The 144,179-nt window shown below is 37.8% G+C and overlaps 1 long non-coding RNA gene across 1 annotated transcript; it reads left to right on the top strand.

Moving 5' to 3' along the window:
• The first annotated feature begins 30,030 nt into the window (after positions 1-30,030).
• LOC109455350 (uncharacterized) lies at positions 30,031-138,472 on the top strand. Its single transcript, XR_012494376.1, has 4 exons — positions 30,031-30,228; positions 66,625-66,770; positions 134,977-135,068; positions 138,269-138,472. It is a non-coding gene; the product is annotated as an uncharacterized LOC109455350 (long non-coding RNA).
• The last annotated feature ends 5,707 nt before the right edge of the window (positions 138,473-144,179 follow it).

The raw sequence follows: 144,179 nt of genomic DNA, 5'->3' as shown, positions 1-144,179 counted from the left end.
AGAGGAAATGACTGTCATTCATCCTGAAATATGAAGAGAAGGAGAGTGGTCAGGGTCACATATCATTTGGAAATGAAGATGTGCCCTGGGATCTATGCAGCACCTTTGCCTGTTCTGTCCTTCTCTGAAGGTGGAAAGCATGCCTTCCTCTTTGTTCCTATCCATCTGCAATATAGACTGAGCTCCTGATCTCGCTCTCAATCCTCCTCTTCCTTATAATTGGGGTGCTAAGCTACAATTTTGTATTAGTGACATTTTAAAGCTTAAAACTCTGGACAATGTGCCAAATCCCACTCATCACGACAGCCTCAGAAGCAGTGCATTGGGGTAGGGGAGCAGAAAAGGGCAGAGGGAGTTTCTGCCCATGGATGTGACTTTCTAAGGATAAATGAGCATGGCAAAGGAGAAAGGTCTTTTCAAATAAAGTTGAAATATTGCCATGAAACAAGCACACTTAAGTGCATACTACATAACATCTGTGGTTGACCCACTATCTAACTGCTTGCAAACAGTTTCTCTTCCAAGCAGAAGTAGGTAATGAGAATTTTATTCTAGCAATTCTCTATTTCAAACAGAATTCTGTAGGAGGTGCCAGTCTCTTTATACATTATTAAATCTCTCACTGAGCATATTTTTTCCCCCTGAAATTTGACCTCAGGTTTTCTTTGGAAACTATTCAGTTCTGAGCTGATTTAGAATCCGTAGCAACTTCGATGAGCTGCATCACTTTGAAGTAGATGTCATGTTTCAAAGTGTGTTTCCGACATGTGCAAAAGAATCTGGAACCTTCTGTCCTCTGCCAGCCCCACCTCATTGTGCCAAGGCCAAGCTTCATTCAGCAACATGTAACGGGTTCCCGTGTTTCCAGCAGAAATGAGTATTAAATTGGAAGCCCTTTTCTTCATACTTCATGATTCCAGCCAGAATACTCATGGAACCTAAAGAAGCGTGTGGATTGTTCTTACCCCGTCATGTCCTTCACTGTCCCAGCTTATACCTGCTCAACAAGGAATGTGCTGCCAGTTGCTTAAATGCAGTAGGGCAACTAAATAGGGATTTTAATAAATAGGGGGAACAGATGGAGGCTAGGAGCTCTTGCGAACTTAAAAGAATTGTGTGCTTAATAGACTCAATGCTTAATAGCAGTAATAGCTGCCAAGTCACCACATAACTCACTAATATGCATGAACTATAGCAGCAAGAAAGTGACTGCTTTCAGTCTCAAGGACTTTCCTAAAAATTCAAGGTTGTAAGAACCTAACCTAGAGAATAATTACTTGTCCAGACGTGATAACAGACTCTGGCAGAACAAAAATGACAGCTTGATTCACAGACAAATATAAGTCGGTCTTGGATGTCTGGCTCCCATTTTTCTGTGGAGAGATAGATGTCTTTAAAAAGCCTCAGCACTGAAAATCCTGTCAGTTTAAAAGGTCAGACACTGAAGTGTATCAGAAGAGATGATGCTGCACAGACCATTGAGAGAAAAGAAAATGATTTCATTATCCTTGTTCATCTGCTATAGATTAATTCAATTCCCATCATCGTGGCAATTAAGGCACTTTTGTAGTGCTGTCCTGACCTAGTTGAGGTGGAACCAGGTAATATAAAGCAGCACCAGGGAAGGTGATAGCCATGACTGAATTAATATTCCTTAGGAACAAATGCTGTATGGAACGGAGTTTCTTGTTGATACATTCAGCTGCAATTGATTAAGAAAAAAAGTGCATAAACACAAAAACAACCCCTAGGAACATTTCCCTATATGTCGAAAAGTGAAAATTGCATATTGGATAGCCAGTGAGTCACATCAGGGCTTGAAAATAGCCACGTAGAAGATGTTTGGCTATTCACAAGGGATGCTGGGGAAGTAGATGGGGGATAAAAGAATGCTGGGGGGACTGCTACCCTCTGATGTAAAACAGAGGGCTGATTTTCTGCCAACCTGAGCTTCTTGGTAGTGTAAATGCAGCATCTAGAAGGGAACACAATGGAGCCTCCTGAACTAGCTCCTTCTGATTTTCTGGTTTTCTGGGGTTTTTTTAAATGTTTTCTGCTCAATCACTCCAGCTGAAAACTTCTGTCACCATGTTCAACTACTCATGTAGTACCCTTATACTACTTGCCAATTTATATTCATTCCACTTCCACAGGCTTCTTTATCTCTTCCCTTCTTTCCACCCCCACTTGCATGATCCGCACAGAAGCCCTCATTACTCCTCACTTGGACAACCATAATAGCTTTCTAACGGCCTCCTCACCTACCCTTTCCAAACCCTAATGCAGTCTACTCACAACTGACATATTCATCTTCCGAAAGTCCATCCTTAATCATGTCACCCTCCTCGCTCCAAAATGTCAAATGGTCTCCCAGTGACTACTAAATTAATACTAAGTTTTCACCTTAGCATTCAAGGTTCCCCAGAGTAAGCCTGGCCTGATCATTTGTGCTTCATTTCCCATTAGTCTTCCAAGTCCCTGATGCTCTGGTCAATCCAGACTGTGAGCCAGTCCTCAGCCATGTCTCCTGAGCAGTTCCATTTACGTTTATGTTTCTGCTTTTTTTTTCTTTCTTTTTTTTCCCTTCTTCTTGGAATGCCCTTTTCCCCTGCTTTAGCTCAGAATCCAACCTGTTCTGCAAGGTTGATCATGAAATGCTTCAGGGAGCATTTCTTGACTTTCCCTTATGGAACATAATTCCTCTCCATTATTTGTACCTTTCTTAAGGCACTAATCATAACTCCATGCAATAGTTAAAAGATTGCAGGGATGTAGAGTAAGAAGATCTGTCCAACGTTGTCTCTTGTGAATTAGGGAAAGATGCGTAATGTTTTAGAAGATCTCAGCTTACATAATAAAATTCAACCAATATTTATCAAGTGCCAACTCTATACTTGGAATGTATCAGGGAACAAAACAAATTGTAAAGCATGTTATAGTAAGTTGGTAAGTGTGATTTTAAAGAGCAGAACAGCACAAAGGAGATAAGGGAGGCAGGGGCATGTCGAAATTATAACTTGGGTTATTAGGGTAGGCCTCGTTACAAAGACAGTACTTTTTTTTTCTGGGTGTTGAACACACAATGTGACATACAGATGATATATTACAGAATTGCACACCTGAAACCTATGTAACTTGACTAACAACCATGGTCAGCATAATAAATCTTAATTAAAAAAATACTTAAAGTCTTGAGGAGGTAAAGGAGTTCACCATATGTCTGACTGGGAAAATGCAATCCCAGAAAAGGAAACAGCCAGTGTAAAGGCCCTGAGGCCTGTGGCATTTAATAAAGAACAAAGAGTCAGGTGTAGTTGATGTGGAATGAGCAAGGAAGAGAGTGAGAGGAAATAAAGTCAGGGAAATAATGAGGGCAGAGAGCAGAATTTGGATGGCCACATAGTTCATTGTAGGACTTTTGTTTTCTCTTCTGAGTGAAATGGGAGTCACTGCAGGTTTTTGGTTCATCTAAGTAAAGGAGTGAGATGATCTGACTTGCATTTTAAAAGGATCACTGACTTCTCTGCTGAGACTACACTGTGGCAGGCAAAAATGGAAGCCGGAAGACCTGGCAGGAGTATATTAAATGAAACTGGCAAGAGATGATAATGCCGTCGGTGAAAAGTGATAGTGATGAAAGTAATGAGAAATGGTCAAAATCTGGGTATATTTTTAAGGAAGAACCAATGAGATTTGCTTGTGAATTGAATGTGATATGTAAAAAAAGAGAAGTTGAGGATGACTCCAAGATTTTTGGCGAAATGGCACAATACAGTCACCATCAATTAGGATAGGAAAGACTGGGTAAAATAGTTTGGGAAGGAAAACAAATATCAGGGGTTTTGTTTTAAACATACTTGGAGTCTGAGGTTTCTACTAGGCATCCAAGCTGAAAAGTTGAGTAGGCAGTTAGATGCATCCAACTCTAAAATGGGAATAATAAGTCTTACAATACCCAACAGAGTTGATTAAAAGATAAAATAATGATAAGATTATAAGTGAAAATTTCATATATTTATGTTATTATTTATATTACATGTTTTCCTGTGTTTCCTGTTTATTATTTTGTCTGTGTATGTGTTTATGTCCATTATGTATTCTGAATCTTCAAAACCAAAGCTATGATGATTTTGTTTACTTTTCATTCATTGTGAAAATATGTTTGTTGTTTATCTCTTATTATAAATTAATGTGTCTTCATTATAGAAAATAGCAATAGTCTTAAAAAAGAAAGTTGAAGACAACCACCTCTCATCACATCACTTAGAGATAAAAATTGTTATCATTTTGGAGTATATCCTTCTAGAACTTGTCTGTACTTGATTGATTCCCTGGGGGCTTCTTTCTTTCAGTGCATCCCTCATCTTCCTCATAGTAGTTATTATAATCCTTTGCATTAACCTGTTTAAAAATATTTACTCAATTGAATTAAAATATGTATGCATCCCAGGTTTTCAAAGAATTAGACTCTTTAAAATAGAGATAGAGAACTCTGTGCTGTCCTGATTTCTTTAAAGCTTTCTCTATTTCCTTGGGTAGTTAAACTGAAACTTGAATCCGAGATTTTCAAGTCACAAACAAATACCCTTTTTTGACAACATGCTTTCGACATTGAAAAAGAACAAATTTATTCTTCCAGAACCCCTGCCAAGGGTCCTCAGAAACTGCCAAATACCTACTGATGTCAACAGTGTGGTTGATTTTACCATGAATTTTTAACCTCACACCTGATTCTATTTTATGTTTCATTTTTTTCGTTGTTCTTTTGTTCCTAATTTATGCTAATTGCATCTTTTGTGCCTTTTAAACTTTTCTTAAATCCTTTCTGGAAAAAGGCTTCAATAGCAAATCAATAAACAAATAAACATATTTATACCACATGAGTATGTGCTAGATATGAATTACTACTAATGGTCTCTGGCTCCCCGATGAGATGGTGAAAAGAACGGTACACAGTATGACAACAATTTAAATATTCTTTTACTTCCAAGTTGCATAGATTTCTGAAATCATATAATTTTGTTTTCTTAGATTAGTGTTTCTTAGGTTGGCTCATTATGGAAAAAAATATGTATCCCACATTTTCCCTATTCCTCTCTTTTCCAGTAGAAAGAGAAAAAAAAATGATTAATCAAATGTTGCTATAAAAGCCAGCACCTGTATTGCCCAAGCAGCAATTTATTTATTGCTGTTATTAATATCATTACATTTATGTTTTCTGTAGTCATTTTGCTCAGTATTTATTTTTTAAGATAAAAGCATCTCCAACAGAATTCTGGCAGATATTCTATTTATAGTTCTAAAATTAAGGTATACAGGGATTTTAGTTTGACTAATAGTTTGGTTATCCAAATATTTTACAGCAATAAAATCAGGCAATCCATTAGTAAAAAAATAATTATCTCCAATTCCTAAGGGTTCTTTACGTACAGATACAAAGAATTAATATTTATGGGGAAAATAATGAGTAGGTATGAGCATATGAACAAAACAGCATATAGGCTTAGGTAAAATAAAATGTAATTCTATGCCTAGGGTAGCAATAGGTAAGAATGGGCAAAGGAAATATGCATACAGAACACCAACATCATCATACAGTATTAAGGAAGCTTCAATCTAAATGTGGGTCTGTATTATAAAAATTAACTCTATCCATAGACTCTTAAATTACCCATCTTTTTTCTGCAGAGAAAACGCCTCACCCTCAGTCTGACAAAAGGAGCTAAAGAAATGGTTTTGACAAGGCAGCAAAATATAATAATAATAAAAAAACACCCTGTGATAAAAGATTGCCATGTTGGGTATTATATTATTATAACATGAGAAATAAAAAAAGATTAAAGAGTGACATTTGGGGAAATGAAGCCATAAGAAGTTCATATTTTAAAGAGCAATGCAAACAGATGAAGTATAAAGTGACAGTGTTATTATTTTTTGTTATTAAGATTATTGCAGCAGTTGCTTTATGTTTTGACTCACTGTTTTGTTTATACTGAAGCCTCTTTTGAGCACTAGAAATGGCAAGATCAGAGAACAAAGGAGACAACTATGCCTGAACTTAAATGGCATTGGCCCTGAACTAATGGAGATCACTAATGGAGCAGACAATTCATTCTCATTCTAGTTGGCTGAATTACCTGTGGTCCACACACAGGAACAAATAAAAAAGATATAACAAATGGAATCACTTACAATTTGGGATGTGGCAAACAAAGAGTGCTGAGTGTCAAAGCAGCTGCATTCTGGCAACAGGCGGCAACAGTAATGTGATCCCAGTGTAAGAAATTCCAGTTATTAATTCAGGTGACAGCTCCCTTTGGCCACTATGTAAAGTCACCATTGAGTAGCACTGCTCGTAAAAAATTTCCTCAGCATCCTGAAGACAGGCAAAAAAGAATCTCCCTGACCTGCTACCATCCCCACCTATCATCCCAAATCTTCCTCCATCAAGTTTTATCATAATTCCCAACATAACTTTTAGGAACATTTCAAATGAAGGGGTCTAAATATGCTTAACTATATCTTTCATTTGGATTCAAAAGGAAAGTCACTTAAAGGATCATGTCTGTGGCTTCAGGGGAATACATAGGAATAGAAATAAATGGCTTTTCCAGTAGATTAAATGCCAAGACTAAATTGAAGTATTTGACATGCTGGGGAAAATGTAATTTATTACAAGTGTGCCACAGATTGTGGTGAAAGTTCCAGTAATCATAAGTCAAAGCTGGTGTTGATTTTAATGACATATATTGTTTCTTTTTTGTTGTTGATAGTTGAGAATTTTTATTTACTGAATGTGATCTTTCCCTCCCTATATAAAGAACAGATGACTCATAGTTGTACATGTGCTGCCTGAACTAACAAAGACTCCTAATGCCATTTGTAAAAGGACCAAATTTTAAAAAATGATTTTCAACTAGATGTCTGCTGCAAATGCAATCATGTTTTAAACCAAGCACTAGGTATCCCTTCTCTTCACTCAGAAGTAGAATGATAAAATTTCTGTATTCCAAAGGGCACTCTGAAAACTGGACGGTATGTTCAGTAGAGGTGGATATACTCAACTGGAGTATTCATGCCAGTACCTTATGCACTGGTTTTGTGCGGGGTTTGTAAATTTGCCAACTTGTCTCCCAGAAATAATATCAGAAGTGAGCTTCCTGGAAAGACTTTTCTTATTCCAAATGTCTTTTGGAGAGAATGGATGAGTTTTTGGATGAGTATTTCAGAACTGAAGGAATTCAGACTGCCAGGCATTTGATTGGAAATGAGTGACTGAGCTCATCCATATCTCTACCCTCCACCACTACCACTAAAATGACAATGCAATTATACAAAGAATTAATGAATCTATAACAGCTCTGCCTGAAATGTCCAGGACAGTTTAGAGAATGCCTGGAAGCTAGAAAGCACATGGATTGTTATTGGCTGCGACCCACAGGGATTGGGTTGCATATAGGAAAAAGCTATCACAGAGAACAGGGCTGCTTCCTAGAAAGTCTTAGTTAGGGGGGGGAAAAAAAGAAAAGGAAGAAAGAGGTAAAGTAAACTTGTGGTCAGTAATGTCCTAACCTGGTAATAGTAAGAAAAAGAACTTAGAAGAATGCAACAGGGATACAACAACATGTTTCAAGTATGTTTGTAGAGAAAGTTTTGAGTTCTGTGATGGGTCCTTCCTCAGCCTACTAGCGTAAAAGGCAGAAGCTCAATTCTAGACTTGTCTCTAACCTGGCAGTCTTGTTCTGTATGAGCTGCATTGACCACTGAACTTCAGGCCAGCCACCATGAGGAAGTGGTGAAAAAATCGGGAGCTGTGTCCATTCACTTATGTTCTTCATCACTTGAACAATGATCTCTACATCACATGTATAACCTCTTTCTAGCAAATTGTGAACCAGGATAGAATAATTGCTGAAAGTACAAAGTTTGGAGTGACAATCTCTGGATTTGATCCAGGTTTTGCAAGCTGTGCAACATTGCATAATTACTTACACTCTTTCTTCCTCACTTTCCTTATCTGTAAAGTGGGGTTATATTAGTATCTACCACTTGCAGTTGTGAGTATTCTACAAGCTAATATATGTACCCAGCACATAGGTAAGCACTGTATGTGTTTTTTTATTATTATAAAATTATGATTGTTAATTTGAAAGAAAAAGTTGAAGAACTTACTGTAAGAAAATATGAACATAAAAGAGAAAATGAGAATGTTAAAAGATGTGAAAAATAGTTTCATCTATCTAATAAAACTTCCAGAAGTATCAAATAGAAGTAAAAAGATATTCAAAGCAATAGTAGAAAATTTCTCTGAGCTGAATATCTTGACTTTTAGATTAAAAGAGATCGCTTGGTACAAAGGAACAAAATAAAAGAGAACACTAGAAATGTCTTGTGAAATTTCCTAACTGTAAGATTCAAAAGGGAAAAAAAAAATCTAAAATTTTCCATAGAAAAACACAGATTACCTGCACATTAATGAAAACCAAACTTGCATGAAGCTTCTTATCAACGACATTAGAAGCTAGAGGTCATTGATGCATTGCCTTCAAAGTTTGGCAGGAAAATGGCTTTGAAACAAAATACTGTGTCTAGGTAAAATATCAATTAAGCATGGAGGCAAACACACACACACACACACACACCACATATATGCATATATATGTATGTGTATTTATATATATATATATATATATATATATATATATATATATATATACACACACACACACATATATATTTTCAAGCATACAATGACTCAGAAGTATAGGTCACATACACTCTTTCAGACAAAATACTTACTTGAAATTAAACTTAAGCAAAACAGAAAAGGAAATTTTTCAAAAGTAAGGCATGTGAGGTAAAGAATTGGGGAACAAATCTAGGATTCTGATGGAAAAAAATTCTGAACTGTCAGCTTATTCGTTAGGATGCCTTCAGCTATAACTAGCAGAAAGCCCTAACTCAACTGGTTTAAACAATAAAGAAAATTTATTATTTCAAGAATCAGAACGTTCTGAGTTAGCAATGCTCCAGGGTTGATTAATTCATTGGTTCAATTTTGTCACCAAAAATCCAATTTATTTTCAATTTTCTACTCTGCCACTTTCTGAAAAATCTGCCCCCAGGATTGCAAGATGGCCAAAGCGGTTCAGATATCACGTTTAGACATGAGCAAGTCCAGCAGGAAAAAAAAAAAAAAAAAAAAAGAGAGAGAATCTCTTCCTCTCTGCTAGCCCCTTCTCTCTACTTTTAATCAGTAAATGAAACTATCCCAGAAGTCTTTGGCATATTTACTCTATTTCTCATTGGCCAGAGTTGTGTTCATGTATATCCCCAAATCAATTACTGGCAAGGAGAGTAAGTGTCACGATTGCTTAAGACAAAACAGAAAGTTTCATGAGTGCATGCATATTCCAAATTCATCAAATTGGATACACTAAATATGTGCAATTTTTTGTACATCAATTATACCTCAAAATTTTTTTAGAAAGACAAAACAGAATATGACCCTTTTCTTTGAGTAACATGGGAAATATATATATATTTGGAAATCATTAAGATTCATGATTTACAAATGAAATTGGTACAGATGTAAATTTACAAGTTAAATTGGTACAGATTAGAACCAAGTCAGTAAGCTCTATGAAGAATATTCTCAAGAATAAAATTGATACCATTACACAAATTTTATGATTAAGAAGATCATGATTAATGAGGGAGAGAGGGAGGCATATGCCTTTCTGTCAATAAGAAAAGAAGTAGGGATTTAAGAACTCTAAGAAGAAGGGGGGGTGGGCGGCGGGAAACAACCTGTGTAAGGTCATGGTACAGATACAAACCAAGGAAAATGTTACCTGAACCTGAGCATTTGATGGAAGTATGCAACTAAGGGTGTGCTGAACAAGAAAGCCAAACCCTCTGGTCAGGTAATTTAGAAAAGACTGACAGATACTTGAATTAATGTGTAGTCATTTTGGATTTATAATAGATACAATCTCTAATCAGTTCTCCATGATATATTTTTTACTCTGAACATCATTTATCTCTTTTACAGGATATTTTATTTACATACCAACCTTTCTCAATTTCTTTTAGAAAACCATCCTGAAAGTAAATGTAAGTTTATTTAAAAGTTGTTCTTTAAATATTTAAAAAAAAAAAGGTTTCAAATAGTTTGATCTTTACATAGGCATAAGCACTCTCTTCTGATTCCTGAGACATCTATCTCAGTTTTACACCATGGGAACTAAAGTTATTTAAGAAATATGTAGTTTAAACAAAAATTGAGCTCAAACTATGAATGATAACTTCAGAAAAAACTTGTAGGAACTAATGTCTATTGTTTCGACACATTCAAATTCATGCATCTTTTTCAGATTTACTACAGATTATATACTATAATTAAATTTAAGTAAAATTGAATGTACTATATTTTTGTGAAACATTAAAAAAAATTGTAAGTTCATTGGCCATTACATGTCGGCATAGCAATGGTGCCATTTATCAAAATTGAGGCTCTCACCTAAACTGAGTACCACAATAAAAGCTGCTCTTCTTTTTCAGCTGTGATTTTTCTACCCGTGAATGTGAGTTTGGCCCATTAAGGGACTTTAGATATTGCACTCCATAAGTCATAGAAGCCAAAGCCTACTAGTTGACCTTATGGAACCAAGGAAAGGTAACATTGCCAGTTTCTGCCCTCTTGATGACTTCTACCTACCCCCACAAACATACACATTGGGCAGATGAAGGCCAGGCCTTGCAGTTCCCAGGATTTAAAGGATGAATTAGAAATCCTCCAGATGGATAAGTTAGCAACTAAAGTGTAAGCAGCATGGTGTGGCCTGAAAAGTACAAGTTCAAAGGTTTTGTTAGTGAACGAATAGAATGAGTTAAAAAGAACCGTATGGTAGGACTGAGAGTATCACATAAGATAATTTAAGTGCTACACACACTAAAAGAATTTCTCTGTTTCCTATGTTATACAAACCTTATAAAACAATCTATGTGAAATTGCTCTGGAAATTCAAAAAGAATCCTGTTTAATGTTAATAACAAAATAAGATATTTCAAATATAGCTAGAGTGACAGATTGTTTACTGTATGAGAAAGCAAAACTACTTCTTAATTTATCCTGAAACCACATACTTAGAACTGCACACAATGAAGTCTAATTAATGTCCTTTTTTTTCTCACCTCTGTTTAGATGAATGGATTATAATCAATTTTAGCCCCTATCACACGTAGTAACAAATAGACCTTCTTGCTGCAAGAAAGGCTTGAAGTGTTTTTTTCTCTTTTCATCTCAATTCATTGCAGAGAAGTGTGTAAAATATCTCTGTCATGTCCCTTCCTACCTATTTCCTTAATCTTCCTTCTGGAGTTCCTCAGCACAGCACCCCTGAACTAACAGGATCTCAGTGTTCCTTGGCCTCCCATCTCTCAGCTCTCTGATTCATCTGGAACAATGCTACTTTCATCGTTACAACCATCTTATGAGTATTTATAACAGAACCAATGTGGTAAGAGGAAAATTGTGAACGGAGGTACTAGAACTGGAAAGAGGGCAGCAAAAAACTATTATTCATGGATGAATTGGAAAATGTCCATGGAGCTATGGCCAGACAGTGCTTAAAATAGGAAGGGAGGCTATATTCTATTTCTTATTTCTGTGTCTGAAAGGATCCTGATGAGTTATGGGGTGATCCCCTTTCACCTTCCTTTTTCTTCCGGAGATATTCCTGACCTTCTTACTTTCCACAAAGGGGGAGTAAAGAGATAACTGTAACAAAAATTATTAAGTTTTAAAAAGTTAGTTGTATGTAGAATTCAGAAAAGCAAGTCAAAGTAGAGGTATTATAAGCTGTTAAAAAAGAGAGACAGAGCACCATTTGTCCTTGGGTTTTCTTTTTATTTATTTTTTTCTGTATAGTTGGTATATATCTTTTAATTAGCATTGCTCATACAGCAAATGACCTGCTTTCTTTTAAATTTATAAGCATGGTATTGCTTCATGGGAATCACACAGCCTTCCACTGGTATTTTTAATTGTTTGTTCCTAGGCCTAATTTATTCTCCAATACTATATACTGAAATGGCTAGCTATCTTTTCAAATAGCCACAACTACACCATAATTGGAAATAAAACAGCAAGTACTCCTTAGGGAGAGGGCTGAACAGAACCTGTAGACAATCACGGATAATGGTCATGACTGAAGTTTATATATATCAGTTTGAGTATAACTTATTTTGTCTTCCCAACTTTATGACAACATAATATCAATAAATAGTCTTCATTATAGTCAATCCAGAAGAACCTTGGTAAGTTTAGAGCAAATCTTCCTGGGAGTTATCATAGCTGCAAAGGAGGCTGGGAAAGAAAGCTCAAGGCATTTTTATTTAGTGTACTAGTAGTGTATTAGTCAGGGTTCTCCAGAGAAACAGAACCAACGAGATGGAAATGTGTGTGTGTGTGTGTGTGTGTGTGTGTGTGCGTGCATGCACGTGTGTTACTAGAGTAGACAGCTTTAGGTAAAAACTCAGTGATGTATATTCAATCCTGCAAAAATGAAAATAAAGAGTCATTGACAAAGAGAAGATATGTTTGTTCCAGAGTCACATAATCCCTGACTATTATCCTCTACTAGGCAAAAAAAATTTTATTCCTCGTTGTTTATTTAATAGAGGATATATAAGGTTATTTAGAGTAGCTGTGTTCATGCTGGGCTCAATTTAACTACAGTCCGTAAAAAAAATAAAATAAATAAATATGCACATTATGCAGAAAGAGATCACCTGAAGTAATGATATTGTTCCCTTGCCCCAGCATAAAAATGGATAGCTCCAACTTACTGGACAGGAGGTTTTGTCATCTGACATAGCATCAGTGCTTTCCTCAAATGAGAGCCTAATGTACCATCCGAATCATTGCTTTGCTGCAAATAGAAAGTTAAAATTGTGCTGATATTTTACTCCCTCTGTACTTTCCATTTTGGCAGCTTGGCTTTCTGGCTGGTTACTTTAATCATTTTAAGTGCTTGAACTAAGAACCCATTTAACACTTTCCATTAATAAAGAAAAATGTGGTCCAGGAATACCCAACTTAGAATCGTGGAGGTCATATAGTTTAACCTCCATTCAATTCAGGGAACTCTGCATCACTTGTCTGACAGAGGTTATACAGGATTTGCTTAAAACCTTCCAGTCATGGAGAGTTCTGTAACTTCACAAGGCAAGAAAAACTCCAAATGTGGTTAAACTAGCAGAATCAGTTCTAACACCTCAGCGTTATACATCTGTATCTGTTAGGATAGGTTCATAGGCAGGTGACAGAACATCCAAATGAACAGTGGCCTAAACACACCAATACCTTTTTTATTTTATGCAAAAGAAAAGACAAAAATGTCTGGCAGTTGGAAGTGAAGGGCCATTATGGAAATTCCAGAAAGTCATCAGGGACTCAGGGACTTAGGCTCTTTCAAATCCAGGCTGCCAAACCTAGGCCTTTATTTGGCATGGATCCAGATGGTTTGAACTTCAGCTATCAGGTTTAATTTCCAAGGAGCATGAAGAGTGGAGGGGCTATTTTTTAAAGAAGATTTCAGAAAGCTGAAAAATCATACTTCTACAAATCTCACCAACCAGAATGTAGTCACATGAAATGCCTGATGCAAAGAACACCAAGAAACAGTCTTTAGTCTAGGCCCATATGCCCAGATAACAGTTGTAGGTCCTATTACTAAGGAAGATGGAGAGAATGTGAATTGAGTAGAATAGGGGTTGACAAAGTTTATCTGCAAAGGGCCAGAGTGTAAATCTTTTCATCTTTGTAGACTCTATGATCTCGAATGCAAATACTCAACTCTGCTGTTGTAGTGCAAAGCAGCCCTAACCAAAATGTAAGCAAATGAATGTAGCTGTGTTCCAATAAAACTTTATTTGCAAAAACAAGGAGTATACCAGATTTAGCCCAGTTGCTTACTTAGCTCTGGGATAAACAAATAGGAAGCTGATTAATGTAGCTGAAGACATTTATTTTGTTGATAACCGTTGTCTTCTTGTTTGGTCACATTCATATGTAGGCAACTAGATCCTTGCTTCCATTTTACATGAAATGCTGATTAAGCAGTGGTTTTATTTTATTTTTTTTTAACTTTACATTTGGCTTTGATATCCTCCATCTTTTCTGCCATTGGTAAATTTGTTAAGGAGGTCTTCAACATCTTTCAAACTGCTAAGGAAAATGTTGAACAGGATGATAGCAATATGCATGTTCCAGAGATTTCTTTCACAGTTCAACAAATAACTATTTATTGAACCTCTATTATATGCCAGACACGAAATCATTATTAAAGCTATCAAAGCACCGAGGATGGAGCACGCGCCCAGCATTATGCAGTACAATTCAGGGGTTAAAACTTGCCAGCAAATCAGATTCATACAGGGAGCTTGATCAAAGTGTAGATTCCCAGAGAAAACCTGGGGTAACTTTAATTCATTTGACTAATGGTGGGTGAAGGGTCAAGACATCTTTATTTTTAGTAGAACACCCTGGTGATTCTGAAACAATCCATGATTTGGAACCTAATAGCTACAAAGTTTTGAGAAAGACTGTCATTAAGACCAATTCCTGTATCTCACCTACAATGATATCATGAGAAGCTTTATCAAACGCCTGGCTAGCCAAGATACACTCTATGTCTAGCCTCTGATTTTCAAGATTAGTATCCTATTTGTTACTGCTGTTGTTGTTGTTGTTTTACTATGAGATTAATGAGATTAATTGGTCTTCGCTTAATCTTAGTAAATATTGATTACCTTGTTTCCTTCTAAGTAATAACAAATAATAGTGTTACTAGTTACTAATGCTTACTCTGTATCTTGGCATGGTGCTAAACACTTTATACATATTGCCTTATATAAATCCCACAATAATGTTATGATATAGTATTATTATTAACCACATTTTACAAGTGAATAAACTGAAGCATAGAGAGATAAATAATTACCCAGGGTCAAAACTCTTACAAGTAGCAGAACAAACATATAAACCCAAGTTCATCCACTTTCAGACACATGTTTTAAACCATTCTTCCCTACCACGTCTCCAAATCAACTTTTCAACATTTCTTTCTGGATTTCACTAGATTTATATAAGATTTATTAATCCATGTGATCTGGACTCTACCCTTTCCTCCTTAAAAAGGCATCTCAAGCCAAACACAAGAATACATACTGAATGATTTCATTTAATATAAAGTAATAAACAAGTAAAACAAATCCATGCCAATTAATGTCCCAATAGCAGTTACTCTTGGAAGAAGGCAGGAGGGGTTTTCTAAGATGCTGGTGATGTGTTTCTGATCTGGCTGCTGTTATATGAGTGTGTTACATAAAAATGAACTCACAGTGGAACATGAATGCTAACTGCTAAATAAGAAGATCAGGTAATGAAGAGCATAAAATGTCAGAGGAAGGAGCAGTCTGTTCTTGTAGCACAATGCGATCTTTCTTAAATGCAAATTTCATAACGACCCTTATATGTTTAAAGTCCTTTACCTGCGTTCAGTCAGTTCTAGAGCGGTACACACACTCCTTGGTGAAGAACATGAGGCCCTTCTTTATCTCAAAGGTCTTTACTGCTCCAAGCCCACACCCGCCAGCCCCATCCAGTCCATCTGTTTCTTTTTCCAGGAAGCCATCTCTGATGGCATAACCCCCAATATACCTAGTTGGGGGCACTCATAAAATCTTGGGTATATTCCTCTCATGGCTCTTATAACACTGAATTAAGTTTTCCTTATTACTTATGCACTTCCCTTTCTGTCCAATTTTGTAAACTAAAATTCCTTCCAAAAGACACTTTTAGTAGACACGGTAGGCTGCCCACTCAATACCCATTAACCCAGTCTACCTTGTCAACACAAACTAGCTTTATCTAAGTATCCAGCTTCCAGGGAAAGTGACTGTCTTCTCAATCCAGAGTCAATCCTAGATTAGTATATTGATTTAATGCCAGTAATTGGTTTAGGGATGGAAAAGTGACATAATTCTGGCCAGCAAGACATGAAAGGATGTCAACTGGATGGTGAGAAACTCCTGGTAAGATTTCTTCACATTTAAAAAGTGACAGAGAAGAGCAGAATTCTTTCTTGGGACATTGTTATGTCTGGAAATTCCGTAGGAAAATGTGGCAGCAGAAATATATAAAGAAGCTGAGTTTTCTGGGTCTTCATTAAGTGAATAAATTAAAATCTAGAGCCACCCTGCCTTGGGGCTTTTTTTCATGTTATCTATTGCTAAAAATACCCTAAATGATACAAAATTGACTTTTTTATTTTTTGTATGCTCTTCTGTATAAACAAACTGAGAGCTCAAAATGGTTGATTCTCCACCTATTCACCAGGTCTGTGTTTTTCAAACAATGGTTTGTGAACATTCAGAGATCTAACATTATTCAGGGAGATATTAAAGTCAGCAATGCCATATGTTCTAATTTGTACATTTTTAAATCAAACAATGGAAAATATATATTTTTTATTTAAAATGGAATAGTTGGAGAACCTCTGAACACGTATGAGATGAAAATTCACAGCAGTTAGGAAAGCCTAAATGAAATGAAGTTTCTGATGACTTAGTTATTTAGTCGGTCTCTTACCCAATTAATGTTGATGCCATCATGATCCTTTTCACAGTAATATGTTGGTTTTGTTTTTAATAATATTATTTAATTAATACCTATGATGAACAATTGTATAGATCAAAGAGAAATAAGGAATTCCAGTGCTGAAGTACAAGTTGATGAGAGGTATAAAAATTATAACTGCAAATTTGTCTCAAAGTGATCCACACAAGATCCAGCTCCATAAGTTACATTTATCAGTTCAAAATTCTGCTCAGCATCAAAAGATGCCTCTAGTACTTTGAAAATTAAAGTTAAACAGATAGAATCTGTGATGATTATATCTAATTTGGCTTTTCATTTATGGGGAATAAAAACTCTCCACACCCACAATCTGTTACTTGAAAAGAAGAGCTTATAAACTGCAGCTTAAAGCCTTCTCTTTTATCTCACCATTAAAAAAGAGGGGGAAATTATAGAAATAAGCCCGTTGATTTTTGAAGTGTAAAACAAAGAATTCGAAACAAGGTCACGAAAAGTTCTGTATGCTTTTATGTCATTGTATATTTTTAATGGAATATTTAGAATTGAAGTACTGCTTTTGTCATTTAAAAAATGTATAGAGATATCATTTTAGACTTACAGAAAATTTAAAAAGTAGCACGGAGAGTACCCAGTATGCCCTCTACCCATCTTACTCTTATCTAACCACAGAACAATTATCAAAGATAAAAAATTAACATTGGCACAATACGACAAATTAAACTAGAGACTTTAGTCAGTTTTCACCAATTTTCCACAAAAGCCCTTTTACTGCTCCAGGATTCAATCGAGGATCTCATATTGAATTTAGTTGTCAAGTCTCCTTGGTCTCCTCTAATCTGTGACAACTCACCAGTCTTTCCTTGTCTTTCATGACCTTTAATTTGGGTTTGCCTGATGTTTTCTAATTATTAGATTGAAGTTACACAGTACTGGGAAAGATAACACAGAGGTGCTGTCCACCTGTCTGGGGGTAGATGATATCAATATAATACCCGGTAATATTATCTTTGATCACTTAGATTAGGTAGTGTCTGTGAGATTTCTTCACTGTAAAATTACTATTTTTTCATTTGCAATTAATAAGTATTTGGGGCAATATGCTTTATAATTAAAAAATATTTGGGGGAAATAGTATTATCCTGTTTCTGCTTTCACTCACTAATTTTAGCAGCCATTTGGTAGAACTTGCTTGCAGCAATTATTACTGTGTTAGGGTCCCTTCTCCCCACTGGTTTATTTATTCGGTTTTCTGTTTATGTCAGTATGGACTCATGGGTACTTATTTTATTCCTTGGGTTATAATCCAATACTGTTATTATTTATTTTATTATTCAAGTTGTACCAATTTAGGCTATCTTGAGCTCATGCTGATACCTCCAACTCTAATCAAGAATCACCCAGTACATTCTGACCTTCCCTCCTTGCTTATTTGAAACTTCTTTCTCCAAGAACTTCACGATGCTCATTATCACAGCATATTTACTCATTTGTTCAAGTCTAGTATATGTATAGTTTCAGACCTGATAAACAACACTTCTGTGAGAAACACATTTACCAACTAGAATACAATGGTAATGAAAATTATATCTGTCTTTAACCTTACAGAATCTAGTCAAATCACTTTTTATCAAACTTACTTACCTGAACTCTCTTTATTCATTTGTAGTGTAGTTACTTTTATTTGTCACAATCTGTATTTCATCTTTACTCTCCCATCCTGGCTGTTGTTTTAAAGATACTATAATAAAATATACTCATTGCGGAGTATACTTTTATGGGTTTTAACAAACGCATGGAGTCATGGATGCACTACTATAGTTCCATATATAATATTTCCATCCCCTTAAAAATTCCCAGGTGTTACTCTTTGTTTGTCAGCTCCTTCCTCCATCTTCTAATTCCTGGAATCCATAATTCTGTCCTTGGTTCCTAAAGATATGTCTTTCCCAAAGTACCATATAAATAGATTCATACAATATGTGACCTTTGAGGTCTGCCTTCTTTCACTTAATAAGTTCATTTAAAATTTATCTATTTATCTGAACAAACATTTCTCCAAAAAGGACATATGGAGTCTGACAATTAAGTTAGCAAACTTATTGCAACAATGTTGCTAACCATTTTTGATATCAGAGGGATTATTCATTATGAATTTGTAACAACTTGACAAAGAGTTAACCAAATTTACTATTTGGAAGTGCTGAAAAGGCTGTGTGCAAAAGTTATACGACCTGAACTTTTTGCTAACAATTCATAGCTCTTCCATCAGGACAATGCACCCATTCACACAGCACTGTTTATGACAGAGTTTTTAGCCAGTAAACAAATAACTGTATTGGAACACTCTCCCTACTCACCTGATCTGGCCCCCAGTGACTTCTTTCTTTACCCGAAGATAAAGGAAATCTTGAAAGGAAGACATTTTGATGACATTCAGGACATCATGGGTAATACAACAACAGCTCCAATGGCCATTCCAGAAAGAGTTCCAAAATTGCTTTGAAGGGTGGACTAGGTACTGGCATTGGTGCATAGCTTCCCAAAGGGAGTACTTTGAAGGTGACTGTAGTGATATTCAGCAATGGGGTGTGTAGCACCTTTTCTAGGATGAGTTCGTGAACTTAATTGTCTCACCTTAATTGTACAGATGGCCAACAAACATATGAAAAGATGCTCCATATCACTAATCATCAGGGAAATGCAAATTAATACCACTATGAGATATCAATTCAAACCTGTCAGAATAGCTATCATCAGTAAATCAACAAACAACATGTGTTGGAGAGGATGTGGAGAAAAGCGAACACTTGTGCACTGTTGGTGGGAGTGTAAATTGGTACAGTCACTATGGAAAACAGTATTGAGGTTCCTCAAAAAATTAAAAATAGAACTATGTTGTGACCCAGCAATTCTACTTCAGGGTACTCATCTGAAGAAATCGAAAACACTGATTCAAAAAGATATATGTATCGCGATATTCACTGCAGCATTGTTTACAATAGCCAAGATATGGAAGCAACCTAAGTGTCCATTGATAGACGAATGGATAAGGAAGATATGGGACATATATACAACGGAATATTACTCAACCATAAAAGCAAATGAAATCTTGCCATTTGGGACAACATGGATGGACCTAGAGAGTATTATGTTAAGTGAAATAAGTCAGAAAAAGAAAGGCAAATACCATATGATCTCACAATGTGGAATTTAAAGAACAAAATAAATGAACAAACAAAGCAGAAACAAAATTACCGACATGAAGTGAAAATTGATGATAGTCTGATTGGGAGTGGGGGATGTGTGAAAAAGGTAGAAGGGATTAAGAAGTACAAATTGCCAGTTATAAAAATAGTCATAGGGAATATAGTCAATAACATTGTAATAACTATGTATGTTGTCAGATGAGTACTAGACTTACCAAGGTGACCACTTTGTAAGGTATATAAATGTCTAATCACTATGTTGTACACCTGAAACTAATATAATATTGTATGTCAACTGTAATTGAAAAATGCATTAATTAAAAAAAGATTAATCTATATTGTTACGTAAAAAATATTTCATTCTTTTTGATTGCTGATCAATATACAATTTTATGGGTATAGCACAGCTTGTTTATATAGTCACCAGTTGAATGAAGGATATCTGAGTTGTTTCTATTTATTGGTGATTTTTAGTAAAATGACATTAAATGTTCACATAAATATTTTCATGTGAAAATAAGTTTTCATTGTGTTTGCTTTTAATGTTTAGGAGTAAGATTGCTGGGTCATATGGAAAGTGTATTTTTAAGTTTATAGAACACTGCCAAACTATTTTCTAAAATGGCAAAAACATCTTGCATTTCCACCTGCAGTGTATTAGAGTACCAGTTGCTCTGCATCCTCACCAACACTTGTTATTTCCTCCTAAAAATCATTTTAGCCATTTTAATAGGTGTGTAGTTGTATCCCTTTGCAGTTTTCATTTGCATTTAATTTGAGTTTCCCTAATGACACATATTTTCATGTCCTTATTTGCTATCTGTATATCTTCTTGGGTAAAGTGTTTGTTCAGATCTTTTGGCCATTTTTCAAATGGATTTTTGTTTGTTTGTTTGTTTTCTTATTCTTGAATTTTGACAATTCTTATATATTCTGGAAATAAGGACTTTGTCAGATATATAACTTATAAATATTATTTCCCAGTTGTGCTTTTGGTTTTTATTCTTTTAACTGTGTTTTTCATAGAGAAATAGCTTTTCATTTTGATAAATGAAAAGCTATTATCATAAAGGAGAGAATTCATCATCTTTTTCTTTTGAGGTCAGTCCTTTAGTGTTACATCTAAAAACTCTCTCTAACCCAAGATTTTCTTCTATATTTTCTTCTTAGAGTTGATAATTTTACATGTTAAATTTAACTATGTAATTTATTTTAAGTTAATTTTCTTATAGTTAATGTTCATATTTTTGCATATGGATGTCCAATTTTTCCAACCATAATTTTTTGAAGAGACTATCCTGTCTGTATTTAATTACATTTGCACTTTTGACAAAAATCAGCTGACTATATTTGTGTACATCTATTTTTGTTTCTTTGATCTATGGGCCTTTAAAAAAATCCTTTAATCAATGTATTTTATTTTTAATATATTTTGTTAGATTTATAGCTAATACTTTGGAAGGTGTAATTTATATGATTTAAAGCATTTTTTGAATTTGATTTATTGCTAGTATATAGAAATAAAATTGATATTTGTATGTTGATCTTGTATGCTACAATCTTGTTAACTCATTTTACGTAAGGACATTTTTATAAATTCTGTGGTATTTTCTATATATTATTGTTATTTGTGAATAAAGACAGTTTATTTCATTTTTTTCAATCTGTTTTTTTTTTTAATTCACATAGGACAAAACAGCAATATGAATGTCACACAACTTGTTAAGGCTGAAGCAACCCTCCGGAAAACAGACAGAAGGACCACATCAGAAGGGTTCGAGATGCACTTACACTCTGACCGCACTGCCCCTCACCCAGGAGAGCATACTACTGCACCAGGAGGGCTCCCCACCAACCCCTGACAGGCCTACAATTTCTCCAATGGGAAAAGAGAACCCAAAGTAGACAACCAGCTTTCCTAGTGTTACAGGATGCTTCTCAGGAGGTTCACTTGGGTCTAACCTCACAGGGATTACTGGGGAAACCTACTGAGTTTGACCACTGGGGATCAGATACTGACAGAGAAGGGAGGTGGGGCTTATAGCAAGCAGTGTTGGACCTGGGCTGACCACATTCCTGCTTGCAGTTGTGCCAAGCAGAAGTCCCAGCCAGAGAGCTACAGACCAAGTCAGTGGTCCCATCTGACTAAGGAGCTTGGTTGTCAGTTCTGCCTGAGTTAAATCCCTACCCAATGGGCCATATGAGCAATGGAGCCCATTCTAGGGCCTCATCGGAAGGTCCGGGGAGCCCTTCCAATGCTGAGCATAGCCTCTAGTCCTGCCCCACCAGGAAGCGTAGACATAAATGCCTGGAAGCATAGCCAGGAAGCATATCAGACAGCCTGCCTGAACAGGGAGCTAAGCCAGAAGCCCTGGCAACTGTTGAACATAACTATTGGCCCCGCATAAGCAAAGAGTCTGAACAGTGAACTTTAGCAGCACTGAAGCCCAGCCTACGGCATTGCCCAGCTGCAGAGCCTAGCCTACAACCGCACCCTGTGTCAGAGCACTTAGGGCCCTGCCTGAGAGCTGAACACAGCCTAAGCCTCACCCAGGCAGGAATCCAGCCAGTGACCCCACCCAACTACAGATCATAGCTTCTGGCCCCACCAGACCAAAGAGCCTGGACAGCAATCCAGCCCACTGTGAAGCAACGTCTCCAGTCCCACCAAACTATGGGGTACAACTAGAGGCCCTACATAACTAGGGAGCCTGGCCAGTGACTTGACCCAACAGTGAAACATAGCCAACAGCCAACAGCCGACCTGATCACACATTCCAGCCAGTGAACCCACTCAATGTTGAGTCACAGCCCACAGTCCTGCCTGATCACAGAGCACCCCCGGAAGTCTGGTCTGACCACAAAGCCTGGTCTACGGCCATATCTCAACACAGAATCCAGCCAGCAGCACCACCCCATTGGAAAGCCCATCCTGAGGCCTCACCCAACCAGGAGCAATCGTGGAGCATGACCTGGAGCCCTGCCCAATCACAGAATCCAAGCAGCGGCCCCACCTTGCCAGGGAACACAGCCTGCAATTAGTGGACCCACATGACCACAGAGCATAACCAGCGGCCCCCCTACTTAACTGCAGAGCCGAGCCCGTGGCAAATTCCCCTACCCTCTTCTGCCCAACTTCAGAGCAGGGGTGGTGGCCTTGCCCAACCAAAGACACCAATAACAAACCTGGCTCACCTGTGGATGCTACCAGCTGACCCATCTAGTAAATAAATAACACATACATATATTAAGAAATTAGGAAGATCTTAAATAAACAATCTAACTTTACATGTCAATGAATGAGTAAAAAGAAGCACAAATTAAGCTCAAAGTTAGCAAAAGGCAGGAAATAATAAAAGCTAGAACACAAATAAATAAAACAGAAAAACAATGACAAGAATTAAAACTTAAGAGTTGTTCCTTTAAAAAGATAAACAAAATAGGCAAACCTTTAGGTAGAGTAACCAAAAAAAGAGAGGGGACTCAAATAAGTAAAATTGTAACTGAAATAAGAGACATTATAACTGATACCACATAAATACTAAGAATCATAAGAGACTATTATGATTAATTATATGCCAACAAATTGGACAACCTAGAAGAAATCGACGAATTCCTAGAACATACAACCAACCAGGACTGAATCCTGGAAGTATAAAATATCTGAACAGACCAATAACAAGTAAGGAGATTGAATTAGTAATCAAAAACCTCCCAATAAAGAAAAGCTAAGAATCATATGATTTCACTGGCAAAGTCTACTAAACATTTAGAGAAGAATTAACAACAATCCATCTCAAATTCTTCCAAAAAATTGAAGAAGAAATGCTCCGAAGCTCATTTTACAAGGCCAGCATTACCCTGACACCAAAGTCAGATAAGGATACTACAAAAAAAGAAAACTACAGGCCAATATCCTTAATTAATAAACTTGTAACGATACTCAGCAAAACACTAATAAACCAAATTCAACAGCTCATTAACAGGATCAGACACCATGATCAAGTGGGATTCATCCCTGGGATGCAGGACGGTTTAACTTTTTGCGTATCAATAAATGTGATACACCACACTAATAGAATGAAAGATAAAAATTATATGGTCATCTCAGTAGATGCGGAAAAAAGCACCTGATAAATTCAACATCTTTTATGATAAATAGTCTCAACAAATTCAGTATAGAAGAAACATACCTCAATATAATAAAGACTGTATATGATAAACCCACAGCTAACATCATGTTTAATGGTGAAAAGTTGAAAGCTTTTCCTCTAAGATCAGGAACAAGACAAGGGTGCCCACTCTCAAGGGTACCACTAATTGTGGTAATTATTTCACAATATATACAAATATCAAATCACCACATTGTGCACTTTAAACCTACACAACATTGTATGTCAATTATATCTCAATAAAGATTGGAGGAAAAAGAATTTAATGTCATCAGTGTCCCTCTACTCACTGCTTCAGTTGCATCCCTCAAATTTAGAAATGTGGTATTTTAATTTTGTCAGTTCAGATATCTTAACATTTTCACTGATACTTCCTCGTTGACTCATGGTGCATTAGAAGTATGTGGTCTTCCAAACATTTAGGGGTTTTCCAGATATTTTTCTGTTATTTATATTTCTAGTTTAATTCTGTTATTATCCAAGAATATACTTCACATTTTTCTATTATTTTAAATTTGTTGACGTTTTATGGCCCAGAATGTGGTCTATCTTGGAGAACGCTCCAAATGCCCTCCTAGTAAAGAAAATTTATTTTACTGCTATTCAATGGATTGTTCTATAAGTGCTGATTAGGTCTAATTGTTAGATAATGTTCTTCAGATCTTCTGTATCTTTACTGATATTTTTTTCTATCATATTTTGTTGAAAGCCAAACATCGTATATAAACACTGGAGACTGAGATAAATCATTTTTAGGCCTGGAAATAAGCACACCTTTCTTTCTGATAGCACTTCAGTGTGGGGATTTGAATGTAGTATTATACTTAGGAGTTGGTCTGGGTTTAGGTCTCTTATTGTTATGGTTTCCCTCAGAGCACCACAGACATCAAATACCTGTAGTGATTTTGTTTGAGAGCCAGGGAGCTGGTTTGACAAAGCAGTATCTGCTTCACCCTTTAGGTCTTCCCTTTGAACTGTTCCTCAGAGAGGGTCTCTTGTAGGTCTCTCAGCAGTATTTGGCTGTTACTTGTCAGTGAAAGGGAAGCCACAGCATGAAGGGGAGAGCATGGGGAGTATTCTCTGTTATTCTGATTAATCCTGATGCTTAGGCAGACACCTGTCCCTGGGTCTTAAGGGAGTGCCATTTCAGTTCTCCCCCACCTGCCACTTGGCCCTGGGCCAGACCTGTATTCCTGCCCCTTCCCAGGGGGTAGACATTTTTTCTCCGTTGCTTTTCCCAGAGTCAATGAATTTTCACCTGGGCCGTATGGGTGAAAATGTTGACCTTCATTCCACAAATTAATGCTTTTGTTCATAGGGAAATTAAGGGGGAAAAAATGGTCTAGGTGGAGTCTTGTATCCCTCCTGTGTAAGCTGCTGCTCTCCCCAGGTCTTCACCATAACTAAGGATTTCTTAGGGCTTATTATTATTATTATTATTATTATTATTATTACTACTATTATTATTATTGTTTTCTGTGAAAGCATGATAGGTTCCAGGAGAAAGAACATGGAAGAGGGTGATGAAGGAATCTCAATAACTGTCGCTCCCAGATCTTCACATTCTCCTGCCAGCCCACATTTGCCCTTCATTAAATGTTGATCAATTTTAACTAAACTCTTCTTATTGGTCTCAGTGGCATCTACTCCAGGTAAGTGAATATTCACATCTCATTGATCTCTAAGGTACATGTGTCTCCTTGCATTTGGGGCCAGCTGATTGCCCTGTGTCCCCTGGTCCCAGTGGTTTTGAAAAAAGTCATGTATTTGCAGTTTATCCAGATTTGTAATTATTTTTTTATATTTATTATTTATTTATTTAAATTATGAGGGTGAGAGAGATGCTCTTTCCAGCTTTCTACATCCTTCAGTAAAAACCAGAAGCCACTTCGGAAGGGTTTAAGGGGCAACACGGTTGAAAGCAGGGGGCATGGATCTATATAGCATTTTATTTAAGATTAAGAAATCCTTTTTTCCAAATCAGAGAATAGGGGAGAAGGGGAAGCAGCTAATGGAAACTGAAAAGACAGCTAATCACCTATTCCCATCCTATACCACCACTTGGTCACTGTGACCAAAAGTCAAAGCTACCTAACTATCTCTCTGTCTCTCTGTCTCTCATCCCCCCTTCTGCAGTTTCTGTCTCAGTATCTTTTTCTCTGTCTTCCCCCACCCCACCCCTTAATAAAACGGCTAAAGCAGAGCCTCTTCTTTCAAATTTTATAGTAAACTTGCTAAACAATGGGAGCGAAAAGGGAATTCTATCCCTTTCGTGAGGGTATGGTTGATAGTCTTTTATCTGCAGCCTTTAGACTCCTTGTCTCCGTTTAGTAATCCACACAAGGGTGATAGCCCAGTTCCCCTTTTAGCCCTTCTCCATTGGAATCCTGCTGGATGGCACTGTACAACATTGATGGAATCACTTCAAAACTTTTCAGGAGGTTCACGACTATGTGTGTGTGTGTGTGTGTGTGTGTGTGTGTGTGTGTGTGTGTGTGTGTGTGTGTGTATGTGTGTAAAACTTTGGAAAGATTTGTGAGTTACATAATAGTAGGCTTGCATAGGCTGTAGGCAGATGTGCATTGATTCTCTCCTAGTTTTGGCTCCTATTGGCTTATTCTGAACCTTTCTGCAGTAGTCTGACAACCCTACACCTGAACTTTAGCTGCACCACAAGCACTTCCCCACTGGTGTCTTTCATGTCTGTGTGCATGGTGTACTATTTTTCTTTTGCTCCATAATGATTTCTTATTTCCATGTCGTAGATTCATAGGTCACTCCTGCCCCTCTCCATAATTGCACAGGCCTCCAGGAACCTAGATCAAGTTCAGAGGTGTGGTTTCTTGTAGTCTGGGAAAAGAGTTTGGATATCACAGCCTGCCCCATAATACACACTCCGTAAGAGAATGGATGGATGAGTGAACAAAAGAACAAACTAACAAACTAGCTGGAGTCCTAGCCATAAAAGATTTTCAGAGAGAAGTAACTTCAACTAAGTTTTGAAAGATAGTTATATCTGAGATTGGTAGAGAGGTGAAGTAAATGCACTAAAAATGTATCTAAATTATCCCTGTTTGTCAACACTTGTTTTCTACTGGCCTTTCTAAAGTGCAGCAGAGGATGGTGATTATTGCACCCAAGTCATACACTGCTAGCGGCAATGTCACTGTCATTTTTCCTCATCTGATCTGTTCCTTAATTCTCAAGATATTTTAGTATTGTCTGTGTTGGTTCTTCAATACTGCAACTTCCTCTGTGTTTCCACTTGGCAACGTCACAATGCTCAGTTCTGATCCCACATCAGCAGCCCATCCACTGATGTATGCCTCAGACCTTTCATATCATTTTCATCTGTTATGATTCATTCTATCACATGCATGGTACTTGCTCTTGAATGCTGTGGAAACTTTATTTTTTTCAACCTTTCTCACTTCAGCCAAACCATCTGTTTCTCCCATGATTCCAGTTTGGGGTGCTTCAATGCTGAGTAACTGGCACCGTAGAATCATGAACTCCTCAGTAAACTGGCTACAGCAGGTTATCTCAGGAATACCCCATTCCTAAATCATTTCTGCCATCTTCTTTGCATCAGCACCCTGGCCAAGGAGGTGTAGCTAGAACACAAAGTGGTACGCAGCTCTGTTGACATAGTTCACCAAAGTAACAGTATATGTTTCTTACTCATCTACTTTACAGGAGACATTCTACCAATGAATTCATCTTCTTATAATTGGCTTTCTTGATGCCCCAGTATCCTTTTATTTATCTTTTATGTGTAGCAGTGGTTCCAATTTGGGAAATTAAACTGCATTGACCATAGATTCAAACATGTAACAGTGAATCCAGGGACTGAGGGCTGGGTCAGCCAAGAATCTACATGTATAAACCACGGAGGCGACTCCTGGGGGTAAAAAAAATCAAAATAGTCCGCGGCAGTCAGGCACACTGGCTTATTCTAAGGTCAAAGCTCTGGAGGCTGAGGAGGGGTGATTCTAATCATAACAGTACATCTGTCATTCAGATTATCTTCTCTCTTAGCCCCAGGGGCATAAGCCTAAATCAAGGAGGGAGAAATCTACAATAAGAGAGCCAGTAAATGCTCTAAATCACGAGGACACTACAGTCACGCAAGGCTTAGTGATGTGGATATATTCTGAGGAATGCTCTGGGTGAGTCAGTGAGTGAGCAGTGAGTGAATGTGAAGGCCGAGGACGTTCCTGCACACTGTAGACTTTCTAAACACTGTACACTTAGGCGCCACTAAATGTGTAAACCAACACAAGATCAAATCAAGCACAAGAGAAAATCATGCAATCAAGAGACAGTAAACAAGAGATATATGAGGCTGCTGCTGGTGTAACACAGCACACTGTTTTACAGAAAACAATATTTTTTATAAGTAGAAAGAGTACACTCTAATATAACAATAAAAGCATACGAGGTAAATACATAAACCAGTAACATACTCGTTTGTTATCAAGTAGTATGTGCTGCACATAATGGCATGTGCTGTACTTTTAGTTAACTGGCAGCACAGGAGGTGTGCTTACACCAGCGTCACCACAAACACATGAGTAATGTGTTGCGCTATGACAATATGATGGCTAAAATGTCACGAGGCAACAGGAAGTTTTCAGCTCCATTATAATCTTATGGGACCACTGTCATCTATGCATGTGGTCCATCGTTGACTGACTTGTCATTATGCAGCACATGACTAACTGCGAAGTGGCAGCAGGTCTGCCTACACAGAAGCTTCATAGACTACTTAGGGCATCACCATCAAGGCCTGTGACTTCATTTTATACATACAAGTGTAAGCCCCCTGCAGCACGGAGGAAACCTTCATAGAATTCTTTCACACTGTATATGTATATCAAAACACCACCTTGTATGCTTTAAATATATTACAATGATATTTGTCAATTATACCTCAATAAAGCTGAACGAAATTATATCTGATTTACATTTTCTGAAAAGCTTCCAAATATCTCTAGCAAGGCAAAAAGGTAGAATCTCCATGTTCAAATTTGTTGCAAATGTTTACAAAGACATTCATTTTTAACTTGAAGGATATACTTTAAAAAACTGAATTTGTAGTTCATAGTAACAAGCAATAATGATGCTTTGCCCACCACTCTTTGTTTGTTTGTATTTTGTTTTGATTGATTAATTATAGAAATGTAGGTCATTTGTTCTTTATTGATTACTCAAATGTATTTTTTAATTTGCATTATCAAGTAAAATTTATACACAGTGAAATGCACAGATCTTTTGAATACTGATATACATGTACACACACACACACACACACACACACACACACACACACCTGTGTAATCACTTCAACCAAAATATAAAATATTTTCATCACCTATCTCAGAAATTTAACTTCTGTCCTTTTCCAGTCAATCTTATAAAGACTGAAGTGTTCTTATTTCTATCACCACCGGTTGATTTTAATGATCCTGAGTGCCATACAAATAAAATCCTATAGTGTTTACATTTTTATGTCTTGCTTCTTTTGCTCAATGTAATGTTTCAGGGGTTGTCTAATGTATCAATTAAATCATCCTTTTTAACATTTTTGAGTTTTCCATTGTAATAATTTACTGGAATTTGTTTACCGGGTTCCTTAATGAAAAATGTCAAGAGTTGTTTCTAGTTACGTGCTATTCTGAAAAAAGATGTTCTAAACAATTTGCACAAGTGTACCATAACCATGTTTCCATTTCTTTTAGATAAATACCCATAGTAGGCAGAATAACGGCTTTTCAAAGATGTCCACATCTAATCCCCAGAACCAGTGAATAAGTTAGTTCCATCACAGCGGGCAATTCAAGTAGCAGCAGGAATTCATGCTGCTAAGGTTGACCTTAAAATAGGGAGAATGTTCTGGATAGCTAAGAGTGCCCAATGTAATCACATGTCCTTAAATGTGGAAGAGGGAGGCAGGAGAGTCAATGTCACAGTGATGAAATGAGAGAAGGACTCGCCTGGCCATTGCTGGCTTTGAAGATAGAACAGGGCTACAAGCCAAGAAATGTGGATGACCTCTAAAAGCTGGAAAAGGCAGAAACAAAACGCTGAATTTTCTCCTCAAGCCTCCAGAAAAGAATGGTGTCCTGCCATCACCTTGATTTTAGCCCAGTGAGACCCGTTTTGATTTCTGAATTCCAGAAAGGTAAGATAATAACTTTGTTTTAATGTAAGCTACTAAGTTTGTGATAATGTAGAGCAATAGTATCTGTATTGTTATTTATATGTGATACAACATCAATAAGTGGAAATGCTAAGTCATATGGTACACGTATAATTAACTTTATGAGGAGCTAGCAGATTTTTCTGAAGCACACCATTTTACATTCTCACCCATCAGCAATACACAAGAATGTAGTTGCTCCACAACCTTGTCAGTATTTAGCGTTGTTCATCTTTTTTATTTTGAACCATTTTTTTGGGGAGGGATAAAATATTATCACACTATAGTTTTAATTTGTCTGATGATTAATGAATTGAACACATTTTCATGTATTTACTGTCCATTTGTGTATCTCTGGGAAATATCTGCTCAAGATCTTTGCCTGTTTTTTAATTGTGTTGTTTCTCTTTTATTGTTTACTGTTAAGAGTATTTAGTATAGGCTGGATATATCTTTTGTCAAATATATGTATTATGAATACATTTCTCCCATTTGTGTCCTATCTTTCATTTTCTTTACAACATCTATTGTTGAGAAGACTTTTAAAAAATTTAATTGAGACAAACTTATTTTTTTAGTTTAATATTTAGAGCTCTTTGTGTTCTGGCTAAAATATCTTTGCCTAACCCTAGGTCATAATGTTCTATCTCTTATCCTAGAAGTTCTATAGTTTTAGCTTTTAATTTTTTTATGTAATGTAAGGTGGGGATCAAGATTTATTGTTTTCCTTACTTTATTTAGTTTTTGCAACACTATTTGTTGAAAAGACTTTCTTTTCCCCCATGAGTTACATTGGCATCATTGTACCACATACATAGGTATTTATTTCTGCATGTCCTATTGGTTTCCGTTGATCTATTTGTCTATTCTTATTCCAATGCTACACAGTATCTCAATTATTGTCACTTAATAGTAATTCTTAAAAATTAGTGTAATAACTCCAAAAATCTTCCCTTTGTTAAGGACTGCTTTGTCTATTATAGATCTTTCACCTTGTATATGTTTTAGAATCAGAGTGCCAATGTCTATGCTATGATTTTTTTTTTTTTAATAGCAATTGCCTTGAACCTATTGATTTGGAGAAAATGAGAATCTTAAAAACATTGAATTTGCAATTTATGAATATGATAGTCCTCTCTTTTATTTAGGTTGTATTTAAATTTTCTCTTAACAAAAGTTTGTCATTTTTAGTATGCAGGACTTAAAGTCCTAATTATTTTGTTTTGTAGTGTGATTAAATAGTATGGCTTACTAATGTTTTTCAATTATTTGCTAAGATATTAAAATCAATTGATTTTTCCTATATTGACCTAGTATCCTAGGATCTTTCTCATTCATTACCCATAATATCTTTTTTAGGTTTCATAGAATTTTCTATATACATGAACACGCAATCATGTCATCTATGAATAAAAACAAATTTATTTTTTTTGTTCAATCTTTACACCATTTATTTCTCTTTCCTTGCTTTAGTGCACTGAGTGGGAGCTTTGGTACGATGTTGAACAGAAGTGATAAGAGTTTGTACCCTCACCTTGTTCTGATATTAGAGGGAAAAAGTGTTGTATATAACAATATTAACTGGAGGCTTTTCTACAGCTGCCATTTATAATTGAAATATTATTCTATGCTTAGTCTGAGAATTTGTCATGAATGAGTGCAAATGTCATTAAATGTTTTTTTGGGTTTTTTTTTTGCTTCAATTAAGATAATTATATGATTTTTACTCTTTATTTGTTAATGGGACTTAAAATTCTTGTCACAAGTTTAAAATCCTAGGATAAACTGCATTTGAGTATTATGTTATTCTTTTAATATAACATTAGATTCCATTTGACAATATTTGGTTAAGGATTTTTATAAGTATGTTCATAAGAAATATTGGTCTGTAACTTTATTTTTACTTTAATGTCCTCATTTATGCTGTTTTATGGTTATGCAGGCCACTTGAAAAGACATAGAAAATGTTGCCATATCTTATATTTTTTCTAAAATAGTTCATATAACATTGATATTAATCATCATTAAATATCTGATAAAATTCACTAGTGAAGTTATCTGAATCTGATGTTTTCTTTGTGGGAAAGTATTTACTCAGGAATTAGATGTCTTTAATAAGCAGAGAACTGTTCAGATTTTCTTTTTATTCCTATGTCAGTTTTAGAGAGTGTGTTTTTTCTAGGATTTTTATCCATTTCATCTAATTTGTCAGATTTATTGGTATAAAGTTGTACATAATATTTCTTTTTAACTGAGTGTGATATGCTTACAATGTTGTTTCTAGACTTCTCTTATTTGGGATTTATTGAACTTCTTGGATCTTTGTGGTATTGCTTTTTTAGCAAATGTGGGAATTTTCAGTTTCTGTTTACTCAATATTTTTTCTGATTCTTTCTTGATATCTTTCCACCCCCCACCCCCAACCCCATCCCCGTACTCTCTATGTTTTATCTTTGCTCAGTACTGCCTACAGGTCATTGAGATTTCGTTGATATTGTAAATATTTTTCTCCCCCTTCTTTAATTTGGATAATGTTATTAACCTTTTTTTCTTGCTCTTGTTTAAACCATCCAGAGTAATTTTGTTTTTTATTTCAGAAATTTTGTTTTTCAGTTCTATAATTTCAATTTGTTTCTTTTTATTGTTTCTATTTCTTTGCCAAAATTTGTCCATTTTTTCCTTTAAATTCTTGAATACATTTCTAATAGCTGTTTTAAAATCTCTGCTAAACTTTATATCTGTATTTTTGTTTGTTTGTTTTTGTCATCTGTTTGCATTGGATATTTTTTCCATGGTAATGGCCAACATTTTCCTGCTTCTCCTAATAACTTTTTATTGTATATGTTCCTTTGTAGAGAGTCTCATGTATGTTGTCCTCATTTTAGTCCTGTTAAGTTTTGTTTTATCAGACAATTAATTGGTATAGATTATCTTGATCCTTTTAGGCTGAGTTTTGTGCTTTGTAGGGTGGGTTGATTTCAGGGTTGGTGTTTTTTGTTGTTGTTGTTTGTTTGTCTGTCTGTTTTTAATTAGGACTAGGGTATTTTTTTTTTTTTTTCCTTTAAGACATGGGATCTTAACTGGATGCCAAAATTGCTCTATGAGATCTCTCGACTGAGCTGGCCCAGATTCTGACTTCTTTTAGCTGTGTGCAACCTCTAGCACTCAGGCACTGCTCTTAGCCTCCTAGGAGCCACTCTCTGTCGGCTCTGTGGACTCAGTGACCTATGCATGAGCACCTTAGCCATCAGCCAAGGACACAAGGTGAACACTCATGCAAACTTCTGGGGTGCCTTCCCTAGACAGCTACCTCATTTTCTGTACCCTACCACTCCAGGTCCAGCTGCCACAGCAGCTTCAAATTCTAATCTGTACCTCCTCAGCTCAGTAAGATTTCTGCTCTCTACTGGATCCAACTTCTTTCTGCAAAGTTACGGAAAGTCTCCCAGTCAGAAACCTGGGGATAATAAGAAGCTTACCTCATGGGTTTTCCTTTTCTCAAGGATGATAGGACTGTTCTCTTTGCTTCCAACGTGCCTGAAAGTCATTGTCTCATATATTTTGTCCAACTTTTGCAATTCTTTCCATAGGAACGTAAATTCAAAATAAGTTACTTATAGTTACAAGCAGCCAAAATCCTCCAGCACATTTTTGAGTATTACTATGTATAATCAGTATGGAGCACAAATAAATAAGAAAACACATTCTCATCCATCGGAGAGAGATAAGAAAGGTGTATATATGACTAAAATATAACACACGTTGGCTCTTTTCGGTTCCTGGAATGCATCAAGGCCTTTCCCACCTCAGACTTTGCAAATGCAATTCCCTCTGTCTTGAAAATTCTTCTGTCTATTCCTGGCCTGAATAAGTCTTATTCATCCATCAGTTCACAGGTAAGATGTTACTTCTTCAAGAAAGGCTTCTCTTACCTTCCTCTCCAAATTATTTTTGTTAACGTCATTTTTTCTCATGGCACCCTGTAGTTTTCCAACATAACTCTTACCAGAATTTCTCTTTATACATATCTGTGATGATTTAACTATATATTTCATAAGTGCAAGATTAAGTACATTTTGTTTACTCCCATGTCGCTAGAACTCTCACAATATTTAAACAGTGGCATAAAAACTAAATATTTCTTGAATAAATAGTGTCACAATCAGCATAGAAAATATTCATGTTTTTTCTATATGATACTTTGTACTGGGTTGATTAGAGAAGCTCTTAAGAGATGGAATTTTAAGGGACAGAGATGGGACAAGGGGCTTTCTAGGCAAGGAAATGGCATGAGTTTAGAAGGTACAAGTTATATTTCAGGAGGCAGTGACTGGGCCTGTTTTGCAGGAGGATTCATTATGAAAGCAAAAATAAATAAGGCTTAGAAGGCAAATTAAGTTTAGATTCCTCATCTTACCAGCCTAATAATAACAACCAATTTGTAAAACGTAAGTCCCTAAATAATATTACAAATTAGTGCATATAATTCTTTTAAAGATGTCATTTATTTTTAAAAAGCTAGGTATCACATAAGAGTTTCCACCAATACCTTCATAAGAAGACACTTGGCTGAAAAAAACTGATACCCAAGATTTTCAGTCCCTACTATTTGAAGTTCAGCTTTGTTCAGAAGGCTGCCCGAAAACATATTTTATCAACTTCCCTGTGTGACCTGTGTGAGGCACAATAAAGAGTAAACTTTTCTTCCGATGTTTCATAGCCAAATTTGTATTAAATAAATCATATGACATTTGAAGCAACATGGAGATGGCATATTTATGAGTGTGGGCTAGAATAGAGTTCTTGAAAACCCACTGTGGCTCACTTCTTATTCCTGTAGGAGAATGTTTAGAACCATAAGTGAATGCTTACGAGGGTTCCATGAAAATAGGGAGAAGTGTAAGTCGGGTGGGTACTGGGAAAGGGAAGCTATGTGCCAGACCCATCTGAGACTCTTGGTATGTGCACGCTCCAGTTATTTTCTCCATTTGCAGTTAAGCGCAGAAATATAAATGTGTGGTCTACCCACTGCCTCATGCTGTTAATTCTCAGAATAGTTGCAGTTGAGGCTTTCTCCGAGGCAGTCAAAGCCACCTCCAGGAACCAATTAGTTTCTTCCTATTGCCCTAGTCCTGCTAGTGAAACCCACTTAGTCACAAGAGATCATAGTCAACTCCATTAACAGCACCCTCCCCAGTTCACTTAACAGACTATATACGATTTCCCTCAAGTCTGCTTTCTCAAAGTGGTGTCCTACCATTTGAAAAGCTGAGCGACATGATACTTGATTCATGCAGTGCGTGTGAGGAGTTCTCCACATATGCCTGTCAGTAACTAACCACACTACAAGACGATTTCATCTCTTCTGACACCACTACAGTGTGGAGAGGAGGAGGTGTTACCAATAAGAAGCTCACTGACCTGGTGGCATTAGGTGAATTTGCTGCAAACTTACCCTTAACTTAAAAAGTTACCATCATCTCAGTTCTCAAAAGCTGAGCTGACTTAGAAAGATTGGCTCTTCTTTCCAAGCAGCTAAGTGCTACTTGTCTTATCAAAGAGCCATTTCACTGGAAAGCCTCCCCTGTGTCCTCAACCCAGATCCAGTTTGCCTTCTTGCTGCTAGCCTAGCATCATCACAACAAAGGGTGGTAGTGTATCACAGTTAAGAGTGTGGCCTCCTTGGGAACCCAGCTGTGTGACTTTGGACCCCAGCTCTTCAAGTTATTAGCGTATGACTAGGCCAAGACGCTTTGTCTCAGTTGCTTGGTATTTAAAATAGAGACAGTAATGGAATCTATATCACATGGTTGTTTTAGGATAAGGTAGTGTTATTAAGTTTATATGTGAAGCCCTTAAAACAATGCCAGCAAATAGTGATTGATATTTATGTCAGCTATTATCACAATTCTTATACATTTATTTTTACTTGGCTCATTCATTATACAAGGTTGCATAATTAAGTTTGCAAACTCATCCTAGAAAAAGTGTTACATACCTCATTGCTGAATATCACTAAGGTCACCTTCAAAGTACTCTCCTTGGGAAGCTATGCACCAACACCAGCACCTAGTCCACCCTTCAAAGCAATTTTGGAACTCTTTTTCTGGAATGCCCATCAGAGCTATCATCAAATTACCCTTGATGTCCTGAATGTCATCAAAATGTCTTCCTTTCAATATTTTCTTTATCTTTGGGTAAAGAAAGAAGTAATTGGGGGCCAGATCAGGTGAGTAAGGAGGGTGTTCCAATACAGTTATTTGTTTACTGGCTAAAAACTCCCTCACAGACAGTGCTGTGTGAGCTGGTGCATTGTCGTGATGCAAGAGCCATGAATTGTTGGTGAAAAGTTCAGGTTGTCTAACTTTTCATGCAGCTTTTTCAGCACTTCCAAATAGTAAACTTGGTTAACTGTCCAGTTGGTACAAATGCACAACAAATAATCTCTCTGATAGCAAGAAAGTTTAGCAACATTGTTGAAACAAGTTCGCGAACTTAATTGTCAGACCACATACACTCAAACTATTTATTGAATGCCTGCTATGTGCCAAGCTTGCTACAGGATATAACAGTGAACAAAATCTCTACCTTTAAAGGGATTACATTCTAGTGAGAAAGAAAGAAAATAAATAATACAAATAATAAGAAAATTACATAGTATCTTAGAAAGTGATTTAAAATATAGAAAAAAAATAGAGCAGAGTAAGGAGAATTGGGAGTATTCATAGATTGGATCATAATTGTAAATTATTATGATGGTCGCCAAAGGCATGACTGAGAAAATGATCTTTGAGCAAAACCTTGGAGCAGATTCCTGATGAAGATCATTCTTACCACAGAGGACTGTTGCAAAGGTCCTGAGGCATGAGTGTGTGTGGTCTGTGGAAGAGCAGACAAGCCAATGTAGCTGGAGTAGAGAGAGCAAGAGAATTTGCAGAGATGAGGGCCAGGACCCTTTGGGCTATTGCAAGGATTCAAGCTTTTGTTCTCAGCGAAATGGGAACCATTGCAGGATTTTTAGCAGAAAGATAACATGGCCTGATTTGCATTCTGAAAACATCCCTCTTGCTGCTCTGTTGAGAACGAATCTTGTGTGAAGGCAACAAGACTGAAAACAGGGAGATCTGTTATGAAATTGTTGCCCAAACCCACATGTGAGAGGAGAGTGTCTCAGACCAGGGTGGTAGCATGGGAGAGGTTAAGATGTAATCAGATTCTGGACACATCTTGAAAAAAGAGATAATGGATTTGCCTGATGGGATGTTGGCAGGGGCCATAAAGAGAGGATGATAACTATCTTCTTCACCCACTAGAAAGTCATGCATTAGAACATGACTATGGCTGTTGCTGCTTATTGTTCTATCTTTGACAAGCAGTAAAATACCTGACGCATAGTTGTCATTATTGTTCGATAAAAGAAGGAAAACAATATTCTAAGACATTGAAGTTTATACTAAAATATCAATTTATTTTTAATCAGAAATCTCTCTGTCTCTGTCTCTGTCTCTCTGTCTCTCTGTCTCTCTCTGTCTCTCTGTCTCTCTCTCATTCTTAAGCAGAGAACTTCTATCTCAACACTTTAAAACCTAGAAAGCCTGTTAGTAATCAGTAGGTTGAATGGTAGAGATGAAATTGGAATATAGGGAGGTAGAGTATTTTAATAGATAAAAAGACAAGTAACTCACCCTGCACAGTACACCTCCCTGGTGGCCTGAGTCACTGATGTTGTTTCCTGTGTCTTGTTTTATACACATGGATACTTACAGCAGTTCACATTCTGCACGAACCAACCTGCTTGTGCATTTATTGCACATACTCAAACTCTTCAGATGTGCAATACCATCAGCTTGGCTATCAGCAAGTTGAGCTCTTGAAGCCACTCCATTTAAAATGGCCTTTGCATGTACCTAATGTCACTAATTTTATATTGGTTTTCATTAGTAAGTCATTGGAATGGACGAGGAATTTACATCTAAGAAGGGATATTTGTTTAATTGTTTTGCCCCCTTTTAATCCTTGTACCCTGCAAATGTATCAGCAAGGTTCGGGAAGGTTCTTTCTACCAGCTAGAAATGCTCTCCTGCTTTTCCCATACTTTATACCTACTTAAAATGTATCATTTGAAAGTGCAAAATGTTGTCAGTTTTCAAATTTTATTTGTAAGGTGGTATGATGCCTGTTTGACAATAAGTAGAATATGTGCCTTTATGATTTTTCCAACAATAGAACGGACTTTCCTTCCCTTAGTCACACTGAGATATGGTTCTCCTGGTGACTCCAGCACACAGTTACGCAATTTGAAGCTTGGAGTGGAAGAAGGGAACCCAGGTTTAAGCAATAAATTTGGTCTCATTAGCTCAGTACTTCCTCACAGCTGATCAGAATATTTTTTAGTTAGCTAACACATGCCATAAATTTCACATATGCTACTATTTAATGAAAATCTTTATGTCCCATAGAATATTTTTTGAATGATTCATTATAAAAATAACTTTGAGGATTTCAAAATTCCAAACAAGTTGAAAATGTTGCTTGTGTGACTAAGCTAGCCAACTGATCACAGATTGTCATTAATGGTAACTGGTAAATAAGACCGATTTAAAACCTATTTGATTAATTTGAAACTAAATTGTAGCTATCTCACATAGGGGAATCTGGCATCTTGTAAGTGAGTAGCTCTTGGGAAAAAAATAAATATGTTTAATAAATTCACAAAACTGTTACAGCTCCAAGGAACACTGGATAGCCTGTGTCTGAAGTGACTTGCCTCCTACACGCATGCACGCACACACACATGCAATCCTAGACTGAAACAGAGGGACATAAAATAGCTGTATGCAGAACTACCCAAAGCCTTTTCAAGAAAGAAGGGTCATCCATGAAATTATATCAACTAGAAGCAAACACATCGATTAGGTAGAGTGTCATTTGGGGGGCTATGTATTTCCAACTTCTTAAATAACAAGAGAAAATGCAATGGCAAAACGCAAAACTTATCATTGATGGGGTAAGAGGGATATTGTGCCATAATGAAAGAAATTCTTGATTAAAGACAGCACTGCCATGCATCAATAGCATCATTAGCTGTTAGGCTTCAGGATTTTTAATAAGGAATCAAAGACCAAAATGAGAATGATTTAGAATCTATTATTCAGGAGGCAAGAAATTGGAATCATAATCATATCAAATGAGCCAAAAATAAAGGATTAAGAAAAGGTATTTAGAAGTGAGTAAGAATAAAATATACAAATTTAAGCCAAAGCAAGCTAATATTTCATTACAATGACTTGACATTTAAGGTAGGCACACAACAATTTCAAATCCAACCCTATAAAAAAATCATACTTTGATTATTAATGAAATCTACTAAATACTTTTTCTGGTTGTATATGAGTACATTAGAAATGACTGATTAACTATTTTGAGATCTAAATTTAAGCAACTTTCCCATAAACAGTTACTTTGCAAAGCAGCACAGTACAGACAGGTGAAAACATGATGACATTTTTCTACTAAAAGTCGTAAGGGATGACACATACCTACATATGTACCAATCTGTCTATTTTTCCACCTACCTAGTTATCTAGCCATTCAAATAACTTACATCTCTGTACAGTGATATATACCCACGCACCAAAAGAAATGCTCCCAAACTCTAAAAATCTCCTAACATTTTTGAGCATAGATGCATTGGCAGAAACCCTCTGTGGATCTGTGATGTGTGGGGCTTTTAATGCTTTGTTCCCATGCAGTACACAGGGAGTAAATCTAATATTTCCAGTACTGGACATTAATAATACCCCCCATTCTCAAAGGAGGACCCTCTCCTAATGGAAAGATTACTCTCCAAACCTCATCAGCAGTGCCAGCCTCAAGGTGACTCACTCTCCCACCTGAACCTGCAGCAATTTCTTCCTCCACTGCTCTTGCCAGACATTAGCTGTTGCCATCCTCCACAAAGGGACATTAATAGTCTTGAAGGCAATATGCTGTTTTTGTGCTTGCTTCCTTATCCCCTCCCTTGTTGCTCATTAACTTATATCTGCCCTCTAGGAATATAACTAATAATCATCTAACGTGAGGGAGAAAGCTCTTGCAACTTCACAGATAAAGAATAGAGGGAAAAGATTTTTTTTTTTTTAAGTAAATTATTTAAACCAAGATAAGTCATTATTCATGAACCCGAGATCCGCTACTTCAAATGTCCTTAGTGTTGGTGATCGTCCAAGTCATGTATTAATACATTTTAATTCATTCTGGATTCAAAGTGCAATTTACAAACACCACTTCCTCACCTCTGAAAATGTATATTCTATTGACTGAAAACACACACAAGGTTAGCAGAGATGACAAGACATTTTGAGATAACACAGAAACAGCTTGTCCTCTGGAGAGTTCAACACGATGCCCTATAGAGCATAAAGGGGAGAAAACCTCTCTGCTTCGTGAAGGAGATACTGGCTAAATTCAAGCGTATAATAAATTCAGGCAAATAAATACTTGTCTGGAATTGGAGATACTAGTCTTCAAGAAAACTAGCTTAAGCGCCTTTCAGGGTTACTTAAGGAGTTAAGACTAAGTTCTCAGAATCACAAAACAGGGAAAACGGTCTTGGGAGGGCATACTGGGGTATACAAGCCAGAGGCATTCCTTTGCAGTAAATTTCCTATGCCTTGAGGCGATATGTATGGTTCATGCTTGCAAAATACCATGTAGGACTTTTCATTTCCTCTGTCAACAAGTAAAGAATATTTGGACAAGTTAAGTAGAAAACTACTTTTCTAATTCCTGTGTTAGATACTGGGGTCAGTGTTCCCTTTTGAAAAACCCGCCTTTGACTGCCCCAGCCATGACACAATAGGTCGCAATTGAAACTCCACTTCACACACAGAAAAGAAGATAACCTGAGATGCTCCAATGTGTGTTGCCTGGGCTATAACAATGATGGTGATTCAGCTAAGGTTTGCAAGGGATATGGACATTCTTGGAAGAAGACCTTTGAAGTGCGCTGCACAGGTCTCCTCAGAAATTCAGATCCTTTCCTTGTGCAAAGTGACTCTCGGGTACTTCAGAGCTGTGGTCAAGTTATGCTTTGGAAGGCAAGGAAAGCGTTTTCTCTCACGCTCCGGGTGGCACAAGGAGCACGATTTCTTGATGACTCTGACAGGTTTTTCAGAGTTTCTAAATAGCGGGTCCACAGGAATTCTATCTGAAATTTTCCTGTTGGGAAAAATTAATAATGCCACCCCACCTCTTACACAGGCAACTACACCTAGTTTCAGGTTTCCCCCACAGTCCCATTTCTCTAATGAGCACAGAATTCCTTTCAAACTCAACAAAAATTAGGTGCAGACCAGAGTAATGATTGGGCAGGAGGGCTGATATTAATTTTGGGGTTAATTATATTGTGGAATATGCCTTTTATATAATTTATATAACGAAACCTTGCTACTCAAAGTTTGGTCTTCAGATCAACATCAGTAGCATGACCTTGGCCCCTCCCCACACCTACTGAATCAGACCTGCATTTTAACAAGCCCTCCAGGCAATGTGTGTGCCAGGTGACTGCTGGAAGCATCGGTAGTTCTCCAGGTCAGCAGGGTTTGGAGGATCTGGGCCAGAGGTTGCCTTTCAAAACTAGAGCAAATGGCTAGATCATAAAAGATTCAAACTACATTCAAAAAATTTAAAGTTTTGGTGGCGATGACATTGACAAGTAGTACATTGCCACCCAGAAATTATATTCCCAAGGATTTATTTTTTTTTAATTTCAGTTCTCTTCATCAATGCTACTCTAGTACTGTCAGGACGGAAAACATATACACTTTCGAAATACTTTTAAACATTACACTGCATGCCCCCTAGATAGTCTCCGTGCCACTAAAAGTATTTCTCTTTTGAGTATGTTCTAAGGGTATGTTTTTCCTCAGTTTGAGAAATTTAAGAAAAAGAAAATCTAACATCATTTTTAGTCATTCTTTAACCTTAAAAACTACAGCATTGTCACCTAGAACTAAGCTGCCACTGTGTGCTTTCTCCTTTAAGTCATGTGTCTTATCTCTGCACTGTAGCAACTTCTTCCTACTTTAGGACAAGTCCACAAGCACCTATACCACTTAGCATCTTATAACAAACAGCACCTGGAAGACCTCTCTCTCTCTCTCTCTCTCTTTCCCCCCCTCCTCTCTCATTCCCTCCCCTTACCCTCCCCTTGCCCTCCCTAAATCAGAGGTTTAGTGTGGGGACAGAGCCAGGAGTGCAGTTTCCAGGCCCTCGGCCTCACGTGGAAAGGTGCTGGCTCAGGTAGTAAATGGCCATCAGCTGTGGCTAGTTGGCCGTCAGCTGTAACCAGTGAGCCATTGGCCACTAATATAACTGCTGTGGCTATGCCAGCAGCAAAATGGGGGGGGCTAGCAAGAAGATGGTGGCTGGCAAGAGCGGATTGCAGTTAGCACGGTGGCTTGCAGTTAGTAACTGAGGTTGCTTGGCAGAGAAGCGGACGGCGGGTTGCTTATCATACGGCTCCTGCTTCCTGTGTCTCCAACCCAGCCACCAGCAAGACTATAGTGGGATGACTCCCCTACCTATGGCCCCTTGGGTGTTCCTTTTTGGCCTCACCATATATTATGTGGGGAGCGGGAGCAGAGACCCCACAGGCCACCCCGCACGACATTTAGTTTACATTGTCTTGGTCCTGAGATGTCTTTTGCTCTCAGATACTATTTTCCATTCTCTGGTTCCCTGTTTATCTCCACATCCCACACCTGCAAACAAACAAACAAACAAACAAAAAAACAGTTCTCCTCAAGCCTTGAGCCTAGCCCCGGCTCAGAAACCCATTCTCTTTGTTGGCTCCCACCTCAGATTCCTCACTTGCACAGTTTAGACCCTTATTCCAGCAGTTCTTCCTTACCCAGTCCCTGTGTCCATGCCCCAAAGGCCTGGCCTAACATACTCAAGGGTTTAGAGCCTCTTAGACTGCCAGCTGTAGTAGATTCATGCACAGCTAACTACAGTTTGTCCTCGGTTCCCCACACCACCCTCCTCAGCTTCCGGCAGCCCCCTTTGTCCGCAAACTACTGGTATTCTAGTAGACACCAATCCAAACGAGTACCTGGAACTGTCCTCAGTGCTTTCTGATACATGGAGCCTTACAGTTACTGTTTCCAATTCTGCTTCTAAAAATCATGTCTAAGAGTCGGGGAGTTTACCTCTTTCTTCCCTTTCAAATATGGATGTTCTAGGTTCCTAAGCTAATCAAGGGAAAAGCAGGAGATAGAAAGCATTTGGTATTCTGCCTTCAGAGTGTTATTCCAAGATCAATGGCTCTTTAATGCAGATCAACAAGATTCCATTTATCAAAAGCGAGGTTATAACCAAAACTTTCTTCCAAGAGGCACATGACAAAAATGTGTACTCATTTTGACCAAGGCTTATCTAAATAGCAGTTTTCATTTCCTCATTACCTTTCTAGGATAAAATTAGGTTGTGGGCTTGGCAGATGTTTGATTTCTTAGAACAAAGATCAGTGGGAAAATGTATGTGTCCATAATGAAGCTATTTCACAGTGGTTTCTTCTTATGGGAAATAGAGCTTTCTCTTTTTGTTTGTTCACTGAGCTGCTCATGGAGAGGTAAATGACCTGATAAAGGGCTTTGACATTAGCAAAAAAAAAGTATACCTATTTGGGATTATAGATTTCAGTGAGATGTGGGAAAAAGAAGATGATGGGAACTCTTTGCCACCATGATTAAGAATAAATGTCTTCCTACAATTAAAACATTGATATCACCACAAAGTTGGCAAATAAGGATTCTACTCCAGGTTAGGAACTGTGGTGCAAGGGACCCTGCTCACAGCGCCATTTGTCATGCAAGGCATCCGGCGGGTTTTCTGCTCCCGCTCCCCACATAAGAACACAGGATGTGGTGAGGCCAAAAAGGAACACCCACGGAGCCATAGGTAGGGGAGCCCTACCGCTATTCTCTCACTGGCAGCTGGGTTGGAGACACAGGAGGCAGGAGCCACACTATCCACAACCACTTCTCTCTGCCAACCAACCTCACTTGCTAGCTGCAATCCACCTTGCTAACTGCAGTCCGCGCTTGCCAGCATATCACTATCTTCTTGCTAGCTCCCATTTTTCTGCTACCATAGCCAAAGCAGTTATATTAGTGGCCAATGGCTCACTGATTACAGCCGACGGCCAACTAGCCACAGCTGATGGCCATTTACTACCTGAGCCAGCACCTTTCAATGTGAGATCGAGAGCCAGGAAACTGCTTTCTGGGGCTCTGTCCCCACACTCCACACCTACAGGGTCTCGCCTCACAATCTACATGACAAGAGTCTTCCCACAAGGGGCCCTGTGTGAGGAGCCTGGAGGTGAATGCAATATCCTGGACACAGCCAGGCTCTCTGGGCACAGCAGGTCACCACCAGTCCTTCCTGGGCTTCGTAGGGTACCACCAGTCTCCCCGGGCACAGCCAGAGCCTCTCAGGGCACTGCCACTCTCTCTAGGCACAGCCAGACTTCCTGGACACAGCCAGGGCCTCTCAGGTTACCGCCAGTCTTCCTGGGCACAGCCAGGATTTCTCACATATTCTCAACGGCGGCCGGTCGAGACACAAAAGCAAACATCCACCAGTTCCACTACATGGTGGTACGTTCCCAGGCAAAGAGTCAAGCAGTCCATCAAATCAGGGATGGAAGGCAATTCCCCATAGTCCACAGTCATTTGCTAGGGCTGCGTGCTGGCTTCACAACATGTGCATTCTCCACAGGGTGAGGGCTCCAAGTCCTCCCCAACCTGGGGGTGAAGGACGGCCTTGACCTCACCCGCATCTTCCAGGGAGGACTCAGCAAGGGTTTCCTCCTGGGACTACAAGTCGGGCATCAGGGCTGCCTCAGCAAGCACTCCCCAGCCCACATGGCCACAATGATCTTTGGTCTTCCTGAGGTTAAGTGTTCATTTCCACAAACTGCTCCACCACCCTTCAGAAAGCTTTCACCAGCACTGTACCCTGCACGCTGTGCTATGTGTCATGCAGGGTCTCTGCTCCCGCTCCCCGCACAAGAACGCAGGATATGGCAAGGCCAAAAAGGAACACACACAGAACCACAGATAGGGGAGTCATAGCACTATATTCTCACTGGCAGCTGGGTTGGAGACACAGGAAGCAGAAGCCACATGATCTGCAGCCTGCCGTCCACTTCTCTGCAATCTGCAACCCGCCGTGCTAACTGCAATCCGCGCTTGCCAGCATATCACTATCTTCTTGCTAGCTCCCATTTGCTGCTAGCGTAGCCACGGCAGTTATATTAGTGGCCAATGGCTCACTGGTAACAGCTGATGGCCAAGTAGCCACAGCTGATGACCATCCAATCACAGTTGATGGCCATTTACTTCCTGAGCCAGCACCTTTCCATGGGAGGCCGAGAGCCTGGAAACTGCACTCCTGGCTCTGTCCCCACAGGGACCTAAGCAATACTAGTGACATAGAGGGCCTCGTCTTCTAGGAAATGTCTGGACTGTGGGTCTCCAACCAGAAGAAGTTGAGGATCACAGGCTAGCTAGGAGAGCAGTGACAAACAACATCCAGCTCTTCTAAACAATTTCCTTTGGAACAGTTCAGGTAGGTTGGTCTTTCAGACCACAGTCTTAGTGTCAGATAAGAAACTAACCTGCCACATTATATCTAGAAGAGGTCTTTCCAGGTCCAAGGACATGTGTATTTTTAAGGCTATTGATAAATATAGCCAAATTGCCCTTCAAAGATTTTATGCCAAATCTTTATGCCAAAGATTCTATGCTAAATATGAGAATGTCTGCTCCCCCATAACCTGGTCAAAGACCTTGGAGATTAACCTTTAGGAGACACTCAGAAAGGCCAAGGACTAGTCAGAGAAATAGCATAAAAAAAGAGATGCCATATGGAATTGGTTTCAATCTCATGAAGTCCCCCTGCCCATACTAGAAACTCAAAAGAATAAATGCTATCTGGAGCCTAGCAAAATGAGGCAAGTCTTGATTCCAAAGGTTTTTCCAAGAGTAGTTTTCTCTTTCCACGTGAGCCCTAGCTTTGGCATCTCTTGCCCCACCTAATCCAAAGAACATTCACCTTCTGTTCTACTTAGTGGCAGACTCCCAGGTATGCTGTATCCAGGTTCAGAATCGAGCCCTCATGGGAGACTTCAGGTTAGAAGACAAATTGTGAGAACTGCTGTCTGACTTGGACTGTGCCTGTTGTGGGGGCAGAGCCCCAGAAAGTAGTTTACAGGCTCTCGGCCTCACGTGGAAGGGTGCTGGCTCAGGTAGTAGATGGCCATCAGCTGGGGCTGGTTGGCCGTCAGCTGTAGCCATTGAGCCATTAGCCACTAATATAACTGCTGCGGCTACGAAGGAGAGCCGAGGAGAGGGGAGGAGAATGAAGGAGAGTCGTCGGTGGGTTGCAGACAAAAGGGACAGCAGGTCACACGTCCAGTGAACCCAGCCTCCAGTGAGACCGTAGTGGTATGACTCCCCTACCTATGGCTCCGTGGGTGTTCCTTTTTGGCCTCACCATATCCTGCGTTCTTGTATGGGGAGCGGGAGCAGAGACCCCGTAGGACGCCCTGCACGACAAATGGCGCAGCGAGCAGGGTCTCCCCCATGATACCTGTGCACATTCGGACCATCTTTGCAGCAAACCTGAGGATGCTGGTTTGAAACATCAGCCAGGGCTGAGAGGCAGTGGGATGTGTGTGTTTACGGGTGTTTCTAAGCTTATAGGTGGGAGGGGTGTCTCTGAGTCTTGTTAATTCTACCCTTAAACTAGGCCTTGTATCTGTCTTCTGTTCTTCTTCTCCATTATCACAGCTTAAATCCAGATCCTCATCCATCAACTGGGGCCTGAAATGTTTCAACAGTGTCCTTAGAAGTTCATTTCCAATTCTATTCTACAATCTACCTTTCTGAGCTGATTATGTCCTACAGGGGATTAACAGTGTTTCACCTAACTGGCTCAAGTATAAACTATATTTCATTGTATTTTTATTCATTTGCAGTCTGGCTAGTTTAAAATAGAGGAAAAAATTTTAATGGCAAAACTCTGTACTCTTATTTTTTTCTAATATAGTCAAATGTAATGCCACAAAAGCTTACTGAATTACCATCCACATTGCTTTCTTCCCTAGAAGAAAGATTCAGAAGCTATAAAGCAAGGCAATTACAGCTCTTGTAATTCACTATCACTTTCTAATACATATACAACATCGGTAATACATAATTATTAACCTCATGTCACATTAAAACCAAGAAGAGCTGAAATGGCCCAGATGTGGGGGATAACCAGCTTCTATGTACTTTTTGTTAGTCTCTGATGCTCCTCTCCTGGTCCCTCCATGCCTACACAGAAGTTTTTCTTTATAATTTAGGTAAAAACATTTGTGAAATAAGGGGCATAGCTTCAAATGTTCTATATGAAGAGATGAGCAGTGTCAATATATGATTCCTTCATACTCAAACTGATACCCCTCTGGGACAGAGAGGTGTGCTGGCATCTGAGATGTTCTGGGTTGAAATCCTTATGCAGGAGACCACTTGAGGTGATATTCAACCTCACTCCATCTATTTTCTTTCCATTGCTATCTCACCCACATGACTATTCCATTTTTCTCTATTCTTCATCTTAGCTCAGGTATCACCTTGCATATTCAATCCATTCTCTTTGCTTTTGATGGTTCCTCTGCTTTGTTTAATATATTGTACCCAAATCACAAAAATATGACTTGATACCAGTTTTCTTTCAAAAATACACACTTATTTAGGATATACTGGAGATGAAACAGGCCCTTATGTGTTTGCCTGGAAAATATTCCTGAGGGAAAACAAATTCAAAGATTCAATACCTAATTACAGATACAATGTTGCAATGCAAACCACATGTAAGTTCAAGCATGCTAAGTGATTTCTTTAAGGCCCTATTGCTCCTGCAAAGAAAATACCTCTGTTGGCATATCCCTTCACCAATTAGGTACATGTTCAGAGTTATATTAACCCTAACACTTTTTTCAGGGAATATTATTGCAAGAATTCTAATTGCATTCATAAATTCTTCATTTATTTAATAAGTGTCTAGCAAGCATCTGCCAATATGGCTGGCAGTAAAAAACAAATTAGCTCAGCCCTGTGTACATTTTCAAATCATGGTCCCCCCACCCCCTATAAAAGGGGGCAACATAACAAAATATCTGGAGTGGACAATAACTGAATACATAATTTGGAGATTCCAGGCAATTCTGATACACCCATCCATGCCCATTTGAGAAGCCCTGTTCTATACCCTTTCTGTTGGAAATCTTATTCATTCCCATGGCTTCAAGTAACTTTTACATGCAAATAACTTTTAGGTAACATAGTTTTCTTCCCTGAACTCCAAAATCTTCTGCTTCTGGATTGCTTCCTTAAGTGGTTCCTCACATAAACGTCTTCAAACCCAAAGTCAGGGTCATGTGCCCTACATATGGACTTTCCCTGGGGTTTGCTATCACATTAGTTATTGCGATGCACGTAGCCACTGATGCTGGAAAGTTAAAGTCATTCTTGTCTCTTCCCTCTCCTGTATCTTAGAACTTAACATTGTATCTGTCTCAGAGCCTAGTTAATTCCTTACTCAGATTATCTCTAATCTGCACCCTGTTCTCCACCTCCAATATTACTCCCTACAGATGACACCTTTACCAACTGGTGTTTAAACATATTGCCAACTGTACTATTGCAATTCCATCCCTGGTACACTTCTTCAGTTACCATTCTAAAACAGAAATCAGATAATTTCACTCCCTTCCTTAAAAACGTCGAAGGTATCTTCATCACCTACCATATTAATTTAACCTATACTGAGGGATATAATACTCTGCAAAATTTAACTTTAGGTATTTCATAATCTTTCTCCCTTGAACTTGAAGCCCATAAAATTTCTTTAATTTTAAGAAACATTTCCCCTCCAGTACCTCCACATATTTGAAGCTGTTCCATTTAGGACAATTTGAACTTGAAATGCAGCTTAACTCTCTAACCTTAGATTCACAATGTATAAATTGAGAATAGCAATAGCTACCTTGTAGATTTGTTGGAAGATTATTAAATGAGGTTTTTATAAAGCCTTGAATACATATCCTAGTACAAAATTAATGTTCAATAAGTGGTAGCTCTTTAATACTGTTTGTTTGTATCTGACAGTTTTAATTTAGCATTATATTGTGAATATTTCTCCATGCCATCAAATAGTCTTTGAAAATGTGATTATAAACTGCTGCATAGTAATAAATCACATGAATATACCTTAATTTATTTTACCCAGTGCCTACTGGTGGACATTTATATTGTTTTCAACTCTTTACTCTTATAAATAACACTGTAATAAGCATCATAACACATAAATCTTTGTAAATACCTCCAAATATTTCCCCAGGATAAATTACGAGAAGAAAACATTTTAAGGCTCTAGAAACATGTTGCCAAATTACTCTCCAGAAAGGTACCAAGTGATGTTCCCACTAGCAGTGTATGAGAGTTCCTTTCCCCTGCATCCTTCCTAACGCACATATTCTCTTTTTCTCCCCTTCCTCTCTTTATCAGTGCAATGGTAATCATGTTCTTGTTACGCCTAACTCTCCTCCATATTTAACCAATTAGGTTCTTTTAGTAACAGAGAGGACAGAAGCCCTTTTTCCCTTGAAGAATCTTGGGAGGTTTTGTTGACCTCTCTTTGTCTCTTGGTCTCATGAGAGTAGACTCTGTACATTTCAAGCATCATCCAAGGGGGATACCTTATCTTTATTTAACTATGTCTTAAATAAATTAATAAATCACTCCCATGACCCTACTTATCCCCAATCACCACCAACAAAATATAGAAGCCAAACTGCCCACATTGGAGCACTTTATGATTCCCTGACATTCATCCCTCATGCTCTGCCCTTAAAACATAAAAATCCACATCCTACGATAAATGGCAGGGTAATTATTAGGAGTAATAGAAGAGATGAGACTACTTAACCTCAAAATTTTCCAGCTCAATCAAGGCTGTTTGAATCACTGGTATAAATGGTCCTTATCCCATATCAAGAGATCAGTTAAACACCAGAAATTACATAAATCCTACTTATCAACTGGCAAAAGAGGAGATAAAGGCAAAATTACTTTGTATACTGTTTGCTAGCTAAGGAAATGCAAGATGATGTAAGGCTATATCGTTCAATAGGATTATGTCTGATAGCTGTTGTCTTCCCCAAGGTCAAGCATATTGTAATCACTCAAAACAAAAAAAAAAGTTAAATAAAAGAATGAAAGAAAAAAAAGAAGACATATTAACCAGATTTGACTCTCAACTACTTTTACTTAAGCAGGAAGTCTTAGAATAGCTCTCAAAATTCTGATTAAACTTCCTCTCAACAGGTTTAATTTGCATTTATTGAACGATAGTAGACAAACATGATTCTTAATTTCACTATTAGCCATTTGTATTCTTTTGTGAAATATCATAACATGATATGCTATCCTTTGAGCCAGCAAGTCTGTCTGTGGTGATTTAACCTAAGGGACTAAACATAGATTTTCAGAAATTGAAAAATGTATGTTAAAATATTTATTCCAGTATGTATTCAGAAAGACAAAGGAAAAATAAATGATGCATATATTCAAACATATAGAATTAATTAAATGCACTATGGAACATCTACATATAAGGATACTATTCAGCCATTAAAACTAATGATATAAAAGAATATTTAAGCACATAGAAACGATTTATAATATGTAGTTAAGTGAAAATATTAGGTCACACAACTATGTATGGAATTATTTCCTAACTCCCTGTTCTCTGTTGAAACTATTCTCAATCCTTTAAACAAACCATATGAAGGTTCCTAACGACCTCTGTGTTAAAATCAAGTGCTCAGTTTTCAATCCTCTTCTTACTTGACCTATCAGTATCATCTGACCGTATGATTATACCCTCTTCCTTGAAACGGTTTCAGCAGTTGGCTTCAGGTAAATCATGTACTCTTGGTTCTCTTTCTTCACTGGTCTCTTAGTTTTCTTGGTTGGTTTCACCCCATACCCAAATCTCAAATTATGAGTTCCAAGTCCTCAGTCCTTGATTCTTCCTACTCTGTCTTTACTCACCCCTAGATGATTCCATCCAGTCTTATAATATTAAATACCATCTACAGATACTGATGTCTCCCAGATTCTATCATCAGCCTGGATTTCTGCTCTGAACTACAGACTCTGCAGTTGGTTGCCTATTTGACATTACCATTTGGATATTGAATAAGCAGTTTTATTAAACACATAAAAAATGAACTCCTGGTGTTTCATCTTCAAATCTATTGCTCCCACAATCTTTACCATGTCAAACAATGGCTACCCTATTCTTTAAGTAACAATAATGGAGTGAGGTGCGATAGGGCCCTGGTAGATGGAGGAAGGGAGAGTTGAAAAGAGAAGAAATACTTTAAAATTCTGTTCTCTCAGTTTTTTTCTAAATTTGTTTGAATACTAGCTTAATTTTAGGCCTCTGTTTCTACAACCTTAACAGTTAATATTTCTCAACAAATGTGATTCCTGAATTGACATAAAAATTATCTAGGTGAGTTATGAAATCCCAGTTTCAAAATACTGTGCTTATTTACAGTATAACTTCCACCAAATGGTGAAATGTTAGAATTCCCTTTCACTTCAAGAATAAGATGAGGATTTCCATGGTTGCCTCATCTACTCAACGTACTGGAACTACAGGATGGCATTGTAAGGCAAGAAAAAGCAATAAAGGTATAAGGATTAGAATGAAAGAAGCAGAATGACTTTTCACAGATGTTTTCCCTGTATTCAAACCCGAAATAGTATATGGACAAATTATTTGAATTAATAAGAGACACTGGCATATTTATTGAATGAAAGATCAATAAGTTAAGGGGGAAAAAAGTCAATTATGTTTCTATCCACTAGGATAAAGAGCTAGAAAATATAAAAATGTTTACATGGATAAGGAGAGTAAATATACTAAAGATGTTAGTTCTTTCAAATTTCATATAGATATTCAATGCAGTTGCAACATTAATCTCAACAAAAAATTTTAAATTTATGTGAAAGAGGCCAAGAAAAGTGATATTATTGAAGAGGATAAATACAGTGGATTAATGACTTAATGTAAAAGGCAAAACTTAAAAATATGTTTAAATAATATTCTCTTTACACTTTTGAGAAGGGATGGATTTACTCAGTAAAAGTATAAGAGACAAAGGAAAAGATCAACAAAATTAACTATGTAAAATTAAGAACTTCTGGTTCACAAAAGAGACATTAAAAAAAAGTGTTAAATGTACAACATAGGAGAAGGTATTTATTACACAACCTCAAGAAAGTTCATGGCCAGAACATACCAAAAAACCTCCTAAAAATTAATAAGAAAATGAAAAAAAAAAAAGAAGAAAAACTAATGCCTCCCAAATGGGCAAAATAAATTAAAAAGTTTTACATGGGAGCAAACAAGAAAGAAAAGATGCTCAAACTCATTAGCAATCACAGACCTGAAAACTGAAAAAACCACAATGGGATAACCTCTCACATACACCGAGATGACAAAACTTTGAAGAATGACATGGCTAAGAGTTGGTGAGGATGAGAAGCAATACAAACTCTTCAACACTGCTCTGGGGAGAGTAAATTGAGACAAAATTATGGAATTATCTAGTAGAGCTTAAAATACACATATCTTCTGACCCAGTATTACCAATGCTAGATAACATATCTTAGAGAAACATTTGCACATTTGTACCAAGAGACATAAATAAGAATATTCATAGCAACTTGATTTTCAACAGCAACAAACTATAAACAATACTTGTGTCTATCAAGGGAGGATGAATGGATAATATTGAAGTAATCATATTATAAAACATTCTATGACAGTGAAAATAAATGAACAATAGCTCCATGCAACAATATGGCTAAATCTCAGAAATAACTTTGCATACATTCTCTTGTATATACTACGTATTTCTTTTATATGATAACAGAACTTTTGGTCTCAAGTTTGTTATAACAAAACATGATAAACTTTGCTATAAATGGTCAGTCGTTGCTACATATATGTCCTACTGCCTTTATTCTCAGGCAAGGGGAGGCTTGGATACAGCTAGGGTGGCTCACTTACCTGTCGCCTCCTTCCAAATCCTTCGTCTTCTTCAAATGCTAAGTGAGATTGCGATACCTGGTACCTTGCAGTTACCCCTTCTCATACATCCTTCTATCTTCCCTCTGTTCCCTGTTACAGGAGGGTGACCTACATGGGACACATGAATGCATTTCCATCCCCTTTGACTTCTGGCTGGTTCAGTAAACCGAAAGCCCAAAAAGGTGATTGGATGGAGAGAGGACAGTGAGATCAGCATATTCATCCCCTTCATTCCTTCTTACCAAAATTGTATCCAGCTGGGTCTGTGCCCCTGCATCAAATGCTTCTCTCAAGCCTATCAACATTACATGACTTCTCCTTCCAGGTTCTGATTAGCTCCTCGTCCTTTCAGACCTAGAGGGCCTAACAGTCAACCTCAGATTAAACCCCGGATGACTGCACCAAATATGCAGTTCCATAAAACGTATACATCTGTAAATAGTCCCTTCGGAAATAAACCCTCTTTGAAGTATTCTAATTTGAGTGTGCCATCTAATTCTTTTTGGGACCTTGCCTGATATAAATGGAGAGGAATGGAAAGAAAATTAGGGGAGATGGCATATCAATGAGTTAAAAAAATAGTATGCAAAGGGAAAATCGTTTTTTCGTGTGTTTGTTTATAACCTGGCAACCATTTTAAACTGAAAAAAAGGGGGGGGGGATGATAAGGGTCTTAATTGAGAGAGATTTAAGCTTATGAATGTGTTTCCTCATTCAACAAGGAAATGGCACGATGACCAAGTTAGAGGAAGATGGTTCTGGTAGTTTTATGTAGGATAAACTAGGGAGTGAGGTCCTGGAAATCAGAGGTCGATGACTTAGCAGGCCAGAGGGAACTCACTTGATCAAGTCTATCTTAGAGGGCATATTAGAGGGGACATCCCGGTGTGATCCCTGTACGTTCCTAGCCCCACATCACAACATCCAGATCCTGATCCTGTCTGGCATGTCTCATCCGTAAAGTGAATTCTCTCTGGATGGCAGGCGAAGGGATGACATGACATGAGAACCAAAAATGGGAATTGAGTCAAAAAGCTCTTTTTTGCTGCCAATAATATTTGAATTGGTATTCTTATCAATGGTGATTGTTTTCTGTCACCCTGTTCAAAGCCTTTAGCAGCATTTTATAATCCACTCTAGGTGGGTTTTGAGCCTTTATTGCACCAAAACAAATACTCATTAGTGTTTTGTTCTGCCTCCTTTTAAACCCAGTCTATTTATATTGTTACTTTCCCCCACAATGGACTCTGAAATGTCTCTGTTTAGCACCATCTGCAGATTTAATTAATGTGCTGTTTTGCTCATCTCCTAGATGATTAATAAAGATGTTGAATAAAATCAAGTTTAATACCATAACATGAGGCACCCTGTAGCCGCCTCTCTCTAAATGAACTCAGAAGCAGTTTGCTTTCGTATCTGTTCATGATCTTTTATGATATTCTCAATTCATGTGAAAAGTGTCCTTCTGGAATCATACCTGGGTTTGCAAATCTGAATTGGAAGTCTCCCTCAGAAGAAATACATCCTCCACGGATGGCAGTGCCTGCACCATCACCGACATAATTCAGTGCCATGTGCAAGTCAGGTTGATGCAGATTTCTACGTGATATGACCTACCTTTTTCTAACACTACTGAGAATCTCAAAATGTCCTCACAGTTACTATGTAATTTGGCCTTTTCAGCAACCAGTGACTTAATCAAGCACATTCTATATTTCTCACGAGGAACCTGAGACTCGGAAATTAATTTACAGGAAGCTAATGACAGTTCCAGCTCCAGGATGCTGGAATTCATACTTGCTGATGCCTAATTTGGTGTTCTAACTAGTTGAAATATGCTGAGTTTAAAAATTAGAGGTTTTGAGGAAGAACCCTTGTTACCATAGTTTCAACTCAGAGTTTGGGAGCGAAAGTTAAAATGATTTTATACATTCCCAGCAACATGAATTTAAAGATTTCTCAACACTTTTGCTTGTGGTGGTTCTTACTGATGTTAATCCAGATATTAAAGGTAAATAAATGAGAAAATGAAAGATGGGTCTTGGAAATATCCTGACCTGATAGGCAGGGCATACTCATAGATGTGCTCATAGATAAATGCATATTATTGTTGGCGTAATAGAATGCACACAATAATTCAGAGTCAGCTAAGCTGTTATTAATACTGATTTATTACTTATGAGTGGGTTGTTCTAGCAGACTTCCTGCTTCATAGGAGATGTTTTACTACCCTCCCTTAGGCTAGGCCCTCTTCGTTCCACTAGCCAATGATTGAACCCTTGAATTCCTCCCAAGGCCACAGGGACCTCTGACCTCTATTAGCCAGCACTCAGTTTCCTCTACAGAGAGAAATGCCAGGAGCTGACAGCATATTCTTCATTGCTCTTGCCTCTGGGATGATTGGCAGTGGAGGGTTTCTCAGCCTGGCTGTGCTGCTCATGTCCAACTCACTGCAGGGTTCCTTTGTGCAAGTGGGCTGTCAGGAGCTCCTGGGCATGTGCGCGTGAGGGACCTCTCCGTGCTTAGACCAAAAATAATGGTAAAGAGCTGGAGGTAGAATGAGAACCAAAACCAGCAAAGCTGAGCATTTCTTCATTATGTTTCCGTCTCTGGCTAATTCTTATGACACTAATAAAATCAGTTGTGTGATCCTTGGGCAAGTTACAGAGCTTCAGTTTTTCTCATTTATAAGGATAATAATGAAAGTAGAAACTTCAACTGCCACAAAATATGTAATGTACCATAAAGTGAAATGTAGAAATGCTTATTTTTGCATGCTAGACCTCCTTTCCTCTGTCTCATAAACCATTGCAATTCTGTACTATAACTTATTCACCAAATTGTTACATATTGTGAAGGCACACACCTTCTTAAAAAAGAAATTACTGTAGCACAATGTAAGGAAACAATAGCTATTTTAGGTGAAGTTTTCATATATATTTGAATAATAAGCAGAAAGTAAAGCATGTTGTTTTTTTTAGCTTTATGTTAATAAACTTTTAAATGAAAGTCATTATTAACTAAAGATAAAAATAGAAAGAAAATGCCTCAAACGAATTGTTCAAGGTACAAAGTAGGCTTTGGTGCATAAATCCTAACAATGTTTTCTCCCTCCATAACCCAAATCCTGCTCAGAGGGTCTGAACAGAGAACTGAATCAAATGAAACTCAGACTTCAGCTTGATTGACGATAAAGCTTGATTGGAGAATGTGTCAGGGACTTAAGGCCAAAATGAGATTTTCTTCTCCTTCAAGGAGGCCAGGCCCACAGACTTAGTCAACCTGACCCGGTTTTTTGGTTGTATTTATCACCTGGATAAAGGTGAGTCACTATACCTGAGGAGAAGTGATTTCCTCCTTGGGGTAGGGTGAGTAAGAGTGGGCTGGGAAAAGGGAAGTCAGCAAAGGAGAGAGAAAGAAAGTGGTGGGAGTTTCTTCTGAGAGCATCTGAGTGTTGGGTGGTCATTACTTTGCCATCGTCAGAGATATAAAGGTAGGTAAAAAATGGTGCTCCTTATATTAGCACCTGCCACAGTTATAGATTTGACAAATTTCTTGAAAAAGTCGGTGTTGGAGCTCTTCTTGGACAAATTGAAGAATTTTCCCCAGTAAGAACATTAATAGAGAGCCCATCCTTTATTTAAAATTCTTTTAGATATTCAGTCTCAGGAGTTAATGAGAAAAAGTGAATACTTATTTAGCAGCAACTTTATACCAGGCAATTTACATCTATATTATCACATTTTCTTCCTATCCAAACCATAAATACTATTACAAATATTTTACTGATGAGGGAACTGACACTAAGGCGGTGACACAGGTCTTATAGATGGAAAGATGTAGAAGTAGGTTGAAATCCAGCTCTGACTGATCTCAAAGCTGGCATAGCATGCTGCATATGTCCAGCTGGTGAAAACAAAAACAGGGAAAAACAGACATACTTGTGTGCTTATAATTTATACTCAAAACTGTGGAACTGGGAACTCTACTCACAGAAAGAATCCCATTCGTTTTTCAACAAATATTTCTCTGGTGCATCTGCCATTTAGTGGCATCTCTTCATGCTCATTTCAAATTGTTATTTTTTAAACCAGATTTCACCATCTTTGCCAGATATGATCTGATGATACGGAATACCACTTATACCTTTCTAACCTCTCCCATAAAGAAGCTAAAAATCCAGGAAAGTATATTTCCAGACTCAGTACCAGCTAAGAACAGTTGTAACAGTGAAGGCAGGCCACTGCTATAGACAGTCAAGATTATCTGCTTACTTGGGGCTTCTGCCCTTGTGCATATTCTGAAAGTCTACAAAGCCCTCTCTTCTTTTCATTCCTTTCAGCTCTTCTAATGCTTGTGTAAGATTCTAATTCTTTGTATTATATTTGTTCCTGCTTGAAATACCTAGGACGGCAGCTTAAGAAAGAAAATTTGCCCCAGGGATTGGTAAACTGTAAGCCATGGGACAATTCTGGCTCATGGTCTGTTTTTGTAAATGCAGATTTATTAGGACACAGCTACTCCCATTGATGTACATATTGCCTGTCCGTTGCTCCTCCACAAAGTCAGAGTGGAGTAGTTGCAACAAGAGACCAAAGGACCCATATGATACACAGAATAATGGCCTCCAAATATGTCCCTGTCCTAATTCTAGAAACCTGTGAATATGTTAATTTACATGGTAAAAGACATTTTGCAGATGTAATTAAATTAAGGGTTTGAGATAGGAGAATTACCATGGGTTATCTAGGTGGGCCCAATGTCAGGGTCAGGAAAGGAGAAAGATTCAGAGATACTGTGCTGCTGGTTATGAAGATGGAGGAAAGGGCCACAATCCAAGGAATATAGGTGGTCTTGGAGCTGGAAAATGCAAGGAAACAAATTCTTCTCTAGAGCCTCCAGAGGGAGTACAGTCCTACCAATATCTTGATTTTTGGACGTTAGACCTCCAGAACTGTAAAATGATAAATCTGTGTTGTTTTAAGCTACTAAGTTTGTAGTAGTTTATTACAGCAGCAAAAGGAAACTTAATGCAACTGTAAAGCATAAAATATATTCACATTCTGGCCCTTACAAAGTAAGTTTGCTGACTCCTACTATTCCAAACATACCTTTTAGGGATGGCTCTGGTTAATTATAGAATCATTTTCTCTGGGGCAAAGAACAAACATGGTTCTAATTGGGCAAAATTTGCCATGTCTTTAATGTAAAGACTTGAATATTGCCACTAGTAACAAGTACCTAAATCTCTGGGAAATTGTGAAAGCATTGTGAAAAAAGAGGTATCTGGTTATTTCTACTGAATGTTCAACATACATACTCCTAGTCCCTTTTACATCTGCGTAGTTACCGCGTTTTCATCCTGGGCTTTCTCCACCACAACATTTTCCTTCCAATCTAATGAGTTCAGATCATCTTTCTTGCTCATGACTTTGGTCATGACCCTCCTACCATTTGCTCCCCTTTTCTCTTTGCATAAAATTCAGACACTTCATTGGCCACACAATATTACTTTAAACCAGGGGTGTCCAAACATTTTTCAATGGTTTTCACCAAGGGCCATATGCGGTAAAATACACAAACAGCTGGGCCACTCACTCGAGGTGAGGTACGTTTTGCCTCCCCTGGTTTATTTAAGTAAACTAAATATATTTTTGGAATTTGCTGTGGGCCAATTAACAATGGATTGCGGACCGCAGTTGGCCCGCGGGCCGCAGTTTGGACACCCCTGCTTTACACTATATTCCTGTCCCTTACCTCCTTCCTGCACCTTTTGTTATGCATGATGCTGTATCCTGTTAACTTTTCTACTCACTCTTGCTCATTCTTCCAAACGCTTCACAACTTCCAGAAAGCCCATAGTACACAATTTAGAATAGTATGTACTTGTCCCCTCTCTGACCGTTCCTTTTCTGCTAACTTCTCTATTGGCCATAGAAAAGGAAGTGCTTGGGTGACACATCTTAGAATTGTACAGGACAGCTTGGCAGGTACCAAAATTTTTTTACGCATAGATTGATTGTCTCAGACAATTCTAAAAACACTTCTGTCCCCAGTGATTTAATTTGTTTGATAGTAAATCCATTGTAATCTACTCAGATAACAACTTGCTATTTATATCAAACTAGTATCCAATTCTGAGATGTTAAATATAGGATTCTCCACATTTCCTGACACTCATTTCTAATAAACCATGGCACACGCAAGAATGAACATTTAACTTTATAGAGAATCAGCTGCAAGGCAAAAGGGTTTAAAGCACCAGGTCAGATAAAGCCACAAGAAAGGCCTCTATTTCTAAACTAAATAGAGCGTTAAAAAAATGTCAGAGCTAGAGCAGTCCTTACAGATCATCCATTGCAATCCTTTTTATTTCAGAAGTGAGAGAACTGACACGACTTGAGAGCTCAGGTGGCTCATTGAAGGTAACACAGCCTGCCAGAGGGAGAGTTAAGCTAGAACCCAGGGCTGTTAACTCCAGCCCACAAGTCAACGCTCATCCTGCAGCACTCTCCCTGACTCAGTACCCGACAGTTCATTCTGGACACCAAGAGTCCCACCCATTTTCTCAAAACAGATGGATTACATTTGGAAACTCATAAGAACATGTTGTACTGTATTCGTTAAGTGGACATCCCTACGTACTGATGAGCCCTTTTGTGTGTGAAAGGCTGTCTGTGGGAGGGAGTGCCAAAATGGTCTTTGCCCCTAACTTGAGAACTGGACTTTGGAATGTGCAGAGAAAAAGTGTCTTTGTTTTATAAAGAGGAAGTTTATTCCAGCAAATTTTCAAAATCCAATATTATAGATGATTAGCCTAAGATGGGGATGTTACAAAGAAGAATGAATTAGCCCAGGGTCTCGTGGTTGCTGCTTGTCTATTTACCCCAACAGTCTTTGCAAAGAGACATGTTTCCTCCTGAACAAGTGTCAGCAACGGGAATTAAGGGAAACTAGTGAAGCAAAAGGAAAACTGTATCATAAACTACCATTCACATGTCTCCATATACTATTCCACTTACTATGGTCAACTACGGAATGTGAACACATACGCATAACAACAAGAATAGAAATCACAGTGTCAGAATAATTTCACATCACAAAATGCCATCTGAGTAATTTTATAACCTTACCAGTTACCTTTACATCTAGGAAATGTGGTTCATTAACTGTTATCAGTTATTAATTGAAAGATTAGTCCCATGTAAGGAAAAGACATGCTAGGTACAAAACAATGTGATAGAAGCCACACGTCATTAAAATGATAGAATGTAATATTTTGTATTACATATTAACTCTCTAGTTATACTGTCATCTTAATAAAATTGGTGTTGAGACCCTACTCAGTATCTTTAAATTCCAGGGTCTGATATTATATAAGTTGTTTAACTATTTGTTGAAAAATACTGAGTGAGGGTTTGTTACATGCCTATCAATGTGCCACACAATAGATGTGGTCCCTGCACTCAGGAGATCCAGTAAATCCTCTTTCTGCAGATTAAAATCATGATCTTTTTAAGGCTGAGTCCAGCGAGCAGAAGCCTCCACTGAAGGCATGATGGCAGGGAAGGGGTCTGGCCAAGAGGTACTGGAGTCGGTCTGCTGTTCGTGTCGATACATTACACTTTACAGAACAGGTAGATTCCATCCAAGTGAGCCAATAGCTCCGCTTTCCACAAAGTAGATCTTATTCTCATAATTCTACATTTCTCTATAAGTTAGAGCTTCTTTTCCTTCTTACCTTGTATACTTAGAAAGGGATCTCCTCATTAGAAAGAAAGAAAGAAAGAAAGAAAGAAAGAAAGAAAGAAAGAAGGAAGGAAGGAAGGAAGGAAGGAAGGAAGGAAGGAAGGAAGGAAGGAAGGAAGGAAGGAAGGAAGGAAGGAAGGACTGAAATTTGGGTGCCTAATAGATTAATATGCACGCACTACAAAGTACACAGTGTGGGTAGAAAAATCACTGGCCAGGGAAAGGGAGACTTGGGGGCTAGTCAAAGTGACCATCTAATTTATAGTCCATACCAGGACACTGCAGAGAGTAAAGGGGTTTCTACGACTAAATATTTGAGGACAGTATGTGCTATGTAGGACTGTCCCTGGAAAATCTGGACACACATTCGTCCTAGTTCTACCCCTAGGTCTGCCATTTCTAAACTCTATTCACTGTTGAGTGGTCAGGTGAAGACACACACCTTCTTAAAATGCTCCACTGGCTTCCGATCATTCTTAGAATAAAATCTGAAGTCTTTGCTCAGGCCTGCACGCTCCTAGGGGATCAAACCCCGGCTAGCACTCTCCCTTTCACTTCCTGTCCTCCTTGGCGTCTTTAGCCTGCCGAATATGTTCAGGCTCAGAGTGGCTGAAGGTGCCTCAGCCTTGTACACTCTTCCTGGGGGGCTGCATGGCTCCATCCTTCGCTTCAAATGGGACCTTGCAGATGCACTTTCCCTGACAGCCTGTCTGAAATAGTAGCTTTTCTCATACAATTTTATTACTTCTGTTACCCTGTTTCATTTTTCTTCCTAACAATTTCACTGCTTGACTTATGCTACATATCTGTTTGTTTCTTTGTTTATTGTTTGTCTCTACCCTAGAATGTTAGATATGTATGAGGTCAAAGACTACGTCTTGTTTGCCATGATATCTCCAGGGCCTACAAGAGCATCTGGCATATTAGCAGCCTTGGTAAATATTTGTTAAATGTTGAATGGATGAAAGTATTCACAATGTCTCTGACCCTAGTTCCTTATGCTATATCAAAAAGGAGTTCTAAATATATGTTATTTAATTTTCAGCCTGTGACATTCTTACATTAAAATGTTGGCATTGAATTAGGCACAGTATTTATAGGACCCTTAAGAGTTTGTCTAGTATTACCTGCTTTCTGATTCTTTTCTCAGCTTTTTCATCTCCTTTCTCTGTATTCTCATAGCCTGACATGTACTTCAATCACACTCTTATCAAGCTGGCCATCACAAGTCAGAAAAAGGAGTATCAAGATCTGAGAGAACAAGGCGTACTTTGGGAACTAAATGGGAAGTGTGATATGGGCAGGATGGGGTCACCTGTCAGTGGAAATGCAGGCAGATGTCAAATTTTGGAGGCCAAGTTTTGTAAAACGAATTAAGCAATTTGTATTTTATCCTAAGGCAATGGGTAGTCATTAAAGAATTTTAAACTGAGAAATGACATGGTCCAAGTTGAATTTGTGAATGATAAATCTGGCTGGCTTACAAAGGATAAAGCACAGAGTAACAAGGCTGGCTGTGGGGGGGTCCTCAAGCACTCATTGCAGTTGTTCCATCCAGAAATGACCAGGGACTGACTAAGGGTGACAGCTGTGGAGAAAAAGAACCCTGGATGGGTAAACCTCTCTGCATCACTCAGATTTTTCATTTAATAATTTTATTGCCTCTCTAGGTTAGGATTCAGCTATATTCCTATAAAAGGGAACACAAAATACATTGCAGTTCTCTGCAGATATACCATAACATAGCCACTGCTCAATTGAGTAAATTAATCTAGACTCTTCCTTACCCAATTGTCCAAAATTACCTTTTTTTTTTTTTTTTTACATTAAACTCTTAGTGAAAAATGCAGATATATTTAAGGTAGAAGATAAAACAATGCTATTATAGCCCAAGGTAATCAGCTGACCTGTAATTTTAGTAGTTTGTGAACGTTCTGATGCCCATGGACCTATTACGGGGATCCAAAGAACGCTGTTTAATAACCTCTGCTCCAAGATAAAAGAAAGATAATGACTAAATGCTTAATTCCTAAGTAGATGTGTTTAACTTTAAAAAAAAATTGTCATGATACAAATTATACAGGACATGTGCTTCAATTTTTTATCTCAGCAGGACTGATACCCTATGGTGCCCAGTTAATAGCCGGTGGGTCCGTTTGTTCCTGTTCTCTCTCTCTCTCTCTCTCTCTCTCTCTCTCTCTCTCTCTCTCTCTCTCTCTGTCTGTCTCTCTCTCTCTCTCTCTCTTTCTCTCCCCCCCTTTACACACACACACACACACACACACACACACACACACACACACTGTGTGTGTATATATATTTACATGTATGTATGTGTATATATCCTATTTGGAGAGTGAGTTAATGTGTTATCTCTCCAGAACAGAAGGATGACACATGAAGTATGGAATGATTCAGGGAATGTGAGAGTTATTCTATTTCCTGAAAGCTCCTAGTATGTCTACCATTTTCAGAGTTTCTTTTCTTGTCAAGACAAAATGGTAGCAGTTAAAATGCAAATGATTCTGGAGGGCTAATCCACTAGCACTTTGGCTCAAGTAGTTATTATATTAATTCTGTCATCTCTGGGTAGGAGGGTTTTAAGGATAAGTGATGTACAGTAGGTAATTTTAAACAATATAATGATACATGTTCACTATAGAATACTTAGCAAACTCAGGTAAATAAATAGAAGAAAATTTAAATCATTCATAATTCCATCACCCAGATATAAACACTTAATATTTTAATGTACTCTATTCCTATTTTATATTTTATATGTGGTCTTTAAAGATTATTCTAAATGGCAGCAGAATAGTCCTCTTTCTGGACATACCATAGGTAGGTAATAAATCCCCAAGTGTTAAAACTTTAAGTTGCTTTCAATTTTTAACTATCATAAATAATACAGCAATGATATTTCTGTAGTTAAATATAAATGTGGAATCACTGTATGAAAAAATTTATGCACTGCAAGATTTTTGATACATATTTCAGACTAGTATCTCTTTAGATCTCACCAGCAAGTGACCATTTCATCAAGTCTTTGTTATATTTGGGGATTTTTATTTTAAAAGGATGCTTGCCAAGGTGGTAGATGAAAATGGTGCTTCGCTTTTCTGTTTTTAATTTAGTTTCTCTCATGGCTAGTGAGTCTGAACATATTTATCATAACATGCTAAGATGGTGAAGTAGCAGAATAACTGCCTTCTTCCTTCAAGAGTAAGCTGAGGAAGACACCAAGAAATGTAACACAACTGCACGAAATGCATGGGTTGAAGACAGGGATGTTTAGAACTGGTGTTGAGGGATGCGGCTTTGACCTGAGACAAGGAGCAGCCAGGCAAAGATGAGGGGGGTTAATAAGAAAAGAATTGTTGGAGTTCACCTCTTCCTTCTCCTTTATCCTTGCCTTAAGACAAAGAAGTGCTTGGTGACACACCTGTGTCTCCATGTTGGAGAGATTGTGGATCCATACAATCTCTTAGACATTCTCATTGACCTGTAAATTAGTGAAACCACTCTGGAAAACAGAGTGATGTTATATGTTGAAGTTGCACATTCATACACTGTAGAACCTAGCAATTCACCTCCTAGGTATACAGATCATGCCTTGTAGATGTACCACCGGAGATATGCGCAAGAATGTTCACAGCATCACTGTTTACAGTGGCAAGAACTTAGAAACAACACAAATGCATATCAGTAGAAGCCAAAAGAAAGAAATACTGCAACAAAACATGGCATCTTTTCCATAAAGTTAAAAATAACTAAAATATTATGTTTTTAGGAATATGTGTAAGTGCCATGAAATAAAACACTATGTAAAAGGGAAAGTAGGAAAATGATGAAGACAAGATTCAGGATGGCGGTTCCTTCAGGTGGTGGTGGGGAAGCAGGGGAATGGGATCGGAGGGAACAATATGTACGTTATTGTTAGGTCTTATTCTTCATTTTGTGTGCTGGGTTCATGAATGCTTTTACATTATTGAACATAGCTATCTTATCTAAATAAGAGAAAACATATCACATATGGGTCAATGATGAGGGTGTGTCATAAACTTATGATTACAACAATTCACACACCTGAAATATGAAAGGAAAAATATAAATTTTTTCACGATTTGAGTGCCAGAAAATGGTAAGGAAGCAAAAGGGCATGGAGAACTGGTAAGGCATCGAAAACAAACTTTTCATACGTCTGCCTAGTATTTACCCTACATAGAGCAGCCAGGACGTCAATGAACACAGCGGGGCTGAGAGTGCTACTGACTGACTATCAGTGAGAGAAGGAGTAGCTAGATCAGTCTCTCCTACCCTTACTCCTCATCTCAAGTGGTACGTAAAGAAATATAATATGTGAAACATTTGGGAAGGCTGAATATCACAGAGACCTGAAAGGTGCTATAGATAATTATACACTCTTCCATTCACTAACATATCCAACAAACATATATTAAAGGAGAGCTCTGTGTCCAGATATAGTTGAGGCACTGGTGGTACAAAGATGGACGGAGACAGCCCATGTTGTAGAGGGGCCTTATTATGCAAAGGACACAAAATGGTGACCATCATGGTGGAACCGGAAACTCCTTTATTTTAACTGGGTTGCAGTATTTAAAATTGGAACTTTTCTAGAAAATTCAGATATATACATCATCAATGTAAGTTACACCAGAGGTAAACTATATTGGAACATAAAAGAAAGAGTGACCACTTAGGATAATCAGGGACTACTTCATGGAAGAAGCGACATGTTTCTTTGGAATTCACATTTTGGTTCACTAAGATACATTCTAAAGAATCAATGAGGTTGGTCAACCAAATAAGAGAAGAGACAATATGTATAAAACCATGGAGGTGTGACAGCATGTGGTGTATCCTGGGAAATTTAATACTCTCTTTGGTAAAGACTAGGTTTCATGGGGGGAAGTGAGTAGTGAAAGTTAAGTTAGTTATGTTGGCCCTTTGACAGTCTGGCCCAGCATATCATCTTGTTTCAAAATAGCTTTCCCATTAGTAACACGAAGATAGACAGTTTCGTATATCACAGGCTTACTCTCAGCTTGGCCCCTGCTGCTAAAATATTATTTTTCCCCAATTAAAGTATCATTGATCATCCAAATGCCTTAGGAACTATAATGCTGTGGATGAAGTGTCTTCCTCTTTTTCATATCAACTTCCCAAGCTTTTCCATATTTTTAAAAACATATCTTACCTATTTGGTAAATGAAAAATCATTTCTCATTATTGCTTTAAATTCAGCACTCAAGTTTAGTTTCATCCAGCAAAAGACCTGATGTAAAAACAACCTCTGATAGCCTCAAAACCAGCTCATATTTGAGAGCATACATGGGTGTAATCAAATGGCGACTTCTAACAAACCTATTCCCCTCACCTATGCAGGAACAAACCAGTGGCTACTGAAATATGCTGCACAGGTCACGGACAGCTGTACATCATTCATTGCCATGCCCCTTGTGACTGGAGGCTGCTCATCCACTCCCAGAACTGACCTGAACTTGCCTAGCAACAGGATGTAGTTGCTAATGGTAACCATTCCATGGGGAAATATTTGTGCTGGGTGTCTGAGGTCTTTGTCTTTACAGAAACATAACAGTTAGATAGACTTTGTGAATGGCAATGTCCCAACCCATTCCATTCTTTTTCCTCCTGTGCATGTCCAAATATGGACATTTTCTCAATAGAGGCTTAGTCTCCTTTTGAGAATTGGCTTTACCCTTGATTCAAATATCTACACTATTTTTTTTTTTTCATTTCACCAAAAATAGATATAAGTCTGACCAAGTCTTACTGGGAGTGGATATAGATTCATCCTCTCCTACGTGGGTCCCACCTGTGAGGTATGGCCAAACTAAGCTATGTGAAACCTGAACTCTAAACAAATTTTTTAAAAATTACTAATTTAGACAGCAGTAAAATGCATTTGAAAATGTGTTGTAGAGGTATTTATCAATATGTTGAATTGAGGTTGAAGGATATTCAGTTTGAACCAATTTGCTGTAGAACAAGGGTTTTCAAGCTTGGCACTTGGCATGTGGACTGGATAGCCCTTCATCGTGGACGACTGTCTTGGGCCCTGGAGGATGGTTAGCAGCATCCCTGGTCTAGAAAGAAGTAACAGCCCGATGCCCACTGGTGATAATGAAAAAATGGCTTCACATATTCAGACTCGTTGAAACTACTAATTTAAAGTACTCAATTTAAGGTAAAGACAACATTTGAAAATGCATGATTCTTAGCCAAAAAGCAAAGCAGGCATCATTGATTAAAAGATGAATGAGAATCTTAAAAATTTTAAGTCTGAATAAATGGCCACAAACATCAAGACTCGATTAAATCTTCGATATTGCTTATAAAGTACTAAAAAATGGCCAATGTGTGGGAAGCTAGTGCTTAGAATCACATTGACAACTTTTTTTATATATATTTAGACCAATTTATTTTTTATTAGTTCATGTAGAATCAGTTTTCATCCTTTGATTAAGTCTTGTTTGTAATTCCAGCTGTGACGAATTCTGATGATTCCTGTCACTGACTGGTCAGTAGTTTTCTGTATCCTGCTACAATTTAGGTTTCTGACAAGAAGTTTTATATAACTAATCATATGGGGAAACTGTGATACCCTCAGAGATTAAAATATAATGCTTCCGCAATTTCTTAGTACACATATCCATATTATGGTTATATAGGAGAATGCCTGGGATTGTAGGAAACACACTAAAGTATTAGTATGATGGGGTATCATGTGGGCAACGTACTCTCCAATTATTCAATTAAAAAATTATTTATATGATAATTGCAACTTCTCTGTAAGTTAAGTTTGAGATTATTTCAAATGTGAAAATTCCACTCTTTAAGTATGCAAAAAAAGGAGGAGGTACAAGAATGTAAATAGTGCAGGTGACTCCTTCCACTAAACAGTCTTAGCCTTTAACTGAGCCTGAGCTGAAATACATGATTATTCTCTCGGTAGGTTTCAATTCCTACATGCCTCTTATAGTGTGAACATCTGGACACATTTACATTTCATTAGCAATTTCAGTATTTATCAAGGGTAACTTCATAATATTAGGTTGTGCAAAAGTAATTGCAGGTTTTGCAATTATTTTTAAACTTTTAAACTGCAATTACTTTCACACCAACCTAATGCATGCAAGTTTTTCTTTATCGTTACTTTTAGAAGTTATCCCCATAAGGAGATGCAACCATGTAAGAAAGAAAACCAAAACTGAAAGATATTAATGGAAGCTAAAGGAGGACAGAGTTTTGAGAGGGATAAATGTGTATTAAATGCTAAAGGGTTAAAATGAAGACTGTGACCCATGTGGACCCAGCCTAATAGTAGGGCAGAGCTGGTCTGAAACCAGCTGGGCTGGTGACAGAATGAGCTGTTTAGGGGAAGCCATCTATCTAGGGAAGAGCCTTCCAGAGGCCTCAGGGTACATAGTCAGGTCTCCTTTTATTAGGGGCTGCTGACCACCTCCGTGGATGATGACGAAGATGATAAGGGTACCAGCAGAGCCATCAACATAAGGTTAGGACCTTTTACATTAGTCACTAAAAGGGTTAGGGCAATTCCAGCGGAGCTGTGGCAGTGGTTGGTTACAGAGGTAAGAATGTAGAGACCTTGCATGTAAACAATTCTTTCAAGACACCAGGTTGGGAGGGGGGGGAAATGTACATGGTAATACCTGTGGAAGGGCATAAGACGGACAGGAATTTATTTATTTATTTTTTTTTAAATGAGAGAAGCTTAAGTGAGTGAGGTGGGAAATAAATCCACAGAGAGTTAGTAGCTTTGGCCACAAGTAGTTTGGTAGAATAGCAAGAGTCAAAGGAATAGAGGTCTTGATGAGGCTGAGATCCACTCCCAGAAAGAAGCAAGGAGTGAACAGGCTAAAAGAGACATGCGCACTTCTAGTTTTGAGACTCAGGCACTTATGGGTGAAGAAATGACCCCATGGAATTCTATTTTAAGTCAAAAGAAAGGAGACGTGGTGATATGGCCAAGGAAGTGAGTGACTGAAAAGGGGCATGAAACTGAAAGTATAAGGTGTGGAGTGGGTCACCTACAAAGCCATTGATTGTAACTCCTAGGTGTGACTTCTATGGCTGAGGTGTGGTAAAGGAAAACTTGTGATCATAATTTAACTGTCCTGTGGGAATTTTATGTATAGAGTCTCTACCATATTCTATTCCCTTTGTGCAAAGTGTTGGCTACCATTTTGTTTGTTTCAGATATAATACTCTGCTATGTCAATTTTTCATGCTCAGGGCAGGTCTCTAATTTGATGTAGTAGACATTTATTAAGCTTATTCAGCTTAATAAATTGCAGGTTCCCACCATCACCACTAACATCTACAGACCAGCCTTGGGAAGTCACTTAGTTCTATAGGTTAACAGGTTGGGAAGCCATGTTTCAAGACATAATAGAATCTAGTTCCCACATTTCTGGGATGTAGTAAATATTTATAGTCAACCATTCTTATTTTATATCTTACATTTTTATTTCCTTACTAAATTCCCTTTCAATTTTGGTGGGTGGAGCCTCAGTTGAGTGGCTTGCAAAGCTAAGGGCATAACTTTCCAAACTGGTGATCCTTGAGAGGGGCTATTTTGAGGCAATTGCTTTTAAAATGGGATTTTTGTAATGCTGCTGACTCTAGTGTTTTAAAATCTGTACTTGTGCCCTTTGGCAAAAAGTATATAGGATGTCGTTTTATTGATCTAAATAATAAACACAAGGAGTCCTTTTGCTTTGCATTAAATAAATGTGCCATTTCTGCTTGAACATATATCTCAAATTCAAGTAAACAAATCAAACACTAAGGGAGATTCAACTAAAGACAAACAACAGTAAAAATGTCCAAAGTGGCTAATGATGAGCAATGAACACACTGCCTTTGAGTGCTTACAAGACTATAAAACACCCACACTCTTATCATTAGACTCCGTCCGCACACTCCTCAGTGAAGTTGGGTGTTGTGCCATTATCTAGGGAAGTCAAATTTGGTCTTGCTGGAATTAAATTTGTTCTTTGGGTCCTGACATTTATCAATACAGAATGTGTTCCCTAGAAAGCCGATGTCAGCACTTCATGGCCCGGCTGCATTGAACAGTTCCACTTTCCTATGAAGCACTTGTTCATTATGGCTGATGTACAAGGAGTGATAATGGAGCTCATGAACACAGCATGGGGGTGACTGATGGAGGGAGGAAGCGGAAGAGTCTGAAAAATCCAAGGACTCACGGAGAAGATAGAAATCGGTTACCACTACCTTCTGTAGGTGTGAACCAGTCACCTTCTCCCATTGGTTACTGTGTTGTCTTACTTAAATTCCTGACCCACTGGGTAGAGAGTGTAGCTTCTTAATATTCCATTCAGAGTCTGCTTCACAGTTGGCATTGAATAAATATTAAAGAACAAACAACAGAACACTATATAGAGACTCTACTTTCAAAAAATGAGGTAGAAATTGGCATGTTGAATCTCCATGCTAATGGCACTGGCTTTTGATGACTTTCCCCCCCTCCCAACACTGTCTCTTGCTGGTGACAGACACATTGCACAGTCCACAAAGCAGCTGCTATTAGCTAACCATCCTGATCTTCTGCCACAGGGTCAGGAGGTATAGGGCTCTTGGAGATGAGAAATCCGACACTTGCTGACACAAAGCCAACAACAAAGCCACTGCCCTCAAAAGAGAAGCTCTGATCCAGCCACCTGAGGTCAGCACATCATCACCTCTGGCACGTGCGTCACCCTCTTGAGCACAAAAGTGTGCTGGAGGGTGTGTGAAAAGAAAGATCATGGATATGTTTACAGCTCTTTCTGGTCACTAACAATGACCAGCGAGTTAGCCAAAAGTTTGTCTTCCAATCAGCATTTGCTTGAAATGGGTTTTTAATGCTTTTTTTCTTCTTTAAAGTAATCTTCATAAGATTTCTTCTTATTCCAAGTGCCACTTGGCAACTGAGAGAGAGCAATTTAGCTTCAAATTAAAATAGTTGCTGTCATTTAGAAATTAACTACAGGGCCAGTGGGCATTTTTTAATTGAAGATATTAACAGATTTTCTTTAACTAGATGTAAGAAAGGGAAATGCATATGTGGGAGGGAGGGAATGAAGGAGTCTGGGGAAGCAGAGGAAGATAGGAAAGAGTGGGATGTGACTTGGGTTCAGGGAGAAGTATAAGAGGGCAGGATGAGGGAAAGAACACCAAGGCTTTTTTTTTTTTTTTTTTTTTTTGGCTACTTCTTTGTCTATTTTACCAGCTGTGCTTAAATTGACTTGGTGTTTGGAAGAATATAATTCATCCCAGAAGGTTTTCTAAAGGGCAAAACAATACCTTTGTTTATGTTAAATGTGGTAGAGATAGATAAATGTTCTAATTTATATTTATAATTGACTCTTTACACTGGCAAATTTTAATTCCAGGAGCATGGGGTGACCATTTCAGCAGTGTGGGTACTCCAGCAGGCTTTGCCTTAATCAGAGGAGGGGGTCAGGAGGCGGGCATGGCTGAGTCTCAGGAAGGAAGACTAGCACTGTAGAATAATAATAAAATCACTGAGTGTTTACTCCATGCTAATTCCTGTTCTATCTAAATGCTTTACATAAAATGACTTAAATTCTCACAACAAATGAAAGAGAAGAGGGACTAATACTATTCCTATCTTACAGAGTAGGTAATTGAGACACAGAGACATTAAGTAACTTACCCAAGGTCACAGAATGGTACCAGAATTTTAACTCAAATCATTTTAATCAGAAGCTGTGGTCTCAACTAAGCAATCAACATTAAAAAAAAAAAAAAAAAAAAACCAAACATTTTACATGCTTAGATGTAATTATATTAGTTATACCGATTCCTGCAACATAATAGAACTAGAACCTCACGTGGCTGTTCATTAACCTGCAAGATAAACTCCTAATGTCTTACCAGGCACTCCACACTCTGCGCGTTGAAGGTCTTTCAAGGTTTAGCCACACCCTCCACTATTAGCGTCATCTTCAGTCACTCTTCACAACCGAGCCTCCAACCAAACTATTTTATACTTCTTGCTGTTGCCATTTTCCCTCATGCCTCCTCACCTTCTGCAAATACTCGTTCCTTGCCTATAATTCCCACATCCCTCACTTTCTCTCTTCCCTATTCATCTGATAGATTTGTCTTTTAAAAATTAGCTCAGACTTTGTCCACTCTGAGACGTCATCTCTGAATTCTCCAAGCAGGTTCAATAATTCCTTGCTCTGTAATCCCACAACACCTATATATTCATGCTTTGCAGCACTTACCACATCGCCTCATTAGTCCATTCCATATTTTACTCTGTCATTTGAATATAAAAATTCAAGACCAACACAATACCTTATTCATGCTTATATATCTGAGGTCTCTAAAAGCACTTGTAAGAGGAATTCAATAATTGTTTGTGAAGGAATGTTATTCTCAGGCTCCTTTTCACCCATCAGGTCTCAACCTGAATGTCAATTCCTCAGAGAGTATTTTTTCTGACCATTCCCTCCATTTACCCTCTGAAGTAAATTAAAGATTAAGTTAATTAAATTACTTATTATTCCTCTCATTAAGAGGTTGGTCTAAGCCTTTCCCTTGAACCTGAGTAGATTTGGGGCTCCTTAGCCAATATTACAGCATCAATGATGCTTTTCTAGTACCAGGTTCAGACTATCAGAAACCGACAGCTACTCCTTCCTGTCTATTGAAACATGTTCTCAGAGGTTCCAGCTGCCATGCTTGGCAGTGCTGCCAAGGCAGTACCATGAAAAGGCTCACGTGGAGAAGAATAGCCAACAGCCAGTACCAACTTGGCAAGCCATGTGGGTAGAGTGACCTCAGCTGACACCCTTTAGAGTAGGCATGAGCTGCCTCAGTTAAGCCCTGACCAAACTGCAATTAGTCAGCAAAATAAATAATTATTGTTGTTTTAACCCACTAAGTGTGGGTTGGCTTTTTTTTGCAGCAATGGAAAACTGGGACGTCATCTAACGCATCATGGAAATATAACATGTATTATTTTACTTTATATAATATGTCTCAACCTGCGAGGGTCATATTTATCATCTTTTTTCCTACCAGTCACCTCCCTGCAGTAAATGTGAACTCCATGTCTGTTTATCCACTTCGACAACCGGTACGTGGTATAGAAGTAATGCTTAGTAAATACTTATTGAATTACTAAGTTCTCCATAGAACTTGTTAGGGAGTTGCCTCATTGATGAAACCAATGACCTTTGGATAATTCAATGAAGTAACCTGTCTTACATGGAAAATTATGGTATATTTTCTGTTTAAGATAACTGTATTTCAGGTTTCATGGTATAGGCAATGATAGTTATGATAATGGATTTACTTTATTTGGGGTAAAGTACATATTTTTTGTGCTACTAGATATCTCTTATCTTAAACCAGATCTGTTCTAGTAAGGAGGGGATGGGAGACGAGAGGGTGTGACATCATAGTGGAAGAGAATGGCTGTGTTTATAGGCAAAATAATTTACAAGAAAGCCTGAAGGGTTTAGATCTCATTTTTTCTTAGAAAACCATTCTAGAGAATTTAGTGTTAATATATAAGTTCTGTGAAATAGGGTTTTTTTAAAAAAATGAATGCCCTCAATAAGCTATGTTCTCTTAAAAATCCTGGCATGCTTTAATTTAGTTTTAAATAACTACACACAGTCCTTCAAAGTACAGATCATAAAACTTAAGAAAAACTCACTTTATAGAGGTCATTTAAATAAAAGAACAAAAAGATGTAGAAGTTTTAATGGTATCTTTCCCAGTAACTGGGCACTTTCTTATAAAGAGGGGAATTTTTGTCTTAGTACACTCAATCTCAGCTCCATAACAAGTGGGGCACTTTAAGTCCATGCAAGAAATAAAGTATCAAATGATCAGCAAGCAGCTGAACTTTAAATTTACAAGTGCACTTTCAATTCCTATGGAAATTGCACGTTTTTTCGAAATGTGCTTAGATTGTCATTGTCTAGTCAAATACAGTGAAAATGCAAGCTGAAGGAGCATAATGAAGGTTAAAAAAAAAATACAAGGAGAATGGCTGTCTTTCATGAAGTCTAATCAGCACCTTGGAAGTATCTGCGGGCACAGAATGGTCAGACACATTCTCCTGAACCACTGGTCCTCAATTATCATCATCTATGTCTTGTTATGTAAGTATAGGCACTATTTCAGTATCTTTGCTTAGGTAATCTGGGTGCTTGTTTGAATAGAAATTTCCTTTGAGTGGGCTCCTTCAAATCCTATTTCCTAGTTCTATTTCTTTGATTTCATGCAGCTTGTCAAGGTATCAATAAAGTAGAAATACTTTCTTTTTTAGAGACAGAACTTTGGGCAACATAGTCAGTGAATCCTAATGTTGGGTTTAAAGAGGAATTTTAAAGATACCAAATATGCTGTTCTATTTCCTCTGCATCCACAGAAATAGGAATAATAGAAATGCCCCGATAAAATAATTAGTTTTGCATAGCTAAGACTCCAAATGTCAAGCCTCTCCTACAGAACAATGTGAAATATAATTAAACGTGAATCCACAAGTATTTATTATTTATTGAACATCTACTAGGCTCAAGGCAATGTCATCTGTTCTGTAAAGGACAAAGGGAAGTGAACCTACAGTCCTGACGAGCAAGTAGCTTTCGGTGTATGCTAATAGCCCACCACTTAAGAAAATAAACATCATTTTATAAAAATGGATTCAAAGATTGCAAAAATGTGCTCAGAAATTAATGGGGGAGGTACACTTAGATCCTCAAATTCTATTTCCCTGTGGCCTTCTTATATTGGGACAAACAGAAGTGGTCTGATAGCCATCCATTGAGAATTATCAAGTATAGGCCCATGAAAATAAGCTCAAAGACTCAGAAATTAGTTAATTTTATCCCTGACATTTTTCACTGGAATATTGTTAATGTCACGTGATAGCCAAGAATTTTAATATAATTTTAATAATGTAAAATGGTTACAAACTTCCAATGTACTGTCTGCCTATGTTGCTTAGAAGACACATGGCTGACTCACTTATTTTTTTACTTTAAGCTATTTCATGAATTGAAGAGGCAGGACACATCCCAGAGGAGGAGGTAATATTCAAAAGAAGATATTTTGGATTTGGATTTCAAAATTCATCTAGGCCATAAAGAGGACGAGAGATGTCTCAATCCTATCTTCCTACCCCTCCCCACTATTTTTCTATTGCAGAAGTAAGTAACGGCCTATTTTATTTTATAAAAATGATTTGAAAGGTTTTTTCTTTCTTATCTATAGAATCAAGTTCACAAAATTAAATTCCGTGCGATTGGTAGGTTTGCAGTCATTAAGCTCTTTCATGTCCTACTCCTAGAATATAAGTCTGATTATTTCAGATACTCATTGACCGTAGTATATAAAATGTCCTGTGCACTTTTCACATTTGTTTCAAGGGCAAATTTCCTTACAGATATACCTCAGTAAAATCCTGTTTCAGGTTATCACATTCAAATCCAAACACGTAGCGTTAGTGGCGCTGAACGTAAGATCGTAAGATGATAAAGAATCACGCAGGCCATGCTAGGAAGTTTGGATGTTTTGTTTAGGTAATGGGAACCCGCTGAAGAATTCTAAGCAGAGGAATGGTATGATAATATTTTTAGTTAAAATGGTAACAAGAAGCAGTATGGAGAATGAATCAAGAGGAAACAAGATTGGAGAACAAGCTATCCTTTGCAATACTCTCTAAGAAATGAAAGGAGTCTGCACTGAAGTGTAGAAATAGAAATGAGAAGAGAAATAGAAATGAGACAGGTTCAAGAGACATACAAAGTAGAATCCATGGGACTTGGTAAGTATGAGAGGAAAGAAGAGGGCATAGTTAGAATTCTCGTGGCTTCTGGCTTTGAGAGATAGGTAAAGATTGATACCATCTAATAGAATAAAAGGGCAAAAATAAAGAAGTAGCAGTTTGGAGTTGAGAACGATGAGTCGGAGAATCTTGGAGGCATCCTCCCAAAAACAGGCTTGGAAGAGCTGTGTGAGATATCTAGGTCTGGCAATCACGAGAAAAAGGTTGGATGGCTTTTTGTACTCATTTAGTTATACCCTCTTTGTTCCAAACTGGTGCAGGGAACTGTTAACTGGCGTATACATAAGACTTGTAAATCATTGGTATATAGGTGGGTAGTTGACAAGAATGCTCTGGAGGGTAGGAGGTAGAATGAGAAAAATAGAAAGTGGAGATTTAAACCTTTATTTAAAGAAGGGTAGGTAGAATAGAAATCTGCCTATCTGATGAAGGAACATGATGAAGGAACATGATGAGGGAACATGAAGGAAACAGAAGGACCAGGAAGGAAAGCTATCCTAGAAGCCAAACAAAGAAAATGTTTCAAGTATGACAACTATCAACAGTAGCAAATGTGACGTGAAAGTGCACGTGCTCAATCACATTACTGTATATACGATAATGAACAAAATCATTTTCCATGAAGAGAGTACTCTCTTCACCCCACTTGGTATCTAATACCCTGTGCAGGACCACCCCCAAGCACTGTGCTTGGGCTCTGACACCCCTCACCATGCTGCCTTCCGATGATGACATCCTTCTCACCTGGATCAGATTTCAGTACTGTACTGGGATCTACCACAACTCCTCCCTGCCCCGAGCAAAGAGGCTCCACATGTCTTGCCCTATTTAATGTGTTTAGGAAAGAATTGTGCATGAAGGGAAGGGAAGAAAAAAGAAAGACCAAACTTCTATAATTTAAATGTGTCTATGATATGAATCCTCTGGCCTCAAGCTCCAGTATGTAACACCTGTTTCTTGTTTATAGGGAACCCTGGGACCATCCAGATGTGGCAAGTGTGATAAGCTATTTTGGCCACCCAAGAAATATCAAATGTTCATTAGATCTGTCAATAGGAGATTGTCACTGACCTTGGTTAGAACAATTGTATTCTTTCTTTGTCTGCATTTTATGTTTCCACTGTTGGCCTTTATTTCTTCTCCCTGATATATATTTTATGTATATCCTTCACAAACTGTGTTCTCTAAATTGATAGCTACAATTCCCCAATTATACTCTTCCATAATTCCCAGATTCCTATTTACAACTATTGTGTAATCTCCATTAAATGCATCATAGGTAATTAAACATGTCCAAAATGTAACTACTGTCTTCCCCCCAAGAAAACCACTAATCCTACTGTGTTTTCTTTTTCATGAATGGTATCTCTCTTCTACTGCTCATCCATGTTAAAAATCGAATGCCATTCTATAGTCTTTCCTTTCCCTGATTTCTCAAACCTAGTGTCTAAACCCTATTGTGTCTACTTCCTAAATAAATCACAAATACACCCCCTCTTTTTCATGTCCATTATGATTGCCTTACTTGGATGTTTTGGTTCACAGCTCAGATTCAAATTCAGGTTCAAGGGACTCATTCCCTCCATCTTCCAGGACGTTGCCTGATGATGGCTCACAGCTAAATCCCCTCCATCCAGGAATTTTCCTCAGTCAAAGAGAGCTGCCTTATTTAAGGTTATATTCCCTCCCCAGGGGCCACTCATATCTAATGACTAGTGGTTGGTGCAGGGGTACAAAGCCCTCGTTCCAGAAGCTGGGACAACTATGAACAACCATCCAGTGCCCAAGTCCCCCCATGGAATGAGCCCAGGATTAGTTACAATTCCATTGCAGTCCAACTTCTCCCAATGCTCATTCCTTTATTCCCTCACAAATGTTGTTGACAACCGCACTCCTGAATAAACTGCCATCTTATAGTTACTGTGTGTAACTCTCCGTCTTACTATTTGTTTGCTTAGGAATCTGACTGAAGACTGAAGACAGTCTGATGCCATATTTAGGCCAATAACAGGAACCTTCTTATCTTAAAAGCCATTTTGTCTTGCTTTGTACCTTGTACCTGGAGGCTTGTGTTTGCCTTCGGCCTGGAGAAGCTGCCTAGAATGTAGAAACCATCTTGTCCTGTCTTGTTTTATACTTTGTTTGTCTCCAGAGGCTTGTGATCAGTGGGCCTGCTGGACAGTCCAGAGGCCTGGGGGCCAGGGTGTGGAGCTGGAGGGCTTGGTCATGCCCCGAAACCCTTTGTTGCTAGAGACAATGCAACAAAAACCCCCTGAAGCACTGAAGGGGGAACAACCTCATTTATGCTCTCCTATCAAACTCCATACCCCGTTTTGCTCTGGGAGGTTATGGTCTTTTCTAGCCTGGCCTCCCGCAGCTCAAACATGCCAAATAAATTCTAATAGATCAATTTTGGTCTCCCGTGACTCATTCCTTCAGCCGTGCCTAACAGATGCCAAGAGTTGACCAAGGAAACAGAATTTTGAAACTGGAGTATCTACCAATCAAGTGGTAAGTCTGGCAAGACTTCTTACCATTGATACTAGTCTGATCACCTCTGATAAGTTGTACTGATTCAATTGTTAAAACGTTCCCTGGTGGTAAATTCAAATTGTACAGTTGTAGAAAGGAACACACTAGAAAATGCAATGGCTCAAGTGTTTAAGAGATTGAAAGTAAATAATCATAATAAAGAATGAGATTGGGTGGCTCTTGCTGGTGCCATTTATTCACTGAAGAAAACAAAATCTTCCACTGATCAATCATTAATTTAAGACAAAGTGTTAAAATCAGAGCATCTCCTTAGCAGCTGATAAGGGGACTCTTATCTCTTGTAGCTTAAGGGCAGATAGTCTTTGGATCAGTTTAGGATCAATGATAAAGATAATAGTTCTTCAGAGAAAGTTGAATTCCTAGCCATGGCAAGTCTGCTATGCCAACATCAAGGCACTGGCTGGGAAGCAGTGGGGCCCTGAGACTTAGGATAGTAACGTGTAGTTAATACACTCAAATATCTTGAAGCTCCAAGTTCCCCTAACCCTCTGAGGCTGCAGAAGTGGCCCATTCCTATCCCTTAGAGGCTAGCACTCTCCCTCTCTTCCTTGAAAATGATGCAGAGAGCTCTGTCTTTTAAGGAAAACATGCACACACACCCCAACCCAGGATCTATCTCCACCTCATCTCTTTGCCATTAAACCAATAACTAGTGTTAAGTCACAACAATACCTAACCAGGGAAGCTGGGTAAAGTAAGAAAGGGACTGCATCTGAAGCAGCTGGACCTAAACAACATGTATCAACATGAGCTAAGGAAGCATATAATGAGATTGTACCTGAGACCGGATAGATCAACTAGGGCAGAACATAAAGTTGGATAAGGGGGAGTTCATCAATAGTGAAGGGCTCTTCCATGATGAAGTATCTAATACCACCATGGAAGAAGCACTGAACAGCCAAGTAGTCAGAAGAATGGCTTGACCAGTTGATGTCAGCCAGCCTCTGCCAGCAGTTACTCCAGTACTGACAAATTGGATGCATGAATGGAGATGCCAGGAGTCAGACAGAACAGACTCCCACTCACCAAAGATGATTTAACTATTGCAACTGCCAAATGTTCAACCTGTCAACAACAGAATCTGTCACTGATCTTCCAGTATGCCACCATCCCTCAAGGAGACCAAGCAGTGGCTTCTTAGGAAGTTGGTTATATTACACCCCTTCTACTCTAGAAGAGGCAATGGATACATTTTGAATGGAATTGACACATATTTCAGGTATGAGTTTGCCTTTCCTGCCCACACGTCTTAGCTAACACACCACATCAGTAAAAAAAAAAAAAAAAAAAAGTAAGTACAAACAGTTGTCCTCACAGAGATCACATTACAGCAGGGTGGAAAGGAAAGGGTTAGTAATAAGTTGATCTGTCATCCATGCTTCCTATTCTGAGGATAACATTGGGTGGGAGAAAGTTAAGAAAAGTAGGAGATGGCAGAGGAGGGAAAGGTGGAGGAGGGAGAAGAAAGAAGTGGCGTGGTCAAGTATCTTTACAAATATGCTAATCACATTTCCTGGTGGTATTTACTAATGGCAAACCCTTATCTATGGTATGCTGTAAGCAGCATGGTACCTGGCATGTCTAGGTTTGCTAATGGTAGGCCAGTCAGGAATTTATGGATTTATGAGGCATGTCCCTCTACAAAATATGGGGCCAGCTGTGTAACTACTGGAGCATAAAATGGAAAAGTGTAATGAACAAAACAGTCCTTTTGTGTACATCTGAGGTCAGCAAACTATAGGCCATGGGTCAAATTCTGCCACGCCCATTCTCTTCCATATCATGTATGGCGGCTTTCACTCTGCTATTATAGAATAGAGTAGTGGCCATCGTGACCATGTAGCCTGCAAAACTAATACTTATTATCTGACCTTTTTACAAAAAAAGTTGTTGGATCCCTGGTATAGATGATGCCCCAAAAGCGTCACTCAGAAAACGCATATCTTAAAGCTGTGCCATGGCTCATCCTAATATAGCAAACAGGGATAAAAGCCAAAATGGTATCGTTCCTGTAAACGAAAGGAAGACAGTATTTCTAGATGGAGAGAGCTTTGCTCATTCAAGTTTCTTTTTATTAACAGAGCTACAAATCAACCCCGCTATGATTTATTCCAGGTCAAAGTTCTCCTTAATTCCTCAATCAGAAAGTAATGGGGATCTGACAAATCAGGAGACCTGCTGTCTTTCCCCTTTATCGTTTCCTGACTTAAGTGGACAAGTGGTGCTCGCCTTACTGAAGCGGAGTAATACTGCAATATTTTAATATTGAACAATGTTGGACATGCACTGCAGAATCCCTCAAGGTCTCCTACACCTCTTTGGGTAATGATTCATTCTCTACTTTCCTTGGTAGTTAAGCTGGTCATTCTTCAATGACGGTCTTCCAAATTCCTTTTAAAAGATACCTCATGTTTAGAATAGGTCTTCATAAAGTTAAAGTTTGAAAAACTCTAAATGAAAGAGAAGGTTAAGAAACAAATGTAACTTTACTAACAATCGTCACCCCAATAAAGTTTAATTTAAAAAAAATCTAAAAAAATAAATAAAGAGAAAGAAAGAAAGAAAGAAAGAAAGAAAGAAAGAAAGAAAGAAAGAAAGAAAGAAAGAAAGAAAGAAAGAAAGAGAGGGTTAACGGTCTACAGCCCCATCCGGTCCTTCCCTGTGGTCCCTCCTACAGTGACCACAGAATTGAGTTTCTTGGAGTCCCTAGAGCTCAGCGGATCAGACTGAAATATCACTGAAACAGATAATAGTAAGGTACCTTTCAAGACCAATTTATTATGACTTTTAAGTCTCATATCTTGGGCTAAAGGGATTCTTTTACCTACTTTATCAACTCTCCTTTTCTTTGATAGAAATATGTCTCACAGATTCAAGTGTGCCAAATGTTTCATCATTTTCAAAATGGGTGCCCTGGTTTTCCACCATAGTTAACTCAGAAGGTACCTCTTTCCTCCACTTTTTCATCTTTGTCCATAAAGGAAGAAGCTTCTGCTAAAATGTGTGTCCCTTACAGGCTCCATCCCATAGCAGGAGTGACCAGTCTGATTGGTCAGAGTTCAGGGTATTCTCCGAACTCTATTTCATCAGCATTCATGGTCTCCCATTTTAAAGGCCAGTGGGACTTTGCCTGTTCTTTCACCTTCTGTGCCCAGGTACATACAACTACTTCCTGTCCTCCTGAGTTTGCATGCCCAGATAGCACCCAGGGTTTGCCTCCTGGAAATCTGTGGTCCATATTATTGTATATTTCAATGTTAAAGGGACACGTAAGTTCAAAATAATAACAAGACCCCATAATAACCTTAGCACGAAGCTTCTCAGTCCAACAAAATTTAATAGAAGTATTGCATTTAGGGAGTTATTAGACATTTACCTGCATCTTAATAAAAACATTATGCACTAATGATCACAACTCCAGAAGGGAGGAGAGATGAAAAGTACCCTCAAATCTTCCATCCTTACTAGCATTTATGAACTAAGTGACTTAAGGGAAGCAATGCCCCTAAGACCATTATGGTAGTAGGTATCTGCCGGTACTGAAATGGATTTAGTAGGCATGACTTGTGGTAGCTAGATATCTAGCCTTCTATGGCTGGGTCTCTGGGTACTGAGCCACAACAGGGCTTAGCACAAAACAAAACAAAACAACAGTCATTTTAGGGATAGGAGACCAAGCTTATTTGCCAGAATCACAAGCAAAGATTAAGGTTTCTTGGGCAGTGATAAAAGATTTCTTTCCTGGGAACAGGAAATCAGAATAAAGATGAAGTTTCTCTTCTCTGGAATGTTCTGCAAACAGATGCTTTTCATAAAGAAAATACTTTTCATAAGACACAAGAACTAAAGCACGTTTCCCAACTCTGGGGCACATTAGAATCACACAGGGAGTTTTTAAAAATATATGTTTGATTCCTAAGTCCTACAACTGACTAATTAATAACAGAAGGGGTTCAAGCATCTGTCGCTTTAAAAGTGCCCCAGCTGACTCTAATGTACAGTCAGGTTTGGGAATCACTAGGCAGTGTAAATATTGCAGAACTATAGAAGGAAAGATTTTTGTTGCACTGAATGTTGTAAGGCAGAAATATAACAAGTTTTGCTATTTGTTTTTGTTCTCACTTGTTATATAGTTCAGCCAGGGCTGAGGGACCGCCAGGAGGAAAGGTCTTTGGTTGTACCAGGAAAACAGATAGAGAAAATGGGTTTTTGTGCTGACAGAGGGGTGACGGTTTAAATTTAAAAAGCTGAGGAAAGGCAAGGTTTTGGAGAGTCAGGCTCATAGGAAAGGTCTCATTTGGATTTTGAAGAAATGGAAGTTGTTTTGAAGGTTAAAATGACACGGGAGAGACTAACCAAGAATTTTGGTAACCTTCATATTTATTTAGATTACCCTTACATCTAGCATTTACTGTAGGTGTGCTAATGAAATAAAGAATATTCTGAAACCTTCCTACTTCCTTTTTCTGTTCACTTCACATGGTTAACAGTGCCACTAGGAAAACTCAATTTTTAAATTTCAGGTCCAGCCAAATCATTAAAATAGCTAGGGTGGCTTAGTGGCTTCATAAAAATTAAATCAGGCACACATTTCGAGTAAGCTCATTATGGAAATAAGAATCCACAGAGCCATTTTAAGGTTGATGCCTGATCCAAAATCTTGCTATTATCTTATATGTGTGTGTCTATATGTGCTGGAACGTCCACTATGTGGTTATATAAAAATGCCTGATGGCAGCCCCTCTGCTTTTGCCAATGGATATTTTGATTTATACTGCTTCCAGCTTTATCCTACTTTCACTGATTAGTTTGCATTTACATTTTCATAGCATCCAGCTGCTCAGCATTCATGATTTACATTCATCCAATGTAATTAAAGTATTTGTTGTGGGTTTATAAGCTTTTTAATGGTCTATATTTCTGCATTTTGTGTGTCTCCTTTTCCAAATTTATTTTATTCATCAAGCTGTGTCCTAAAAAGCAGTAGAAACAATTACCTCTGAAGTATGTTAGTATACAGCATGAATAACGCTCATGCTGGATTTAACACTACCCTCACTCAAATTACCAATTCAGTGCTGAAAATAAATGTCTCTCTCTCCAGAAATTAGAATCTAATTATGTACAATAAACCATGTTAAATAATATCAAGGGTCTAGCCTAAACCAACAAAGACTCAAACATTCCCATAGAAAGCTGGAATGTTCCTTCTCACATTTGCTCTTCAGGGCCAAGGCTATTTGGAGAGGTCTTTCACACTGTTGAGAGCCTGTCCAGGTTTGAACACCAGGGAGTTCAAAAGCACATTCAGGAAGAAGTAGCCTGTTTCTCTTGCCTCCTACTCTGCACAGTGAATTTGGTAAACACTTTTATTTCAGTCCCCTGTAATTAATAGGTAATTAGCTGTGGCTCTGGGAAGTCACAGCAAAGTGACAAACCATTTAGACTATTACTACAAATGCAATAGCTCAATGCAGTCAATACTTTCCTATGATTTCAGAAGCTGAAATAATCTCTAGGATTTAAATTCCCATTGACCTCAAAATCAACCCTCACAGATAAGTTTCTTTTGTCATTAATGCCACCCCGCATTTGCTTTCATCTTCGGATATATGCCTATAAAACCCTAGAATCAGCCAACCTTGTCTTCTCTGCTTAATTCTTTTAGCCACCTCTCATCCTTTTTTCAGGCCTATAAAAATTTCACCAATTTACCATCTTTTTAGATGCTAACAGGTCTTTCAAGTCATAGGTCAATGCTAACATTTTAAAGAAGCCCTGTCCAGTTATTACCAACAATTTACCCTCAACTTCTGAGTCATTACAGTTTTAACACATTGAAAGAATAATTTTAGCCTTGTGTCTGTTTCTCTCTTTAGTATTTATCTGTGTGGTTTTGACCATCTCATCTCCCATGTTTGGTTGAAGATAGAGGATTAGAGATTATTCCTTTTTGAATTGGGGCTGAAAAAAACATCTTTGAATGATTGTCAAAAAAAAAAAAAAAGAAAGTGGGTTTTGGTTGGGAGAAGAGGGAGGAGGGATTTGGTAATAACAAAATGGAACTTCATCCCAACTGATTTCTGTTTGAAAGAAATAGAAAATGTAAAAGGAGATAATTATAAATACCTTTGATATGGTAATTAGAATGTTAATATTCATTATCCATAATCTTTGGCATACTGGCTTTTAATTAAAATAAATTAAAAATAGTTATAAAACATGCTCAGTGCTACATGTCAATGTAGACTTTTATTGAGTAGCCTACTGAGATTCTGATAATTACCTTTTAGATTTTATGACTATCCTATGATTTTAACTAAAATCCCACTGCTGGACATTTATTGAGACCAAAACAACTAAAAAGTTGCTCTCATCTTAAGAAATATCTACCAGAACCTTTTTAAAAAGTTTACTTTAAAATAATTCCAGACATATAGAAAAGTTGCAAGAAAAATGCAGTGTATTAGTTTCCTACTGCTGTTGTAATAAATGACCACAAATCTCGTCTCACTACGCTAAACTCAAGGTGTAGGCAGGGCTGTGTTCCTTCTAGAGTCTCTAAAGGAGTGTCCAGTCCCTTGCCTTTTCCAGCTTCTAGAAGCCACCTGGATTAATTAGCTCCTGGCTTCCTCCTGCATCTTCCAAGCCAGCTGGGTAGCACCTTCAAATCTCTCTCTACCTCCAACGTTCTTGCCTCCCTCTTTGCACTTTTAAGGATGTTCGTGGTTATATTTAGCCTACCTGGATAATTCAGGATAATCTTCCCATCTCAAGACCCTTAACTTACTCACAAAGTCCCTTTTACTATGTTAGTCTACATATTTTCAAGTTAGGATTAGGATATGCACATGTTTTGGGGGTAGGGAGCATATTTCTGTAACCACAAATAGTATAAAGAATGCTTGTATAGTCTTCATCTATAGTCCCCAAATGTTAATATTTACCACATTTGCCCTATATGTTTCTCTTCTCTCTATCTCTCTTCTATATATATTATTTCTTACTGAATTTTTTGAGAATATATTGCAGACACGATGTGCTTTTATCCCTAAATTCTCAGTATATATTTCCTAAACAGTAGCTCATTCTCTTATATAATTACCAGAAAATTTATCCAAATCAGAAAATTAAGACTGGTTAATTTAAAATTTTTAAAAATATCATTAGCTAATCTACAGATCTGTTTTAGATTTTGCCAGTTGTCACAATAATGTCCTTTATTGCAAAAGAAAATCCCAGATTATATGCTGCATTTGCTAACTATCATGTCTCTTTAGGCTTTTATAATCTGAAACAGTTCCTTCTTGTTTCTTTAACGACAAGGATATATTTTAAGAGTACATCAGTTATTTTGGGAAAAGTCCCTCAATTTGTGTTTGTTTGATGTTTTCTCATGATTAGAGTCAGATTATGCATTTTTGGCAGAAATACCTTAGAGGTGAAATTGTGTTATTTTCAGTGCATCATATCAGGAGACACCAGACACTTTTGCTGGATCTGAATTTTAGTCTCTCTTTAATAATAGTAAGGCCCAACATTTATTTAATTCTTACTCTATGTGTGGGTCTGTGCTAAACACTCTACACATATTATCTAATTTAATTCATCATATTTGTTTTTACTACACCTGAACAAGAATTCAGACAATTGGTGTGATAAATATTCAGAATTTGAGCCCCTCATCTTTTAAACTCCAGATATCATGCTTTTTCCACTTTATTTATAATAAAGGGAGTTGTTAAGTTTTCATATTTAAAATTTACCAAGACAACCTTAATGCTCCCTTCCTTCAGCTTGACTAAACTTCACATACCACGCTTCCCTGAAAATAAGACCTATCTGGACAATCAGCTCTAATGCGTATTTTGGAAGAAAAATTAATATAAGACCTAGTATTATATATTATATTATACTATATTATATTATACCAGGTATGGTATTATATCATATCATATCATATCATATCATATCATATCATATCATATCATATTATATTATATTATATTATATTATATTATATTATATTATATTATGACCCAGTCTTATATTAATTTTTGCTCCAAAAGACGCATTAGAGCTGATTGTCCAAAAAGGTCTTATTTTCTGGGAAACACAGTAGGTTCTGCCTGACTATAGGCCCCTGCCCAGCATTTTCTTAAGAGCTTTTACTTTAGAAAGCTTGAAATTTTTTGTGAATTTTCTTTCTGACCCGTTGAGATGTCCATCTTGTCCCAACCTCTTGCTAGGTTTATAATCCAGAAATGTCTTTCTCAAGGACCTGGGAGCCATCCCTTTGAAATGCAATCCTCAAGCAAAGCAGCTCCCCATCTCCCAGTCTCTGAGGGAAGGTAGGGGCTTAACTTCACTAAGTGCCAGTTAGCAAACACATTGACCAACCTCTCCACCAATGTCCTCCTGTACTTTTCCACTAACAAACTCACCCTAGCACTTAAGAACTTTCAATTTTTGTTTCAGGGCAGTTAAGTTCAATCTTTTTCTCCTGTTGCAATAGTCTTGCATAAAGTCTTTCTGTCCAGTGCTATATTTATTTTACAAGTTTATATAAAAAATAATTTGAATTTATTAAAGTACCCCCCAACAATTATAAAGTAATTAAGCATGACAACTATAGCAGTTTTAGTTATTTTTAATGACTCCTGAATCACATACTATTTGAAAGCTCTCAGTTTGACATAGCCATGATCTCGTTTTAAACAGAAAATTATACCTTCCTGTTTTGTCATTGAAATGAAAATTATACCCTCCTGTTTTGTCACCTAAGATTGCCTGCTACCCATTTTCTAGGAATAGCTAGCTAGCTTTTCACATGAGCTAATGGGAGATGCCAGGTTAGTAGCATGCAACATATTCTTGTTTAATCCCTAAAACATTCCCCCTCTCTGCTTAAGGAATTGGGTTGCTGTCCTTTTCAAAGAAAGGAGTTCTATTAATGTTCTCATCACCTAAAATGTATTTCTACTCCTGCCTTGGAATGTAAGACCTTTGGAGGTACATGTTACAGTGTTTTGGCTCTCCCGAAACTTTAGAGCAGATGTTGTGATTTAGATTTCTGCGTCCTCACTTTTGGGGCTCTATGCATGGGGTTAGAAAGAAGGAAAGGGTATTCATTTTGTGTGTGCGTGTGTAAAAGACAGTGATTTTGTTATCCCAGTAGGAAGTATCAGCTGAATATATTTATTAGTAATCCTGAGATTCCAATTCAATAATTGCCTTGTCTTGTGTTTGACTTTTTGGTTTTGTTTTGTCTTCCATGTATCCAATTTCCACAGTTACTATTTTGCAAATGAAATAGCTTTTCTTATCATCCTGAGAACATTTATACTTTCTCTAAAGTTCTTTCTACTCCTTGCATTGGCTCTATTTCATCCAACTTTCTTTATTATGGTTGTCTCATACATTATAGAGTCTTTTTCCAACTAGCTGGTGAAAACTGGCTCCCCAGTGTAAATGAGAGGTACAAAAGAACTGTTTAGTGTGTGAAAATTGTTTAGGGTGTGGCCGTAGAGCTTCCCATCAACTGAACTTGCCCATTTCATTGAAGGGCTTCTAAGGAGCATTATCTTCAGTTTTATTTTATAAATGCAGGACCCTACAACTTCCTGCCTGTGGGGATAAGCCTGGGGGCAGAATTCTGGGTACTGAGGATAAGATTGCGCATAGGGAGCTAGGAAACTCAGGATTCAATATATAGCTTGATTTGATCCCTGTTTTCAGTTTTCATTTCACCTGCCTACAGTATGTTTAATGCTGCTAAGTGCACATCTTCTCTGGTTCCATGTTTCCAGCATTCTATGGTTCTGTCTTGCCTTTGAGTGTGTGTGTGTGTGTGTGTGTGTGTGTGTGTGTGTGTGTGTGTGTGTGTGTCTGTGTGTGTGTGTGTCCTGGGGGGTGGGTAAAAGGGGAAAGGACTAGTTATATGTTATGCAAGAATTGGGGAGGAGAAAGAGGAGCCTCTAATGCTTTTTACACATACTTTTAGCTAGTTCTCTCTTCCCTAGTATCTCAATTTTGGAATTTTCCTGGAGTTCTGCAGCATAAGCTGACCCATTCTTGTTGTTTCCCACTTATACAGACACCTTGTCTCTTCTTCCATTCCTCTTTGTCCTAGTTGGTGGATAATAATTCTAGAAATACTTTACATTCATTTTAATGGATTTTGGGAGGGTGCAGAAAAAAATGCAATATGTTTAACTGTTGGTACTATTCATTTTTAAATTTAGATTTCTCTGCTTTAATGCCTACATCTTTATAGCATCTCTTTTCTAGCTAGATTTAACCTCCTGGAGAGCAGGTATACTGTCATAAGTTCTTTGGAATATGGTATGTATGAGGTCAGACAATTAAGTTCGCAAACTTGTTGGAATGATGTTGCTAACCTTCTTTTGATATCAGAGGAATTATTCATTATGAATTTCTACCAACTGGACAAACAGTTAACCAAGTTTACTATTTGGAAGTGCTGAAAAGGCTTCATGAAAATGTTAGACGAAACAACCTGAATTTTTCGCCAACAATTCATGGTTCTTGCATCACGACAATGCACCAGCTCACACGACACTGTCTGTGAGGGAGTTTTTAGCCAGTAAACAAATAACTGTATCGGAACACCCTCCATACCCACCTGATCTGGTGCCCAGTGACTTCTTTCTTTACCTGAAAATAAAGGAAATATTGAAAAGAAGACATTCTGATTACATTCAGGACATCAAGTGGAATATGACGACGGCTCTGATGGCCATTCCAGAAAGAGTTCCAAAACTGCTTTGAAGGGTGGACTAGGTCCTGGCATCAGTGCATAGCTTCCCAAGGGGAGTACTTCAAAGGTGACCATAGTGATATTCAGCTGCGAGGTATGTAGCACTTTTTCTAGGATGAGTTCGTGAACTTAATTGTCAGAAACCATATGTATGTTATCTATGTATATGTGTATGGTATTTGTTGAGAGTTTTGTAATTGTACTATTGGCAAACATTCATAGAGCACATATATTCGCCAGGGACTGAGATAAGCACGTCACATGGATTAACTCATTTATGCATCATAACACTCCTGTGTCATAGACATTATTATTGTATCTGATACAGATAAGAAAACTGAGATGCTCACAGGTTAAGTAAATTGCCCAAGATCACATCGCTATAAAACTGTAGAGCTGTGATTCAAATGCAGGCAGTTTAGCTCAAATCTGTGCCCTTCTCCAGTATACCACATTTCCTCTCAGTTATGTTGCTTACATGTATGTCTGTCTGTATGTATGTATGTATGTATGTATGTATGTATCTAAACTCCCATTTATCTTATGTGTGCTATCTGTTATGCACAGAGGGAAAGGGTGCCAAATATAGATATAGATATAGATATAGATATAGATATAGATATAGATATAGATATAGATATATAGATTTAAGAAATATATACATATATACATTTTAAGAAAGGAAAGAAACTATATTAAAATTGTAATACTCAATATATACTAATAAGAAAAGATGAATACAATTCATGTGCATACATTTTTTGGTGCATATTGTTGAGGAGGAAAATTTTCCTTCTTCTCTTATAGGTTCTTCGGCTGGTTTAATAACAAAATTGACATAAAACAGATTCATAGGAGAAAAACAAATTTTTAATTTTGTACATACAAGAGCCCCATAAAAAAGTCAGAGACTCAAGGGGAAGTCAGCAGTTGAGGTTAAGATGCCATCCTGAGCTAAGGAATGGGATAAGGGCTTGGGGCTTCCAAGGGGAGGAGGGTCATTCACAGGAGAATAAGAAGAACAGATGTTTGGTAATTGGATGTTTGTCCTGCCATACAGATAGGTCATTCAGATAAAAGTCATCTCTGGTAACAATCTCTTTTGGAACCAGGCCCTTCTCTCTAAATTATTTTAGGTAGTTAAGGTAGAGGTAAAAATTTTTCTTGAGTGTGTTGGGCTTCAATTGCCTGCAGCTCAAAACACTCCACATGCCAAAGCGGCATATTTTGAGGAGGCTCATCTGAACCCCTTCACTATGTTTTTTCCTTTTATTTGTATGGTTATTACAGTAACGAGGAATACTGTTTGCCTTAGAAGAGATGTTTACATCATTAGAGGACTGATGTCATTCATTGATCCCACCCTAGCAGCATGCTTTGTCCATAGAAAAATCTGAATGAACATGTATTATTTCACTTTATTCTGATACCCACACTCAGGTACTTTTATTGGTAATTTGGACTTTATAAAAGTTCTTCAATCTACAAATATCCTTGCATCTAGAATTTAAGCTGTTTTTATTGGGGGGTAGGATAAATAGTTCTCATAGCACCATTATTTATGCAAGAGTTTTTTACTTTTAGATTGAAATGAAAAATCTATTATACAGCCCAATTGTTCTATTCCTGAAACCACTTTGCATTTAGATGTAGTCTATTTAGAGTGCACTGTACATGATTTAAGCCATTTAGTATTAGGTGGGCCCTGGACTGATCTGATAGAGAAAAAAGACAAATAAAACCCTTTTTAAAAGAGAGAGAGAGTTAAACTTCAGGATACGTTATGCAAATAAAAGTTGTTGTGGCTTTCTTTCCACAAAAGATAGAACCCTAAGTACTTGGCTTATAAAGGTGTTTATGTATGCACCCTCCCCTCTCCCCCAACCCCCCCCCCACACACACACACACACACATACACACTCTTCTTTTCAGGTTTGAGGTCAGAGTCAAGGCTATTTTTCAGCTTATGGAATGATAACAATGGGGAATAAATTCTTTTTCATTATTGGGTCCTGTCATATGTTCCTGATCTACTTCTTCCTTCACCTTGCTAGGAAAAAGCCACTGTTTTAAATAAGAAAGCAGTGTGATTCTTATCTGTACATTGACAAAAGACTCAATTAGTATCAGATTTTTCACTGGCTAATGATTTGTATTCACTTCAAAATAGCCTCAAGCCACAAACTTCCTTCACAAAACATACCTGAGGACTTGCGGTAGGCAGGGTTTCTGTCATCGTTACTGAGCTTTCTATAATTCTAAATAGAAATTGTACTTTACATTCTATTCCAAATTCCTCTGCTCAAAAAACCCCAAAGTTTTCCTACAAATGATTTGGATTGTGGTATATATACACAATGGAATACTATTCTGCGGTAAGAAAAGATGATATAGGAACATTTGTGACAACATGGATGGATCTTGAGAGTATAATGCTGAGCGAAATAAGTCACAGACAGAAAAAGCAGAGAACCATGTGATTTCACTGATATGTGGTATATAAACCAAAAACAACAAAAGAACAAGACAAACAAATGAGAAACAGAAACTCATAGACTCAGACAATAGTTTAGTGGTTACCAGAGGGTAAGGGGGGTGGGGGGTGGGAGGTAAGGGTAAGGGGGATCAAATATATGGTGATGGAAGAACTGACTCTGGGTGGTGAATACACAATGGGATTTATAGATGATGTAATACAGAATTGTACACCTGAAATCTATGTAATTTTACTAACAATTGTCACCCCAATAAATTTTTAAAAAAAATGATTTGGAACTATCTATGTGCATTCTTATAAGAGAAGATTAGAAAAATTAGAACCAGTGACATTCTGGGTAAAGTGTCCAAACAGATTTAGTTTACTTTTTATCTGGACTTTGACGATAATGTTTGTATGTATGTGTTGGATGTGTGTTTTCCTTCACAGTCAGTTTGTTATAATTAGATGATATACAGTAAACATGTTTTTCAGTGTTCCAAGAAAACAAATAAAACAGGTTTTCCTTAAATTCAGTAAGTGATTTCCAATATTTTTCAGCAGTATTCAAAGTAAGTGGTCATAGGCATATTTAAATTTAGCTTCTGTTTTATTGTCTTTCTTGCTGTCTCTCAGCTATGTATGAAACTGTTATCCCTTTCCTATTTTCTCAGTACATTGGTTCTATCTCCCCTATGTCCCTCTTGGTTCTTTCTTTTACTCTGGTATATAATTAAATTTCATGAAATAAATATGGATTTATCCTGCTGAATGTTAATATGTTGAACTCTGCTATTAGCGCTGGCCATTTGGGGAATGTTGTAAAAGTCTTTTGGAATTTTCCCAGAGCTAATAGGATTCTGAAAAGAAAAATCCATCAGTTTACTTCCCAACTTTGTTCATTGTTGGTTTCTTGATGAAAGAACGTGACCTTTCCTTGATGAACTGGCCATTGATCAGACTGAGTTGAGGGGCCTGACTGGAAACTCAGGGGCCACATGACAAGCAGATGTGAAGCAAGAATCCAGTGTTCATTCTCAGAATCCACTACACACTATTCTTATTCTATAAGGTGCAATTTCACTTTCTTATCCTCTCCTGTCATTTAGGAAGACGACTACCTAAACACATGTGAGATTTGGGGCATTAGAAGATACTGTACTTTTAATACAGAAATGTCATTTACATAATTTCCTTTTTCCTGCTTAGGAAGTTTTCTCTTCCCTCTCAGTGAAATTTGCATCTCAAAAACACTTACATCACCGTATTTCTAAAAACATAAAAGTTGTGATTTGACTTTCCCATTGCCTGTTTATCCATTGGATTAGTGATTTTCATTAACCTCGGGAATTTAAGGAGGTAAAGCTCCAGACTAAGAGTAGATTTTTATCATGAAATCAAATTATCAGATGAAACCTTAATTAGGATTTGCACTGCTGATCAAAGGAACAGCCAAGGGATTATGTAGCAAAAAAGAAAACTCAGAATCCCCCACTGCCAATGGATGGATTTTTTTCTGTGATGCTTTTATGCGTACTACAGAAAGTTTTTGGATATATGGCCCACTAATAAACTAGAAATATGAATCTGATATTTTTAAGTGAGCCTACTAAATTCATTATTTGAGAATTAACCTAATGAGAAACATGAAAGTTATCCAAATAAAATAAATCCTATAAGACCTGTAAACTTACTTAATTTTATCTGATAGCACCAACTCTTCCTTTATTTCAACCTATGAAATCCTTCAGTACAGACAGGGCTTGTAAAGGATAAGACAGCCAAGGGAAGGCAGTCCAAACAAGCTTGCAAAATTCAGCATGGACCAGGGCCCAAAGAAGGGTGTCGTGCGGGGAGGCCTGCGGGGTCTCTGCTCCCGCTCCCCATACAAGAACGCAGGATATGGTGAGGCCAAAAAGGAACACCCACGGAGCCATAGGTAGGGGAGTCATACCACTACGGTCTCACTGGAGGCTGGGTTCACTGGACGTGCGACCTGCTGTTCGTTTTGTCTGCAACCCACCGACGACTCTCTTTCACTCTCCTCCACTCTCCTCCATAGCCGCAGCAGTTATATTAGTGGCCAACGGCTCAATGGCTACAGCTGACGGCCAATCAGCCACAGCTGATGGCCATCTACTACCCGAGCCAGCACCCCTCCACGTGAGGCCGAGAGCCTGTAAACTTCTTTCTGGGGCTCTGCCCCCACACTCCACCCCTACAGGTTCTCGCCTCACAAGCGTCTTCCGCGAGAGTCCCTGTGTCATATTAGCCTACTGACACCTATGGACGAAAAGAAACGGTAGTCTTAGGAACCAACAATGGCAAATCCCTTCCATCTGGGAGGATACATGCCAGCTTCTTGTCCTGGGAAAGGAGGGTTGCTGCCACTGGCACCTTTCCCGGTTTGTGGTACCAAACCTTTATGGCAGTGCTCGGGGTCCCTTGCATAGTTTCAACATGTAACAGAACAGGGGACCCCATAATAGGCCATAGTGAGAGCACATAGTTTCTCATAAAATCATCCCGGTATCGGGACCTCTGTATACTACAGTCACTTGAGGTGGCCACTCAGCCACCACCCCTGGCGTCACTTGCAAATCATGAGTCAAACCGGCCCCCCATGGGGCTATCAGACCCAACCACCGACAGTGGGGGCTTTTGACCTGCCAGGGCCAAGTCCATTGCTGCCGTTCCCCTGCTTTCAAGCATGTGGGTGCTGGCAGCAAAATGTTCCCATTTCTGCCGTAGCCTGGCTTTAACAGAGTCTCACTGGTGGTAACTTGTAATTGAATGGGAGCGGCCGTTCGATGTAGCAGAGCTTCTACTGGCACGGGCCCTCCCTTCCGTGGTCTCTCATTCAGGACTCTCAGGACGTCCCATAGACGCGAGGCCCAGTCACGCATCGTGGGAGGGTGTTTTGACACCCGGAGACCTTGCTTCAAAAGACCATTATAACGTTCAATCATGCCAGCTGCTTGTGGATTGTACAGGGTGTGAAACAACCATTGCACGTCCATCCTGGCAGCCCAGCGCTGCACTTCTTGCCCCGTAAATGGGTACCCCTGTCACTTTCAATGACTTGGGGCGCCCATAGAGGGCGCACAGCCGTGTAAGGGCGACCACTGTATGCCGCTGATCCGCAGCCGGACAGGGCCAAGCAAACATCAACCCCGTAGCAGTGTCCAATGCTGTAAATGCATATATCGCATTGCGGGCCTTAGGCAGGGGTCCAATGTAATCCACTTGCCAGCGAGTGAGGGGCACCCTCCCTCGTGTAATCTGCTGTGTCTCCCAGGGGAGCCTCTGCCTTTGGGGGCTGTCCTGGGCACAGACGGCACAGTCATAGCAGGCATCTGCTATCTCCTGCCATTTCAAAGGCAGGCCCCAGCGTCTGCTCACCTGCCACATGGTTCGGCTTCCAGCGTGCTGTAATTTCCTATGCAGCCAATGGGCCACATCAGTGGCCGGAGCCCGCTCTAACCATCGTACACGTGCTAGGGCGTCTGCTTCATCATTACCTGGGTACACTAAGGGGGAGTGACCTGTGACATGCATTAAGGTCACCTCCTTTCTCTGCCCTAGGTCCCAGAGGTCCTGCCACATGGCTTGACCCCACAGTGGACGGTGTCCCACCAACCAGTTTTGGTGTTTCCATGTAGGGAGCCACAACGTTAGGCCCCGAAACACCGCCCAGCTGTCAGTGCAAATAACTAGGGGCCCAGGCTCGTGGCTGATCACCATCCACACAGCCCGTAATTCAGCCCACTGGCTACTCTGGCCCGTCCCAGTGTCAAACCAAATGGTGTCTGTTTTGGGCTGCACACCAATAGCCGTCCAAACAGCTGCAGCCCCTCGGCTAGAACCATCGGTAAACCAGGCATCCTCAGGTACGGGGGACTGTCCTTCTTTGTAGGGCGAGGGCTCCAAGTCCTCCCCTCTAGGCAGAGCACTTGGCTCAGCCTGGGCTACAAGCTCCACAGGCCCCAGGACCTGTTGTAGCTCTGTGCTCAAAGGGCTTGAACTAAGGGTGCTACGTTGCTCCAAGTAGGCACCCCACTTGGCGAGGGTGGTGGTCTGTGCCACCCCCGTTTTGGGTCCCTGGGTCCACGTACGGACCCACCCCTGGACAGGATACGTTGTTCTAACCAACACGCGTGCTGTTCCTGTGATGGCTTCTGTGGCCACTAGGGCTGCATACACAGCAGCCAGCTGTTTCTCTATTAGAGAGTAGCGGACCTCCGCTCCTTTCCATAATTGGGACCAAAATCCCACTGGCAACCGGAGACGCTCCTGCCGTTGCCAGAGGCCCCATCCATACCCCTCTTGGGTTACATGAACATCAAGTTCAAATGGGCGGCCGGGGTCAACTACTAGCAGAGCCTGTGCCTGCTGCACTGCCCGTTTTGTGGCAATGAAGGCTTGCTCTATAGCCTCTGTCCAATCCCATGAGGCCCCTTTTTATCATATTGTACAAGGGCCTTGCCATTTGTGCTAAATGGGGTACAAACGCCCACCAATATCCTAGCAGACCCAAAAAGTCTGCAGTTGGGAGACTTTGGTCAGATGGGGAAAGGCTTGTATTTTGTCAATGACTGCCTCAGGTATAACCTTTGTCTTACCCGACCACACAACACCCAAAAACTTGACGGATAAACCAGGGTCTTGGACCTTTTCCTCATTCACTACCCAGCCACGTGACTTCAGGTGGCGGAGAAGAGAGGGAGCTGCTTGCTCTAAATCTGAAAGAGAATCTGAGGTTAACAGAATGTCATCAACATAATGAAACAAGGCCACAGAGGATGGGTGATCCCACTGTGCCAAATCCTGGGCCACAAGCCCGTGGCAGATAGTGGGGCTGTGCAAGTATCCTTGCGGAAGGACTTGAAAAGTCCACTGGCGCCCATCCCACGTAAAAGCAAACTGCTCTTGACACTCGGGTGCAATGTCAATGGAGAAAAAAGCATTGGCCAAGTCCACTACATAGTGATATGTCCCCAGGCGGACAGTCAGACGATCCATTAAATCATGAATTGAGGGCACTGCAGAGTGCAAGGGTGGCGTCACCTTATTTAACTCCCTATAGTCCACAGTCATTCGCCAGGTCCCATCTGGCTTCTTGACAGGCCATACTGGGGAGTTAAAGGGACTGTGCGTTGGCCTCACAATATGTGCCTTCTCCAATTCCAATATTGTACGACCGATCTCCTCCTGTCCTCCTGGCAGGCGGTACTGTCGCACTGTAACCACGCGCCAGGGCTGTGGCAACGCTTGAGGAGGGTGGTGAGCATGCCCGCGTGTCACCGCTTTCACCACCCGGATCCGGAGACGGAACTCTCCTACCGACGTCTGTAAGCTGAGGCCATGTAGCACGTCCACCCCTAGAATATATTCCGGAACGGGGGAGACATAAACCTTGTAGGTACGAGGAGGGAGCCTTCCTATACCCAGTGGTAAGGAAACGGCTTTCACAGTCACAGTTTTTCCCCCGTAGCCATCAATGCAGATTGCTGGTCCAGGGAACAGTTCTGGGTTCCCATAAACGAGACTGCAGTCAGCACCAGTGTCAACTAGAGCCAAAACCCTCTGTACATTCGAAGGGGACCAATGTATGGACAGTTCCACGTGGGGCCTCCGGTCCCTGCTCATCCCCTCTGACCGGGTACCTTGGCCCCACCCCTAATCAAGCTGCAAGGAGTCGGCCTCAAGCGGCTGCATGAAGTCCTGAAGGGACACGGGTCGCGCTTTCCCAGACTCCTCCTTTATGCTTCTCCGGAATTGTTGTTCCGGACGCAACTGTTTCCAAAGTTCAAGCAGGAGTGCATTGGGTTGCTGGTCTATTTTTTCCTGATCAACCCCTGCTGCCACGAGATCACGCCACATCTGTGCGTGTTACTCTCTGAGGCCCGCGACCTCGCCCTTTACCTTTGGTTTGGGCTTCCAGGTCTCAACTGTGCGGACCTCCTGTCTTAACTTCCTTCGCCTCCGGCTTTCAACATCCCCTAGGGTGGCCATGGCAGTTGTAACTTCATGGATCCGTCGCCCTACATACGGTGTAAGAATAGCAACCAAGGATCCAAAAGCACTGCAGGTGCAGTGTCCAAAACCAGATCTCTCATGCTGGCAGTAAAAGCTCGTCATCTGGGCCCTGCATGTTGAGGTTAAAAATAGCATGTCTCATACCCATTTCACGGATTATTTGCGTAAGTTCTGTATATGACTGCCATTGACTCACAGTGTCTGGCAGCTCGCCAGCCTGTTCCCATACGGTGCGTGCATCGCAGCCGTGAGCCACGCCATTAGAGAATGGTTGCCCTGGTTGTTGGCCAACCTATGGCAGTTTTGTAACCTTTGTCGCAGGGACGGATGCACTGTCACGAAGGCTAGCTTTTCCATCTCGCCTGGGGAGCAGAGAATGCTGTCTGCTCCCTCACTTCAAAATAGCCTCAAGCCACAAACTTCCTTCACAAAACATACCGGAGGACTTGCGGTAGGCAGGGTTTCTGTCATCGTTACTGAGCTTTCTATAATTCTAAATAGAAATTGTACTTTACATTCTATTCCAAATTCCTCTGCTCAAAAAACCCCAAAGTTTTCCTACAAATGATTTGGATTGTGGTATATATACACAATGGAATACTATTCTGCGGTAAGAAAAGATGATATAGGAACATTTGTGACAACATGGATGGATCTTGAGAGTATAATGCTGAGCGAAATAAGTCACAGACAGAAAAAGCAGAGAACCATGTGATTTCACTGATATGTGGTATATAAACCAAAAACAACAAAAGAACAAGACAAACAAATGAGAAACAGAAACTCATAGACTCAGACAATAGTTTAGTGGTTACCAGAGGGTAAGGGGGGTGGGGGGTGGGAGGTAAGGGTAAGGGGGATCAAATATATGGTGATGGAAGAACTGACTCTGGGTGGTGAATACACAATGGGATTTATAGATGATGTAATACAGAATTGTACACCTGAAATCTATGTAATTTTACTAACAATTGTCACCCCAATAAATTAAAAAAAAATGATTTGGAACTATCTATGTGCATTCTTATAAGAGAAGATTAGAAAAATTAGAACCAGTGACATTCTGGGTAAAGTGTCCAAACAGATTTAGTTTACTTTTTATCTGGACTTTGACGATAATGTTTGTATGTATGTGTTGGATGTGTGTTTTCCTTCACAGTCAGTTTGTTATAATTAGATGATATACAGTAAACATGTTTTTCAGTGTTCCAAGAAAACAAATAAAACAGGTTTTCCTTAAATTCAGTAAGTGATTTCCAATATTTTTCAGCAGTATTCAAAGTAAGTGGTCATAGGCATATTTAAATTTAGCTTCTGTTTTATTGTCTTTCTTGCTGTCTCTCAGCTATGTATGAAACTGTTATCCCTTTCCTATTTTCTCAGTACATTGGTTCTATCTCCCCTATGTCCCTCTTGGTTCTTTCTTTTACTCTGGTATATAATTAAATTTCATGAAATAAATATGGATTCATCCTGCTGAATGTTAATATGTTGAACTCTGCTATTAGCGCTGGCCATTTGGGGAATGTTGTAAAAGTCTTTTGGAATTTTCCCAGAGCTAATAGGATTCTGAAAAGAAAAATCCATCAGTTTACTTCCCAACTTTGTTCATTGTTGGTTTCTTGATGAAAGAACGTGACCTTTCCTTGATGAACTGGCCATTGATCAGACTGAGTTGAGGGGCCTGACTGGAAACTCAGGGGCCACATGACAAGCAGATGTGAAGCAAGAATCCAGTGTTCATTCTCAGAATCCACTACACACTATTCTTATTCTATAAGGTGCAATTTCACTTTCTTATCCTCTCCTGTCATTTAGGAAGACGACTACCTAAACACATGTGAGATTTGGGGCATTAGAAGATACTGTACTTTTAATACAGAAATGTCATTTACATAATTTCCTTTTTCCTGCTTAGGAAGTTTTCTCTTCCCTCTCAGTGAAATTTGCATCTCAAAAACACTTACATCACCGTATTTCTAAAAACATAAAAGTTGTGATTTGACTTTCCCATTGCCTGTTTATCCATTGGATTAGTGATTTTCATTAACCTCGGGAATTTAAGGAGGTAAAGCTCCAGACTAAGAGTAGATTTTTATCATGAAATCAAATTATCAGATGAAACCTTAATTAGGATTTGCACTGCTGATCAAAGGAACAGCCAAGGGATTATGTAGCAAAAAAGAAAACTCAGAATCCCCCACTGCCAATGGATGGATTTTTTTCTGTGATGCTTTTATGCGTACTACAGCAAGTTTTTGGATATATGGCCCACTAATAAACTAGAAATATGAATCTGATATTTTTAAGTGAGCCTACTAAATTCATTATTTGAGAATTAACCTAATGAGAAACATGAAAGTTATCCAAATAAAATAAATCCTATAAGACCTGTAAACTTACTTAATTTTATCTGATAGCACCAACTCTTCCTTTATTTCAACCTATGAAATCCTTCAGCACAGACAGGGCTTGTAAAGGATAAGACAGCCAAGGGAAGGCAGTCCAAACAAGCTTGCAAAATTCAGCATGGACCAGGGCCCAAAGAAGGGGCAAGTCTCTGTGTTAGTTTTTTTCTGGGGCTAAGCACAAAGGAACCAAAGTCTAAAGTTAGGTCTGAGATATCAGCTTTTGTTCTGAAATCAGCTATGCCTGCCTGTGCAGCTTTGGCAGGCTACCAGGGCTGACATCTTCTAGTTACAGATTCAGTCTCTCTAAGGGCCACAGCCAGTGAGAACCAGGTCTCTCATTAGACTCATTATCTTCCCACCAACAGTGAGTTTGAAATGATCCCCCTGGAACTCATTTCACTTATTCAACTAATATTGGTTGATCACCTTTATGTGCCATCTGCTTTGAGAGGTTCTGGAAAAACAACAGTGTAAAACATACCGTTCCTTCTTTTAAAGAATTTACAGTTCACTTAATGGATCAAAATGTAAACAATTGTAATAAAATATGGTAAGTGCTTTGTTGGAGGTAATTATGATAGAGGATGCAATAAGAATACAAAGGATACCAGAGCCAGTTTTGTGGGGAGGGGTCAAGAAAGACCTTCACTGGAGCATAGAGGGTATGAATAAACTCTGTGGTGGGGGAGTAAGCTGTGAGGTTAGAAAGGTTGGCAGACGCCAAACCAGGAAGGTCGTTGTATTCCACACTAAAGAGGCTAGACTTCATCCTTAGAGCAACAGAGAATAAATAAAAGGTTTTAAAGCACAGGCATGATGACTAGATGCACATCTTAGAAATAACTCTTAGTTCACTGTGGAGCATGTTGTGGAGATGAGCAAGGCTGAAGGCAATCAGTTCGTTCAGAGGTATCAAAAGTCTGAGCTCTGAGGGTAGCAGAGGGGATGGGACAATTTCAGGAGATGTTAAAGAGGAGAATTATAAGATTCAGAGATTGATTGGATAAGGGCAAGGGAAAGTTAATGAGATGTAGAAGGATAACACTCAAGTTTCTTTTCTTTTTTTTTCTTTTTTTTTTTTTATTGGGGAAGGGGAACAGGACTTTTATTGGGGAACAGTGTGTACTTCCAGGACTTTTTTCCAAGTCAAGTTGTTGTCCTTTCAATCATAGTTGTGGAGGGCGCAGATCAGCTCCAGGTCCAGTTGCCATTTCTAGTTGCAGAGGGCTCTGCCCACCATCCCTTTCAGGACTCGAGGAATTGAACTGGCAACCCTGTGGTTCAGAGCCCGTGCTCCAACCAACTGAGCCATCCCAGAGCTCAGCGGCAACTCAGCTCAAGGACAGCTCAGCTCAAGGTGCTGTGTTCAATCTTAGTTGCAGGGGGTGCTGCCCACCATCCCTTGCGGGACTCGAGGAGTTGAACTGGGAACTTTGTGGTTGAGAGCCCATTGGCCCATGTGGGGATCGAACAGGCAGCCTTCGGAGTTAGGAGCACAGAGCTCTAATTTGCTCAGTTAGGAGCCTGAGCCACCAGGCCGGCCCAACACTCAAGTTTCTTGACTGAGCAAATGGGTGAATGGTGCTACATTTTACTAAAATAGAGATTACATGAAAAGTAGGTTTTATGAAAGCAGTTTATGGTAAGTTCAACTTTGTATATATTTAGTGTGAGGAGCCTACAGACATCCAAGTAGAGCTGTTCATCATCCAGTGGTTACAGGAGTCTGGATCTCATGTTGGAACTGTAGGCATTTGGGGGTTATCAGCAAAGAGATGGTGAGTACAGTCATGAGGCTTGAGAACACAGACAGGAGGAAACTGAAAGGATGTGCCGAGAGAGACGAGCCCTTCTCAAGAAAATAGCTGCATCTTCCTCCACGCTCCTTCCCTGTGTGCCCTTGCTGTATGATTTGTCTCTTAGTTCCTGCTTCCCAGTCCAGTTCCCTGCTGAGATGAGAGCCCTGCTCAAATTTGTCTGGGTGATCACTTTATTGTCAACCAGAAAAATTTGTGAGACTTTCTTAGCAAGCCCGTTTTTAGAGACAACTAAACACTGTTCTTTACCACCAGCCAATGACCGGAGTCGTCCTACAATCTAGTCATTTTATCCTGGGATGTAGCAACTTCCAAACTGTTTCCCAAATCTCCTAGTGTTTGGTTCCTTCCATGTACCAGATAAGACTCACTGGATGTGAATACCATTCCAGATTAAACCCAAGGCGCCCACGTTTCCTTGGTCTACTGGGCACCTCCTTTTTGTATTAAGCTTATTTTAATTGTGGAGTTAGACAAATTCAGTTTAAAATCTGACTTTACCACTTACTAACTTTGCGATGTTTAACAAGTTGCATTTTCTGGGCTTCATTTTCTATATCTGTAAATGGGTTAATAATTCCTGCCTACCAGAGCTATTTTGAGGCCTGAATGAGAACACGCACATAAGTTCCTGGCACTTCTCTGTGAATTGATATGTTTTACTTCTTTCTATATGTTCCCCAGCATGATTGTAAGTAATGTGAGAGCAGTGTGACACAGTGGAAATAACATCTGCATGTAGTAAATGCTTAAATGTATATTTTTAGAGTCCTAAAATGGATTTCAAATTACTTTACTTCTGTGTAAGTGGTTTTATGCATGCCAGTTCTCTTTCTGAGCTTCAGTTTTCTCATTTGTAAAATGAGGATAATAATACCTGTTATTTACTTGACAGTTGTCATGAACCTCAAAGATAATGCAGGTTACAGCACTTTGAAAATTAGAAAGTTCTTTTAAAATGTAAAATATTATCTTAAGCACTATGTTTTACTCATAGGAGATATTAACAGACTTTTCTTTCTGAAATATCTAATGTGGACACATTAGATAGTTCAAACTTGTGACCAGAAAGTATTATTTTATTGCTATTTAATTATTGAATTGCCTACAAAATGCCTCGCTTAGAAAGACTCAGAAGATTAAATTGTTTTATTGCTATGGGTCTTGATTAGTCTACAAACCTTTACTGAGCACTTACTCAGTGCAAGGTACTGTGTTTGATCCTAGGAATACAAGGAGGAAATATCCAATCACTGACTTTAAGAAGTTTGAATCCTAGAATGAAGGTAGTCAAATAAACAATTACTATACCAACTGATAAGGTTTGTAGATTTAGCAGATATGTACCCAGTCAAGGCTGAGGCGGTCAGGGAAATTGTCATAGAGGAGATGATGGCATGTTGGGTTTCAAAAGATGATTTGGAGAAGTTAGCCCGGTAACTGTTTATAAGTGGAGCTTTTTGAGGCTATACTAGGCAGAAGGAGCAGCAACAACAAAGACAAGGCATTGACACATTTGAGAAATCAACAGGATTTTAATATAATTGGTTTGCATTTGTTTGTAGATGAATTATGGTGGAGAGGGAAGCAAGAGTAGGTCCACAGAGTGAAAAATAGGTAGGGAATAGCCATATATGGAAAACATGCCATTGAAATGTGTTGAATACTGGCCTTCACATGATGAGGATAAAATTTGCCTTGGATATTCTTTGGAGTAGAGCAACACTGGGGGCAGGGAGAACAGTTGGGGTGGAGGGATTATCGAAATGATCCGGGTGAGAAATAATAAGGCCCTAATCTAAAGTAATGACAATGGAAAAGGAGAGAGTGTATAGAGTCAAGCTTTATTAGAGGGGAAGACTTGATCACTGATTGGACATAGCAAGAGGGGGGAAGAAAAAAACTAAGATTATATTATTCTTATTTGTACAAGAGAAGGAAGGTGTTAAGCTATTCAAAAAGATAGAGGCTTAAAAAAAATAAAAAATAAAAAAAGCAATACTACTGGCCAGGAGAAAAGATAAAGGGAAGAGCATGGAATATATTTAGTTTCACACCTCTGGAGTTGGTAGGTAGCAAACTCAGAGAACAATCTTTATCACGGGGCAAGTCCAAGGAGAAGAGGTTTACCTTTCCCTTAGATACACTATCATCCCTTCTCTCCCTCATCTCTCAACTCATGACCACAGCTTGATTAGCAAGAGAAAATCTGAAATTCCTTTTAAATATACTTGATAAAATTCCAGAAAATTTCCCTGACGGTATATTGACTCAAGTTAATTGTTTGGTATTTCAAGTCCTGGTAAAGGGAGGAAATTCAAGACTCTTAAAACAAAATGCATGACAATTCTTAACCTTAAAATAATTTCTAAAAGGAAACTATTAATCCTTACCCTATTAGGATTAAGTTTCCCTCCTTCTTTTATAACCTTTCAGATGTTGGCCATGTTTTTTTCATGCTGTTGTTATTATTTTGGAAGTCTTAGCATAGTCTGCCAAGGCCCCTTAAAATTATCCTAATCTGAAATCCCTGAATCACCGTCAGCAGCAGCAGCATTACCTCTTACCAATCATTTACTATGTGCCAGGTTTAGATGCTTTAAATATATAAATTCATTTAACGATCACATTACATGACAAATATTATTGGGACTCTATTTTATAAATAAAGAAAATTATTTGTATTTTATAAATATGAGAAAGTTAAATGACTTTCCCAATGTCATAGAGAGAATTAGTGGAAGAGCCAGGTTTCAAATCCAGGCAGTCTGGGAGAGAAGGCATACATTTAACCTACTCTGAAAGGTGTGAATTATAGGGGAAGGGACTTTGTGACATTGGGTGAAATGGCAACTCTGGGGCATGACGCTTGCCTGCTATAGGGTCAAGATCCAAGATTTACCTTATATATATAAATATATATGAAAAATATCATATGACATTCTGATATAAAATGTATAATCATATATAATATCATATGAGATATATTCATTCAATAATATATTAATATTGCATATATTAAAAATATAAAGGCAAAATTCTCAGCCGGGAATTTAAAAAATAAAACCCCACATCCCACAGCTTGGGTTCCTAGCCTAGCTTGGCTTAGGACCTGAAGTGCCTATTTTTGAATGCCTACAAGTTAAGTGACTATGGACCAGTTAATTTCTATGACATTACCCCTGTGAGATTCATTTACTAGGTTGTAAAGTAAATATAACATGACTTTTCTTACAGGGCTAAGGTAAGGATTCAATGAGAGAATGTACCTGAAACATTCAGCTCACTTTTATATTGCACTTACTGCGCCATCACTGTTCTCAGCACTTTACCTATATGAACTCATTTAAACCTCCCAACAAGCTTAGGAGGTAGGTACTATTTTTTATCATCATTCCCATTTTACAGATGAGGAAACTGAAGGACACAGAGAGTAAATAATTTGTATAAAGTTATACATGTAATAACTGGACAGCTTAGGCTGGTCTGGCTCTCAAGTCCCTGCTCTCGTCCACCACCGGGCTATGCTGCCACTCTCAGCACAGAACACAGAATATGGGTATATTAAGACTGTTATCTTCCCGCCTAAGTGCGTGTGGTGCTTTTTGTGTGCAAAGCGATTTCACTTCCCTTTTCTGATATGATAGGAATAGCCCCTGAAACTCAATAGATAACAGATTCATGAGAAAAAAAATCAGTGAAATGGAAGAATAAAGGATTTAAAAGGGAAGCTATGAAAGGAAGGATCTCCCACCTCAACACTTGATTGGAAATCTCCCCTGTCCAAGAAAGTATACAGGTTGTCTTCATGATAGAGCTAAATGTGATGACCCAATCTACTACTGATCTTAGTGCAGTTATTATTTCAAAGAGCAATTAACCTGAAATAAACATGTTAGCGTCTAGCTCGAGTAACAAAACTCTTGATAAGAAAAAAATGTCAAACCTCGTTTTCTTTCAGTGTGGGGTTGAGTAGTATATTGATGTAAAACTGCTTAGGAATGATGTCTGACCACCACTTTCTGGCCATGTGATCTTGGCTACTCAGTCACTTGACCTCTCAGTTTATCCACTTCCCAGGACTGCTGTAAGGAGTAGAGATAACGTTCTTAAATCCCTAAAACCAGAATTAGCGCTCTGTAAATGGTGGCTATTGCCATTAGTATTTTAAAAAGCCACTAAACTTTCTTAGAAAAACCTGATCCCTAAGACTTCTTTTCCTGTCCATATTTATCATTGATCTTTCTATTTTAAAGCCAATGATCATATTCCATTTAGAAATCTAACAAATTCTAATCTCTCAGAATGTTCAAACAGTATTATCATTCACTGTGAATTTGAGCAGTCCTTCTTTATACTTTGCTGACATTTTGGTTTGAATTAATTTCATTACAGCTGCATAGCTTTCCTCTCTCAGCTGTTATCTACACAATTGAGAGTTATGGACCACACAGATCAGATCAATGAAAAGTTCGAATTGTGCTCCACTATCTTCCTTACACACCTTCCTTTATAATGCAGTAACTCCAAATGGGATCTGCAGTCTCCATCGAAGAACCGCTGGGTGACTCAGCCTACCCATGACCCCAGCCTCTCTTTAACTACTCAAATGGTTAAAAGGTGAACCTGCCCAGAATGTCCTTTGTCTCTAAAGAGAAGCTGTTTAAGGGCTTCCCTAAGTAAAAGCCCACAGTGCATTATGTAGAATGTATTTCCCGGAAAATAAAATGTTTAAATCCATGGACTGAAAATGATCTTCACATATAAAATGAAATCTGATCAGTTTACAGCCCGACATGAACAGAACTCTCAAATTAGGCACTTCCAAATTCAGCACAGCAAACACTGCCAGCTGCCAAAGGAATTGGAGAAATCAAAGCCCCTCTAAATCTTCCTTCCATGACACATAAAAGATTCAGCAGAGTAGAGGTCAAAGAATATGAGGGGGAAAAGGTATAAAAGAGAAGAAAAATAGCTGATTTCTTTTTTTTTTCTTTTCTTTTTTCTTTTTTTTTTTTTTTTTTTTTTTGTAGTATGAAGGGATATAACCTAATTATTCTTTTATGCAGAAAATCCCTTTGGCTGTACACATGAATAAGAGCACTCAAGGCAGCAACATTTTTCTTATAATTAGAAGAAATTATGATGTCTCTCTTGAAAGGCAGAATTTTCCTTATCATGAAAAACAGTGTTCTTTATCATCCTTACTTTTTATTAGAGCCTTCAAAATGAGGTTTTCTTGAGCCTCTTGAAATAAATCCATTCCACTTTGAACTGCCGGAACTAACTATTAAAATGTGGCCTGATTCATCCTGAGAAATGGCCACATGCCCACTTGCCTGGGATAATAATGACTGCTAGGTAAGTTATAAAGAACACTGAATTCCTTTATTCTACAACCTGCCTTCAGATGAAAAATATATTGATCACTCTTGTTAATAGTCTGGCATGTCTCATCTTTATAAGCATTTATTTATTTTTCAACAAGTATACATTAAGTGACATTATGAGCAAGGCATTGGGCAAGGGGCTGAATTTGCTGTGGCTGCTTTGAAAATTAAGCCAAACGAAATACTACACATAAAAGAAGATAATCATCAAAGAAATTAAGGGGATTTTTTTTTCCAGATAGAGCATTTGGAAGCTAACAATATTTTTTAATTTCATGTCAGCTTTTCACAGGACATAGATTGCACAGCTCTAAGTTGTTATTGGCAACTGATAAAAATATTGGCACCGGGCATGCAGAATCCCAGTGCGGTAGCTTCTCTGCTCTCCTGTCCTTGCTGAGTTCTGAGGGAAGAGCTTCTTTCTAGGGCACATTCCACAGGAATCTAGAAGTTTACCTTTCTACTTGGGACTAGTTCACTCCCTCCTGTACACACTTAATGTGTGCTGGTCTCTCCAGGGTCATTTTCTCTGCCATCCTCCTTTTAATGTTTCCCTTATTGTTTTTCTTTTACTGTTTTTTTGTGTGTTTTTTTCACAATTCCTTCCCACTTCTGTTTCTCACAAGCCTGAAGCACCGTTAGAAGGTTTGGAAAGAAGAGGGAAATAAATTAAAAATATTTCCAACACATGTGCTTCTGTGATTTCCCATTAAAGACTGTTTATCCCCAGTATGTTAATGTTTACATTGAATTGAAAATGATCAGAGTTATCAGCCTGCCTCCTTCTGTCAGACAGCAAGTGCTTGGAGAGAAGAGGCTATATTTTATGTATTCATATAACTTTAACCATCTAATCACCATAGTGGGTGCTTGGAAATAATTTATAAATGCATAACTAATGTCTTCTTTGTCCCACCTTCCTTAGATCTATACACAGATTATATTCAATTTGTTTAAACTCACATCTTTATGAACTTTAGCCGTGTACAAGACTCTGCCACATGCTCCAAGAAAAGCAAAGATGAGCAAAACATTGTCTATCTTCAGAACGGTCTAAAGGGAAAATAAAATGAATGTGAACTAACTCTAATAAAGGCAAAAGTTTAGGTTTTAGGGGTAGCTAAACACACCGAGTTGGAAATGTCCATCAATAGGCATAAGAATTACATTATGAGCCCCTTCATTTTCCTGCGTAATTATAGACAAATAGATAAAAGACAACATTGACAGTCACCATAAAGAGAACAAATGCTGACCATGATTGCACCACAGGCATATGAGCTATAAATGTGTAACGAGAAGGTTTTAGAGCTCAAAGTGAGGGATGGAACCCATGTGGCTGCGAGAACAGGAATGGCTTTCTTAGGGAGATATTATTTTAAATGGGCCTGCAAGGATGGGTAGAATGTCATCAAGAAAATATAGGAGAATAATATCGCATGTGGGAAAAAAAGAAAAGCTACTACCACCAAAGTTTAGAGAGGAATATGGGGGAAGGGCTCAGTGCCTTGAATTGTTAGTTTGACCAGAAGGGTGGAGCAGAAGATTGGTAGGACTTTATCAAAGCTAGAGTCTCAGAGACTGAACCACCGTCGTTTCTCAGAAATGAATATCTCTGCCTAGATTTTGTATGGGAACACCTGCATGACACTGATAGGAATGGTTAAAGACCCAGTTGGGTCTCCTTATAAGAAAAGAGTTTGAGTCAGTCGTTTCATGTCTCTTGCATTCTTCATAAATGAGGAAATTTAAGTTACATACTAAGTGCTCACTAATTATTCATTGACAGACTACTGAACCTTAAAAAACACCCTGAACTTCAGCTACAAACTAAAAATAATAGTACATAGCATTCTCTGATATTTGCACATTAGCCCACAGAAACAGAGCTTTTTAACTCCCAACAACCATCTCGGAAACCTTATCAAAGTGTATGCAAATGGTTTTGGAAAAGTTTAATATTTTTTCCCTAAATTGTTCTTTGTGTAAAGATATCTAGAAATGTGTGATTTTACTGTGTAATTAAGAAAGCTGTACTACTTTAAGAATACATAGTATATTATCCCAGCTATTAATTAGCTATACTCTAATATTTATTTATATATTTATTCAAGACGTGTATACTGATGGGCAAATATGAGTCAGGCTCTAAACAAGGTTGCGGTGATTGTGGAAACAACTGAGGTAGGATTCTTGCTTATAAGGTTTCAGACTTTTGGATTCAACAAAGAAAAAGGACAGTAGAAGAGATTTTGCCACTAAAGAGACATCAATCCCTTCCCCAAATACTGACATGAATAACATTGAACATAAGTAATTATTTATTTTTAATAATAATAGAGTCTGATAGATCAAATTTTCTTTTAGACAAATTATGTATTTTTCCATTTAGTTTTTTATTAAAACATTTATTGATTTTGTAATAAGAAAAAGAGTAATATTTTAAATTACAATGTAATCATTGGGCCTAAATGATAAAAACAAACAATTTGGTTAAAATATCTAAAAAAAGATTTTAATAAAGCAATCAATGGAAATATGTGGAGAGACAAATGATTTTAAGAATCCTAGTTCCTTGTCTCTCAAAAATGTCATAGTAGAATACAAGAGTATGGTGTTAAATCATAGGAATAATTAAGAAAAAAGGCTAATTTATATTATATTTATTTTACCTCAATTTGAAATAAATCCAGCCTATAAATGATCTGGTAATTTACTTTCAAATCTAAGTCAGAGGATTTAAAGATCACTTTGATTGTCCATATCCCCATGATCGCCAAGAATGAAGATACCTTTAGAATCACTAAATGTTCATTTCATATATTCTCTTCCCACTTTTAATGGTTTGAGTTCTTTATATGGCCACACATATAAGGCACATATGTGCCCAATTTCTTTCAAACATTTTTCAAAATGCCTGTCATGTCCGATATGGAATGAATGGTATTTAATTACCCACAGGGTAAATTTTTTCCATCATAATTTCAGTGCAGGTGAGAAAAATGAGAATGCCATTGTTTCTTGCTATCGTTTCACATCCACAACTTAGAGATTTCAACAAAGGGTCTATATAGTTCACCCTTTTGGGCAAATGGCTGGATCATAAGGAGTTAACATAGTTTAAGACTTGGAAGAGAAAAATGTTCTTAGCAAAGAAGGCTTACAGCAAAATAATGAGTGCCAAGGTTGAAACTGCTCTTTCCTGCTTTAGTGCTAGAGCTGCATTAGTCACAACTGCCAATCAGCTAATCTGAAAAGAATTTGTTCTTTACTGCATTTCTCCTTTGTTGCTCCCACACCACTGGTCTGGTGTACATTGCCTCCAGCGAGGAGGGTTTAGAAATAGTTCCTAAACAGACAACAAATGCTGGGCTGTGAATGGAAGAGCCGTAGACACTGTGGAGAGAAAGGGCTTTTACTCACTCTCATTTCCTTTCCACATTTAGCCTTTGCTACTGCAGTCCTGACAAGCTCAGGCTACTGCAGAAGGACAAATGGCCTGTCAACTTCTGAAAATTCTACACTGAGTTTCTACTAAAGATTCGGGGTGCAGGGCTGGTTGCAGCTTCCTGAGATATTGGTGGGAAAACTAACAAACAAGTAAAAACAACTTTTTAACTCTACAGGAAATAAATTTTAACAAATTCTATGGTCACTGCCTAACCCAAGTACCATTACGTGTGAAGGGAGGAAATTAAACATCACGATTTACAAACAAAGAGCCCCACAGATGAAGATGAGATCCATGTTCTGTCAATTACCCCTACATTGACATTCGCAGTGTCCTTACAAATGCTTGCCATGCTATTACGACAAATGTGTGTGTGCATGCATGAGCAATATTAGTAGACATATAAAAATAGATAACCGTATTTCTCCGAAAATAAGACATAGCCAGACAATCAGCTCTAACATGTCTTTTGGAGCAAAAATTAATATAAGACCAGGTATTTATATTATATTATATTATATTATATTATATTATATTATATTATATTATATTATATTATATTAGGCCCGGTCTTATAGTAAAATAAGACTGGGTTTTATATCAATTTTTGCTCCAAAAGTCGCATTAGAGCTGATTGTCTGGCTAGGTCTTATTTTCGGGGAAACACAGTATATGTGTAAATAATTGGAGATGTATCTTTTAACTGAGCAAGGAGTAGTATCTTGGCAAATTCAATTAGTGCCCGAGGGTACTTTTTTCCCCTCGGTATGTTCATGAAGCATCAGTTAAGAATGTTGGAATTTATGTAGGTCTACTGGGGAGTAATTATCATTCAACACATTAGCAGTGAAAAATCAGAGATTGTTGCCAGCTTTCCACACTTCCAAAGCAAAGCTAAATATTCTCCCAGGTTGAGTCAAGTGGCCTTTGTTAATTTCTTGCACTAATTCACGAAGTAGCAATGAAGGAGTGACATTGGCTGCTGTTGCAGGTACTTCCATTAAGTGGAAAACATGGCTGTGAGAGGCTCTTCATTCCAAACCAGAAATTGTTGTGTGCTCCAGACCGGCACACACCCAGGGGAAGTTTAACTGGCAGGCTCACAGGTAGGTACAGGAGGTGTGTGTTAGGCCTGATCTGCTTCACTTGTGCTGCTGTTGATTCCTGAGCTGAAGTGCGGAGATCCACTCAGAGGATTGGCGCAAGTGGGGGGCAGATGGTCAGTATGGCTCACTGAGATGCATGTGCTATTATACATACTTCTAATCCCACATCAGTCCAGTTAGAAACTGGCGCTTGGAGCTTTACCTCCAGTCCCAGCATCGCTGTCAGTCCTGGTGACAGGCCCAGCACTCCATCTCTCAACGGACCCCACTGAACTGCCAACCCAGCTCCTCTTTCACTGCTTCCCTGGCACATTCACCCAGGCCTCTCTCATCTGCTTACTTCAAACCCACTGATCTGCTTCCTGCCACACTAATCCCAACCTCTCCATGTCATTTCAACCTCCTCAGGAGCAGTGGCAGCACAAGGCCACCAGGCAGTAAGTGGCATTGCAAACCACAGGTCATGGTGCAAAGAGTCAGATACAACTCAGCTTCAAGTCAACCAAGCCATGGAGTAACCCTGAGAAATGGGGCGAGAGTCTACATAGGTGCAGCGTCCAGTTGTCCTAACAAGGAACAGTAATTGAATCATTTAAGAGACCCAACGGCCCTAAAACAATGACATAAACGTTATGTCATGTTATTGTTTGGTCAGAGACAGTTCATGTGTTAAGACACCAGTGAGAATACAAGGGATACATCCTTTCAGCCTCCTGAAGGAATATGCCTCCCCCCATGGTGATGTATACATATTACCAATATAATCTGGTTTTGTTAGACATGAACTGTATCCCCGTGACTCAAGTGCACATGCATACAGGTCTGTCTCTAAATATTAAACCCAGCGAGGTAGAGAGGGAGAAGAGAGGGGTAAGGGTGGGGGGAGACAGCTCGAAAGCACAAGTGTGTGCACTGTACTGAAAGGGGAAGAGAAATCCAAAGGACTCACTGCCGTGCAGTTTTACATACAGGCCCTGTAGGAGCAACTGGAATGTTATTAGACCATAAAAGCACATCAGGCTGATTTATGGTTTCTGATCAAGGTTTCTGTGAAAATTACTCTGCATCACCGGCTCAAGGTGACTGCTACCATTAATGTGTGGAAAATAAATGAGATGGGGAGGCTGATAGCGGGGGAAGGGAAGGAAGCGCTGAGGCAGTTTATACAGCACAGGTTCCCCATTTTGTTTTACAGTGCAGAGAAGCCTGTCATCAAAATGATTGCTGTGGGGCAGGAAAGGCAATTCTTGGTAATTAGATCTTATGGCATGTAGCTGGTGCTTTCTTATAGCGAATATACCAGGATAGCTGGATGAATGCCTACTTTCTGCATCCTCTTTTCTGTTTTCTGCTCATGTTCAGATACTGTAGTTTGAATTTAGAAGAAAAAAAATCATAATACCGTTTTCCTGACTCTGTTTGTTTCTCATAGTTTTCATCTCCTCAAATAAATATCTTCCCAATTTGAGGCTTTCCAAGAGAATTGATGTCTAGAAATATTTTTCTGTTACCTGATTGCCACAAAAGATTTCCCCTGGCCTTTCCATTCCTGCCCTGTTTATAATTCATCACTGAAACCCTCCCCATGTCCCCCAACCTGCCTTTCTAGCCTTGCCTTAATCATTATATATACCTAGTAATCCATGCAACCTTCAAAATGCATATACTTTTCATGCCTTCATGGTTCTCTCTGTCTGAAATGTTCTTATTTCCTCATCTGTGCTATTCAAAATACTATCTACCACTCAAGTGCTGGTTCAGATCCCACGGTCTCCCAAAAGTATTATTTAATCAGATAGATAGATTGAATCAATTCCTCCTTGGGACTTTGCACTTCTCACATTGCATGCCTTGTTGAAACCAAATGCTAAGTGTCTAACTGAAAGCGTGCACATGATATACAGAAAACGTACATTGATTTATTTTTGTACTCAACATTATACTATGGACATTTTGCTCTCATCTAGCTCCTTCTATAAAACTATAAGCAGCTTTTTATTTCTTTTTTCTCAGAGGCCATATACTAACTGATTAATCCTTTATGGTACCTATCATATTGACTTGTACAATATAGGCCTCAATCAAGATTTATCTAATTTATTAAATTATCTAATTATATGTTAAATTGTGTAGCTCAAGTATTGAACTTTCCCTAGACAGTGAATATAGATGTATTGACATTAATGTTCACATTCAAATATCAAAGCTCCCAGCTCCCACCTATTGAAGGAGGTGGGGGTCTTTTACAGAGTTTTCTTACACCAATATCTCTGAGAATCTCCAACAGTACTGTCATATGTCTATGAATCTGTCCTGATGGTCACTAAATGCAATTGCTTTCCAGTAAGGATCAGGCAGCCCAGGCACCACTGCCCTACTAGGGAGCCATTCAAGGCTGCATTTCTACTCTTCATTTTATTGCTGCCACTGCCATAACGGGGAGATCAGAAATCTTTCTCATTGCTTTTTGAAGTGAGAAAAAGAAATCTTTTCTGCATTAGGCTTAACTGATGTGAGTGGAGGTGGGGGTGGGAGTGAACCCTTTCATCGGGCCACAGAACTGCAAAGCTTTATAGCAGCTATCAATAACTTTCACTCACTGTCAGAGCTAGTAAAAACCACTGTGGTGCAGCCCAGACTTGGTTAGTCCCCCAGATATGCCACCCATATCTAGCTGTCTGTTCTTGCTGCTGCTTTTAGATGCCTGATTACCTTAAACCTTAGCACCACTGCTGCTGTCACCACTGCTGCCTCCAGCACTGTCCCCACCACTACCATCACAATAGTGGCTAGAGCTGGTAAGCCCATGATACCACCACCACTGCTACCACCTTTGCTGGGAAACTTACAGTCATTGAGTCCATTTGATATGAAAAAGTGCTACTTAATTAAGCTGCCTTATTGTACTACTGTAATGTAGCTCTCTATTGTTGACCTGGGCAAAGATGATATGGAAAGAAATCTTATGATTGTTCTCTTTTATATTCCCTTAGAATGTATTCTCAGCAAAGTTGCTTAAGCTCAATTTTGTTCTTTCAATTTGTACATGCATAAAGCTACATTCTCCCAGGTATTCCTGCCATCCTTGCTTCCCACTCCTCATCCCATATATGACGTGACTGGGATGGGATGAGTTCTGGTATCAGTCACCTGGCTATACTAGAATCAATACTCCCTACCTCCCTTAGGCCTACTTCGTCTGGCTCACTTTTTCAGTCTTATTCTTTTATCATGAAGTATCTCTCAAGGGTCCTATTCCTTTACAAAAAGGCCTCCATTAGAGTTACAGCAGTCCATTTAATATGTGAGTGTACCCTTGAACCTCATTGGTTGTCAGGTCCAAGTCTTGTATTTTATCCCATGAGGTCTTCTATCCCAATATAAATTAGTGAATGCAAGTGATATGTAGTAGAATAAGAGGCTTTTGAGTCCTTTATCCTGACCATCTGGGACCTCTGTAATCACTATATATCAGAAACTATTTTAAAAGTCTTCTAAATTCCCTGGAGAAGGCCAAGAAATTTTAAAATTTAACTATTACCATGCTTGGCTGTTCAGTAGAGTTTTTGTCTATACATGTGTATGTACATGTGTATGAGTTAACTACCTGAGGCTAGAGAAAGAACCACCCAAAAGTATTAGAGGGAACAGTGCAGGATACTCAGAAAAGACTGATAATAGTGTCTGTTCATATCAGCCAGACTGGAAACTCTCATTATTCAAAAGCCAATAGTGTAAAACTCAAAATGAATGCCTTCCTATAAAAAGATATGAGACATGCAAAGCAGCAGGAAAATACAACCCATAATAAAGGGAATTCTCAATTAAAAAACAGGCACAAAACTGGTACATATGTTAGAATTAACAGAGGACATTAAAATGGTTATTATAATTGCATTTCATATGTTCAAAAAGTTAAGTAGACATATGAAAGCTATAAAAAAGATTCAAACAAAATCTCTGTAGTTAAAACTATAATATCTGAGGTGAAAATTACACTGGATGGGATTAATGTAAGATTAGACATCGCAGAAGAGAAGACTGAAAGATTGATGACCTTGAACAAATAGCAACAGAATTTATTCAAAATGAAACACAGATAAAAGAAATTTAAGTGAACAATAAGCTGTGGGAGAACTTCAAGTGATCTAATATATGGATGACTAAAATTCACAAAAGGGAGAGAGAAAAAAACTATACATTGGAAGAAATAATGGCTGATTTTCTTTTTCCAAATTTGAGGGAAATTATAAACCCATAGATCCAAGAAGCTCACTGACCCTCAAGTACAAGAAACATGAAGAAAACTGCACCAAGAAATATCAAAATCAAATTGCTCTAGACGTGTACTTAATACAAAACATTAGCAATTTCAGTGGGCAGAGGCGGTGGGGAGAGGGAAATGATGTATTACATACAGAGAAACATAGATATGAATAAAAAAAGATTTCTTGTTGAAAACAATATTAGTAAGAACAAAGTGGAACAACATCTTCATAGTACTAAAATTAAAAAAATAATAATAATAACAATAACTGCCAACTAAGAATCCTATACCCAGCAAAAATAAGTTCAAATTGTAAGTAAAATAAAGAGTTTTTCAGCAATGCAAAAGTTGAAAGAATTTATCACAGCAGACTTTTACTATAGGAAATCTTAAAGAAAGTCTTCATGCAGAAATAAAATAATCCCAGATAGAAATATGGACCTACACATAGTAATAAAGTAACTGGAAATAGTAGCACAGGGGAAAATATATGAGATCTCCTTCTAACTATTTAAATACACTTAAAATATAATTCAATAATTATGCAAAAATATTAATATTGTGTGGTATGTATAACATGTATAAAAGTAAAATGGATGTAAGCATGGATGTGTGAAGAGGAGAAATGGAAATGCACTATTCTAAGGATCTTATACTGATGTAAAGTTGCATGACATCACTTGAAGGAAAGCAGTAATAAGTTAAAGATGTATACTATAAATCCTAAAAAAATAAATAAATAAAAAATAACTAGAATAACAAAGCAAAAAGTACTGTTATAGCTAATAACCCAAAAAAGAAAATAAGGTAGAATTTTAAAATATTTGTTTATTTTAAAAGAAGAAAATAATTGAGGAAAAAAAAACAGATAAAATAAACAGAAAGCACATAACAAAACGTAGATTTAAACCTAGCTGTGTCAGCAATCATGTTAAATATAAATGGTCTAAACACCCTAATTAAAAGACAGAGATGATCAGGTTTGATTTTTTTTTGAAAGACCCAATTTTACACTGTCATAAAATGCTGTATGTAAAATATAAAGAGACAAATATGACTTAAGAAAATAAAGGAATATAAAATAACATGGCATAAAAACAGCATAAAAAGTTGAGAGTGGCTATATTAATAATAGACTAATTAAAATTCAAAACAAGGACCATTATAAAAGATAAAGAAAGATATATTTTAATGATGGAAGTATTGCTTCATCACACATAACAATACTAAATGTGTATGTAACTAATAACAGACCTGAAAAGATAAGCAAACAAACATTTATATTTATATATAAAGAGATTTCAATAATGTACTCACATGATTGTTGGGGCTGGCAAGTCTGAAACTTGTAGGGCAGGTCAACAGGCTGGAAACTTGATGTTGCAGTCTTGACTACGATGGTTCACAAGGGAATTTTTCAGGTTGATAGAATATTTTATATTGTGATTAGAATGAGATTCCATGGGTAAAAATATTCATTAAAGAGCACCAAACTCTTCATTTAAAGAGCACATTTTACCATATGTAAATTGAACTGTAATAAAATTAAAGTCCATTTAAAGAAATACATACTCATTGTAACAAATCAAATAGAAATGTATAAAATATTTAATAATCCACTGCACCCACAATCCACTTCCCTGGAGTAAGCAGTGGTAAAAAGACTCATCTCAGTTGAATTCCTTGATACTAATCTTTTCTTATTGTTTACCAGCAGCCCTCTCCATGTTCTTCACTGGCAATTCTGATTCTGCTAGACCCTAAATAGCAGTGCTTTTCAGAATTTTGTACTAAATTATTTCCTTTTATTTCTCTGTATATTCTCCTTACTTGATATTACACTTATCTACTACCTCTAAAAAGATTTCCAAATTGAGTATCATTGACACAGTTTCTTCCTGAATGCTAAAGAGCATCTCTTCCTAAATGTCCCGCAGGAATCTCAGTGAACATGTTATCATTCCCTAAATTTGTTGGTTGCCTGCGTTCACTTCCTTGTCGAAGGACACTATCATTAACTTAACTTCTTTGCCAGAAATGGGGAACTACATTTAGAATATAATAGACAAAGAGCAATAAACATTTGTATTCACAGCAAACCCTGCCTTCACTACATGCTTTACAGCCTCCTTCTGGTAAATGTTTCTTTGACTTGAGAGAAAATGATCTAGCTAATTTCAGCTGCAGCAACCTGGTATGTCACCCACACAGTCTATGGAGAGGAGGGTTATAAAGAAAATCATCATGCCCTTGAATGATCACTGTGGATTTCCATTAGCTGACAATCCAACAGTTCCCTCCAGCTCCATCATTTCTTACCAAGCTATTAAAATAGTTTCTTAACTGGCTTCCTGGCTCCAGTCTACAAATACTTGATTCACACACCATTCCCTATATTGCTGCTAAGTACACTTTCAAGAAGAAAAAAAAAAAAAAAGTACCAATGCTTTGGAATTGTATGTGAGGCCCTGCTTTCTGATAGACACAGGATCTCTGCTAGATGCTCAAGTCATATGCCTCTGTCCTACATTATTCTCCAAATTTGATATGCTGGTTTGCTGTCCAGCTTTTGTTTCATTCACTTCTTCAGCCTACTTCACCCCATTCCTACATAATGAGAAAAATGCCCAATCATTTTTCAAATCTTAGACAAAGCATTATCTCTTCAATGAAAATTTTATGACATCTTTCCCCACTCCAAACGTAGTATAACTCATTTTATGTCCTCTGTATCCTAACCACTATTGCTTTATAACACCTATAACATGTTTTTACTTTATTTGAATAAATATTTTATGCTTTTACAACTCTTACACTCAAGACCCAGCATAGGATATCTCAATCTTGACACTCCTGACATTTTTTGATCAGATAATTCTTTGTAGGGGGATGCTCTCCTGGGTACCACCAGATGTTTAGTAGTATCCCTGGCCTCTGCTACTAAGTGCTCCTCCCACCTCAGTCATGACAATAAAAAATGCCTCCAGACATTGCCAAGGTCTTCCTGGAGAAAAATCACCCTGGTTGAGAATTACTGGCCCAACAGATTTCAGGGCATATAAAAGCATGTGGAATAAGAAAAATGTATACTGCTTTTTAGTGGTGACAAGCTACAGCAGGAAAAAGTAGAACTTAACATACCCCACACTTAGCTTTGAGAAGAGAGGTATGCTGTGGGTAGGGAGTGGGCCGCAGTAGAGACTACAATGTTGGAGCCTGTAGGAAAAAAAAAAAATAGGAGTCCATGTGGAATCAAAGCAGGACCAAAACATGAATGTGTCCTCTCGCCTGTTCTCTCTACAAGAGAAGTCCAAGCTAATAAGTAGTGGAACCAAATTTTGAACTGGTCCTTATCCTTAATCAACACCAGGTCTCTGGATTCTTGCACATCAAAATGATTGGAGCCGGCCAATCTGAAGGCATAAGCAAAATGGGGCAAGAATATGCTCCAATATTCTCACCTAAAATGCTAATAGATTTTACTGGTTCACAGAGGTGAACAATGGCGAGGTATTTCCCCAAAATCCCGTAGGCCTCCTGGAAACCTGAGAAAGCATGCTGAACACTCCACTTCAGTGGGATCAAAATGAGGTGGAAATCCCTCCCCTCCCCAATCTGGATTTAGTCACCAAGATTTGGAAAACACAGTCAGAAAGGACCATAGACGGATTCAGATTTAAATAAGCAGGGTTTTCAGGACAGGTCAAATATATTTTTGCACTGGAAATAAAGAACATGTGAGAGTCATCATAGAAATGCAGAAATCATAAATAGCAAACCCAACGCCAACACAGCAGCAGTGCAAGAGATCAGCAGCAGAGGCATGACTGAATGTTAAAAATAAAATAGGTCTGAACAGACATACTGAATTTTTTGTTTGGTTTTTTTAAAGCCAGTGTAACAAATGATGGTAATAGTAACTTTGACAGGCTGCTAAAAAGCAGGGTATCTCAAAAAATGATTCTTTCTTCCCTAGCAAAAATAATATTAAAATGAAACGGGGATATTTATTTCTCCTTTTAACACAGCAGGGATCACTTACAGCAAATAAGTCTAACAGTGCTCCACTGGAGAAGCACTACGGCTGTTAAAGACGGACCATTGTCATCATCCACACAATGCATTGCCTAACAAGTCTGCAACCTCTGCCTTCCTACCTTCCAAATGCCATTTCTTGTTCTCCTTAAATCTTAAACGAGGTTATTAAACAGTTATTAAAGGAAGTTCCTCAACTGTTGTCTCTCTCACCTCACCCTATGCTGACCGCCAATGCCAGAAAGAAAGTAGACCCAAAATTCAGCATAAAGATGAGGCTACTGATGTGGAAGGACTTACCAATTAGGCAATGATTTTTATTCAGCACCTCCACTGTGTCAAGAATTTGTATCAGGTTCTGTGAAAGTGAAAAAAAAGAGAGGTGAATAAACATTTTTTTTTTTTTTTTTTTTTTCTTGAGCTTGAGAATTGTTCAAAAGAACAACAGGCCCATGAAGTAACTGTATGTTTACAAAGCAGGCTGCTTACATCAGACAGCAGAGGCAAAGGAAGTCTGGGGATCTTCAAGGAGCCTCAATCAATGAAGACTTTCGGGAAGAATATTTAATTGTTAAAGGGTGCATGACAGACACTTAAAAGCAGAACAGACCCTTATCAACCTGAGAGAAAATTAGATTTAATAGTACTTGAAATCAAAGGGGTGAATTAAAGGGCATTAATATGGCTGCACTTGCAGCCTTGAGGAAGTGGTTCCATCTCTCTGAGTCTCATTTTTCTCACTTATAAAACGTTGCAGAACTAATTCTTTCTTCATAGGTTGGCTGTGAAGTTTAAGTGAGGTAAAATACATTGTATGTGCATAAGCAAAGTAACTGTTATTACTATTATTGCAATGACTTCCAGAACCATGAACTTATAATTATTGGGCAGGAGAAAAATGCATCAAATTGAACAAAGGCAATTGTCTCTTGATACTGAAATGAGAGGTGAACTGGTTTCTTTCTTTCTACTTTTCTGCTTTTTCTACATTTTCTATAATGAGCATATATTATTTTATAATCAGTAAAACATCAGCACTTAAAACAGATTTTAAATTTAAATTTATTGAATGAGTTATTTAGCAGGATAATGTTAATCCAACTCACATAGTCAAGTGGCTTTTGAATGTACAAATCCTTGATTATACTGAATACTTAAATTATGCCAAACATTACATACACAAATGGTAAAGCATGCTCCAGGTCCGCAGGGAGATCGGTCTTGTGAATAAATGTGTCCTTTCCTCTATCTCTCTACAAAAGCCATCCAAATAAGTTGCTGCTAGGTACATAGACCTGTGTGAAAAGGGAACCAAAGTCCAACTGTTAAAGGTTCAAGTCTGGGAATTACATGATGGGAGCTCAAACCCTGGTTAATATTTAGCAAATAGTAATTGTGCTGGACATTTTCTAGGCATAAGGAAAACAGCGGGAAACAAACAAGTGTATAGCCTTAGAGATGTTTTGTTTTTAATTTTTCTGTCCCCATTTTTTTACCCTTCCAACGAGAAGGAGTAAATGAGATAACACCGAGTGTCTAGTATAAAGCAAGCACACAGCACCCTTCTGTACTGAATCTGACTCATCAGAATTCAAGCATACTGGTAAATCTCTCATTTTCAAAATAATAATAATAAAATGTCTTTGATCCCACATCCACCTCTAGTTACCAACTCATTTTTCTCCTACTGTTTCTCCTACTGGCCACTCTGCTGGTAAGAGTTGTCCGTAAACACTGTCTCCGATTCCTCCCCTCCCGTTCTCTCTTGAACTCACTCTTAACAAGCATTGGCCCAGAAACTGCTTGTGTCAAGCTAATGTGCCTTTGTGCAAATTAGAAAATGGTGTCCCTCTGGGTGGATGAATTACAAATCGCTGTGCCCTCCATATGGACACAGCAGAATACAGGGAGTAAGTACTTCACTACTACTCACCCACTCGCATGGGCACCTTTGTACAAAGAGTAACCGGCACGGCCACAGTGGTCCTGCTCCTTATGACCACCGCTGGCTTCCAGGTAGTTAAAGCTACTGATCAATTCGCAGTCCTTAGTCTCCCTACAATATCAGTAACATATGCCACAGTTGATTACTCCCTCCTCTTTGAAGAACCTTCTTTACAACACTTTCCCATTTTCATTCTTTTTCTCCTTGCTGGCTCCTCTATTTTTACATTAGATCTTCTAAATTATTCATCTTAGAACTGGAAGTTTGTTACCTTTGACCAACATCTCCCCATTTCCCCCAACCCCCAGCCCCTGGGAGTAAAATATTGCATGGTCTCACTTATATGTGGAATCTAAAAAAAAAAAAAAAAAGTCAAACTTACAGAAACAGAGAGTAGAAAAGTGGTTGCCGGGGGCTGGAGGTTGTGGGAAATAGAAAGTTTGATAAAAAGGTACAAGCCTTCTGATATAAGATGAGTAAGGTCTGAGGATCTAATGTACGAGTCAAATGTGGTAACTATACTTGATAATGCTGTATTGTATAACTGAATGTTTTTAACAAGAAAGAAAGTGTTTGTCTCTGTCTGACTTATTTCACTTAGCATGATGCTTTCAAGGTCCATCTATCTTGTTGTAAATGGTAAGATTTTTTTTTTTTTTAATGGCTGAAGAGCCTACTATTGTGTGGTGTGTGTGTGTGTGTGTGTGTGTGTGTGTGTGTGTGTGTGTATACCACATTTCTTTTTTATCCACTCATCTATGGACACTAGTTTCTTAGCTATTGTGAATAATGCTCAAATACCCATGGAAATGCAAATATCTCTCCAAGATACTGACTTCATTTCCTCTGAATATATATCTACAAGGGCAATTACTGGATCATATGGAAGTTCGATTTTTAATTTTTTGAGGAACATTCACGTTGTTTTCAGTAGTGGCTGTACCAATTCATATTCCTACCAACAGTGTACAAGGGCTCCCTTTTCTCTACATCCTCACCAACACTTATTTCTTATTTATTTTTTTTATAATTGCCATTCTGACAGGTGTGAGATGATACCACATTGTGTCTTCGATTTGCATTTCCTGATGATAGGTGAGGTTGAGCGTCTTTTCATGTACCTGGTGACCATTTGTGTTGTCTTTGTCTATTCAGGTTCTCTGTCCATTTTTAATCAAATTTTGCTGTTGTTTTTGAGTTGTATGAATTCTTTATATATTTTGGAAATCAACCCTTATCAGACATATGATTTTTAAATATTTTATCTCATTCTGTAGGTGCCCTTTCATTTTGTTGATCCTTTTGCTATACAGAACTTTTTAGTTTGATGTAGTCTCACTTCTTTAATTTTGCTTTTGTTGCTTGTGCTTTGGTGTCATATGAAAAAAAAAATATTGCTGAGACCAATGTAAAGGAGGTTGTTCAGAAATATGTTGTTTAATTTGCACATATTTCTCAATTTTCCAGTTTTCCTCCTATTAATGATTTCTAGTTTCATATATCATTGCTGTCAGAAAAGATAATTGGCATGATTTTAATCTTCTTAATTTTGCTATGACTTGTTTTGTGACCTATCATATGATCTATTTTGGAAAATGTTCCATGCATGATTAAGGATATGTATTCTACTGCTGTTGGATGGAATGTTCTGTATATTTCTGCTAGGTCCATTTGGACTAAAGTATATATATTTCAAGTCCAATGTTTCCTAATTGATTTTATGGCTGGATGATCTACCCATTGTTGAATGTGAGATATTAAAGTCCCCTACTATTATTGTATTGCCATCTATTTTTCCTTTCAGAGCTATTAGCATTTGCTTTATATATTTAGGTGCTTTAATGTGGGTGTATGTAATCTTATGATTGCTATATCGTCTTAATAAATTAACCCCTTTATCATTATATAATAACCTTCTTTGGGTCTTGTAACAGTTTTTGACTTAAGGTCTATTGTGTCGGTCATAAGTATATCCACCCTGCACTCTTTTAGTTTGCATTTGCATGAAATATCTTTTTCCATCTTTTTACTTTGAGCCTATGTGTGTCCTTGAAGCTGAACTGAGTGTCTTGTAAGCAGTATATAATTAGCTCTTGTTTTTTGTCTATTCAGCCACTCTATGCCTTTTGATTGGATAATTTAATCTATTTACATTTAAAATATTACTGAAAGGTAAGGACATATTACTGCAGTCTTATTAATTGTTCTCCCTCCTTTCTTTCTTCCTCTCTTGCTGTCTACTTTTGTAAATTGATTCTATGCATGCTTTTGATTTTCTTCTCTTTATCTTTTGTGTATCTAATGCAGGATTTTGCTTTGTGGTTACAATGAGGTTTATATAAAACATCTTATAAATCTAATAGTCTATTTCACACTGATAACAATTAACTTGAATTTCATATAAAAAGTCTACTCTTTCACTAAACCCATTTTATTGTTTGATGTCACAATTTACTATTTTATATAGCATATAAATTATTAACAAATTGTTATAAAGCATTAGCAAATTACTGCAGTTATAGTTATTTTAACACTTTTGTCCTTTAACCTTTATACTAAAGTGGTTAATATACCACCATATTACACTATTAGAATATTCTGAATTTGACTATATATTTAGTTACCAGTGTGTTGCATATTTTCATATGATTTCATGTTTTACTATTTATCATCCATTCATTTCAGCTTGAACAACTCCTTTCAGCATTTCTGATAAGGTGCCCTCCCATGAATCCACCTACCAAGGTGGTAGGCAGGTGTTGGTAGGCAGACCCAACATATAGCATCTAGTTGGATAAGCTAGTGAACATTTTGACAACTATGCATACACATCCATCCATGATCACTGAAACTGCTTAAGCTCTAAAAGAGTCCATATCACCTCATTTAGTTATTATCCCCATTAGTATATTATCTTGGCTTCCTTCTAGACTCTGACTTTATATCTCAATTTCATTCATTTTATCTGACCCCCTTGGATCTGACAGCCTGGATTTTTATTGCTTGTTCACAGTTGGCTTTCTTTCCTTTTTGGCCTATTCTGAATTTATTGATTATGTGTTGGTCAGTTTTCCAGCTTATACCCAAGTCTCTTAAGAATTCAGTATTGGTCAACCTCCTCCCATTGACCCATATAGACTATGGGTAGGAAAATTCTACCCTCACCCACTATTGACAGTTGCTGTTTTACAGAATTGCCTCCTCATATTGAGATGGTAGGTATGGTTTTCCAAGATTATGGCCAAATTCATTCACAGTTTCGGCAACTAGAATGGAGGTATAAGAAGAAACAGCATAACTTTTCTGACAAGTGTAGATATTTTAGAAACCTATAATCCAGCAGCTGGAGGAAACTAGCAAAGACAAAGCAATGCTGGTAAAGTGTGTGTATCAGGTAGTGAGAGAAGAGGTGAGATAGGCTGGCTTCTGGAACCTAATCAGAATGGGACCAGAGCAGAATGCTAGTATTGTGAGTTGGATCACACAGCCCTGTGATGGTATAGGTGGTGAAGGTGGTGGTACCTGGGTTCAGGAGTTCTAACATGGAGTCTTCTTATATGAATGGGTCCCTAAGGGAATGTTCTGTGACCCATAGAAAGTATAAAAATTATAGAAGGTGAATGGAACAAGAGCCTAGAAGTTATCACTTGAGTTAGAATTACAAATCAGACAAATAAAAAGCATGGTTCCATATCAAGGCTTAACAAACACTGGATCAGAATTCTTCACTACTTCCTGCCTCTGCCTAAAACCCAGATTATGCGAAGAATGAACAGTGATGTAAATGATAGATTATAAAATCAAAAGACCGAATTATATTAGAATTAAGCTGAGCGGGGTGGTGATGGTAAGTAGATAGATAGCATGGAACAGGTAAATAAGGCAGGGGCTGGTGACACAGACAGATGATGCTTTTTTCTGAAATGAATTGTCAAGAGGTTGGGTAGGTGGGAAAAAAGTTTGAGTGTTGCCTCAAAGCTGGGAGGTGGAAGACAAAGGAGGGTCGGAGATCAATGGTTGCTCTATGACCAAGAAGTGTTTATAAGAAGATGCTGAGTCCAATCTCCTTGTTTTATCATCTTGAGCAGACCACTTATCATCTTATTAGGCCATTGATCATGCAATGAATGCAAAAGGAACTTGGGAACGGAATAAGTTAAAAATCAGAATAGATAAGAGCCAGCCTGTGCAAACTGGAGGCTGATAACTTAAGAGAGCAGACAGAACAGATGCTGAAATCTTACAGAGCAATGACACCCAGTCTTAGAATTGAGGATCCCCAGAGAGTCCCTGAACTATCCTTAGGAATGTTTAGATCCACATACATTCCACGCATTTTCAAATGATAAAATAATGTGCTTACATATAGTCTTTTCAAATGCCTGTAGGTACTAAAAGATTAATCAAATATAAATTAACTCAAAATGTATTGTTTAATTGAATTCTTAGAAGTTTATTTTTATTATGTATGTTCTCAATAATTGCAAATACTAAAATATAATTATCAGATATTGGTCTGAGAAAATGTCTGATGTTAGAAGATAGTCCTCATAGTCACATAGACTGAGAACTACTGCTTTAGAAGACAAGACAGAGGCAATATCACCCCAAAGAGGACACAAATAGAATTCGTGGGGGTGAAGTAAATGCAATGCAGCAAAATAGAGAGAACTCAGCCTCTGTCATTAGTTCAGATCCCCTCTGCACCATTTCCTAGCTGTGGGATCTTGGGCAAATTATTTATCTTTCTATGGCTGTTTCATCAATGTTAAAATGGTTATAGTAATATCCAAATATAGACTGTTGTTGCAAGGATTAATGACAATGTGTGCAAAGAATATGGCACATAATAGCTACTCAATAAAGTATAACCATTATAGCTCAATAAAGTATAACCATTATAGCTATTTTAAAAGAAAAAGTAATTAATACTGAAAAACAAATGAGGTTCAAAATAAGGAAAAGTGAAAAATGCTAAAAAACTGGTCCAAGGAATGTAAACACAGAGTCAAGGTATAGAGAGGTAAGAACTTTACTCCTAGATCTGCCACTAGGGAGGTGAATGTAAATAAATGATTTAAGCTGTGGACTCCAGTTGCTTCCTCAGTAAAATGAAGTAGTTGAACGTGGCTTTAAAATCCTATGATTTTCTTATGGTTACTTTTAGGGAGAATAAGAATGTGAATTCCAGATACAGGAGTTGGTTGAACTGTTGAGTAATTACTGTACATTCTCTCCAGCTTCCTGTTCTCTGAGCCAGCACAACCCGCCTCCTCAAACACACTCTCCACCAAGGTCTCAAAGAACCTAGAAATAGGGACTAAGCCGGCAGCCAGCCAAGTTACAACCAAGAGTTCTCTCCAAGTCAGGTGTGTGGATTCACAATGAGTCTCCCACTCACTACTGGTGATTATTTCCCCATGTTACAATAAGCACCCAACCAAGACCTGTTGCATCTCCTAAATACTATGAACTCATTGTCTCCCAATCACAAACCCCATTCATTCCCACAGTGTTTGCTTGCTTACTTTTCCCCTCCATGTCCTTTCTTCTTCCACACCCACTTCTCGTTAGTTTACAATACATATAACTCTTCCTTACTAATTGCTGTATAAAATAATGCTGTATAATTGTACCATAAAAATAACATCATAAAAATATACCATGATTTGTTCAAGCTCCTACTCACTTATGTGCGTTTATCTGATTCCCAAGTTTTATTTCTATGAGTAATCCCTCCCCCTACGCAAAAAAAAAAAAAAAAAAAAAAAAAAATCAACTTACAGAGTCTTTATGCATGAATGCTTTTATTTCTATAGGATAGAGTACCACTGTATAGTATTTCTGATTGAAAAATGTGTTCTTAATTTTAATTGCTACTCAATTGATTTCCACAAGAGCCTGCAACAATGCATATTTCCACCATTCATATCTGAAAATGTTTTTCTATGATCCTCACCAGTAATAGGTGTTATTCTTTTTTTAATTTTTGCCAATATGATATGAGTGTAAAATAAGTTCTCAATATTACTTTACTTGGATTTCCCTGAAAATTGGGGATAGATGGGGGCTCAACTTATGTTCATATATGTATTTGTGATTTGTATTTGCTCTTCTCTGAAACACCTGTTTATAACTTTTGCTTGTTTTTCTACTGTTTTATTTCTTTGTTATGAATTTTAAGAACTTTTTCTATGTTATAGATGGTCATCATAAACTATGTATACTGGCCATATACTTTAAAAATATTTTCCCCAAATAATGTTTATCTACTGGATTTGCTTTTGCTACACACGAAACTATTTAAATTTTGCATAGTTAAATATGGCGATATTTTATTTTCAAGTTTCATTATTGCCTTTTTATTTTAAAAGTTTTATTTCAAATCCTCTAAATTTCTTGAAATAGTATAACCTTTATTTTTTACCATTTAAATTATAATGTTGCTAAAATTTCTTTGAATATAGTGTGAAATAGGGATTCAAATATGTTTCCTTTCAGATAGTCAGCCATTTGGTTGAATACCATTTATAAACTGAACCATTTTCTTCCCATCAAATTGATTGTCCAGTTTTGTAATATATTAAATTTGCATGATTACTAGAAGGCTAAGCTAATACCATACTGTTTGGTTTTTGTAGTGACTGGAGGCAGTTAGGCTACTGTATTCAGTTCTTCACTCTCTCTTGCCATGCGACCCAGTGAACTGAATATATTTCCCACATCCCACTGATGTTAGGCCTGGCTATGTGGCTTGCTTTGGCCAGCAGAAGGTAGGCAGAAATGACAGTGTACTAGTTTCAAGCCAAGGCCTTTGTCTTCCTGTGAATCACAATGAGAAGAACATGCCCACATCCCACATGATCCAAGAAGAATGTGAAAACAGACCTGAAACAACCTGAAACCTGGATTCAAGCCCAGTCATCACAAAGCCTGAGGAAAAGCCATCCCAGCCAACCTGTAGATACAGTGAGAAGAAGAAACGCTTATTGCTATAAACCACTGAGTTTTATGCCGTTTGTTATACATGATTATAGCAGTAAAATATGATTGCTATAGTATGATTTAATATGTAGTAAGGGAACCCATACCTACTTGTTTTCATGTATTTTAGCTATATATGTATACATTTCCTTGCATAGGAAGTTTAATATCATATATAATCCAAAGGTTAAAGAAAAACAGAATTAAGTTGCTATTATAATTACATCATGTCTTCCCACTTTATTCAGAACTTTTTTTATATCTGTAATGTAATTTTACAATTTTCTTGAAGTGAATTATTTATCACATAGTTTGTCTCTATTAGAAATGGATTATTTCCCCAATTCTATTTCTACCTTGTTATTGCCAGTAAGGATAAAGCTAATAATTTCTGCATATTAACCTTATTTCTAGCTACATTATCAAATTCCTGTATTAAACCTGTTAGTTTTCTTTACTAGAGTATTGAATTTTTAAGGTACCCAATCATATCAGTAGACTAAAACATGATTATATCTCTTTTTCATAGTAATTATTGAAATTTAATTGTATTGTTTATTGTGGTCAATGTAATGCAAAGTCTTGGTAGACAGCATTATGGAAAGCAGCATAATTGCAGCTTGGATGAGGAGCTAAACATACAAATGGAAATGTTATGGAAAATAAAGATATATTAGAATTGAGTGTAAAAGGATTTAGCAGCACTGCAATGCTGGAGTTAAATTGTAGGTACCATTACAGACTAAAAATAAAACAAAACACAAATTTAAAAAAAGGAAAGTGATTTCATTGTCTATCACTAAGTGGTCTATGAGGGGTGTCGTGCGGGAGACCCTGCTCGCTGCGCCATTTGTCGTGCAGGGAGGCCTGCGGGGTCTCTGCTCCCGCTCCCCACACAAGAACGCAGGATATGGTGAGGCCAAAAAGGAACACCCACGGAGCCATAGGTAGGGGAGTCATACCACTATATTCTCTCTGGCGGCACTATACTCTCACTGGAGGCTGGATCCACACTGTCCGCAAACCGCCATCCACACTTGCCAGGCCAGCCGCCATCTTCTTACTAGCCCCCATTCTTTCTCTCTCCTCTCTCTTCTTCTCCCTCCTAGCGTAGCCACAGCAGTTATATTGTGGCCAATGGCTCACTGGTTACAGCTGACGGCCAACTAGCCACAGCTGATGGCCATGCAATCACAGTTGGCCATTTACTACCTGAGCCAGCACCTGTCTATGTGAGGCCGAGAGCCTGGAAACTACTTTCTGGGGCTCTGCCCCCACAAGGGGAGTCATAGTACCAAGCAAAATATCCATGTGGAGCAAGCTGCTTTGCTCCTCTAGCACTTCGATTTTGATCTTTGATAATACTTTTCATTATAAGCAACCTGTTCTTTGGGGCAGAAGAAATATCAAGATGGGCCTGGATAACGTTGTTGCTAGAAAACAAAGATGCTTTTTTAGAATGAACAAATATATTTTTTAAATCTTTATTCAATTTATTTAAACTGAAAAAATAAAATTCACCCATTTCTCGCACTCCCCACTTCTTGTCTCTTTCAACAACCAATCTGTTCTCTGTATCAATGAACTTGGGTTTTTTGTGTTTGGGTTTTTTTTTGTTTTGTGTTTTTTTTTTTTTTCAGAATTCACACATAAGAGAGATCACACAATATTTGTTTTTCTCTGTCTGATGTTCTTTAAATGCCTGGGGTAGTGCTGAAAACACAGAGGAATATCTATAGGGGTTTGCACTAGCCAACTATAACAACATGAGAATCAAAAGGAAAAAAATTCTGGTTGACTGAATGAGGTTGTGTTTGGAAAAGCCATTCATTTATAATGATACTCAAAAAATAAAAATAGAAAAATGTAAAAAAAAAAACTGATAAATTTGTATAATTTTAATGAGAGAGGAATAAAGATCTGTACAGGTCTTCTATTTATGCTATTAAGTATACATATTTATTTGTAGAGAATACATACGCAGTTTCTCTATTCATTCTATGTACACTGAATAGAGAAAACTGGAAATAGATTGAATAATATCAGAGAAATTTACCCCGCCAGACAAACAGGCATGATCTATATGAAGAAAATTTTACATCACTTCTGAGGTATAATATAAAAAATAAACAACTGAAAAAGCATGCCATATTTTTTTCTGGAAGACTCAACATCATAAAAATAATTGTACACCTGAAACCTATGTAACTTTACTAACAATTGCCACCCCAATGAACTTTAATTTTAAAAAATGTATCAATTTTCCCTAATTAGGTCTATAAATTTATTGTGACCTGAATAACAATTAAGGTTGCTTTGTTTGGTTGAAGAAAATTTCTTTAAAAAAATGAAAAAGAAGAATTTTGACAGTATATTACCTAACACATATTAAAACAAACAAAAAAATGTAAGTTCAAAAGTTTAGAAAGTGCTAGAAAAATATGCAAATCATAAAAATACTTCATAAATGATAAGAAGGAACTTCAACTTAGTGGGAAAAATTATTCATTGAACAGTATTGGAAAATGGGTAATAATTTGAAAATTTATAAAGTCTGATCCTAAATGTACTAATTACATTTAAATAAATGTAATAACATTTTTAAAAATTGAAACTGAAATTATAAAATTATTTAAGAACCTTATAAATACTCTGTTTTAAGTTAAAGAAATCCTTTCTCTGCCTGATTTTCTGGGTTTTTTGTTTTTTGGTGGATGCTAAATAATTTTCAGAGTTTTTGTTTTTATTTTGCTTGAGGTCAAAGTCTATTTTTCCACTTTAATATAAATGTGGTGAATGATATTTCTAGATTTTCTTTTCTAAACCTTCCTTCATTTCTGTGATAAATAAAACTTGATCATGGCTCACTAATATTTTAATATACTTTGTTAGTTGTGTCAGGGAAGAAGAAATTTTCCTTTACCCTTCTAGGTTCTTCTGGTCTAAGAATTAAATTGACATGTCACAGATAAACAAGAGAAAATCCAATATAATTTCATACATATGAGGGTTCTGCAAGAATGTGGAGGGCGGGCACAAGGACAAATCAGGCAGTTGAGGCTTATATGCTCTCTGGAGAAAGGAAAAGAGGGTAGTGTTTGGAACTCACAGGGGAGGAAGGCAGTTCACCCGGAGATGGAGAAGCACATGTCTGGTAAACAAATGTTTGCTGTGCCATGCAGACAATGTGACACAGAGTGGACTCTGATCTCTAGGCCCTGCCAGTCTCCCCCACCACTGGCCCATAGTCTTTGTAGATATCTTTGGTGATAATTCTATTCTGGAACAGGCCCTGTATCTACACTCATTTGGGCAATTAAGGGAGAGATAACAAGAAAAACTTTCTGAATCTTCTGTTTCTTAAAAATAAGAAGCCTAAATTAATCCTCATGCCAAAGAGACACATTTTGGGGTGGCAAATTTTGTTCCCTTACAATTGGTTTGCAAATATTTTCCTTGGAACTATTCTATCTATGGTCACAAGTGACATTGGTCTTTGACTTTTGTTTTTTCATACTACGTTTGGTTTACTATCAAAGTTATATTGGTCTAATAAAATAAGTAGCAAAATATATCTTCTTTTTCTATTCTCTGTGAGAATTTGTATAAAATTGGAATAATTTGTCTACTATTTGGTAGAGGGCATCTGTACAACTATCTGGATTTCATTTGCTTTGAATGGAAAATTTTAACTTCTGATTTGATTTATTTAATAGCATTGGGACTCTTCTGGATTACCACTTTACTTTGAGTAAATTTCAGAAAATTGTATTTTTCTATGGGATTGTCAATTTCATCAAATTCTGTTCTCTTCCGTAACTTCTGTGTAACAAACGATCCCAAAACCTAGTGGATTAAAATAACACAATAATTTATTGTGCTCACTAATCTGCAGTTTGGGTAGGGTTTAGTTGGATGGCTTGTTCCTGCTTCCAGGCATTGGCTGAAGGGCCTAACTGAAGCTGAATGGTCTACTTCCAAGATGGCTCACTCACATGGCTGGGAAGCTCTCTGCTTGGGACCTGAGCCGGGGCTGCTGGACTTCATGTGGGTATCTCCACAGAATTGCTTGGATTCAATAAAGCAAGATGGATTGGCTCCAGGCAAGAGTGTTCTAAGAGACAGGAAATGGAAGCTGCCAGTCATCTAAAGTCCAAGTCCAGTAAAGGAGTACACCATCATTCTCCACATTCTATTAGTCAAATTATCATAAAGCCCTTTCAGAATTAAGGACAACAGACATAGATTTCTTGATAGGAATGTCAAGGAATCTTTATTTCATCACAACAATTTACTCATATAAAATTATTCATATAGTTTTATTACTGTTTAAATATCCTGTCTGTAGTAACATTTCAATTTTTCATTTCTATGCTTCTCCTCTCCACTGCTTATTTAGAGTCTTTCCAGTTAATTTTTGTCTCTTTTCATGGAATCAAATTTTAGCGTAGTTGATTCTATTATAGTTTTGCTGTCTATTTCATTCATCATTTTCTTCATTTTTTCATTTCATGTTTTTTTTAAGGTTAATTCTGCCATTGTTGTAACTTTTTTTTTTCTTTTGGATGACCTTTCTTTTGATACAAGCAATTAAGGTGATGTATTTTTCCTTTAAGTAACTGCAGACAAGAGCTATCACAGCAGGCCTGACTTCTTTCCTTCAAAAGGCCTTCTTACAGGCTTGGGTCTTGCTAGGATCTAGCAACCTGGATTTGAGAGGGCTCCTGCCATTGATTGATAAAAGTGACTCACTATACATGGTTTATTCTGAACATCAGTTTCCATTATGGGAGTCTGGATTTTGGGTACTTATCCAGCAAGGGGTACCTATGTGACGAGTCCCCTATAAAAACTCTGGTCATTGGGTCACAGAGATTCCCTGATTGGCAACATTTCATATGTGCTGTCAAACCATCTTTGCAGGGTGAATTAAGCACATCCTGGTGTGATACCACTGAGAAGAGACTCTTGGAAACTTGTTCTTGTTTTCTGCCAAACCCCGCCGCCCCCATGCTTTTTCCATGGTTGGTTGTGTTTGGTATCCTTTTGCTGTAATAAGTAATAGCCATGAATACAACTATATGCTGAGTCCTGTGAGTCTTCCTAGGAAATTATTGAGCCAGAGCATTGTCTTGATGACCTCTAACACAGTAATATTTTAACTTCATCCTAAATATTTTAATATACAGTTTATTCATAATCACTCGTTATTTTCTAATTTCCATTATGTTTTTTTTTTTTTTATTGGACCCATTATTTATTTGGAAAAAGATTTTAAATAGTTATAATCTTTTTTCAAATATTTTTATTATCACTTTCTAAACTAGCTGCATTGTGGTCAGAGAGCTGATATACAATATTAACTCTGATTTTTTTTTGAGACTTGCTTCCAGACCCTAGTACATGTTCAGTTTACATAAATGATGCAAGTGTGCTTGAAAAAGTATATATGGTCAAATCATTATTTGTAGTTATACATATATACATATATATGGGCAAATTATAAAACCTGGATTTCAGGGAAGATAAATTACTTAAAGTCTCTCTTGCTGGATCCATTAGAAAAAAATTGATATTTGCTCTTCTTGGTATTTTCTAGGACTTCCAAGCAGCAAGAATTCTGATACGGGGAAATGGGTACCACCAAAACAATTAGAAGACCTGACAGATCAAAGGTCAAAGAAACTCATTGTAAGTTTTTAAGAAATCGAGGCACTGTAAGAATGACAAAACTGTCCAGATGGTTTTAGCTTCCTGCAACCCTGAGATGGGTGATTCACAGAAGACCCAGGTGCCTGTTCTGATATTGTAACTTATAAGAAATACATATTTGGTCTTCACTCCACTTCCTGATACAGGGCTCCCAAAACATCTGGCATTTCCTAAATGAGTGATAAAGGTGTCTTTTGTTAATCACAACAAGCCCCTTCCAACCATACCTGAATTTATGTTAATGAGGTGACCTCATTATAAATTATAGCTCTAGGGATCATAAAATCTTATCTTTATCCTGTTTAGTCTTTTTATTCATAGATTTGACCCTGTTTAATATTCATACTGAACCCCTGTTCCTATGAGCTCCCTATGAGTTCTATCTTTTAGTAGTTGGCATCAAGTCCCTCACATTTAGTATATCCACTGATAGACTTTATTTCAATATTCTATCTTATTTCAGCTTAGTTTTATTTCTTTTCTTTATGTTTTTGATAGTTTTTTTTTCAAATTATGATTCCTCTTTCCCCTTTATAATTTGTGAGTTCTGTATTTTTTTTCTTTTGACTAGTGTTTATCTTATTTCCAAATTATCATATTCAAACACATATTTTCTATTATTAATAATATACCAGCTATTCAACTATTTCTTCTCAACAAGATGTTCTATTTCCCCCCAGTTTCCCAAACTCATGCCTACAGAACACTGTTATTTTACCACCCACATCCTCCCATGTCCTCCGTTATGCTAAGATAGTTTCATATTTTTAATTTAAGTCTTCCCCCCTTGTAGTATCTGTGACTTAAATATCTCCCATCACTTATTATTCACTTAGAGAGAGGGAGGGAGGGAAGAAAGGTGGAAACGATGGAGGGAGGGAGGGAGGGAGGGAGGGAGAGGGGGGGAGAGGGAGAGAGGGAGAGAGAGAGAGAGAGAGGAGAGAGAGAGAGAGAGAGAGAAAGAGAGAGAGAGAGAGAAATACCCCATGTGTCTTTTTTCATCTTTTCCTATTCTTCATAACTTCTATACTTCATCTTTTCCAATCTTGAGGACTCTGATTTATGTGTTATTTAGTTAGAATATTTTCTTGAGTATTTTTTACCAGACTGTTTTTGTACATAGGTGATATATTCTCCATTCGCAAATACTTTCACCCTTGCAGCTGAGAATTATCTTGGTTGGGTATAGAATTCTCAAGGTTTATATTCATTGATCTAATGTGTTAGTATAATTTCACCTTTTGCTGAGTCCCACTGATGAGGATGAAAAAGTCCAAACCAGTTGAATACTATTTTGTCCTTTTTAACTCATACCTTCCATCATTAAGCTTATGCCTTTCTCTTTATTCTTAGAGTTAGGGATTTTACCAAGGTATATCTATGTGTATCTATATTCTTAATCATCTTGCCTGGAACTTGGCGAGCTATTTCAATCTACATATTCAATTATTATTATTTTTTTATCTCAGGGAAAATTTCTTCTAATAATTATGTAATTATCAACTTCCTTCCATCTGTTCCCCATTTTTTCCCTACCATTGGTATATTAATTATCTCTTTTCTAAGTATCTTATTTTTTCCTACCAGATTTATATTTCTTTGGTCTTTTCTTCTGTTTTAAGTTATTACTTGATTTGTCAGACCACTAATTCAAGTTTCAACAATGACTTCCTCAACTAAATTCTCTAATAATACTTTTTATTATTTATTTATTTTTTTTAATTTCCAGAGGGTTGGTACAGGAGCACATAACACTGTAGGATTTAAAATACATGGCAAACAGTTAGCACTGGAAAGTGTTTTCAGCTAATTCTAAGGTTTAATATTAAAGTTCTATTCCTTGAAAAACTGAAATACTAAGCAAATTAGTAAGGAATGAGCTTGTGCAAGGGATATATGATAAGAAACCAATAATCAAAGTTGGAGTAAAAGTAAGGAAAGCATATTGAAAATTTGGCAGCAATTCTGTCATTAACATAGAGGTCGAAGTTCAAAATCAGATAATCAGGAAGCTCAACTTGTTGCTCTATCTAAAGGACGGACTAGTACTCCATAACTCCATAATGACCGCTCTATTTGCAGAATGAGCATTCAAAGACTCAGGTATAGCTGGAGTCTGAGAATTAAACTAGCCCTGTCTGCTTCTGGAATAAAATTGCTCTCTCAGTCCCACAAACTAATAGATTTAGGGTTTGCAGGGCAGCTGAGCAAGGATGGCTCCCTGTTTATATGGGTCAGGCACAATGGTTGTTTGCAAGCGAGAGGATGGATATGATCCATATTAATAGTGAAGATTACCCTTGCCCAACGATTCCAGAGTCTTTCCTGCACATTGTATGTACAGGAAGTGCAGAGGCTGAAGTAGTCAGAGTGTACTATCTCCATGGATGTCTGGAATAAAATGATGGGTCTAGACTGGAAAGAGAAATTAAAATGATCGTGAGGAAAGTATAGTTCACAGAACTTTTAATGCTGCAGCTACTATTTAATGTGATGGAAAGAAATAAACCACCTCAAGTTAGGAACAGAGCATGAACCTATCCAGAGCAAGAGAGAAATGGCTTGTGTGGGGAAAAAGTTGGTTGGAAAAGCATTTGATAGGTATCATCAATATTAACAGAATTGTCAAGGAGATTGAGTGTACTGAGAAAACCTGCGAAACAATTTGGAAAATAATCAATATCCTAGATATTTAAAGGAATTCTGAAGCTATGAATACCAAGCTAGCAAGCATGTTTTTGCTGAGACAAAACAGGTCAATGTACTCATGGCGTAAAGATGGATTTTTTTCACCCATCTGACAAGTATACGTTTCATGTTTTGTGACCTGTGGCTGCCTCTGGAGCTTTGATCAGTTATGAATGTTATTCCTTCATACACAAGACCTGTGAGGGGGAAAATCCTATATAAATCATTAGGATTACTGCAACGTGCACCTCACAGCTGCATCCAGTTTGTAAATAATTGAAGAAAATTGACTTGACACGGCCTACTTCCCAAGTGAATTCAATATAGGACACATTAAAATAAAATAAAAAGTTAGATCAATGTAGTTCCATCTGGGCTTGTTATCATGTGAAGGCCATCTTGTAATGAAGAATACTCAAGAATGACATATGAAACAATTGTTCCTCAGGTTGATGAGCTCAGTAATGAATCGCTCTGTTATTTCCTTCCAGGACTGATTAAAATAGCACTTGTGTTCCTGAAAATGTTGAAGTGCTTATAAATGAAGCAAGCAGATATCTGGTGAAAAACAAAACCAGGCATGTTCCTACTCCGGTCAGCGTCTTTATGGTAAAACCAAACCTCCTCAGCAAGCTCATGAAAATATTTCTTTTATATTGAAGAATTCTGATTTTGTGAGGGAGCCTCCTCTCCAAGTGGGTTGATTTAAGTTCTGTCTAATGTAACTGGATCAATCTTAAGAATCTGTTTATTTATTATTTATATTATTTGCATCCTCATGAATAGAGCCTGTCTGGGTGTATATCTTACCTAATCACTCATTCACTCAAGAATTACTTGATAAGAACCTACTGTGTGGAAGTTTCAGTCTCAGTGAGTAAAATAAAGTTGAATCTGATCTAGACTGAGAAGGAAGAGCACACAGACATTCAGGAAGATAATTAATAGATGTTACTCACCAAGAACATGGTATATGATGATGCAATTCGTAAGAAAAGTGTAAAGTACTGTAGAAGCTCATTTTTGTTTTCTTTTGTTAACCTGGAGCGAGATTAGAATAAGCTACTTTGAGGATGGGATAGTTGAACCAGACTTTAAAAAAATAAAAAATAAAAAGTTAAGATCTACTTATATAAAAACAGGTAATACAGGGAGAAAACCCAAAGATCAAAGGAATGGAAAAATTAATAATGGTAAAATTACAAAACTTGAAGATACCACAAAGGAACATTTGATTCCATGATGTATAAAATATCTTGAACCAAAATAATCTCCCATCTCTGAACTTTTGTAATATTTGATTAATACTTATGATATATTGCCATATATTTAAATACTTGTATGTCTTTGTGGACCCTTCAGAATAGGAATCATGTATATCTTTGTATTCCCACAGAAAGTGTTTAGGATGTGATTGGACAGCAAAAATGTTTGTCAGGTCAAAATAAATATATGGAAGAGAATGGTCTTAAAAAATAGTGTTTGTGAAACACCTCCTCTCATTGCTTTTTGTTCTTTCTTTCACATCATATTAATAAGATTTGATTTTTGCATCTCTTCATTCTCCTTAGTTTCTTTTATTCATTTTATTACAGTCCTTTAAAATGCACATCTCATTACTTTCTTCAATTTTCATGTGACATGACATCATTTCCTTCATGCCCCTCATTATATTATTTAACGTGCTCATCTCATTACACCTTTCCCATCTTGCATCTCATTACACCCCTTAAACATGCACATCTCATTACACAGTCCTTACATATCTCATTACACGATTCCATTTCTGTATCTCATTGTCATTTCATTTCTGCATCTTATTACATTAAAACATAGTTCCCATTATCTTACATATTTTGAAAATTTATATACTCTCCCTTCCTTCTTTTATGCATCTAATTATACCGCCTCTCTTTTATGTGACCAGCTCATTACACTCTTCCTTTCACCCATCTCATTTCAGCCCTGAAGGATGCCCATCTTACAGGACACTTCCTGAGACAGCTCATTAAACCATCTCACGTATTCCACTTCATTACAACTTTTTAACATATATGTCTTATTACATAGAACTCTTCATGAATCTCATTAAAATCTTGGAAAGTACATATCTCACTGCCCTCTTCCATCTTATGCATCCTGTCACTACACCACAAACACACATCTCATTAAAATATTTCTGTTTACTATTTTATAACGTCCCTTTATTATAAACTTCCTACCTGCTAATATTTCATTACTTCACTACATTGTTGTTTTTGTATGGACAACAAGAATGACCACATACCTTCCAAAAAAGGGATTTTCTTAAATAGTGTTTCATATGTCTTTAAATCATTATGTTACTATACTGAGGCTTCTCAAACTTGGTACCCTAGGGATGTTAATAGATAGGGAGTAATAATATGTTAAACTAACTTTGGGTTAAGAAGTTTCTAAGTGTACAAAAGTTAATAAAAATTAACTAATTAAATTAAAAATTTGCATTATTTCATGACTACTTGGAGATTTTTCCATGCTATTGAGAACTATACATATTCATGAAGGAGGTCTGGCCTGGCCTACACCATTTCTCAGATGAATCAGCCACATGTCCTAGCTTCAGACCATATATTAACTACTTCCAGAATTTGTGCTCCATAGAGCACAATTTAAGAAAGGCTGCACTGTAATATTTTATATACATACATACCTATATTCACATCAATATACAGTTCTACATTTACCATTCATTTTACTTGCAGCCCTGCACTGTTTCCCAGAACTAACGACACCGGCACAAGTGGTTCATTGATTAATAACTCATGACAGTGGTTCCTAAACTTTGGTGGGTAGCGGAGTCACCCAAGGAACTTGGTAAAACTACAAAGCCCCTGCACCCATCCTATTTCAGCAAGTCTGGGCATTTGTGTTCCTTATTAGCTATGCAGATGCTTCTCATTCACATCCAAGTTTAGGAACCGATGTCTGAGTGTTTACTATATCATGTTCTGCAAGAATACATAAAAATGATTGCACCAGATCATGAAACTGTAACCATCCAATGAAAATGGCTGCTTTCTTTCTCCTTAGTCTCTGGAACAAAGACATGAAGGTATAATACTTTCTTTCTCCCAGTGAGTGTACTTGCTTATCTAACTGCTAGCAGTACATTGCTCAGTGGTTGGAACACAAGCTATGGCATCAGACAGGCTGGGATGAGAATCTCCTTTCCACCAATATCTGATGAACTTGGGGAAGGACGTACTACTTCTCTGAGCATCAATTTCCTCGACTGTAAAATGGGGTAATAATACTTTCTCATCATTATTTTTAGACATAAATGAGCTTAGTACATAGAGAATTCTTATCACAATCAGTTGCACAGAGTGGCTCCTCAAAAAATAAAACTATTATTGATTATTTTGACCCTCATTCGTCACATTAAGTTTCCTGCCTTTTGAAACTACTATTGTTTATCAACTGATCTTCAGTTAACGAAAGTAAAGCATTAAATGAAAACACATCATTTCCCTACATATCATCAAAGGAGATTGCTTGCCTGTGTATTAGGAATGTTGACAGGCCTTGGCATATATGGTCAATCACTGACCTACTATACGATAAAAATCCATAAGTTTCATCCTCGTACATGCATAAACAATGGTGTCACAGTGATCTAGAGGATACAAAACCTTAATGCATGTCTCCAAAGCTGAGTGAATTTTAGACAGTTGTGTCGCTTCTAACAGTCTTGATTTCATATCACCTGTGCAAATGACACTAATAATCCTGTGACTACCTCAGAAAACAACTGTAGTCATCACATAAGATCATCCATTCGTTTAGTAAATATACAAAATATTTAATACAACTCTAAAAACGGAATTTGTCATTATTTTCCAGCATTTTTCAGAAAAGTTAGCTCCCATATGAACCATGGTTAATTACAAGTATAATTACAGTGCAGTCTGTAGATCAGGGGTGTCCAAACTGCGGCCCACGGGCCAACTGCGGCCTGCAATCCATTGTTAATTAGCCCGCAGCAAATTCCAAACATATATTTAGTTTACTTAAATAAACCAGGTGAGACAATACGTACTTCACCTCGCGTGAGTGGCCCGGCTGTTTGTGTATTTTACCACATATGGCCCTTGGTAAAAAACGTTGAAAAAAGTTTGGACACTCCTGCTCTAGATAGTAAATCTGCTCTTTTAACTGTTCAAACAAATTTTTTGAGAAGCTCAGACACAGACCTAGAGATGTTGATTCATGAGATCTTAGATGAGGACAAGACAAGGAAAATTCGTAAAAGCAACCTCTCTCCACCCGCAAGATGATTCAACTCTGGAGGAGTGGTTCTCAAACTTGCCTGCAGATTGGAATCAACTGAGGAGCTTTAAAAACAACGGATGACTGGGTCCCACAAAAAGAGTCTACATTAATTGATTTGTGATGACGTCTGGGCAACAGGAGCTTTATAAGCCCCTCAGCTCATTCTAATGTGCAATAAAGCTGAAGAAGCACTGCCCTTTAAATTCAGAGGACCCACTGGCTCTACTATCTGTTCTTCACTTGAAACAGGGAGTTTTCTCTTTCTATATGATCAGTCTTTCTAAGAATTCCCAGCATGATGATCTCCTTTGGAAACAGTCTTTCTTCTTAATTACCTAGAGCTCTTTTAAAAACACTCACACCAGACACTGTTTTTTCTCAGAGGTATCTGCCCCGACGACTAGGTAACTTTAAGATTTGGAGTGAGGAACAACTTTCTTTCACTGGCCTCTCAGTTCCTACCCAACATAGAGCATCCTGCTGGCACACAGATCTCACTGAATACTTGGTGACTGACTGACTAAACCAGGCCATGAATATCACCAAGGTCAGATTTTTCATTAGGTATACTAATCAGAATTAGTATACTAATTCTACAAGAATAAGAAGCAAAGTAAAACTCCGGTTTACTTTCTTTACAAACATTCCAAACTTAAACTGAGAAAACTTTTTTACTGGGAGATGTACTCACTTTTGGAAGGCATCTCCATACTCAGTTCCAGGTATCACTCTAGATTAATTTTAAACGTGAAGATGTGTTTTCTTTAATGTGTTTTCTTTAACGTTTTGATTATAATAATGATTATATTATTATAGGAAAAACATTGGCAGGAAAAACATTACCTGGTTGTAGAGAACTACTTCCAAGCTTGTTTGTTTTATTTTCTATTTCTCTATATGATAGAAACTGCATTAATACATTGGCCTAACATAATATATTGTTTCTCACAAATTATCAAGGATGGTTCCCCAATGCTACAATCTTACCAGAATAAGACAAAAGTAACATAATAGTAAATATCCTAAATAAAATATGAGTAAATGCAATCCTGATGCAAAATATTCAATAGTCTAATCCTAAATAAAAGTAGAAACAAAAATAAAATAATATTTTATAAGGAATAAAAGTAAAAACAAGATTTAATAAAAAATAAAGTAATAGTGTACATCAAATCTATGGTCAAAATAAAGCAAATCAAATGCATTATAAAAACACCTGATAGAAAGTAGTACACAGCACTGATATTTTAATGAATTCAAAAATTAAGAAAAATAGAAAAAAATTTACAACACTCATTTTGGGGAAATGCTAGTGGCATTTCCATTAAAATCAAGAACAAAATAAACATGTTTTGTAGTTAATCCTCATTGAACAGAGTTTTGGAAATTCTGGCTAATGTAATGAAACAAAACTAGTACGTAAGTATACATATCAGAAAATAGGTTCTAAAAATTATTATTTGCAAATGATATGTTTTTCCATATTGAGCTAAAACTCAGAGATAAAACTTTATATCTCATGATTGTATATAAATATACAAAATGAATGTACAAAAATAAATATGCTCACCAACTATTAGCACTATCCAACCAAATAAATAATAAAAAAGAAATCTATTTTCTATGAAAGTTTAAAATATATAAAGAATTGGAAGTAATTTTAATAGGAAACACGACCACCTTTACATCTGCTGCTTATAAAGCTGCTAAGACATTGGGTTTCTCCTTTATCTGTTTATTCCTGTCATATCATATGAGTTTGTTTTTCTTCTCATGGGATTGCCAAAAACAAAAGAAATAACCCAAGGACCTGGAACTTAAACAAGAGTAACTACATTAATTTGATCCAAAATGTAAAGATTACAGCATAAAGAACGTATTATTTATGTAAACAAAGATGGTTCCCAGCTTGTGGTGACTTCAAAGGCTACCAGTGTCTCACTCTGAACCACCCCTCGGTGTTTGTTTCCAGCCACTGTTACATAATGGTATATGATCCAGCATCCATAACCCAAAGTGCAGGCAAGTAAAAGAACTGGTCTTCCAATCGTGTGGTGACTTTGAACCCATGATCCCCAATTCTAGTGA

Source organism: Rhinolophus sinicus, linkage group LG03, assembly GCF_036562045.2.
Source record: "Rhinolophus sinicus isolate RSC01 linkage group LG03, ASM3656204v1, whole genome shotgun sequence".
NCBI classification, from domain to species: domain Eukaryota; kingdom Metazoa; phylum Chordata; class Mammalia; order Chiroptera; family Rhinolophidae; genus Rhinolophus; species Rhinolophus sinicus.
The sequence above is the reverse complement of the archived record's forward strand: the minus strand, read 5'-3'. Positions and strand labels throughout refer to the sequence as shown.